We start from the raw sequence: 121,896 nt of genomic DNA, 5'->3' as shown, positions 1-121,896 counted from the left end.
TAATCAATGGCTGACTGAATGTGCATGAGTAAACATGTCTTTGCAGTAACCTGTTATGTACAGCTTGGTATTACTCTGACACATTTAGAAAATCCAAGACGAGTTCAAGAAGTTTTGCTTTCAGCTTTTGTGTGAGACTGACAGTTGTTAAAGAAGTAAAGTGTGAAGACAACACAGAAATTACCAGGATGCGCAAAGAAACATTGGTACCTGGAAAATGAAAACGTTTCAATTTATTAAATAACAAAATAAAAACATGGGAAAAACTCGGAAGTGTATTATCATTTTCCCCATGTTTGCTTTGCAGCCATTTGTTGGGTTAGCTGCAGTAGGATGGTGGTTGCTATGCTGTTGTGTGTCAGTATGCATCAACTTTGACCAAACAGTACAGGATGTGGCTAATTCTGATTGGAGACTGACTGGTCCATCGTTTCTGAAAATTAAGGCAATTCCTGAACTGAGAAGAAACTAAATAACTGGCAGTTGGTTTTGTGCTACTGTCTGACATACCATAAATAACTCTACAATATATATATTTTTTACTTTTTAAAAACATTTTCAGTTAGTGAATCCTATCGAGGATTCTATTCTGAGGTTTAACAAACATCTACTCAATCTTTTGGGGAGTGCAGCTGTATTACCGGTTATTCAAAGTAGACAGCTATGATACAGGTGTTTCACACTTACTATGAATAATATTAATTAATGTCTATTCAACACTCATACAGTATGTAGTACAGACTGAAGGAAACATGTTTCTTTTTTAAAAGTCTGAGTGTACGTCACAACCCAACATACTGAGAATCTCGTATGTATGCAATATATAGAAGTAGAACCATACACCATTAATACAAATCTTCAAGACACTTGTGCATATTTTGTTAGGTAGGTGGTTTTGAGCTCTGCCATATTTAACCACCTTGGTGACAGAGTTGTAGCCTATCGTTTCTGTCCAGGTGGGGTTAGGGGTCAGGCTTGGAGTTGGCTAGGGGTCGTTGATGTGCCTGAGGCGAATGCGCTGGATGTAGCTGGCGTGTGCAGGGCTGTAGCGGCTGGGGAAGTCTGGAGAGCCTGTGTGCCGGGCGGGACTGAAGCGGCCACCAGCAGGGGACACCTGACTGCTGACAGGAGAGCCGTGTGTGAGGGGAGAGGCCTGATGTACCCTGGGTCTGCTTTTTACCACCACAGGGCTGGGCCAGCTGAAAGACAAACAGAAACAAAACCATAATTAGAGTCCGCATTTATTTGGTTGTTTCCATACGATAGCAACTTAAATTTTAAGCACTTGTCAATGTGTTTCCATATTTACAAGTTAACTTGCAGGCAATGACAACTGTTCATGTGCATGGAGGCATTTTTTGTTTTTGCTGTGAAGAATCGTCAAACCAACCTTTGCATGTCTGAAGAGGTGTATGTCTGCATTGTGCTTTTCCATTTCTGAATGCTGGGGAACTTCGAGGGGTCGATGTCTATGGCTTCTATTGCTGACAGGACCTCTCTGTCCAACTTGGTTGGTGAATCGCTGAAAGACAAAACAAGAGTGTTGGCAGATTTCATTTCTGTTGTTTAATTAAAAACCTCAGAATCTTCACCGTAATCCTCATCACTCACCCTTCAATGAAAAGTCCTCTTCTGATGTGAGGTGGGGTCCGTGCTAGGAACTCATGGGAGTTGTCCAGGGACGTATAGGAGCTGGATGATCCGGAGCTGCTCAGATCCCTCCCCCCGTGATCCCACGACTTAGATCTGGCGCAGAGCGTGCGCCCCGACACCGTCCCTGGCCCCCTAGTCCTCTGGCCCAGAGCCTCCAAGCTCTCCTCAGCCGTGAAGTACTCCTCCGAGCTGCCGCTTCCACCACTGGCCCAGTTTTCCACCTCTCCCTCCCTCACACACCTCTCCCTGTCCCCAGGCTCCAAGCTACAGCCCCTCTCAAACACAGAGTCCTCATTGGTGTCACCCCCCAGCGTGAGGCGGCCCACCCCGGATGCCAGTTCGTCCCGGGAGAGTCCCTCCCTGTGTCCCCCGCTCCTCCTCCGCTCCCTGTCCCTGGTAAGGCCGTCCAGCCCGTCCTGCAGGGACATCCTCTCAAACTCCACCATCAGGTTGGAGATAGGCGATAGCAGGCAGGAGGGGGACGAGGAGGTGCGGGGGGACCCCTTGTCCCCATTGTGAGTCCTCTCTGCCCCCGTGGAGGGACACAGGCCGTTGTTGCAGACAGGCGAGAGGAGGCTCTCTGACATGGAGGAGCTCAGAAGGTCTCGCTCGGCAGCTGTCTCGATGAGGTCATCGGCGCCGTGGTGGGAAACGGGCAGGATGTGGAACTCACGGAGGCCCAGCCCACCCACGGCGCCCGCCAGACTGTCCTTAGAACACGCTGAGGTGATGCTGGTGAGTGCCGCGTTCTGACGGTTCTTTAACTCCTCCAGGCTGACGTCATCACCCTCATCCAGGAAGGCCCCCACTGAGATGGAGTTGCAGAACTTTTTGGGCTTGACTGTGAATGGCAGAGAGGAGGGAAAAATGTTCATGTTAAGCTACAAGAAATACATTTACTGGTCAATCTAAAGTAGTATAGGAACATCAATTCAAGACTGTGATGGCTGCATCTCATCCCTCTCCTTTCTCAAACTTGATAATTGGAATTCAATACCACTGCTATACAGTTTATCAAGAGCAACTGGTGAGGATAACATTACCTGGGGAAGGGGTTCTGAAGCGGTTGCTGGTTACGTTCTCCCCTGCCTCTTCGTGTGCACGCTGACTGAAGTCCTTCTTGTTGAGGTACTCCTCCAGCTTACGGAGGCCGTCTGCAGACGACAGGTCTGTGAAACTGTCCAGGAAGTCCCAGTACTCAGCCCAGGGATGGCCCAGCTCCCTGGCAAGGACTCTGTAAGGGAACACATAATACACTGCGGTTGGAGAAGCATGCCTACATTGTAGTGTGTGTAAAAATGTATTCTTCCTTTTTTCGCTCGGGTTCTAAGATATTCAAATGTCAAAGTGACTGCACTGGTAAAGTAAAGGAGACACAGTAGAACATGGTTGTTGAACGTTGTGGACTTGTAGACGAACCTGCCCACTCTCTCTGCTCCACGGTCAGGGTCAGACTTCAGGATGTGCTGGAAGTGCCCCGCCCCGTCTCTGGGGGGGGTCTTCCACACCCGGCGGAACTCATCTGCCTGCAAGGAAGACACCAATTAATGTTACATACATCCTGTGTTTCTACAACAGCTTCCCACATGAAAATAAAGAAATAAGGTGTGAAAAGAAGACATAAAAGGAGTGAGGTGAAAGAGAACAATGTGATAATGACCTTAGATGGGCTGAGTGGGCCAGCGAATGCCCTGACTGCCATCACTGGATCCATGGGACTTCGTGTGAGCCTGGGAGCCAGCGAATGAGGAAGAGTTTCTGATGGCTCAGGTGACCAGGGAGCACCAATGACAGGCTGGGATGAGTTGTCTGTGGCCCTCAATAAGGGTATATAACAGCGATCTGTGACAGAAGAGAAGGTGTTATTGGGTAAATAGGTAAGAATAGGAAAACATAAGTCCTGTGATTGGGAGGCAGTGCACTTACCTTCCAAATAGTCACATATCTTCTGTTTCACCTCTTGGGTTTTGTTTTTTCTTTCACAAATAACCTGTCAGGGAAACAGAAGAATTTCATGAAAATCAAATAGTAATGTGGACTAATCAGCAGTCGGTAGCTAGTTTTAAAAATCTATATATATCTGGAGCAACTCACATCAGATGGTTTCTGGTCGTACTTGTTCTTGCAGTTTTTATCTGTATCAGGATGTGAACACAGGACATTCACCACTTCTGGACACCCGAACTTACAGGCAAAGTGGAGTGGTGTCTCAAAGCCCTGGGACAGACAACCAAAGTTAAACACATACAGCATAAACAGAGGCAATTCAATCCAAAACACACAAGTCGGTTACAGCTAAACCTAAACATGGAATAGGCATGCACTCAAAAAGTAGTTTCAAAGAGTTCACTTCATTAGTCCGTTTTTACAATTATTTTATCTGCATAGGGGAATAGGCTAAAAGGCTTATTCAGTGTTAAACCTACAAGGCAACAGGCAAGATACATATGGAGAGAGCCGGTGGTGTAGTGGAGGGTATAAGCAGGTATACGCTGTATACCCACTTTCTTTTAGTGGGCATTGTGTATACTCCCTCCTTAATCCCCACGATGCGTATCAAAGTAGTGTAGTGGAGGTATACGCCGTATCAATTAAGGCTGATAGAACAGATCAGAATGTTTAGCTTAAAATGTTGATCAACTATTATTTCTTCACATTTTAAGCGCAGCAATGTGCACACGGCGGTAGGCCTCACCGCAAATGTCCCAAAATGCAATTTGCGAGAAAACACTGTTCTAAAATGCGCACCGCACATGGACAGAGATGGAAATATCCACTAAGAGATTTAGAAAGAGAGACCTAAAAGATGAAACTACTGTATAATGGACTGCTAATTTGACTAAGATAATGCCTTTGGCTGCTAGACAATGAAAGAAAGTTGATTTGAAAACCAATTGAACAGAAGAGCACATATGAGAAAGTATTTATAAAATAATAATTTCTATGGTGGGATGATTTTGGCTAAATGCTACTTGAAGCAAGGTAAGACAAGCCTCATAATATGAAATAAAAAGTCCAGGTTTCAAACAATTAAGAAACAGGAAAAATATAGACGCTAATGATAGGCCTAACTATCTTCTGGTAGATGGAAAGGCTTTCCCAAAACCTTCTCAATTAAACATTAACTAGCTACAAAGTAGCCTATGCCTACCTGGCAGAATGATATCATGATTATTTGCATCAATCCAGTGGCTATTTGTTTTGCAAACTCCATCTCATGTGCACTACAGAAACACCGCTAACCAAAAAAAAAAACTCTGCTATGTGCTTACACAGTTGAATTAAAAGGTAGGCCTAACTACACACAAAAAGGGGAAAATCAGAAACCTGTGAATTTCTGACTCAGTTGACAGCCTCATTTATCTATTTCAATAGCAGTCCTACTATTAGCCTACTTGCACAGTACAGAGTGTCACTGTCCAAAAAAATTTCACACAGGTCGCCTTTCCTTCGCCGGGCACAATTTGAGTATACCCACTTCTCCAGGCACCACTACACCACTGGAGAGAGCAGTATCGTAAGTATACTCACAGCTTTGTCTGGAGTGTTGAGGTACAGGTCCACGATGTATCGGATGCGTTTCTGCAGCATGGCCTCCAGGTCATCAGGGTACATGAGCCTCATGAAGTCAGGGTTCTCCAGGGTGTCCAGCAGGAGCTGGGCAATCCCTGGCTCGTTCTCCTTGGCTGCCACGTGCATCACGTTGTACCTACACCCCTCCTGGGAACACACAGAGGATTTAATTTAGTGTGAGGAAAACTTTTAGGATTAATTCTTCTGCAAACTACATACCGATTGATTTCATCCACACCACATCATATCAATCTTCATCATTACAGTATATCAATCTGCTGCAGTAGTATAGGCTATATTAAGATGGAGCACATCCACTATAGATTATTGTTCCACCCTGACTCACCTGCACTACGGTGGGGTTGTCTCCAGAGCCGATGAGATAGCGTGGGTTGCTCCAGACCAGTTCACTGAAGGCCACCTCATCCCCCTTCTCCACAGCCTTCCTTAGCTTGGCTGTCAGATCCTGGCAGCGAGGGCTTTTGAAGCCGTTGGCCCTCTCCCTGTTGACGGTGTCTACCTCCATGACAGGGATGTTGTCTAGAGCGACAGACCAGAGAGATGGAGACAACAGATTAAAACAGATCAGCAGAATGCGATTAACAGCTTACTCGTTTGAGATTTGGACGTGTCCAAGAAATGAAATGCTATCCAAATACCCTTGAAAAGCACTGCCTTTGTGTATTTCTCTAGGAATTCTAAAAGAAGTACGAGCTAATAAATTGTCCTCAGCCCAACACTCACCCTTGCAGAAGACCAGGCCTGGTTTGACAGGAGAGACACAGGGGGCAAATTTACTGGGAGAGGGGTAGTAGTCACAGATCCCTTTGGCAAATTTCTCAGCATCCTCTCGACTGGAGAAGGCTTTAAAGCGAGCTCCTTTCATCATCTTAACAGCCTGAAGAGCCTCCTTCTTATCGCCATACACGTGGGCCCTCTCTGGAACAGGAAGAACAAATAAACATTGAAAATGTATGTTTAGATAGCTACTGATGTCTACCTACAAATAGAAACATTCCAGAATTGGATTTAGAATCGATCATGGTCAGATATGCCATCACAAGCAAAGCAGCTCAAAGTCTTACTACTGCTAAGAAAAATGGAGTCGCCATGCTAATGCAGAAGGCCATAAGGTGACAGATGTTCTATGGATCTCAACCACTGACTTCAAGTCAAAACAAAAATAACCCCTGAAGAGCATGATGTCAAATCAAACACAGCAACATAAAATGTTTGAATTGGACCTTGACTGTGGTGTGACAGCATGCAGGGTCAAGTTCATTCTCGTATCAACATAGCTAGCTTTCCAACAGTTCTCTGCCTTTGCATGTGAAAATAAATAATTACATAAACTTTTGACTGATTAACAGGCCAAAGTACATTTCAGGGATGGGTGATTCCTCACAAAAATTAGAACAAAGAAAGACGATGATTATTCATAGGTCTTTTGGAGGAAGGATTGTCGATATACATTTGAATCTTAAGCATAATAATTATGCTTTCAGATACAAATACATGACATATACACTTTATATACAAAAGTACGTGGACTCCCCTTCAAATTAGTGGATTTGGCTATTTCAGCCACACCCGTTGCTGACAGGTGTATACAATCGAGCACACAGCCATGCAATCTCCATAGGTAAACATTGGCAGTAGAACAGCCTTACTGAAGAGCTCAGTGACTTTCAACGTGGCACCATCATAGGATGCCACCTTTCCAACAAACCAGTTAGTCAAATTTCTGCCCTGCTAGAGCTGCCCCGGTCAACTGTAAGCACTGTTATTGTGAAGTAGAAATGTCTAGGAGCAACAACGACTCAGCCGCGAAGTGGTAGGCCACACAAGCTCACAGAACGGGTCCGCCAAGTGCTGAAGGGTGTAAAAATTGTATGTCCTCAGTTGCAACACTCACTACAGAGTTCCAAACTGCCTCTGGAAGCAACATCAGCACAATAACTGTTTGTCAGGAGCTTCATGAAATGGGTTTCCATGGCCGAGTAGCCGCACACAAGCCTAGGAACACCATGTGCAATGCCAAGCGTCGGCTGGAGTGGTGTAAAGCTCGCCGCCATTGGACTGTAGCAGGGCTGCCCAATTCCAGTCCTGGAGTACTGAAACACTTCTGGGTTTCATCCTCTCCTAATCAAGGAATAATTCATACCTGGGACACGAGGTGAGCGCAATTAACTACCAGGTAGAAACAAAAATAGAAGTGTTCGGCCCTCCAGGACTGGAATTGGGCAGCCCTGCGGTAGAGTATATTATATTAAACAATATATTTTAAAAATTGGCAAATCAAAAAAAGTATATTTTAAATATGCATGTTTATAATTTTTCTATATTGATCAATTAATGTCAGATTTTTAAGAATTGAAATCAAAGTACTACTCATAGCAGAGCAAGTGGTACAGCTTCATACAGTGCATTCGGAAAGTATTCAGACCCCTTGACGTTCTCCACATTGTTACATTACAGCCTTATTCTAAAATTGATTAAATAAAAATTCTAATCAATCTACACACAATACCCCATAATAACAAAGCGAAAACAGGTTTAGAAAGGTTTGCAAATGTATTAAAAATAAAAAACAGATATACCTTATTTACATAAGTATTCAGACCCTTTGCTATGAGACTCAAAATTGAGCTCAGGTGCATCCTGTTTCCATTGATCATCCTTGAGATGTTTCTAAAACTTGATTGGAGTCCACCTGCGGTAAATTCAATTGATTGGACATGATTTGGAAAGGCACACACCTGTCTATATAAGGCCCCACAGTTGACAGTGCACGTCAGAGCAAAAACCAAGCCACGAGGTCGAAGGAATTGTCCGTAGAGCTCCGAGACAGGATTGTGGGGAAGGGTATCAAAAAATGTCTGCAGCATTGAAGGTCCCCAAGAACCCAGTGGCCTCCATCATTCTTAAATGAAAGAAGTTTGGAACCACCAAGACTCTCTTCCTGGACTGGCCGCCCGGCCAAACTGAACAATCGGGGAAGAAGGGCCTTGGTCAGGGAGGTGACCAAGAACTCAATGGTCACTCTGACAGAGCCCTAGAGTTCCTCTGTGGAGATGGAAGAACCGTCCAGAAGGACAACCATCTCTGCAGCACTCTACCAATCAGGCCTTTATGGTAGAGTGGCCAGACGGAAGCCACTCCTCAGTAAAAGGCACATGAAAGCCCGCTTGGAGTTTTCCAAAAGGCACCTAAAGGACTCAGACCATGAGAAACAAGATTCTCTGGTCTGATGAAACCAAAATTGAACTCTTTGGCCTGAATGCCAAGCATCACGTCTGGAGGAAACCTGGCACAATCCCTACGGCGAAGCATGGGTGGCAGCATCATGCTGTGGGTATGTTTTTCAGCGGCAGGGACTGGGAGACTAGTCAGGATCGAGGGAAAGATTAACAGAGCAAAGTACAGAGAGATCCTTGATAAAAATCTGTTCCAGAGCACTCAGGACCTGAGACTGGGGCGAAGGTTCACCTTCCAACAGGACAACGACCCTAAGCACATAGCAAAGACAACGCAGGAGTGGCTTCGGGACAATTCTCTGAATGTCCTTGAGTGGCCCAGCCAGATCCCGGACTTGAACCCGCTCCAACATCTCTGGTGAGACCTGAAAATAGCTGTGCAGCGACGCTCCCAATCCAACCTGACAGAGCTTGAGAGGATCTGCAGAGAAGAATGGGAGAAACTCCACAAATACAGGTGTGCCAAGCTTGTAGAATCATACCCAAGAAGTCTTGAGGCTGTAATCGCTGCCAAAGGTGCTTCAACAAAGTACTGAGTAAAGGGTCTGAATACTTACGTTAATGTCAACCTGCCCGCTTGACCCTATCCCCTCCTCTCTTCTCCAGACCATCTCCGGAGACCTTCTCCCTTACCTCACCTCGCTGATCAACTCATCCTTGACCGCTGGCTATGTCCCTTCCGTCTTCAAGAGAGCGAGAGTTGCACTCCTTCTCAAAAAACCAACACTCGATCCCTCTGATGTCAACAACTACAGACCAGTATCCCTTCTCTCTTTTCTCTCCAAAACTATTGAGTGTGCCGTCTTTAGCCAACTCTCTTGCTATCTCTCTCAGAATGACCTTCTTGATCCAAACCAGTCAGGTTTCAAGACTGGTCATTCAACTGAGACTGCTCTTCTCTGTGTCACGGAGGCTCTCCGCACTGCTAAAGCTAACTCTCTCTCCTCTGCTCTTGTCCTTCTAGACCTGTCTGCTGCCTTTGATACTGTGAACCATCAGATCCTCCTCTCCACCCTCTCCGAGCTGGGCATCTCCGGCGCGGCTCACTCTTGGATTGCGTCCTACCCGACCGGTCGCTCCTACCAAGTGGCGTGGCGAGAAGCTGTCTCCGCACCACGTGCTCTCACCACTGGTGTCCCCCAGGGCTCAGTTCTAGGCCCTCTCCTATTCTCGCTATACACCAAGTCACTTGGCTCTGTCATATCCTCACATGGCCTCTCCTATCATTGCTACGCTGACGACACACAACTAATCTTCTCCTTTCCCCCTTCTGATAACCAGGTGGCGAATCGCATCTCTGCATGTCTGGCAGACATATCAGTATGGATGACAGATCACCACCTCAAGCTGAACCTTGGCAAGACGGAGCTGCTCTTCCTCCCGGGGAAGGACTGCCTGTTCCATGATCTCGCCATCACGGTTGACAACTCCGTTGTGTCCTCCTCCCATAGTGCGAAGAGCCTTGGCGTGACCCTGGACAACACCCTGTCGTTTCTCCGCTAACATCAAGGCGGTGACCCGATCCTGTAGGTTCATGCTCTACAACATTCGGAGAGTACGACCCTGCCTTACACAGGAAGCGGCACAGGTCCTAATCCAGGCACTTGTCATCTCCCGTCTGGATTACTGCAACTCGCTGTTGGCTGGGCTCCCTGCCTGTGCCATTAAACCCCTACAACTCATCCAGAATGCCGCAGCCCGTCTGGTGTTCAACCTTCCCAAGTTCTCTCACGTCACCCCGCTCCTCCGCACACTCCACTGGCTTCCAGTTGAAGCTCGCATCTGCTACAAGACCATGGTGCTTGCCTACGGAGCTGTGAGGGGAACGGCACCTCCGTACCTTCAGGCTCTGATCAGTCCCTACACCCAAACGAGGGCATTGCGTTCATCCACCTCTGGCCTGCTGGTTCCCCTACCTCTGTGGAAGCATAGTTCCCGCTCAGCCCAGTCAAAACTGTTCGCTGCTCTGGCACCCCAATGGTGGAAAAAGCTCCCTCACGACGCCAGGACAGCGGAGTCACTCACCACCTTCCGGAGACATTTGAAACCCCACCTCTTTAAGGAATACCTGGGATAGGATAAAGTCATCCTTCTACCCCCAAAAAAATTGTGTGTCCCACTGGCTATAAGGTGAATGGACCTATTTGTAAGTCGCTCTGGATAAGAGCGCCTGCTAAATGACGTAAATGTAAAATGTAAAATATTTCAGTTTTTGCTTTGTCATTACGGGGTATTGTGTGTAGATTGAGGGGGGGGGGGAACAATTTAATCAATTTTAGAATAAGACTAACGTAACAAAATGTGGAAAAGGTCATGGGGTCTGAATACTTTCAAATGCACTGTATGACACAACACCAACGTTTGCTTTGTAGCACCTACAGATTAAATAATATAGTCTAAAAGGAGGTCTGGGTAAGGCCAAAATGTCACAAATATTCTAATTTAAATTAATTATTTCTCAATTATGCTTTACGACACATGTCAAATATAAGTCAACAATCCTTCTTCCAAAAGGTCCCTTCAATGGATTAAATGTAGTAAAATAAAATAAAAATCATGGTCTTCTTTTGTTCTAGTTTCGTGAGGAATCACCCGGATATTTTACATCCGTCCCAGTGAAAAAACTGCGTCTTACCATTTGTAGCCAAGACATCTTCCCACAACGGACACACTCCATAGAACAACGTTGGTGACATTTGTGCTGTCTTTGAAGGAGTCTTTGCTTTAGACTGAGAGCCAGGGTCTTCCACACGGATATTACAAGGGGTCCTTGACATTACTGTCAGGCCAAGTTCCTCTTCCTCTGGGGGATTGAGCCCCATTCCGTAACCAAAGTCCACCTCATCACTGACAGCCTTAAGAGAGTCAGTGCCAGTGGGTGCTGATGTTGTGGCACATGATGGCACCGGTTTGGCCTGCTCTGCTGCACTGGCGGCCATTGCACTGCTGCCTGGGCCTGCAGTGGTGGCATTACTGCTACTGTCCGTCTCTGTGGCGCTGCTGCTGCCCTCGGCTTCTGCCAGGACGCGGGCCAACTTCCTCTCGAAGATGGCGCGGGTGGTAGCCGTGATTGGGCCGCACTTGAGGTCGGCCCTGGTGAATTCCTCTCGCAGCTCGTCTGCACTCAGCCCTCTCAGCCTGCTCAGAACCGCCTCCATGCTTCAGCTTGGCAACCTGCATGGAGGGTGGGGGGGGATTTGATATTCAAACTGCTGTGTAATGATATTGACACTAACAGTATAATACAATGATTAATGTGCCTAAGGCTACTTCTTAATCTTTGCATGGCAAGGAAATAGATTTTAAATGTATTTAAGAAGAATGAAAAAAACTGAACAGACCCCTTTTGAGCTTATTGATAACAAGTGCACCCTATTCACCCTGATCCCCTACTAGACAGCCCATAAGTATGGCTCTGCCATCAAAGGACAAAAAGGGGTAGCTGTAACTGTTTCAAAGACTGGAATAAATTATTTCTCATGGATATGAAAAACCCCTAAAATAAACCCTAACCCCACTGCAGCCCGCCTACGTGACGCTTGGTTTTTAAGCAGCTTCACAAACATGCAAGCCATAATGAACGGAACCGGCGATTCGAAAGCTTTGCGGGGGGGGGGGGGGGTAAATATAGGTTTGGATGGAATAAATCACATTTTAAACCCCTTTGTGTTCGATGTTTTTAAACATCACCGATTTCGGAGGAGGCGTGGGAATATTTAGAATCTTAATCGATTCAATCGCATGGTGTCACGCCCAAGTGCCATTCCTGTTATCTATTTTCGTGCATTAACAATTTGATACCTCATGTCTTCATGGTAATTTTACTGATATAATCTATTTTAACACAGACTTGATTACATCAGATGCCAAATGTATATCCCTACTTACCATACATCATCTTAATTGCTTTTCGTTCATGACCTGAAATATATTTTAATATTCAGCAGCAAAGAAACTGTTGAAACAGACAATGCTCAAGACCGTCTGGAATCGTCTCATTGTTTACAAGACATTGTGCGCATGCTCACTTCCAAGGCACCGCTCATGCCAGTGGGGGGGGTTTGATTATTCTGGCCCGGGCTATACCAGCTATGGCCCGTAACTTCATCGGGCGAAAAGGGGAGGGAGGAGAGCCAGTCTCAAATCGAACAGTAATCTGGGCCGCTCGCTCATGTTGTCAACAAGGTGCATCGTTCATAAACATAGAACATCTCTTATCCATAAAATAAATGTTTGCATTTTCAAACAAGTTTTCATTGGGAAGGCAGATAAAGCGTTTTAATCAAAAGCAATCACTTTTGCATGTGAAAACAGAATCCTACTCACATTACTACACGTGCTTAATTAAGTATATTTTGTTTTGAGCCGACTTCACCGTCGGACAGAGCTGGCACCTGGCTCACGCCCGGGAGGCAGCGCGGTTCCAAATCGAATGGAATAAACTTTCAGCCGGTGCAAAACACTCCTACACTAGCTAGCCTAGTTATCAGTCCAAACCAAGCTAGTAATGGTGATGTTGCTAGAAACCGTTCACTGTGCAAGCGATGAATCTCGAAAGGCAATAATCAAGAGACAATGGGCACCTATCTATAACACCCATCTATAATTGGGTTCTAGCAAGTTGGATTCATCTCACAATTGTTAGCTGACTAAATTAGCTAAGAGTTTACTTGCTAGCTAGCTACACCGGAGGTTTAGCCTAAAAGCTAGCAAGCAACACACTTCCCCTATACAACATTGGTCACTTTTGGCTACGCGGAGAAAAGTATACCTTCACAACATTAAAATCACTTTGATCCTTCAGAAAAACACCACCAGTTAGCTACCTAATTTAGCTAGCAGTGTATGACTAAGTAGCTAACTCGGTAGACGTACGCTAGTTACTGTACAACCAACAACAGTTAGCTGTGCCAAATGTAGATTGAGTAAACAGGTTGGATAACACATGGATATATTTTGTTAATGCAACAACTGGTAAGTTTGGACTTGAAAATGACAACATAATCAACGTACACCTCCTTGCTTTCCTCCTGCCGAGTCCTGTCCTCACCGCGGCGGTTTCAAAATGTGACGACAAAGGACCAAGGTTTTGACTAACATAATGCCTGATCGAAATTGAAACTGTACTCTGAAGTGAGCCATGCTAGCCAGCCAGCCAGTCATAATCAATCATAAAAAAACGATATCCTATTAACAAATTGGATATGTATCTCCAAATATAAAAGATATCTATGGAAAAGCTAGTTTCGAAAAAAAAAAAATGAAGCATGGGATCAATTAATTTACTAATTAAAGGTAATTTAATCAATTATAAGTCCTACAGCCCGTATAACTATCAAATGTTAGTGTATGAAATAAGAAAATGGATGAGCATTGACGAATAGTTCAACTTTATGAGAAATACAATTATATACAGTACCAGTCAAAAGTTTGAACACACCTATTTTATTTTTATTTATTTTTTACTATTTTCTACCTTGTAGAATAATAATGAAGATATCAAAACTATGAAATAACACATGGAATCATGTAGTAACCCAAAAAGTGTTAAACAAATCAACATATATTTTATATTTGAGATTCTTCAAATAGCCACCCCTTTGCCTTTAATTTTTTATTTTATTTTACCTTTATTTAACTAGGCAAGTCAGTTAAGAACAAATTCTTATTTACAATGAAGGCCTACACCGCCAAACCCGGATGACACTGGGCCAATTGTGCGCCGCCCTATGACAGCCCTTGATGACAGCTTTGCACACTCTTGGCATTCTCTCAACCAGCTTCATGAGGTAGTCACCTGGAATGCATTTGTGGAATTTCTTTCCTTCTTAATGCGTTTGAGCCAATCAGTTGTGTTGTGACAAGGTAGGGGTGGTATAGTCCCGTGTAGCTCAGTTGGTAGAGCATGGCGTTTGCAACACCAGGGTTGTGGGTTCGTTTCCCATGGGGGACCAGTATGAAAAAAAAAAAATGCACTCACTAACTGTAAGTCGCTCCGGATAAGAGCATCTGCTAAATGACTAAAATGTAAATGTCAAATGTGGTATACAGAAGATAGCCCTATTTGGTAAAAGTCCAAGTCCATATTATGGCAAGAACAGCTCAAATAAGCAAAGAGAAACAACAGTCCATCATTAATTTAAGACATGAAGGTCAGTCAATCTGGAAAATGTCAAGAACTTTTAAAGTTTCTTCAAGTGCAGTCGCAAAAACCAGCAAGCGCTATGATGAAACTGGCTCTCATGAGGACCGCCACAGGAAAGGAAGACCCAGAGTTACCTCTGCTGCAGAGGATAAGTTCATTAGAGTTAACTGCACCTCAGATTGCAGCCCAAATAAATGCTTCACAGATTTCAAGTAGCAGACACATCTCAACATCAACTGTCCAGAGGAGACTGTGTGAATCAGGCCTTCATGGTCGAATTGCTGCAAAGAAACCACTACTAAAGGACACCAATAAGAAGAAGATACTTGCTTGGGCCAAAAAACATGAGCAATGGACATTAGACCGGTGGAAATGTGTCCTTTGGTCTGGAGTCCAAACTGCCGTGTCTTTGGGACAGAGTAGGTGAACGGATGATCTCCGCATGTGTGGTTCCCACCGTGAAGCATGGAGGAGGAGGTGTGATGGTGCTTTGCTGGATATTTATTTAGAATTCAAGGCACACTTAACCAGCATGGCTACCACAGCATTCTGCAGCGATACGCCATCCCATCTGGTTTGCGCTTAGTGGGACTATCATTTGTTTTTCAACAGGACAATGACCCAACACACCTCCAAGCTGTGTAAGGGCTATTTTAGCAAGAAGGAGAGTAATGGAGTGCTGCATCAGATGACCTGGCCTCCACAATCACCCGAACTCAACCCGATTGAGATGGTTTGGGATGCGTTGGACCGCAGAGTGAAGGAAAAGCAGCCAACAAGAGCTCAGCATATGTGGGAACTCCGTCAAGACTGTTGGAAAAGCATTCCAGGTGAAGCTGGGTGAGAGAATGCCAAGTGTGCAAAGTCGTCATCAAGGCAAAAGGTGGCTACTTTGAAGAATCTAAAATCTAGTTTGATTTTTTAAAACACTTTTTTGGTTACTATTGTTCTACAATGTAGAAAATAGTAAAAATAAAGAAAAACCCTGGAATGAGTAGGTGTGTCCAAACTTTTGACTGGTGCAGTGTGTGTGTGTGTGTGTATATATATATATATATATATATACACACACACACACTGCATATATATATATATATATATATATATATATATATATATACAGTTGAAGTCGGAAGTTTACATACACATAGGTTGGAGTCATTAAAACTCGTTTTTCAACCACTCCACAAAGTTCTTGTTAACAAACTATAGTTTTTGCAAGTCGGTTAGGACATCTACTTTGTGCATGACACAAGTAATTTTTCCAACAATTGTTTACAGACAGATGATTTCACTTATAATTCACTGTATCACAATTTCAGTGGGTCAGAAGTTTACATACACTAAATTGACTGTGCCTATAAACAGCTTGGAAAATTCCAGAAAATGATGTCATGGCTTTAGAAGCTTCTGATAGGCTAATTGACATCATTTGAGTCAATTGTAGGTGTACCTGTGGATGTATTTCAAGGCCTACCTTCAAACTCAGTGCCTCTTTGCTTGACATCATGGGAAAATCAAAAGAAATCAGCCAAGACCTCAGGAAAAAAATGGTATACCTCCACAAGTCTGGTTCATCCTTGAGAGCAATTTCAAACGCCTGAAGGTACCGCGTTCATCTGTACAAACAATAATACGCAAGTATAAACACCATGGGACCACGCAGCCGTCATACTGCTCAGGAAGGAGACACGTTCTGTCTCCTAGAGATGAATGTACTTTGGTGCGAAAAGTGCAAATCAATCCCAGAACAACAGCAAAGGACCTTGTGAAGATGCTGGAGGAAACCGGTACAAAAGTATCTATATCCACAATAAAACGAGCCCTATATCGACATAACCGGAAAGGCCGCTCAGCAAGGAAGAAGCCACTGATCCAAAACCGCCATTAAAAAAGCCAGACTACGGTTTGCAACTGCACATGGGGACAAAGATTGTACTTTTTTGAGAAATGTCCTCTGGTCTGATGAAACAAAAATAGAACTGTTTGGCCATAATGACCATTGTTATATTTGGAGGAAAAAGGGGGTGGCTTGCAAGCCGAAGAACAACATCCCAACCGTGAAGCACGGGGGTGGCAGCATCATGCTATGGGGGTGCTTTGCTGCAGGAGGGACTAGTGCACTTCACAAAATAGATGGCATCATGAGGAAGGAAAATTATGTGGATATATTGAAGCAACATCTCAAGACATCAGTCAGGAAGTTAAAGCTTGGTCGCAAATGGGTCTTCCAAATGGACAATGACCCCAAGCATACTTCCAAAGTTGTGGCAAAATGGCTTAAGGACAACAAAGTCAAGGTATTGGAGTGGCCATCACAAAGCCCTGACCTCAATCCTATAGAAAATGTGTGGGCAGAACTGAAAAAGCGTGTGCGAGCAAGGAGGCCTACAAACCTGACTCAATTACACCAGCTCTGTCAGGAGGAATGGGCCAAAATTCACCCAACTTATTGTGGGAAGCTTTTGGAAGGCTACCTGAAACGTTTGACCCAAGTTAAACAATTTAAAGGCAATGCTACCAAATACTAATTGAATGTATGTAAACTTCTGACCCACTGGAAATGTGATGAAATAAATAAAAGCTGAAATAAATCATTCTCTCTACTATTATTCTGACATTTTACATTCTTAAAATAAAGTGGTGATCCTAACTGACCTAAAACAGGGAATTTTTACTAGGATTAAATGTCAGGAATTGTGAAAAACTGAGTTTAAATGTATTTGGCTAAGGTGTATGTAAACTTCCGACTTCAACTGTATATATATATTTTTTTTAAACATTTTATGTATTGGAATTAATCAGTTTAGCAGTTCTATGCAAATATTTGCAGATTAAAAGATTGAACAGCAAATACAGTTAGGTTTATTTACAGAACTAGTATCCCAGCTCCATGTACCAACAAATGTTATGTATTAAAATATACAGATAACAGTGAACGGTAGCTTGGAAGATACAGCCAACTGAACATAGCTTTCCCTTTGACTACAGGTTGTTCCTTTGAAAATACCCATGTTATTACAGTGTGGTTAAAAATAGTCAATTTACTTTGACTGGTATGATACAGGTTGTCTGGAAATGAGCATACTGGCATATACAACATCAGTTACATCACAACTATGTGCTGTAGGTTATGGTGCCCATTGCTGTGTCTTCATTTGGATTTTCAACAATTGTGTCAGTTTGAATAAATATGTTTGATTTACAGGTTGCATATTATAACATTCTCAAATGTGTTTTTTTGCTCATCACACTATTACATAATGATCAAGTCATTAAATTATAGGAAGAAGTAGAGAAAAGGAAGTATATTCTTATATAATATATTAACCTCTGCAAAGAATAATCAGTTTCCCTTGACAGAAAACCAACCTCAAAGAAATTAAACAAGCAATTAAGGGATGGACATTTTCTGGAAATATGAAGCCATAGTAATAACAAAAATGAATACATTTGAGTGCATCTCACTCAAAGAAATAGTAACATTTTGCGTAAAGGTTTTCTTACACCTTCCCCTCAGTCAGTTACAGGAAGCCCTCATTAATTGTGCAACATCGGTTGAGACTACCCAAATATTTAACAATAAACCATTCAGTTTGGATTTGCAAACACACACTATCAATAGGAATAATGATACTTTCATTCATAACATTTAGGCCTTTAAAAAATATTCCTTATTAAGGCTTTGCAAAACACATTACTACAGTCCAAGTCAGACAACAAACAAACTCCCAATTTTATACATAGTTGAGAAGAATGTTTCCACACAGTTGCAGAGCCCACAATGATGTCGATAGAAAGCTTTAAAAAAAAAGCTAACACTGCTTTTTCAACAAGAAGCAATTAAAAACCGAATAGATTGATGTTAATAACATTAAGTGAAATGTGAGGCGTACTAAAAGGAGATTGATGGTGATTCATCACAAACAGTTGGAAAGCCATAGGGCCATTTGACCAGATGACTCTCTACATCCCAAATCAACCCCTAGCCTACACCCTACACACTTGTGTAGACCTGAGAGGATTGAATAGGTGTAGTATGGTTACTGCTTCACAGTGCCTTCTTATAGGCTTGGTGGAATGTTTTGCCAAATTGCTTCACTCAGCCAATCATTTCAGATCTACAGTAATGTCTAAGTGGGGGGACTAGGGATTGATTTGGAATTCAAGTTTATGGAATGACTGGCTCTCATTCACAGTTCAGAGGGGTCTGTCACTGCAGTGTGTGTTCCTAACAATATAGCTTATAACAACAATGGCAGACACTTTCTGCAGGCTTTAAACTGTCTCACTTATCTAACTGGAGCATGACAAAGTATATCAAAAGTACCAGTATTAGCAAACAAACTTCTACCATAATTAAACTGGGGTAAGGGTCAGTTGCCATGGCAAATTTTGATTGTTTGAGAGACAGAAGAGAATAGGCCTTACATGGGGTCTATGACTTCAAAGCAGAAGACCTGAGGAATCACCTAACAGAGGAGTTGTCAATGTTATTTAAGATTCAATATTGTAATTCCTGAACTGTAAATAAATAAATATGACAAATGACAGCCATAACAGAAATATAGAAAAAGTCCAAATAAAGAGTAAAGCAATGGTATAAGTACAAATTACTTTACCCAAGCATTGTCTGTGCTAATGGGATAATAACGCCAAATGTTGGCAGCAATTGATAAGAAATGGGGGAAAATGGTTAGGTAGGGAGGTAAAAAAATAAGTGGCCTTGTGGATAAAACTCCACTCTGTCTATCTGAGAAGGTACTGCATTACGATGGCTGTGCCTCTTCCTCCGCTCCTCCTCCTCTGTTACTGTCCACATGGTTTAGAGGGGTGGATGTTGTGGAGTCATTGTCCAGCGGCACCCCCAGTCGAGCCAGTTCCTCCTCTGCGTTAGTCCATGACGTCATGGACTCGTGCACGGTGACTGTGTGCTCCTCCATCTGCTTCTGAAGGCTGTCCATCTCATGCCTGCAGGAAACAAACATTCACTTTAGTGTACTGGCATTGGATTCCTATTACATAATTATAATACACCATCCACGTGAGACAAATACGTTTCAAGAATAAAGGATTTCTATCATATTCTTTGTCTTTCATTATGGTTATCAGAAAACACATGCTATTTGGAGCTACAATAGCATATTTTCCACACAGGTTTTCCACTCCCAGAAGGTAAAGAAGATATGGTGGTATTTTCTTACTTGAGCTGGCGCAGACAGTTGTGCAGGTTATTGAGGGGCTCCTTGTTGACGGAGGCGGAGGGCTTGAGCAGCTCATCCAGCAGGGAGGCAGGCACAGGGCATTCTGGGATCTTCACCGGGGTCACTGGGTTCGATGGGTTTGATGGCTCCATCCTCTGCTGCTCAATCAAGAATGCAACACATCAGCACAAAAAGGAAGCCTGCATTCTGTGTGATATATGCTGTCAAGTGTTATTAGGAAATAACTTTTCATATCCTTCATCAAACCAGAACAAAACATACAGTATACCATGTTACACTTGGATATCCAGCGCCTTCTCAAAGCCATTGGATGAGCTGAATATTCTACCAATCACACCAATATTGAAATACCATCCCTACTGATATAAACATCTAAATAAGAAAGTGCACTTCAGTCTCAGCCAGGTAGGTCTCAATTTGACACAACACCAATATTAAAATTCCATAACACTTGACAGAAATAAAACAAAATGGCCTCTTCTTCCTCAGGTAGCTTACCTTCCGGAGGCGGTTCTGTTTGAGGTCCAGTTTGAGCTGCTGGTTCTGCAGCAGGACAGTCTTCATGCTGTTCCTCAGCTCCCCCACCTTGGCCTGCAGCATGAACTTATCCTTCCTGGTGCTGCTCAGCTCCTCCTGCACAGACTCCAGTTCCACCTTAATGCCCTAGAATGCAGAGCAAGGCAAAGTCAGGCACAAAATGGCAACACAATGGACAATGATAGAGAGATGCATCTGTGGTTTAGAGTCTGGATGATAGCACTATGCAGTGGAGCTAGCCAGCTATGTCCTCACTACCCTGTTGGGTGTGCGTGCATGTGCATGATCACATCTATGTGTGTGTACCTGTAGAGCTGTCTGCAGGCTGTCCAGCTCCCTCTGGCTGCACTGCTCCACCATCTCCAGCTGCTGTCTCTGGGCCTCGATTTCCCTCTGTCTCTGCTCAACCTCCCACTTCAAATCCTCCACCTGGGGGAGAGAACAGTCAAGAGTCAGTGACCGATGTCACTTTCAATAAACTACTTCCCCATTCAGTCATGGGTTGTGTTCAGTAGGGCACACTGTAGCAAAACAAAACTGTGTGTTCTTATTGGAAAAGTTCCAAACTTTTTCTCCCTACTGAACACGACCATGGTTGTGTTTATTGTATAGCGTGATGTGGCATAGCTAGCTACCTCCTGGTTGGTGAGGGGCTGCTTGCTGAACTGCTCATCCAGCTGTTTCTGGAGGATCTGGAGCTGGGAGTGGGCCTCTGACAGCTCCTCCTGGAACCTGGAGACCTCCTGAGAGTGTTTCTCATCCTGAGCCCTATGGAAGGAAAGGAAAGGATGTTAGGGTAAGACAATGTTAAAATCAAGGAGAAACATAAGATCAAAATACAAATATCACGTTGAGTTAGATGGGGTTATTCCCTAAAATACAAGGACCGAGCATTCCCTAACGATTACATCAACTCATAGGGTAATCAAAATAATCTCTCAATCTGTTAAACACAGCGTCATTCCATGTCCATGTCTTCTTCACTAAATTATAAAGTGCAAATTTAGACTCACTGTAGTTTGTGTGCCTCGCTGTGCAGGGCTTTGACCAGCTCCTCTTTGGCCTGCAGGTCCTTCTTGATCTCACACAGCTCCAGCATGGCTGCCCGGTAGTGCCGCCTGTTGTGGGCAGCCTCTGCCTTGGCTGCTGCCACCTAGTACACAACACACATTTACAGTCTGTCTCCAAGGGCTTATATAAGTGCATTACAGTATGTTACAATGTGTTAATGACAACATAAGACTATGTTGTGGCTAGGCCAGTCTGTCTCCTTCAGGGGCTTGTATGTGTATGTAATGCGTTACAATGTGTTAATGACAACAGATTATGACTATGTTGGTGTGGGTTGGGTTGGGAGCCTTTACCTGCTCTTTCAGGTCCTTGACTTTGGCCTTTTCCTTCTCCAAGGCGACCTGTAGAGTCTGGACCAGCTGTTTCATCTGCTGGTCTTCCTCCTCTTTACGTTTTAGTACTGCTTGCACCTGTGGAGAAGGGCAAGGAAGAGAATAGAAAAAACAATCCCCTCGGTTAGCTTTTTAATGAAAAAGGAAAACCATCAATGGTCATATATAATGGTGTTATCGTATGGGTTAAGTAATTGAATTGATCAGTGATAGTAGTAACTGAGAATGTAACATTGAAGCCTTTTACCTGGAGGTTGAGCTGGACCAGGTCTGCCTCTCTCTTGGCTAGGGCGGTCTCCAGAATATTGGAATGCTCCCGCAGTGCATTGTGGGACTGCCCTAGTCCCGTCAACTTCCCTTTCTCATGTTCCAGCTCCAGGGATAGCTTCTTGTTGGCGTCTTCCAGCCTCCTAATCCGCCTCTTGAAGCATCGTGCCTCCTGCAGCTGTGAATGACAAAGATGTACGATTTTACAATCAAACCTTTGAGAAGCACTTATACCATTGGCTGTGAGTAATTTTCAGAGGGGTTGGGGTAGCATAGCAGAACACACATTTCCATTGGACATTTATGGACAAATAAAGTAATCGCTAAGGGAAAATTATGTCTGACATTTCAAAGTGGAAATGTTTTAAACATATTTTTTTACCTAAAATATACATTACAAGTTTTTAAAGTTATCCTGCAAAAGGGTGATCAAATCAAGATCCTACATTGTAGGTAAGACAACCACTCACCTCATCCTCAAGCTCCATGACTTTCTCCTGGTACTCCTCCAGCTCAGTGCTGGTGAGGGAGATGACCTCCTGAAGCTCTTTCTCCAGCGTTGCCTTGCTGTGGCTCACAGCCTGGAGCTCACTTTGCAGAGCCTCAATTTTATCCTGGAACAAGTATAGGTTTAGATCAGTAGGCTATAGAAATATCACCACAGCTAAGGATGTGCTGAAATCTTATATTATGAGTATGGCCACAAGTCTTTCATGACCACATGATGTGACCAGAAACAAACTCTGGATCCTAGTTCCTAGTTAAGTCATTTGATCAGAAAAAACACTGGGCCCTTATGAGGGTAGTACTGTACCTGCAGGGCCTGGTTGTTGCCTCCGTCTGAGACCTGGGCCTTGAGTTTGACCAGCTCTGCCTCGGTGGTCTCCTTGTCGGCCAGGGCTTCTTGGAGCCTGCGACTCAGGATGCCCACTGCGTTCTCATAGGCCTTGTGTTTGACCTTCATCTCCTTTTGCGCGCTGGTCAAATCTGTCCCCAGCCGCTTCATTCTCACCTTCTGCTCTGAGATGGCCCTGAGAGAGGAAAATAAGAAAATTAGACACATCAACAGTATTGCACATCTAAGCAATCTTACTAAAAGAGATTAAGAGATACATATTCACATTCATATTCTTATACCACTTTTAGAGATTCATAGTGAATCTTGTTGGGCCATTACTATGGTAACCAGGCTAGTTCCAGAAGTCTGTATGGCTTTATAAACGTTGTGACTCACTTCTTGGCTTCCGACTGCATCTGCTCCACCTGTTTCTTCAGGCCCTCATTCTCCTCCGTCACTGCTGCTAGCTGGCTCTGGTCAAACTGCAGGGACTGTGGAGGGGCATCAAACGCACACTGATTATTATCAAATGCCTATCAAAGATAGCCGGATAAGGCAATGGGATATGTAATGTAAGAACTGTCATGGAAGTAATGCAAAGAAAACCCTTAGAAAATCCTAGAAAAACCTAAAGCTGCTAGGGAGGCATTGTGTACCTGGATCTGTGTCTCCAGCTGATCCCTCTTGGTCTGCACGGACTGCAGGTGGTTCTCCAGGCTGTTCATCTGCTGCGAGACCCGGACCACCTCCTTCTGCAGCCGGCTCTGCTCCAGCTCAGCCTTCTGCTTCTCCCCCTGGGCCTCCAGCAACTCTTGCTTCAGCCCCTTCACCTCCGACACCAGACGCTTCTTAGTGGACTTCAGCTCGCTGATCAACTGCTCCTTGGAACTGGCGTCCCGCCGATAGGCCTCCACCATCACCTGATGGGTGGGAAATGGGAAGGGGTGTGAAGAGATTAATCCCGTGTATGAATGTGTGTGTCTGTGTGTGTAAACAATCCTCCCAAAGGCAAACAAGTGACAAGCACCTTTTGCTGCATGAACTGCTCTTTCAATTTCTGAGCTTGTTTCTTCAGGGTGCCGTTTTCCTGCTGCAGAGTTTCAATCTAAAAATAAAAAGGAGAAGGTGTTTACGTTCTACTTAAGCTCAAACATGGTTGCTCAACAGCCATAGTAGGATTGTGTGTGATGGGACCCATGGGCTCCACAGCGGTTTGTTTCTCACTTGTGAGGCTTTGACCTGGACCTCCTGCCTGAGCTGATCCAGGAGGTCCGAGGACACTAGCACCTCCTCCCCCAGCCTCTCGGCCCCCTCGTCCAGCTGACATTTGTCAGCCCTGGCCGCCTGGAGGGCCACCTCCAGCACAATCTTCTCATTCTGCAGGTACTGGATGTTCTCGTCCTTGGCGTTGGTCTCTGTCTGCAGCTCTGCCAGCGTGGCCTCTAGCTCCAGGTAGCGCGCCTCCAGCTGGTTGATGGACTGCTCTTTGGTGTGAAGGCTCTCCTGAGTGGCTGTCAGCTGTCTCATCAGCTCCAGGTGCTCCTTCTGGAGGGCCTCCAGCTGCAGGTCCTTCTGGGATAGGGTCACCTTCATCTGTGGGGGACGCAGAGAGGAGTTACATTAGGCAACTGTTGCTGCAAAATAGCAAACCAGTGAGCGGACATTCAGTTTTTGTCAAAGTATTGGACCTTGTTTTTGTCTAGCTCGTGATACTATTTTGGATGTGCGTAAAAGACCCACCTTTCATTGATATTAGACCACCCCCCCCAGAGTATCAAATACCATTCATTTGAACAATACAAAGGTTGTCATAAGTGTTTTCATAAACCCACAATTAGTTACTTACCTGCTCTAGTTCCCTCTCCAGAGAGCTGGCTGTGTTGGCCAGTTTCTGTAAGTGATCTCGCTCCTCCTCAAACTCGTCCAGCTTGTGCTGGAGGTCGTCCTCCACCATGCTCTTGGCATCCTGGATCTGCTGGTAAGCAGCCTCCTGGGTCATCATGTCAGTCTACGGCCAAAGGGAGGACAGAGAGGTCAGGTCACACACTGCTTAATAACCTCAATTCTATCTCATCATATTATATTTTGCCAGTAAATCTTATATTCTTTTTCAGTAAAATGTTAAATAATCACATTACACAATATAACAAACACCAATCACATAACTTGTCATATTTCCTCATTTTCAAGGGGACAGACCTCAATACTCTGCAGCTGTACGGCAATGCGCTCCTTCTCTTTGATGGAGCGATGCTGGGTTTCTGTCAGCTGGTGGGACAGAGTCACATTCTCCAGCTTTAGGTGCTCCATGACACCAATCTGGGTCATCTGCCCAGCCTGGGGGGAAAAACATGTAAAATAAGTCAAACAGCATATCAACTCTGTACCACATCAACTCTGTAACATGTCAACTCCATACCACATCAATTTCATAACACGTCAACTCTGTAACACATCAATTCAATAGAAGGAAGGAGGAGCCCTTCTCACAGATAGCCTTACCTGCATGTTGGCCATTTCACCCTGGAGCCGGACCCGAGCCTCCTGGGCCAGCGCTAGCTGCTGCTGGTACCATTGGCGGACCTGCTGCAGTGAGTCAATCTCGGCCTGGGAGGTCTTCAGCCGGCTCTGCAAGGTGCTGCGCTCTAGTTGGACCTGCTGGAGCTGAGTCTGGAGGCCACCCATCTGCTGACGCAACTCTTGGACTGCAGAAGGACCATAACAAATCATTCACAAAGCGTTTGTATTTAGCACGGTAATAAGTGACGCATCGAATTTCATTAGTATTATTGTGTGGAGCATGTTGTGAGGAGATGGTAGTTTAAAAGCATGATGCCAAAACTGGGCTCTCCATCCATCCAATTTACCAGCGTTGTCCCTGGAGGTCACGTTCTGCTGCATCTCCTCCACTTTCCCCATGAGCCTCTGGTACTGCTCCTCGGCCACCTGCAGGTCGTTGCCAAGTGACGAAAGGCCGGCGTTCTTGCGCTCTAGGTTGCCCTGCAGCTCCACCATGGCCCTCTCCAGCTGGGAGCAGCTCTGGCGCAGGGTGGACACCTCCTTGTTGAGGGAGCTCTGCTTCTCCTGGCTGGCATGGGCCTGCTCCACCTGGTCCCGCAGCTGGGCGTTGACTGTAGCCAGCTGGGCCTGGAGCTCAGTCTTCTCTTTCAGAGCCTGGAGAGGAGAGGGAGGAATTGTAGGGTGTAGGGTATTAGTCTAGCTATTCCAGTGACGGTAAGTCTGAACATGTAAGGAGTGTTAATTACCTTAGTTGATCCTACGTTTAGAGAGTTAGCCATTGAAGACAGTAAAGTCTTTACTACATTGTCTGTATGTTAGTTATACCTGGTTGGCCTCAGAAGACAGAGACTCTAGCTGGCCCTCCAGTCTCATCTTCTCCTTCAGAACCTGGAGCATTTCATCATGTCCCATCACAGAGCTCTCTAATGACACACTGTAGGAAACAAGCAATTAAACAATATAAGCAGAAATCTAGCAAGTGCAATTGACTGGGGAATTCTACAACAATCCAACAATTCATGGTCAATTATGACTGGAAAAGTAAGCAAACATAAACCAGTGTACATGCAGATTCGATGTATAACAGCAATGATGTAAAGCGGACTAGTGTTCCTGCTTATTTACTGTCTGCAATAGCAATGTGCTTATGTTATACACTAGTACTACACCAGTCAGTTTAAGTGATACTATGTGTTATTACAGAAGTGATGTGTGCTGATGATTTATTTATTTTTCAGACGCTCTTATCCAGAGCGACTTACAGTTAGTGAGTGCATACATTCTTTCATACTGGCCCCCCGTGGGAATTGAACCCACAACCCTGGCATTGCAAACGCCATGCTCTACCAACTGAGCTACACGGGGCCCTGGTGATGGTGTAGCCTACCTGCTGGAGAAGCTGTCCCTGCGGCTGTGTGGTTCTCCAGTCTCCTCCCTGTCCTGCTCCAGCTCTAGCAGGTGCTGCTCATCACTGGCAGCCTGCAGAACCTCTTGCAGCGAAGGGAAGTTTCCCATAGCCTCTGGGGCAATCTCCCTACCCTCCACTGTGTAGTTCCCGCCCCTCTGCCTGTTCACTGCTGCAGCCAGCATGCCGTAGGTCCCAGTGCCCCTGGTGGAGGTAGACACGCTGCTGTAGGTCGAGCTGTCGCTGTCATTCCCGTCCCCACCGGGCCTTGAACCCATCCCTGACTCGCTGCCGGCGTCCACCTCCGAGATGTCCTGGAAAGACATTGACGACCCCAGCGGGGCCTCCAAAGAGGTTGTCTCCGTGGAGCTGACCTCTGACCTCATGCTGCCCTCTGACAGGGTGGACACAGAGCTCAAGTTGGACCCCAGGGAGCCCATGGAAGAGTCTGCAGACGTCCTGACCCCACCACCACCACTAGTGCCCCCTGCTGGCTCGGGAGTCTTGTAGTCGGCCAGGGAGTGGATCTTGCTGGGGCGGGTTGACCGTGACTTCCTCTCCTTGGCTGGGGGGATGCCCAGGCTGCCCAGCTTTGGGCCTCGGGGGACGCTGGTCCGCAGGAAGGAGTACTCTGTGGTCATTGAGGTGGTGCTGGCCCGGGGGAGAGCCTCTGGGTGCATCATGAGGTCTGGGTCCAGAGTGCTGAATCCAGTGCAGCTCTTTAAGGTAGAGCGGTGGGACTGGATGAGGAGAGAGGGTAGTGTGAGCATGAGCAGAGGATGTAGTCTACTTCAGCCCAGCGTTTCCCCTAGCTTGTTTTCTTGTGTGGGCACAAAAAAGCAACATTCAGGGCTGCAAACACCAGACCATTCAACGGAAACTAACAGAGGATCATTATTATACTATACTGTTGGTAGTGGATAGCAACAAATCTAGGCAAGAAGGCCTGCCATGCCAAAATAATGCTAGGGGAAACACTTCTGCTTCAATTCAACTCTGTAAAGCTTGCAACTGACAGCTTTATCCGGATTAATGACTGCCTGGTGACTGACGCTGTTCACACACACACACACACACACTCACTCACCGTCTCCTTGTGCCTCTGCACCCTGTACTGTTTGAGCTGCTCCTCCAGGCGTCGCCGAGCATCATGGCGGATCTTCTCCTCATTCTCCATCTCCATCTCCAGTGATGTCTCTTTGACAGCTACAGGAAGAGCAAGTTTAACACTAGAAATAGAAGAGCCTAACTGCACCACCATACAACACAGAATATGCTAACAATAACTTAGACATTGTCATACAAGCATACAATACATTTTACAAGGAAACCACAACTATGTGTGCTACAACTACTTTGTACCTCAGTTTAGAGCCATTTTTATGTAAGAAATGAGAGTGCTTGTATGACATTGTTATCCATCCACTATGGTTAGTGGAAAGTGTATGCACTCACTAACTGTAAGTCGCTCTAGATAAGAGCGTTTGCTAAATGACTAAAATGTAAATGTTAGTTACCAAGTGAAACTGCATGCAACCCAGTACTTACAAAGCCAAATGAGTAAGACTCAAATCAATCCCATATATTACATTTTAGTCATTTAGCAGACGCTCTTATCCAGAGCGACTTACAGTTAGCGCATACATTATTTTATCGAACCCATTAGCCAGTCGCTTAGTTATTACATTAATGTTAGTCAAATGTGACACACAAAATGGTCTAGTATCCAAACGTATTTTGTTTTTAGTCTTTTTTGGTTAGTTAGTTTGCAGTCAGTTGGTGATATGCCTGATTGATGATGCTCTGACTGCAATTGGCCAGGTGTGCTGAAGACCAACCAACAGGTGTCAATCAGTGCAACTTAGAAGTTAGCATGAGGACTTCCTGATTGCAGCATCACTTAGAGTAGAATGCACTATGAACGGAACGAAACCAAGAATGTGATACTATAAATGAGTTTATGTACAGTACCAGTCAAAAGTTTGGACACACCTACTCATTCCAGGGTTTTTCTTTATTTTTTACTATTTTCTACATTGTAGAATAATAGTGAAGACATCAAAACTATGAAATAGCACATATGGAATAATGTAGTAACCAAAAAGTGTTAAACAAATCAAAATATATTTTATATTTGAGATTCCATATCAAACAGCCACCCTTCGCCTTGATGACAGCTTTGCACACTCTTGCCATTCTCTCAACCAGCTTCACCTGGAATGCTTTTCCAACAGTCTTGAAGGAGTTCCCACATATGTTGAGCACTTGTTGGCTGCTTTTCCTTCACTCTGCGGTCCGACTCATCCCAAACCATCTCAATTTGGTTGAGGTCGGGGGATTGTGGAGGCCAGGTCATCTGATGCAGCACTCCATCACTCTCCTTCTTGCTAAAATAGCCCTTACACAGCCTGGAGGTGTGTTGGGTCATTATCCTGTTGAAAAACAAATGATAGTCCCACTTAGCGCAAACCTGATGGGATGGCGTATCGCTGCAGAATGCTGTGGTAGCCATGCTGGTGAAGTGTGCCTTGAATTCTAAATAAATCACAGTGTCACCAGCAAAGCACTCCCACCCCATTACACCTCCTCCTCCATGCTTTACGGTGGGAAATACACATGCGGAGATCATCCGTTCACCCACACCGCGTCTCACAAAGACACGGCAGTTGGAACCAAAAATCTCCAATATGGACTCCAGACCAAAGGACAACTTTCCACCGGTCTAATGTCCATTGCTCGTGTTTCTTGGCCCAAGCAGGTCTCTTCTTTTTATTGGTGTCCTTTAGTAGTGGTTTCTTTGCAGAAATTCGACCATGAAGGCCTGATTCACACAGTCTCCTCTGAACAGTTGATGTTGAGATGTGTCTGTTACTTGAACTCTGTGAAGCATTTATTTGGGCTACAATTTCTGAGGCTGGTAACTCTAATGAACTTATCCTCTGCAGCAGAGGTAACTCTGGGTTCCATTGCTGTGGCGGTCCTCATGAGTGCCAGTTTCATCATAGCGCTTGATGGTTTTTGCGACTGCACTTGAAGGAATGTTCAAAGTTCTTGAAAATGTCCGTATTGACTGACCTTCATGTCTTAAAGTCATAGCCATAATATGGACTTGGTCTTTTACCAAATAGGGCTATCTTCTGTATACCACTCCTACCTACCTTGTCACAACACAACTGATTGGCTCAAACGCATTAAGGAGGAAAGAAATTCCACAAATTAACTTTTAAGAAGGCACACCTGTTAATTGAAATGCATTCCAGGTGACTACCTTATGAAGCTTGTTGAGAGAATGCCAAGAGTGTGCAAAGCTGTCATCAAGGCAAAGGGTGGCTTTTTGAAGAATCTCAAATATAAAATATATTTTGATTTGCACAGGTCCCGTGTAGCTCAGTTGGTAGAGCTTGGCGTTTGCAACGCCAGGGTTGTGGGTTCGATTCCCATGGGGGGCCAGTATGGAGAAAAAAATGTTTTGCACTCACTAACTAAGTCGCTCTGGATAAGAGCGTCTGCTAAAATGACAACAAAAAAATGTGTTGAACACTTTTTATGGTTACTACATGATTCCATCTGTGTTATTTCATAGTTTTGATGTCTTCCTATTATTCTGCAATGTAGAAAATTGTAAAAATTAAGAAAAACCCTTGAATGAGTAGGTGTGTCCAAACTTTTGACTGGTAGTGTATGTGACACAGTAAACATTCTATGTGGGAGTGGTTAGCCTAGTGGCTCACAGTAAACAAAAAGCTTGAGGCAAAATGAGCCACATTCTGTAATATAACTAATAAACGTAAAATACTTTGCATATCATGGTACCTGTAAGCCTAGGCCGTCATCCAAAACAACATTCACCACAACCCACAAGTAAAGGATTAGTTCAAATACAGCCACTACCAAGAGAAGCACCAAGACCCTAATCAAGCAATTAAATGACCACTGGCATTGCACAAAGTTAGCAGGCTCAAACCACAGAAGCAGATACTCTCTCGATATAGCTCTTTAATGGGAGTGTAGTAAGCACAGGCAAGGGAATTAAAATAGGGTATGGGGTAGGCCTAAATCAATAAGTCAACCTCTGAAGCAACATCCCAAAGCAAAAGGTGTTTGAAATACAGGGGACGGGGGACGGGGCTCTCACTGCAAGAACAGGTTACAGTATGCTTACACAATTCAGTCTCCTGCATAGGCATACTCAGTCTGAGCGACTGCAATGCGTCGCCCTTGTGAACAGGGCCCTCAGCATTAGTTCCCTCAGACTTCTCTAGCATGGCTGGTGGGAAAGCGGCCACACCTTGGGATGGCTCTTTGGACTGGCGGCTGACGGTGGGGCTGGTGCCCTGAGCAGGGGGCGATGGAGGCGGCAGGGGGCTATTTGGACGGCCGTCCCCTCCAGCGCCTGGCCCCGGGCCCTGTGCCACTTGTTCTCCATTAGGCACCACGTCTGCTTTGAAAGAACCTGCAACAAGGGAGTGGGGTGAGTTGGGGGTTGACAGGGAAGTGTGTCAGTAAAGTAGGTAATTTACGGCATCCATCCATCCAGTTTGTATTTCACCACACAATAAGAGAGGATTGTGATATACTTGAAATAAAAAAAGGAAAGGACTCTGAGGCAAGGCTCCTTTGCATGACAACGTCTATTGTGGCTTTCACAGGTCAAACAAGCTTTGTTGTCAAGCCAGAATAGCTCTTTAGGAACTGGAAGTGGCAGTTTGATACTATTCATTTTACATGTGTCAATATGGGCAAACTATTTTTATTGAAGGTGAGATGTGTAGGAATAATGACAGCATGCAAATATGCCTTAGTGCAGTTGAGGTGACTGTGAAGTGACATGTCTTGTAGATGAGTTATGAGGCTCAGATCTCTGTCCAGACAGTTCTGCAATTCCTCATGCAAGTACAAAGAGAGATGTAGCAGGGAGGGGCAGATGGCCTGAGGCGGCCGAGTAATGGCCTTTTCTCTGTCCGGTCGCACACAAGCATGTCATGCATAGTTGGGAAAGAATACTGGTAGAAGACAGAGGAATTGCCTCCATATAAGGAGCTCCTATTACTGCAGATTCCCCTCAACAATAACAATGTTTTCACAATGATGTACTGTGAAAATAATACAAGCATTCAGTTATGCTTTCCTATTAACTTCTGAAATGAATTGTTCTCCTACGATTAACTGGTTAAGGAAGAACACCCTCCATTGTTTGATGATGAGAGTGGATGGAATCATTAAATCAGTCAGCATTAGGTCAGTCAGGTTGCCTAGAATGTCTATACTTAAAAAATAAAGCTAATCAAACCCTATCATTTGAGGGGCATGCTAGGGCATTAACTAGGGCAACACTTACCATTAACAACATCCCTCGATATTGTCGGCTTCTCCAGCCCTTTCTTCAGTAGCTGAGCATCATTCTCCACAGGATAAGCACCATCCACTTTGGACTGCGGTATCATGTCTAGCTGAAGGTTTTCTCCATTGGTTGTCTCCATCTCAGCAACTACTGCTTTGTGGTTTACCATTTGCATACAGAATCAAATGGATGTTGCACTGGAGCCCATGGAAGGGAGATGGTAGTCTCAGGGTGTAGCTAAAATCCTTTCAAAACATTTTCTTCCCGTTTGTCCAGTTGAAAAGGTTGAATACAATTCATGCGTCCAAGGCAGGACACCCCAAAACAATGGTCTTCCCTGAAAATGTAAGGTTTAGTTAGTTAAGGTTTAGGTAGTATGAGCATCATAAAGTATTTAATCTGATCAAAGAAAGAGTAATCTAAATGCAAACTAGCCGTAATCTGAAAGGATTTGCCACCATGATGCCATCGTGATGGCGTAGTGTGGATGTAGCGAAAATAACAAAAGGGGCGTGGTCTGCAATAATAACATTGCAAATGTATTGATAAAGTACTTTATTTGCAATAGATTTGGTCAAATGTTCTGACCAACTGTGAGAATGTGGTTGGGAGGAACAGCTCCACTAAGCAATAGCTAAAGCTGTCTAGCTAGCTAGCTAACGTTAAGTGGATTGAGTTACTAAATATAGCTAGCTAGCTAACTTCATTGCCTAGCTTACGTTACGTTAGGCCTTTGAATATTGTAAGTAACGTTAGCTACTAGGCTAACCAGTTTTGCAGGCTATAGAAACAGATATTCGGCAGCTTTACAACACATTCGTTGCCTTGCTTATTTCCCGACTCGTAATAGCCAGTTAACAGTTAATAAATAGTTGCTAGTTAGCTAGCCAATTGCAATGACAGCAGCAGCCTAGACTCACGTTAGCTTTGTGGCTACTAGTTAGCCATCTAAGGCATCATGTGATATGGGAAGTTAGCTTGTTGGAAATTGAAACAAATTATCTGTCACGGGTTATGATGATGGCTGGCCTTTACAAACGACATGCATTTCGCTACACCCGCAAAAACATCTACTAGACGTATATGCGACCAATACATTTGATTGGATGTAGTAACAAGCAAGGTAGCTAGTTGGCTTTATCAACCTGTCAAGCAAAAACAGCCTACGTTTGTTAGTTAACACATCAGCCCCAGAACGTTACTTTAGTTATACAAATATTTTCATTAACTGTGTGTTGTGATCCTGCCAGGCTATGGAGCTAGAATTATTCTAGAACGTCCCGATTTCACACCAGTTCACGAAGTTGTGTAATGTATATATCAATGCACAATGTGAGATTGTGAAAAGGTTTAATAAATAACCATAATATATATATTTTAAAAAATTGACATGACAATGCTTGAAATGCACAGAAAATGTTTATAAAGCCAACCTTTTTCAGACGACTTTTCGTTCTGCTTCTACGTGGCTAAATGGATGCCATTATTTTACTTGTCGGACGAGAAACAGGATACTTGACATCATTTTGTAACTTGATGTCTAGTAAACACCTATTAAATAATTCTCTCTTTGAGAATTATATATTAATTATTGTTATTTTTCTCTATCTAATAATGTATACATTATAAGGCTATGCTTGGAAATGAGACCGCTTTAAAGGCAAAAATGTCAGACCAGTTGCTGGCCGAACTACAATAATGAACGGACACCAATGACGTTTTGTCTCGCGCGGGGAGTTGTGGGTGTTAGAGCCCGCCCCTTTGTAATGAATAGAAAAACATGTATTCCCCCTGGCGGTCGTGGACTACAACTGCGCCCTATTTATCAGAAATTGTTTCTAGTTTTGTCAAAACTGTAGTTGGGAAAAACGTGTATTTAGTTCTGTATCCCCATAAAATAAAAAGGTTATAGTGTGTATTACCATGTGGGTGTTTTACTGTCATTATGATGTCTCTATGCAAAATAGGGTCTTAAAACTTGTGATTAGATAATGCCTTGTCATTAATGATGATGATTGTTTCTAAGTACTCAGCACTCAACTGAAGACAAATTACACTGATCAAAGATCTAATCAGTTGCTTATAGCATATGGCAAGAGAAGATCAGTAGATCTAAGGTTTCATTAATATCAATTATTACACAGCTAGTGACAAATACAAATATGCATTGCCTATTATTCTATCCATTTGCAAAAATATCACTCCAATGACATGAATATAAATCTATTTTAGTGTAGTTAGGAATACAGTCTACTACACCTTTTCAGCATTGAATAGGTTGTGATTCATGAATTTCAATTGTCTGACAGTTTAATGACCTCAGATAGGAGATAAACGTGGCAATTGAGAAGGAACAGTCAGACAGGGGCTTGAACCAGCAACCCTTCAGTGTAGTGCAAGCACATTTTCACCTGTGCCATAAAGGTCCAGACGTCTTGGCAGAGGTAGCAATACTTTGAATAGGGAGGCTACATAAGGATTCCTCTGGCCTGCACATGTAGTCAATAAGAAATGTGCAGAATCTTGTTTCACCACAAGACTGTCCCATGTACTCGCTGATGTGCTTATGAGTGAGCATGCTCAAGGAACAGTGGCGACCCATCATTCAGGGCAGGTGGGGCAGAGCTCATTGAGTTAATAAAGCCGCATACAAACATGGTCTGGCATGCATCTACATTTTGTTGTTGTTGAGTTTGCCCCACCAAGATGTACATGCTAAAATCGCCACTGTCAAGGAATGATTCATTAACATTGACAGGGCAGACAACAGATGTTATTCCCTCCTGATTTGCCCTTAACGCTGTTAAAATCAGCCAAACAATAATGATTAACGGTTTAGTGAGCATATTGTTCTATAGACCTACAGCACTGTTAATCAGCATGCTTATGAATATCAGCTAATCTTATTAACTCCATACAGATGATCTTCAGAGCATTCTTAAATATGCTTTTGTAAACTTTACACAAACGGATTCTCAACTCTGCATAAGTCAAGTAATATATGCTACATATGCTACGTAGCCGTCCTATATGATGGTATATTGCCTCTGCCAAGAGGCGTGGGCTTTTATGGCACAGGTGGTAGTGCACTTGCCCTGTAACCAGAGGTCCCTGGTTCAGCCCTGCTCCGCTCCAGCTTTCCCCTCTCAATTTGCTATAAATTAATTAATAAAGTCACTATACCCACACCTACACTGGTTCAAGCTCGCTCTTTGCCCTATGTTTCGATGTCATCCCCCCCTCAATTGCTTCATTGGTGGCATCAGTGCAAGAGTAGGCTTCACATGTTCACATTGGGTTTGTGCTCCGGACACTTCTTGAGAAAAAGGGGAATAGTGTAGCCTGTTTGAGAGTACTACTACCCCTCTGTCAAGATGCCTGGGCTTTTATAGCACAGGTGGCAGAGCTCTGCTCCTCTTAAATCACTACAAAACCATAAAGTTACTCCAAAATCAATGGTCTGCAGCTGACCTACTACAAGGAAATGTAGGTTACGGTTCCTAATCCCACAGATGTGCATTGGAAGCTGTGTTTGTCAAACATTTTGTGGACAAATAAGACTGACTGCAAATTGTGGGCGCTTCAGTACAACCCCCTGTGATTTCTGTATGCGGGTCCACGAATGATGAAAGCGCGCTCCCGAGACTTCAGGTGAATGGAGAGTGGGAGCGAGAGCGGGTCCCGGTTCAGTGTGCGTCGGAGAAAAGGACGAAATAAGGAAAATGAACTGCAACAGCTCGTTCTGGGCACATGTGTTCATGACAGCGTATCTGCTATGGGTCACGGGATGTGTTGCACAGAAAGTAAGTAATACATGGCTGCTCTTTGTTTACAGTCTCATTTGCCTCATGAAAAAGCGCAATCAATCGTTTCACCCGTTAGCGGGCTTCTAGTGACTGGCAGAAAACTTGTAAGCAAGAATGAAACACGTTTCCTTGTTGTGTAGTTGGTACCCATACTGGGAAAGACAGAATATATACTTTCCAGGGTAATTTGTCATTATTGTGAACACACATGATGTAATGCACTGTAAACGTGTTGTGTTAGAATAGTTCAGTGAACACAGCACCCGTCCATACAGGGCTCACGTCCAGAAGTTTGAGTATAGGTTTACATGAATAATAAAAATAAAAATAAAAAGTTTTATCTAATACCATTATACTCTAAAATAATCTATAATCCTATCTAAATCCACAAAAAAGGTTATTGACATGCATTTCAATAGGAAGCTTCCAATTCTAATCATTCCAAATTCAAAGTCATGTTGGGTTGTTAATTAAGGAAAATAAGACATTCTTTTATGGGATTTTCCATTGGTCGTGTTGTTAATGAATGCATAATTGCAGATATCAGCTTTTCACAACTGTAAGACATTGCAAATATACATCAATACATCAATATTATGTTATAGCCAGGTGTTTGAACTGAACATCTTGAGCAATGACGGACTTGTAGAGACGGCTCAGGGCTTCATGCCCTCTTCTATCCCTCTTCTCCATGTATCTGTCTGGTGAAGGTCAGGCTTGGCAAGGTACAAGGGAGAGGGGGTTGTGGAGTTCTCCTTTTAAAATCTAAAGAAGTAACTAAAAATGGTTATAATAATAAAATAGAGGAGGAGGGGTTGGGAATAGGATACGAACCCGGTTTAGGGTAAGAGGACTTGGGTTGGGGGAAGGGGTAAATAACTTTATTAAAAATCGGAAGTAGGGGATGGAAACTTGTTCTTCGGGATGCTGGGAGGGGAGTGGTTTTATAATATTTGAATAGTGGGATGAATGGTTATTTTTGATGTTTGTGTCTCAATTGAGTTCTGTGAAAAAATCTAAAAATCAACTTACAGTGCAATAAAACCGGCGTTTAGGTTGTTAAAATGTCAGCTTCTATTGCAGTGCCCCACCATCCTGGACGGATGAGTTTAAAAGGGTATAATGATTTAAGTAGGTCGGGTAAAAGCCAGGCCTTAAAATTGTGAGATATCAGCGGGAATAAGAGTGGATAAAATCACAATAAAATGCATAAAATATCCACTCTAAAATGGGTTTTAAAAGTGATAAATATGCTCAATATTTAATAAGCAAGGAAAGGGAGGTGCTGTATAAGGGAGGTGCTGTATAAACATCTGTGCGGGTCAATTTATTCCTCCCGAATCATGGGCTTCGGAGATGGATTGTCCACCGACCTGAGGGTTCAGAGATTCAGATTAAGATTTGGTAAATCTTGGTAAAGCTACATTTACTACCATGGGGAGAAACACATCCTCAGCGGGACTGTACCTTAGTAGAGGTTAGCGGCAATGGTATGCAGAGTCAGACAGAGAGCAGATACATGAGAATTGGAGCAGAGCAGAGAAGGGCATGTTCACCTCCTGTTCCTCTCTCTGGCTGTGTCCCAAATTTCCTATAAAGGGCTCTGGTCAATAGTAGTGCATTACATAGGGAATAGGGTGCCATTTGGAACACAGTGCCAGCTCATTCTCTCACTTTGTGGTGAAAACAACCCACGCTGCCTGCCTGACACTGACATGAACTTCATGTCTTCATTCTTGAACCATAGCTCTCATGAATCATACTGTACATACTGTAGAATAGAGACACCTTACCCCTGCTCTCTGCAGGTAGCTACACAACACACAGCAGTTTCTGTCTGAGAGAGGGGGTTCCTAGTACAGTAGTATTTAAGTGTAACCCAACCGGCCCTTACAATTCATTGTTGGAGTGTTACATGGCACAGGATTGCATGGTATGATCAGTGGCTTTTTTCCCCTGGTTATTGGGTTTCCACATCCACACTATGGTGGGGTTTGGAGGTGTAACTCACCTGAAACATGTTCAGCTGGTTGTGCAGCAGAGATGATGGTGCATTAGTCCAGATGACACTCTCCTTAGGGTTTATTCTCAATTCGTCCCAATTGTTGGACATAAAAGACTGTAAAAACACCAGCAAATCAACTCCAAGTGATTTCAATGTAGGAAATCTTTTACAAAGTATTCCCACGCATAATTGAGAGATATATGTGATCTGTTGTCAATTTGCAGTCTACAAATTATTTGTAATTATGTTCTGACACTACAGTATTGACTTAAGTAGCATAAGTATATGTGCAGTATCTGGGGAGAAGGAAGCTATTGATCTGCCGCTGTACTGTAAATAAAATAGAAGGCAGACATGACCCAGTGAATCCAAAACATTACCATGTTATAAGTAGTGTCTAAGGGCCATGTGAGTGTGGTATTTAATTATGTTCAGTTGTTAGCATTTGGGAAAGACCCCCTAATCTGTTCAGTGCTTACAGGTGATTAACAGAGTCTGGCAGAAGGCGTTCTTTTTAATGACCAAATCCTTCCTGACAACTTTGGCAGCAGAGTCAGATTGCAATACTATAAAATAATGATCCCACTTCCTGTGTATTCTGGTGCTGTAGCCTACTGTCTCCACTATGAGTTGAGTGTGTCACAGTCATTGTATGTACAGTATGTCTATGGCATAAAAGGCTTACCTGTGTCATTGCAGAGTTCTCCCTTGGGCCATGTTAGAATAAATATTAGCTATGACAACATACTACTATAACACTAGGAAGGAGAATCGATAAGGCCACGAACTGTCAAGACTCATCCCCATCCACTGTGACTGAGTGAGGGTGAGCAGCAGAATTCTTAGAACTGAACAACAAAAGCCCTTGGTATATTGAATTGTCAGCATCCCCAGCTTTAATTTCTGTGTGCATAGGGTGCTCACTATCTTTGCAATTATCTGCCTGAGGGGGCACTCTAAATGATGGCTTTGTCCTCTTGTCCTCTTTTGTATTAAGTTGATTTTTGGTACAGCGTAAACAAGCTTGGTATTCATTTCATCCACCCCCAAAATGCATCGTTCAACTCTGATAAATCCATTACCCTAACATCTACACAAATGAGAGCATGTTTGACATTAAAATATACTGTAATATTGCAATCATTTAATTGCTTATTGTAATGTTGATTAAATGAAGCATCCATTTGATAGAGGGAACAACCCTAAAAATAGAACCACTGAGGAATTCATCCCCTAGCTAAATGTTTACATTCCATAAAGAGACTAGTTCATACTGTAAACACATATTGGTTAGACAGTGAGGTTGGCATGGTTGTAAATAACCTGCACTGTTACTTTAAATGAGATGAATGGGCCAGGCAGAGAGAGAGAGCTGCCCTGCCCTGCTAGCTGGCCTTGCTGGTCTGGCTGTGTGTGTTGTTGTCATCCTGCATGGTGGGGCTACTCGCTCAGCTGCTGAGAGATTAATTACTTAGGATGCATCCATTCGCTGCCTGGGTCACATTCCAAATCTGGAAATGATTTCTCCAAATTGGTCCAAACCACCATGGTGACAGATAACACTGACTGACTGCATCTCACCCACATGCTTTACTTCCTAGGCATACTTAGTTTATGACTGTTACTGCAACCTTCCATCCAGAGACGAAGAAAAATACAGGGAAAACTGTTAATTGGTGTGTGCACTGCAAATCTGGAACCCCTCCATCCAACAGCCCGCCCACCCAGCCACATATCTATGTGGAGTTGGAGGGTCCACCACCACCACAATGCTGAACATTCCCCTGTCTCATGCAGAGCAGAGATCATTTGTGGCCCCAACATTGACGACCAAAGAACATTATGGTCTTGATGTAGGTTTGTAAAGGTCCATATGTTGTGCAGTGATTAGAGCATGAAGACTATGCTCTAGTCAGTGGGGGCAGCTTCAGTTAGAGCCCAATCAGGAAGCTAACCGGTTGTTTGTAAATTCATCCTGAGTGAATCTGAGGGAACGGGATAACCGCATGCACACACACACACCATACTTATTGTATAAGTTGTGGTCTTGTGTATCAGTGCCTTTTCACAGCTGTGGACAGACAACACGGGTACAAGGACCTCCTTTCTTCTCTTAAAAAATATATAGTTATATACAAATGTATGTGGACATCCATTCAAATTATGGGATTCGGCTACTTCAGCCACACCCGTTGCTGACAGGTGTATAAAATCGAGCACACAGGCATGCAATCTCCATGGACAAACATTGGCAGTAGAATGGCCTTACTAAAGAGCTCAGTGACTTTCAACATGGCACCGTCTAAGGATACCACCTTTCCAACAAGTCAGTTTGTCAAATTTCTGCCCTGCTAGAGCTGCCCCGGTCAACTGTAAGTGCTGTTGTTGTGAAGTGGAAACGTCTAGGAGCAACAACGGCTCAGCCGCGAAGTGGTAGGCCACACAAGCTCACAGAACGGGACCGCCGAGTGCGTAAAAATTGTCTTCATGAAATGGGTTTCCATGGCCGAGCAGCCGCACACAAGCCTAAGATCACCATGCGCAATGCCAAGCGTCGGCTGGAGTGGTGTAAAGCTTTCCGCCATTGGACTCTGGAGCAGAGGAAACGCGTTCTCTGGAGTGATGAACCACGCTTCACCATCTGGCAGTCCGCCAGACGAAACAGGGTTTGGCGGATGCCAGGAAAACGCTACCTGCCCCAATGTGTAGTGCCAACTGTAAAGTTTGGTGGAGGTGGAATAATGGTCTAGGGCTGTTTTTCATGGTTCGGGCTAGGCCCCTGAGTTCCAGTGAAGGGAAATCTTAATGCTACAGCATACAATGACATTCTAGACGATTCTGTGCTTCCAACTTTGTGGCAACAGTTTGGGGAAGGCCCTTTCCTGTTTCAGCATGACAATGCCACTGTGCACAAAGCAAGGTCCATACAGAAATGCTTTGTCAAGATCGGTGTGAAAGAACTTGTCTGGCCTTCACAAGTCCCCGCAGCAATGTTCCAACATCTAGTGGAAAGCCTTCCCAGAAGAGTGGAGGCTGTTATAGCATCAAAGGGGGGACCAACTCCATATTAATGCCCATGATTTTGGAATGAGATGTTTGACGAGCAGCTGTCCGCATACTTTTGGTCATGTAGTGTAGCTATTCTAGCTTCTATGACACATGGATCTAGTATGCTCCATTGTAGAAATGACCCTAAAGTCTTTGGTATAGATTTCTGTCAGTGTCTGACCTGACCAGCAACAGTGGCTAAATGATTGGACTGAGACAGAGCGACTGAGGAGCTGCTGAGTCCTGGGCTATATACATCATCTGGGGGTTGGCACAGCTGAAGCGTTAGCTTGTGGAACAGTGTCACTTTTCTACTCCCAGTAAATAGCGCCTGTGAGAATCCCTGCCCCCTTTTGAGGGGCCCGTCTGGCTGTTTATGAGCCAGTTAGGGGCTGTTTGTGCATGTGAAGGAGTGAGGGAAGGGAAAGAGTGAGTGTGTGTGACAGCAAGTGCTATGGGAAGTTGGGCGTCAGTGTGTTGCAAGGTTTTAGCTGGGGGTTTCATCATACTAGTTGTATACTCACTAACCTGTTGCTAAGGTTCAATTAGGCAATAGTAGATTCCTCTAAGCTCTTCAGTTAAGTTTCAAGTTTTATTTGTCACATGCACAAGTACAGTGAAATGCTTAAAGGGCAACTCCACCACTTTTCAACCTAATTTTCATTATCTCCAGCACTATACCAGGCGGTGTCAGAGGAAGGACCTAAAAATTGTCAAAGACTCCAGCCACCCTAGTCATAGACTGTTCTCTCTGCTACCGCACGGCAAGCGGTACTGGAGCGCCAAGTCTAGGTCCAAAAGGCTTCTTAACAGCTTCTACCCCCAAGCCATAAGACTCCTGAACAGCTAATCATGGCTACCCGGACTATTTGCATTGTCCCCCCCACCCCACCCCCTCTTTTACGCTGCTGCTACTCTGTCACTTTAACTCTACCCACATGTACATATTACCTAAATTACCTTGACTAACCGGTGCCCCCTCACATTGACTCTGTACTGGTACCCCCTGTACAGTCAGGTCCATAAGTATTTGGACAGTGACACAATTTGCATCATTTTCGCTCTGTACGCCACCACAATGGATTTGAAAGGAAACAATCAAGATGTGCAATCAAGTGTAGACTTTCATCTTTAATTTAAGAGTTTTGTCTAAATTATTGTATGAACCGTGTAGGAATTATAACCATTTTTATACATAGCCCCCCAATTTTAGGGGCTCAAAAGTAATTGGACAAACTAACATAATCATAAATTCAATTGTGAGTTTTAATACTTGGTTGCAAATCCTTTGCGGTCAATGACTGCATGAAGTCTGGAACCCATAGACATCACCAGATGCTGGGTTTCTTCCCTGGTGATGCTCTGCCAGGCCTTTACTGCAGCTGTCTTCAGTTCCTGCTTGTTCTTGGGGCGTTTTGCCTTCAGTTTTGCCTTCAGCAAGTGAAATGCATGCTCAATTCGATTCAGGTCAGGTGATTGACTTGGCCATTTCAGAACATTACACTTTTTTGCCTTAAAAAAGTTTGGGTTGCTTTCGCAGTATGCTTCGGGTCATTGTCCATTTGCACTGTGAAGCGCCGTCCATTGAGTTTTGAAGCATTTGGCTGAATCTGAGCAGACAATATAGCCCTAAACACTTCAGAATTCATCCTGCTGCTTTTGTCAGCAGTCACATACATCATCAATAAATACAAGGGAACCAGTTCCATTGGCAGCCATACATGCCCACGCCATGCTTCACAGATGAGGTGGTATGCTTCGGATCATGAGCAGTTCCTTCCCTTCTCCATACTCTTCTCTTCCCATCATTCTGGTACAAGTTGATCTTTGTCTCATCTGTCCATAGATGTTTTTTTAGCAAACTGTAATCTGGTCTTCCTGTTTTTGAGGCTTACCAATGGTTTACATCTTGTGGTAAACCCTCTGTATTTACTCTGGTGAAGTCTTCTCTTGATTGTTGGCTTTGACACAGATACGCCTACCTCCTGGAGGGTGATCTTGATCTGGCCAACTGTTGTGAAGGGGGTTTTCTTCACCATGGAAATAATTATTCTGTCATCTACCACAGTTGTTTTCCGTGGTCTTCCGGGCCTTTTGGTGTTCCTGAGCTCACCAGTGCGTTCTTTATTTTTAAGAATGTACCAAATAGTTGATTTGACCACACCTAATGTTTTTGTAATCTCTCTGAAGGGTTTGTTTAGATTTTTCAGCCTAATGATGGCTTGCTTCACTGGAAGTGACAGCTCTTTGGACTTCATATTGAGGGTTAACAGCAACAGATTCCAAATGCAAATGCCACACTTAAAATCAACTAGACCTTTTATCTGCTTACTTGTAAATGAACTAATGAGGGAATAACACACACCTGGCCATGGAACAGCTGAGCAGCCAATTGTCCAATTACTTTTGGTCCCTTAAAAAGGGGGGGACCACATATCAAAAGTGCTGTAATTCCTACACAGTTCACCCGATTTGGATGTAAATACCCTCAAATTAAAGCTGAAAGTCTGCCATTTCAGCTCATATTCATTATTTAATTTCAACTCCAATATGCTGTGGTAGACAGCTAAAATAATAATAACTTGGTCAATGTCAAAATATTTATGGACCTGACTGTATATAGCCTCCCTACTGTTATTTTATTTTACTGCTGCTCTTTTTTTCCCTTAAAACTGCATTGTTGGTTAAGGGCTTGTAAGTAAGCATTTCACTGTAAGGTCTCCCTCCACCTGTTGTATTCGGCGCATGTGGCAAATAAAATTTGATTTGATTTGATACCAGTGTCTACATATGTAAAAATTGCACATTTCTACGTTTTGTAGAAATATATATATATATATATACAGTGGGGAAAAAAAGTATTTAGTCAGCCACCAATTGTGCAAGTTCTCCCACTTAAAAATATGAGAGAGGCCTGTAATTTTCATCATAGGTACACGTCAACTATGACAGACAAATTGAGATTTTTTTTCTCCAGAAAATCACATTGTAGGATTTTTTATGAATTTATTTGCAAATTATGGTGGAAAATAAGTATTTGGTCACCTACAAACAAGCAATATTTCTGGCTCTCACAGACCTGTAACTTCTTCTTAAAGAGGCTCCTCTGTCCTCCACTCGTTACCTGTATTAATGGCACCTGTTTGAACTTGTTATCAGTATAAAAGACACCTGTCCACAACCTCAAACAGTCACACTCCAAACTCCACTATGGCCAAGACCAAAGAGCTGTCAAAGGACACCAGAAACAAAATTGTAGACCTGCACCAGGCTGGGAAGACTGAATCTGCAATAGGTAAGCAGCTTGGTTTGAAGAAATCAACTGTGGGAGCAATTATTAGGAAATGGAAGACATACAAGACCACTGATAATCTCCCTCGATCTGGGGCTCCACGCAAGATCTCACCCCGTGGGGTCAAAATGATCACAAGAACGGTGAGCAAAAATCCCAGAACCACACGGGGGGGACCTAGTGAATGACCTGCAGAGAGCTGGGACCAAAGTAACAAAGCCTACCATCAGTAACATACTACGCCGCCAGGGACTCAAATCCTGCAGTGCCAGACGTGTCCCCCTGCTTAAGCCAGTACATGTCCAGGCCCGTTTGAAGTTTGCTAGAGTGCATTTGGATGATCCAGAAGAGGATTGGGAGAATGTCATATGGTCAGATGAAACCAAAATAGAACTTTTTGGTAAAAACTCAACTCGTCGTGTTTGGAGGACAAAGAATGCTGAGTTGCATCCAAAGAACACCATACCTACTGTGAAGCATGGGGGTAGAAACATCATGCTTTGGGGCTGTTTTTCTGCAAAGGGACCAGGACGACTGATCCGTGTAAAGGAAAGAATGAATGGGGCCATGTATCGTGAGATTTTGAGTGAAAACCTCCTTCCATCAGCAAGGGCATTGAAGATGAAACGTGGCTGGGTCTTTCAGCATGACAATGATCCCAAACACACCGCCGGGCAACGAAGGAGTGGCTTCGTAGAAGCATTTCAAGGTCCTGGAGTGGCCTAGCTAGTCTCCAGATCTCAACCCCATAGAAAATCTTTGGAGGGAGTTGAAAGTCCGTGTTGCCCAGCGACAGCCCCAAAACATCACTGCTCTAGAGGAGATCTGCATGGAGGAATGGGCCAAAATACCAGCAACAGTGTGTGAAAACCTTGTGAAGACTTACAGAAAACGTTTGACCTGTGTCATTGCCAACAAAGGGTATATAACAAAGTATTGAGAAACTTTTGTTATTGACCAAATACTTATTTTCCACCATAATTTGCAAATAAATTCATTAAAAATCCTACAATGTGATTTTCTGGATTTGTTTTTCTCATTTTGTCTGTCATAGTTGACATGTACCTATGATGAAAATTACAGGCCTCTCATCTTTTTAAGTGGGAGAACTTGCACAATTGGTGGCTGACTAAATACTTATTTCCCCCACTGTATATATATATATATATATAAAGTTAAAAAGTTCTACCCAATGACATCATCAAAAGTTTTATAAACAGTGATTTTCAAACACAATGAGATTCGCGGTGAAGTGTGGAGTAAGAAAATACTCACCCTCTGGTTTTGAAAATCACTGTTTATTTTGGGACTTTTCTTCGTATTTGTTTAACAGCAGATCATAGAAACGTGCTGTTTTCACATATGTAGACACTGGTTTGGTGCTGGAGATAATGAATATGAGGTTGAAAAGTGGCGAAATTGCCCTTTAACTTGCAAGCCCTACCCAACAGTGCAGTATTCAATATAAAAAAAGTATAACTAATAAACATATACAATAAAAACACGAAAAATAAGACAGGAAGCTATATACAGGGTCTGTGTCAGTACCAATTTTCCAATGTGCAGGGATACTGGAGTATTTGAGGTAGATATGTAAACAGGGATTAGGAGAAAGTGACTGGGAGAAGGATTAATAATAGTAAACAGTATGATAGCAGCAGAAGTGGTGGGTGGGTGTGTGTGGGTGTTAAGGCGTCAGCATGCTTCGGTTCGGCTGGCGCCTAGCCGAACTTGGCTAGGCGAACCGAACGAGTGTGCTCGCATTCTCCCTTAATCTAAGATAACTCAAGAAATCTGTCATTAATTTGGATGTGTTTGCCGAGGAGATCTTAGTCGTCCAATTTACATCTAACTAAGATGTTTGGTGCAGTATCTCTCAAGTGAAAAAATGTGCATGAAAACTATTAATCTCTCGTTGAATGACAACAAACACTTAATTTAATCCCTACTGTTGACCAATTACCGACGAAGGGGCGTAGACTTCAGCTACCGACTTCGGCTTGCCTCAGGAAAAAAGGTTGTGTGCACGAACAGCCGGAAAAACGAGAAGGGTGCAATTGCGGTCCACAATTCGGGGCCTTTCTGCATGTGGGCATTCCATCTGCAGGAACCCCTCTTCATACTTATTTTTTTTGTCATTTAGCAGAGAGCTCTTATCCAGAGCAACTTACATGAGCAAATAGGGTCGACAGATTTTTCACCCAGTCGGCTCGGGGATTAGAACCAGCGAACTTTCGGTTACTGGCACAACGCTCTTAACCACTAAGCTACCTGCCGCCACAATACTTCTATTGGTACCTCATTATACTTCTATTGGGGGAGGGGAGGGGGGGAACAAATGGGATGCTCAAGGGGAGGCGTTCCTGCAGATGCAGAAATGCCCACATGCAGGAACGCCCAAAATTGTGGGCTGCAGTTGCACACTATTGGAAAAAACCCTTCCCAAAGACCAAAACGAACAAAAACTTCACAAAATGTCGTCATAATATATTCACACACTGTTCCGAACTGTTTCGGATGGGAAGCATGCGAACACCTTTAGTGTGTGTGTGTGCAAGAGTGTCAGTGTAGGCTTGATAGATGGGTATACATGTAAACATGGCTGAAAAGTGACTGGTAGCAGGAATATATATAAATACTTATGTTAATATACTAATGGTAATACATGTAAACAGGAGTGATAGTGACCAGTAGCAGGATAAATAGATACAGTGGATACTATTTGTAATGGCAATCAATAATCAATGAACAGCAACGTAGTAGTAGTAATAAATCAAATTAATAATCATTTTAGCAGCAGCGTACAGTGCATTTGGAAAGTATTCAGACACCTTCACTTTTTCCACATTTTGTTACGTTACAGCCTTATTCTAAAATGGATAAATGTTTATTTTTTCCCCCTCATCAATCTACACACAATATCCCATAATTACAATTATGGGATATTGATTATATTATTACATTATTATTACAAAGCAAAAACAGGTTTTTAGAAAAGAAACCCGGAAATATCACATTTACATAGGTATTCAGACCCTTTACTCAGTACTTTATTGAAGCACCTTTGGCAGCAATTACAGCCTCGAGTCTGGCACAACGCTCTTAACCACTCTTGGGTATGACGCCACCTCTCAAGCTCTGTCAGGTTGGATGGGGAGCGTCGCTGCACAGCTATTTTCAGGTCTCTCCAGAGATGTTCGATCGGGTTCAAGTCCGGGATCTGGCTGGGCCACTCAAGGACATTCAGTGACTTGTCCCCGAAGCCACTCCTGCGTTGTCTTGGCTGTGTGTTTAGGGTCGTTGTCCTGTTGGAAGGTGAACCTTCACCCCAGTCTGAGGTCATGAGCGCTCTGGAGCAGGTTTTCATCAAGGATCTCTCTGTACCTTGCTCCGTTCATCTTTCCCTTGATCCTGACTAGTCTCCCAGTCCCTGCCGCTGGAAAACATCTCCACAGCTGTCACACTCTGGCTCTGGGGACTCTTGTATGTTGAGCCAGGGTGTTAGTTTCTTTGTGTAGTGTCTATGTTTTGTTTTCTATGTTCTGTTCTAGGTTATGTGTTTCTATGTTGGCCGGGGTGGTTCTCAATCAGAGGCAACGAGAATCAGCTGTTGCTTGTTGTCTCTGATTGGGAACCATACTTAGGCAGCCTTTTGTGCACTTGTGATTCGTGGGATCTTGTTCCGTGTAGGTTTGTGTATGACCGAGGACTTCACGTTTCGTTTTATTGTTTTGTTATTTGTATTGTGTTGCTAAGTACACTATTAAAGAGATGTACGCATAACACGCTGCGCCTTGGTCCACTCATTATGACGATCGTGACAGATGATCCCACCAATACAGGACCAAGCAGCGTGTCCAGGAGCAAACGCCGGAGGTAACGTTAGTGGATGTCCTCCTCGGTTGGGGGCAGATAACGGAGGAGGAGGCCGTCCGTTACCGGAGGGCGATGAAGGGGGAGACCCAGGCAGGAGAGGAGAAGCGGCGCCAACCGGGCCGTCGTCGGACAGGCGAGAGGCACCCCCAAGAACATTTTTGTGGGGGGCACACGGCATGGACGACGGGGCGGCTGGAGGCAGCTACAGGGCGAGTTTGTGGATTAGGAGAGGAGGCCACCGGGTTTGGGGGGCTGGAAGGGAGGTTGGCGGAGCCTAGAGGTAGAGCAGAGCCAACTCCCCGTACTCAGGCTAGGCAGCGTGAGACTGGGCAGGTTCCGAGGTATGCGGAGCTGCGTACTGTGCCGCGAGTGGTCCGGCACAGTCCTGTACGTCCTGTGCTAGCACCACACACGTGTCGTGCTAAGGTGGGCATGCAGCCAGGACGGAGTGTGCCGGCTCAACGCTCGTGGCCTCCAGTACCCCTCCTCGGTCCCGGATATCCTGTGCCAGTGCCACGTGCTGTAGTGCCAGTACGAGTACACAGCCCTGTACGTCCTGTGCTGATGCCTCACACAGAGTGTGTTAAAATAGGCATTCAGCCAGGACGGGTTGTGTCAGCTCTTCGCTCCAGACCTCCAGTCCGTCTCCACAGCCCGGTCCGGCCTGTTCCTGTTCCCCGCACCAAGCCTGTGGTGTGTGTCACCAGCCCGGCCCGGCCTGTTCCTGCTCCTCGCACCAAGCCAATGGTGCGCGTCGCCAGCCCGGCCCGGCCTGTTCCTGCTCCCCGCACCAAGCCTATGGTGCGCGTCGCCAGCCCGGCCCGGCCTGTTCCTGCCCCTCGCACCAAGCCTGTGGTGCGCATCGCCAGCCCGGTCCGGCCTGTTCCTGCCCCTCGCACCAAGCCTGTGGTGCGCGTCGCCAGCCCGGCCCGGCCTGTTCCTGCTCCCCGCACCAAGCCTGTGGTGCGCGTCGCCAGCCCGGCCCGGCCTGTTCCTGCTCCTCGCACCAAGCCAATGGTGCGCGTCGCCAGCCCGGCCCAGCCCGTTCCTGCTCCCCGCACCAAGCCAATGGTGCGCGTCGCCAGCCCGGCCCGTTCCTGCTCCCCGCACCAAGCCAGTGGTGTGCATCGTCAGCCCGATCCGGCCCGTTCCTGCTCCCCGCACCAAGCCAGTGGTGCGCGTCGTCAGCCCGGTCCGGCCCATTCCTGCTCCCCGCACCAAGCCAGTGGTGCGCATTGTCAGCCCGGTCCGGCCCGTTCCTGCTCCCCGCACCAAGTCAGTGGTGCGCGTCGTCAGCCCGGTCCGGCCCATTCCTGCTCCCCGCACCAAGCCTGTGGTGCGCGTCATCAGTCCGGCACAGCCCGTGCCTGTTTCACCGGTGCCTGGTCAGGCACCGGTGCCTAAGCAATCCGCTCCACCGATGTCCAGTCCAGCTCCAGCCAGCGGGGCCAGACCAGACCAGGGGCGCTACGGGGGGGTTGTTAGATGGTGGTGGTCACGCCCGGAGTACACTATTAAAGAGATGTACGCATATCACTCTGCGCCTTGGTCCACTCATTATGACGATCGTGACAACAACATGATGCTGCCACCACCATGCTTCACAGTAGGGATGGTGCCAGGGTTCCTCCAGACGTGATGCTTGGCGTTCAGGCCAAAGAGTTCAGTCTTCGTTTCATCAGACCAGAGAATCTGGTTTCTCATGGTCTGATAGTATTTAGGTGCCTTTTGGCAAACTCCAAGCGGGCTTTCATGTGCCTTTTACTGAGGAGTGGCTTCCGTCTAGCCACTCTACCATAAAGGCCTGATTGGTGGAGTGTTGCAGAGATAGTTGTCCCTCTGGAAGAGTCTCCCATCTCCACAGAGGAACTCTGGATCTCTGTTAGAGTGACCATCGGCTTCTTGGTCACCTCCCTGACTAAGGCCCTTCTCCCCCGATTGCTCAGTTTGGCCGGGTGGCCAGCTCTAGGAAGAGTCTTGGTGGTTCCAAACTTCTTCCATTTAAGAATGATGGAGGCCACTGTGTTCTTGGGAACCTTCAATGCTGCAGAAATGTTTTGATACCCTTCCCCAGATCTGTGCCTCGACACAATCCTGTCTCGGAGCTCTACGGACAATTCCTTCGACCTCATGGCTTTTGTTCTGACATGCACTGTCAACTGTGGGACCTTATATAGACAGGTGTGTGCCTTTCCAAATCATGTCCAATCAATTTAATTTACCACAGGTGGACTCCAATCAAGTTGTAGAAACATCTCAAGGATGATCAATGGAAACAGGATGCATCTGAGCTAAATTTTGAGTGTCTGTCACGCCCTGACTCAGGGGACGCTTATATGTTGAGTCAGGGTGTGTATATTCCTTGTTGTGCTTGTTCTTTGTTATAGGATCTAGTAGGTCTAGATCTATGTTGGCCGGTGTGTTTCCCAATCAGAGGCAGCTGTCGCTCGTTGTCTCTGATTGGGGACCATACTTAGGCAGCCTATTGGCACAAGTGGGTTGTGTGATCTTGTTCCGTGTGAGGTTTGTTGTGTGTTACCTTTGGACGTCACGTTTCGTTGGTTTATTGTTTTGTCGTTGTTTTATTAAGTTTAAAATAAACATGTATGCATATCACGCTGCGCCTTGGTCTGACCCGTCTATGAACGAACGTGACAGTGTCATAGCAAAGGGTCTGAATACTTATATAAATAAGGTATTTCTGTTTTTTATTTTTAAGAAATTAGCAAACATTTCTAAAAACCTGTCTTTGGTTTGTCATTATGGGGTATTGTGTGTAGATTGAATAAAATAAAACTATTTAATCAATTTTAGAAAAGACATAACAAAATGTGTAAAAAGTCAAGGGGTCTGAACACTTTCCAAATGCACTGTAGGTGTGAGGGGGAGCAGTAGTTGTTAGCCATTTAACAGTCTAATGGCCAGGGGCTAGAAGCTGTTTAGAGTCTGTTGATCTAAGCCTGGATGCACCGGTACCACCTGCCGGACCGGAGCATGGAGGACAGTCCATGTCTCGGGTGGCTGGAGTCTTTGACAATTCTTCGGGCCTTTCTCTGGCAATCTTTTGGGCCTTTTTCGGACAGTTGTTAGGGAGTTAGTGTTTATTTAGATTTAGAAATTGGAATTGCGTTTCAAGTTTATATTCCAAACAGCAAAACAATATAGAAGGCTTTTGTGTTAAGTTCAAACTACCTTTTTGGTTATTAGCATTTTAGTTCTGACATAGGATTCAAGTTCCTTAACAATATAATTATGGTAAACCTCAAAATAATGACAGTGTTTAATTTGACATTCCACTGCACAAGTCATTTCACACAATTATTTACTTGGTTGCTTAACTTTTGTACAAGGATCGTCTAGTCATCTCTGTGTGGCATAACTGTGACACGATGACCGACCAGCAGGGTCTTATGTAAACTTTCTGCCTGCTCCTACTTAGTAACATCACTTCATTAAAATGTTATCTCCCATCCCACCATGAAGTGGTGCAACCAAACGGCACTGTGGCCCATTGTGCCCCATGAGAAAAGGTTTTCTTGAATAATGACCGCCTTGGCTGCCACTGCCAGTGGAGAGGAGAGGCCTGTGTCTGTGATGTAACAGAATTGGGATGTTTGACATTATAAGAATGTCCAATTTTCCATTATACACTGTGGCACTTTGGAGACTATTCATGTGTAGTCCACCTTGTGCATCACATCACAGTGAGGGCAGCAGACCTCCAGATAGCCAGCCAAGTCCTACTGCAGCCAGGGCCATGGAGATGACACAGTCCCTCCTTGACACAGTTATCTCTCTCTCTCTCTCTCTCTCTCTCTCTCTCTCTCTCTCTCTCTCTCTCTCTCTCTCTCTCTCTCTCTCTCTCTCTCTCTCTCTCTCTCTCTCTCTCTCTCTCTCTCTCTCTCTCTCTCTCTCTCTCTCTCTCTCTCTCTCTCTCTCTCTCTCTCTCTCTCTCTCTCTCTCTCTCTCTCTCTCTCTCTCTCTCTGATTGGGGGGATGGATATGTAGCCCACAAACTGTCAATAGAAAGAGCATGGATAAAGAAAAGTGGATTTGGTCACAGACACACACACACCCCTTCTCCCCCTCCCCCATGTTGTCAAGCTGTTCATTCTATAGTGTATTGCACAACACCGTTGAGCAAAACTGAAAATCTGCTTACTCTCTGCAACCTCTCGGGAATGGCATTTGACCAGTTCAAATGTAATCTGCGTAATTAGGTGTTGTGGTTGTCGCATTCACGACCTGAGTTCCTAGTAGGTCCAAGGCCATTTTCTCATTTGTACCTTACTATGATGTAATGCTTTCATGCTAAACTGCATTCTGAGAAAGAAAAAGGCCATTATACATCACTCTTAGAACTCGTTGGGCATCAAAGTACTGACTGTACCATGACGTTTGTAATTTATCACTGTTACATCAGCATCCATCACTATTATATTGTATTTACCAATGGGCAATTCCACAGTAACAGAATGACGCCGAGATGCTGATTTTTCACTTTAAAAGTGTGCCAAACAAAAACCATTGATTGCAGTTAGACAAACCATACAAATTTATGCACAAGGACTACTTTTAACAATTGCCACTAGAAATTTTACGAAAACATATTTACTCGAGAACAGTGCAGGTGTAAAGTTTGGTAACAGAATGATGCTAAAATCTCCCTCAGTTTTTTTATGTGACCACCTTTTCCAAAAACGGTTAAATATCTACTCCGAATTAAAATTCAAAGATGTCTGCAGAAAGAATGGGATGTCAGCTATGATACGACACCTTGAGATTGGACAAATCTATTTTGGTTATTGAACTACAGCAAGTGAAGTGGATTAACAACCAGTAACAGAATGACATCATGAGTCCCTGATCTGTACTATACAGAAATGCATAGTTATGAATGTCATTCTCTTTATGGTGATGTATCCTGAATAGATACATGAAGGTAGACATTTGTTATATCCTCCTTTGCATGTTTGGGTGTTATTCTACACACTGGCTATTATTCTAATGAACTCTGCTCCGAAACAAGACCAAATTTGGTTGGTCAGGACCTAACCAAATCTGTACCAATCATAGAAGTCTATGTTTCACAAGTTTGGACAGCACAGTACAGTAAATTATACTGTACTCTACTCTAGTGTGCTGTACTTTGCTGTACTGTACTAAACTCTACTCTATTGTACTGAACTATACTCTACTCTACGTTTCTTTACTGTATTGTTCTGTGCTCTACTGTGCTGTCCAGACTTGTGAAAAAGTATATGATTGGTTCAGATTTGGACTGACCAAATTTCTACTACTTTTCAACGTCCATGGATGTCCGGTGTCGGTCGGTGCTCAGTGGGTGAGAGGGCTGGTTACAGTAAATGGAAAGAGAGGGGGCTCATGGGGAGGTGGCGGTAAGAGCCAGGAGTGGTGACATTAACTGGAGAGAGAGACGAGAGACATGAAATGAGGAGGGGGTGAACAATGGGAAGTTCTTGATGTTTGTTAAAAATATATATATATACAATGCATTCGGAAAGTATTCAGACCCCTTCCCTTTTTCCACATTTTGTTACGTTCCACCTTATTCTAAAATATATTAAATAAATAAAAATCCTCATCAATCTACACACAATACCCGATAACGACAAAGCAAAAACAGGTTTTTAGAAATATTTGCAAATGTATTAAAAATAAAAAACAGAAATACCTTATTTACATAAGTATTCAGACCCTTTGCTATGAGACTCGAAATTGAGCTCAGGTGCATCCTGTTTCCATTGATCATCCTTGAGATGTTTCTACCTGTGGTAAATTCAATTGATTGGACATGATTTGGAAAGACACACACCTGTCTATATAAGGTCCCACAGTTGCAAGTGCATGTCAGAGCAAAAACCAAGCCATGAGGTCAAAGGAATTATCCGTAGAGCTCCGAGACAGGATTGTGTCGAGGCACAGATCTGGGAAAGGGTACCAAAAAATGTCTACAGCATTGAAGGTCCCCAAGAACACAGTGGCCTCCATCATTCTTAAATGGAAGAAGTTTGGAACCACCAAGACTCTTCCTAGAACTGGCCGCCTGGCCAAACTGAGCAATCGGGGGAGAAGGGCCTTAGTCAGGAAGGTGACCAAGTACCTGATGGTCACTCTGACAGAGCTCCTCTGTGGAGATGGGAGAACCATCCAGAAGGACAACCATCTCTGCAGCACTCCACCAATTAGGCCTTTATGGTAGAGTTGCCAGACGGAAGCCACTCCTCAGTAAAATGCACATGACAGCCGTATTGGAGTTTGCCAAAAGGAGAAACAAGATTTTATGGTCTGATGAAACCAAGAATGAACTCTTTGGCCTGAATGCCAAGCGTCATGTCTGGAGGAAACCTGGCACCATCCCTACGGTGAAGCATGGTGGTGGCAGCATCATGCTGTGGGGATGTATTTCAGCTGCAGGGACTGGGAGACTAGTCAGGATCGAGGGAAAGATGAACGGAGAAAAGTACAGAGAGATCCTTGATAAAAACCTGCTCCAGAGAGCTCAGGACCTCAGACTTGGGTGAAGGTTCACCTTCCAACAGGACAATGACCCTAAGCACACAGCCAAGACAACGCAGGAGCAGAGAAGAATTGGAGAAACTCACCAAATACAAGTGTGCCACGCTTGTATTGTCATACCCAAGAAGACTCGAGGCTGTAATCGCTGCCAAAGGTGCTTCAACAAAGTACTGAGTAAAAGGTCTGAATACTTATGTAAATGTGATATTTCTGTTTTCTTTTTTCTTTTTTTGGGCAACAATGTCTAAACATCTGTTTTTGCTTTGTCATTATGGGGTATTGTGTGTAGATTGATGAAGGGGGGGGAAACTATTTAATCAATTTTAGAATAAGGCTGTAACATAACAAAATGTGGAAAAAGTCAAGGTGTCTAGAATAAGGCTGTAACATAACAAAATGTGGAAAAAGTCAAGGTGTCTGAATACTTTCCGAATGCACTGTATATACCGTATATAATGTAAATGTGATGTAACTTACAATGTATGATATTAATACAGTTTTTAAATAATAAAGATATCCTAATTATACTTTTTTTAAGCAAAAAAAGTAAGAAAACAAGAGATGATGCAAACAACTGATTGTATTTAATGAAAGAGAAAATAAACAGAGAAATATGGTTTTAAAGCTGATCTTGTTGGGGGTTTTTTACTTTAAAAAATACTGTTTTCACACCCTTGATTTGACCACCATGCGACAAACAGAGAAATAAAAAAGTTATAAACATAACAGTATGCCAGTGGAAAGGAGCACAGTAGCAGATGACCCAGCTGTGGTTTGTGACAACTATGAATTCCCATGGTAGACAATTCAGTTGCAGTCATTCTGTTACTGATTTTTGGTATATTACGCGTTTTAATCACTTAAATCATAAACCAAATTGTTATCAGTAAAAACACTATAAAGAATTGTTAGGTCTACCTTTACTTGTTACTTCTGTGAACTTTCATTATCCTCCCTCCTCATGAGGGAGAGAAATTCGAAAATATCTTAAATATATGTGGTTTTTGGTAACAGAATGATAAGACACAACTAGGCAATATTTCTTAATCTTACAGAAGGCAAATCATATCTGCAAAACTAAATATGTGTTGATATTAGTTGGCAGGGGTCTTAACTTCAACATTATTGTGTTTTGCTGTATTTCTAATACCTTTTTAAGACTTTTGGACCAGAAATCAAAGCATTTGCTTATTCTTAATCTTTAGGATGGAAACTGGTTGGAAAATGTATATATGCCTTCATTTTCTAAAATCTATAGACTCTTAGCTTTCATTTGACACCAAATTTGATGTGCTCCTATGAACGTCATGTTAGTGCTCATGGGGCTTTTTACATGGAAATGCCCCAATGCATAAATTAATAATTAATTTATGTTATTTGGTGCCCAAACTTGTGTACAATCAGTGTACTGTGTCCACAGCAATAAAATGTGTTTACAACTTAAATTCATCTTAAATTCTTTAACAGAAGCTGACCAGTGGAATCAAAATAGCCCCATAATGTCAAAGATCCACCACCATATTTTACAGTAGGTATGGGGTTCTTTTCTGCTTATGCATTCTCATTTTGATGCCAAACCCACTACTATTGTGCGTGACCAAAGAGCTCTATTTTCATGTCATCTGACCAAAGCGCTGGTTCCAATCCAAGTGTCAATGTCGTTTAGCAAACTTCTTGCCTGGCTACCAAAACTCTTTGCTCCGGCCAAATGCTAAGCCACGCCCAGTGAGTCTGGATCTGAGTACCTCCCCGACGATTTCTAGAATGGAAATCCAGTCTACACCATCTGTTTGGTCCCAGAAACCAATGGGTTGGGCCAGAGTCAGAACACGCATGGGTAAAGCAGCGTATGAAAATTCGTCATTGGCTTTGATACTCTGATTGGGACTTTGTTTTGTACAACACCCCTCACTAAGTAGGTAGCGAACGATAGAGCAGCGGAAGAATTCAGTTTGAGTCAACAGACAAGCAAATTCCAGGTGTTTACATTTGTTGGATGACATGTAAATAGAGCTCTTTGGTCACGCACACCAGTGGTGGGTTTAGCATCGAAATGAGAATGCATAGGTAGAAAGGACCCCCATAACTACTGTAAAATATTTTTAATTTACCAGACGCTCTTATCCAGAGCGACTTACAGTTAGTGCATACATTATTATTTTCATACTGGCCCCCCGTGGGAAACGAACCCACAACCCTGGCGTTGCAAACGCCATGCTCTATCAACTGAGCTACCTCCCTGCCTGCCATTCCCTCCCCTACCCTGGACCAATTGTGCGCCGCCCCATTGGTCTCCCGGTTGTGGCCAGCTACAGCAGAGCCTGGATTCGAACCAGGATCTCTAGTGGCACAGCTAGCACTGCGATGCAGTGCCTTAGACCACTGCGCCACTGGTGGTGGATCTTTGATGTTATGGGGCTATTTCTTCTTGGATTTTTCAAAATCCACAAAGAAATGGTTAGTTTGCCACAAAATCTACATTTTGCAACGGCTATCTCAGTCTCCGAATCACTCACCCGTTGTCGTCACTTCCTGTTGAACGAGGAACGAGGGAGATCTCGGCTTGTTGTTTTGAAAGTCTTTTGAAAAAGTTTAGTTACTAGCTAGCTACCTTTTTGAGTTTGGAGCCTGAGAAGCGGTTGGCATCAGTTGCTGGGACTGCTACAATCTGTCCAGTGATTCTGCCGACCAAGGCTGGGTCTGAGGAGCTGTTTGGCGTAGGAGCTAACCTAGCTACTAGCTAGCTGTCTATCAAGCTAGCAGGATTTTCTTGAGGGCTTGAACAAAGACCGCGACGCGGTTAGCCATTGTGGCTGGGACCGCAGATTGCCCCTGCTGTTTGTTGTTGCATTTTCAATCTTCCCTACGACCTGCCCTGTCTGGAACTTTGAGGAGTAACAGCGTAACCTACTGTTGTTACCATGACAAAGACCAAAGCCGGCTGGAGTACCGTTGGGGACAGTGGTGTTTCTCTATCACAGGTGAAGGATCTTTTAAACGAACAAAAATAGTTCTACAAGCAGTTGTTACAACAACAAGAAAATAGCTTCAAGTGTTTTGCCCAAATACTGGTGGAGTCAACTAATAGAAGAATGGACGACCTTGGCACATCTAAAGCCTTTTTCTTTTGGGGTGTTGCTATAGGCCACCAAGTGCTAACAATCAGTATCTAAATAATATGTGTGAAATGCTTGATAGTGTATGTGATGTAAACAGAGAGGTCTACTTTCTTGGGGACCAGAATACTGACTGGTTTTCATCAAGCTGTCCGCTCAAGAGGAAGCTTTTCACTGTAACCAGTGCCTGTAATCTGGTTCAGGTTATTAATCAACCTACCAGGGTGTTTACAAACACTACAGGAACAAGATCATCCATGTATCGATCACATTTTTACTAACACTGTAGAACTCTGTTCTAAAGCTGTATCCGTACCCATTGGATGCAGTGATCACAAATAGTGGCTATATCCAGGAAAGCCAAAGTTCCAAAAGCTGGGCCTAAGATATTGTATAAGAGATCATACAAAATATTTTGCTGTGACTCTTATGTGGATGATGTTAAACATATTTGTTGGTCTGATGTGATTAATAAGGAGCATCCAGACGCTGCACTTGATGAATTTATGAAATTCCAGTTATTGATAAACATGCACCTGTCAAGAAACTGACTGTTAGACCTGTCAAGGCTCCATGGATTGATGAGGAATTGAAAAACTGAATGGTTGAAAGATATGGGGCAAAAGGAGTGGCTAATAAGTCTGGCTGCACATCTGACTTTTCCTTTTCTTTTTTTTCTTTTCTTTTTTTTAGGGGGTAGATCAGCTTTAATATTGCAGATAGATTATAACTTCCATCAATGTAATTGTCTGCATCACCTCCAATCCCCCATATGTTTTTTTCTCTCGCATATACAGTGGGGAGAACAAGTATTTGATACACTGACGATTTTGCAGGTTTTCCTACTTACAAAGCATGTAGAGGTCTGTAATTTTTATCATAGGTACACTTCAACTGTGAGAGACGGAACAAAAATCCAGAAAATCACATTGTATGATTTTTAAGTAATTAATTTGCATTATATTGCATGACATAAGTATTTGATACATCAGAAAAGCAGAACTTTATATTTGGTAAAGAAACCTTTGTTTGCAATTTCAGAGATCATACGTTTGCTGTAGGTCTTGACCAGGTTTGCACACACTGCAGCAGGGATTTTGGCCTACCCCTCCATACAGACCTTCTCCAGATCCTTCAGGTTTCGGGGCTGTCGCTGGACAATACGGACTTTCAGCTCCCTCCAAAGATGTTCTATTGGGTTCAGGTCTGGAGACTGGCTAGGCCACTCCAGGACCTTGAGATGCTTCTTACGGCTGTGTGTTTCAGGTCGTTGTCATGCTGGAAGACCCAGCCATGACCCATCTTCAATGCTCTTACTGAGGGAAGGAGGTTGTTGGCCAAGATCTCGCGATACATGGCCCCATCCATCCTCCTCTCAATACGGTGCAGTCGTCATGTCCCCTTTGCAGAAAAGCATCCCCAAAGAATGATGTTTCCTCCTCCATGCTTCATGGTTGGGATGGTGTTCTTGGGGTTGTACTCATCCTTCTTCTTCCTCCAAACACGGCGAGTGGGGTTTAGACCAAAAAGTCAGGGACAAGATTGTAGACCTACGCAAGGCTGGAATGGGCTACAAGACCATCGCCAAGCAGCTCGCTGAGAAGGTGACAACAATTGGTGCGATTATGCGCAAATGGAAGAAACATAAAATAACTATTAATCTCCCTCGGCCTGGGGCTCCATGCAAGATCTCACCTCGTGGAGTTGCAATGATCATGAGAACGGTGAAGAATCAGCCCAGAACTACACGGGAGGATCTTGTCAATGATCTCAAGGCAGCAGGGACCATAGTCACCAAGAAAACAATTGGTAACACACTACGCCGTGAAGGACTGAAATCCTGCAGCACCCGCAAGGTCCCCCTGCTCAAGAAAGCACATATACAGGGCCGTCTGAAGTTTGCCAATGAACATCTGAATGATTCAGAGGAGAACTGGGTGAAAGTGTTGTGGTCAGATGAGATCAAAATCGAGCTCTTTGGCATCAACTCAACTCGCCGTGTTTGGAGGAGGAGGAATGCTGCCTATGACCCCAAGAACACCATCCCCACCGTCAAACATGGAGGTGGAAACATTATGCTTTGGGGGTGTTTTTCTGCTAAGGGGACAGGACAACATCAAAGGGACGATGGACGGGGCCATGTACCATCAAATCTTGGGTGAGAACCTCCTTCCCTTAGCCAGGGCATTGAAAATGGGTCGTTGATGGGTATTCCAGCATGACAATGACCCAGAACACACAGTCAAGGCAACAAAGGAGTGGCTCAAGAAGAAGCACATTAAGGTCCTGGAGTGGCCTAGCCAGTCTCCAGACCTTAATCCCATAGAAAATCTGTGGAGGGAGCTGAAGGTTCGAGTTGCCAAACGTCAGCCTCGAAACCTTAATGACTTGGAGAAGATCTGCAAAGAGAAGTGGAACAAAATCGCTCCTGAGATGTGTGCAAACCTGGTGGCCAACTACAAGAAACGTTTGACCTCTGATTACCAAAAAGGGTTTTGCCACCAAGTACTATTTCCCTCATTAAAATGCAAATCAATTTATAACATTTTTGACATGCGTTTTTCTTCATTTTTTTGTTGTTATTCTGTCTCTCACTGTTCAAAGAAACCTACCATTAAAATTATAGACTGATCATGTCTTTGTCAGTGCGCAAACGTACAAAATCAGCAGGGGATCAAATACCTTTTTCCCTCACTGTACATATAAATACATATACATTCATATATATATATCCTTTAAAAATATATATTTCCCTTTATTACTTTCCAACCCCACCACCCCTTCCCTAATTGGAGTAAACTAGTGAACAACAATGCTTAGGCCTCTACTTCCAGCTTATACATACTATATACATTTTATGGACACAGTCAATTTTACAATAATTCTATTTTGTTTGTTTTTACTCATGAACTTCCTCTACCCTCAACCTCTCTGATCATTTTCATGATGTCCATCCGGTTTGCTTCTATATGCCATATCTTTCTAACTGTGCTCTTTCACAAAAGCTCTCAACCTATAACCTAAACACTTATTATGGACACAGCATGCTTTACATTAGTTATCTTGTTGTTATTAGTACATCTGCACATTTGACTTACTGCAAATTGAGAAATTATGTGACTAAACTTAACAAAAAGAAGAAGAAACTGTATTATGAAGCCAAGATCAATTATATAAAACTTTGGAGTACTTTAAATGAAATTATGGGCAGAAAGACACATTAGACTCCATTTTTTTATCGAATCAGATGGCTTATTCATCACAAAACCATTTGATGTTGCAAATTATTTGAATGATTACTTCATTGGCAAAGTGGGCAAACTTGCCAACAACAAACAGTGAGCCATCGTACTCATGTATAAAAAACTAATAATGAAAGAAAAGCATTGCAAGTTTGAATTTTGTAAAGTTATTGTGGGAGAGGTAGAAAAATTGTTATCGATCAATAATGACAAACCTCCTGGCATTGACAACTTAGATGGAAAGCTACTTAGGATGATAGCTGACTCTATAGCCACTCCTATCCCTCAGGCCTGGAGGGAAGCCAAAGTCATTCCGCTACCCAAGAGTGGTAAAGCGGCCTTTACTGGTTCTTACAGCAGACCTATCAGCTTGCTGCCAGCTCTTAGCAAACTGTTGGAAAAAATGTGTTTGACCAAATACAATGCTGCTTCTCTGTAAACAAATTAACAACAGACTTTCAGCATGCTTATAGAGAAGGGCACTCAACATGTACTGCAATGACACAAATGACTAATGATTGGTTGAAAGAACTTGATAATAAGAAGATTGTGGGAGCTGTACTGTTAGATTTCAGTGCAGCCTTTGATATTATTGACCATAACCTGTTGTTGAAAAAACATATGTGTTATGACTTTTCAACCTCTGCCATATTGTGGATTCAGAGCTATCTATCTATCTAATAGAACTAAGAGGGTTTTCTTTAATGGAAGCTTCTCTAATGTCAACATGTAAAGTGTGATGTACCGCAGGGCAGCTCTCTAGGCCCTCTACTCTTTTCTATCTTTACCAATGACCTGCCACTGGCATTATACAAAGCATGTGGCCATGTACGCTGATGATTCAACCATATACGCATCAGCAACCACAGTTAAGGAAGTCACTGAAACCCTTAACAAAGAGTTGCAGTCTGTTTTGGAATGGGTGGCCAGTAATAAACGGGTCCTGAACATCTCTAAAACTAACAGCATTGTATTTTATACAAATAATTCCCTAAGTCCTAGACGTCAGCTGAATCTGGTACTGAATGGTGTGGCAGTTGAAAAAGTTGAGGAGACTAAATTACTTGGTGTTACCTTAGATTGTAAACTGTCATGGTCAAAACATATAGATTAAATGGTTGTAAAGATGGGGGGAGGTCTGTCTGTAATAAAGAGATGCTCACACCACACTCCACAAAGCAAGTCCTGCAGGCTCTTGTTTTATCTTATCTTGATTATTGTCCAGTCATATGGTCAAGTGCTGCAAATAAAGACCTAGTTAAGCTGCAGCTTGTCCAGAACAGAGTGGCACGTCTTGCTCTTCATTGTAATCAGAGGGCTAATATTAATACTATGCATGCCAGTCTCTCTTGGCAAAGAGTTGAGGAAAGACTGACTGTGTCGCTTCTTGTTTTTATAAGAAGCATTAATGTGTTGGAAATTCCAAATTGTTTGCATAGTCAACTTACACACAGCACTGACACACACACTTACCCCACCAGACATGCCACCAACAAATTCAAGGAAACGTACAGTATTAGACAGAGCCATGAGTGCATGGAACTCCCTTCCATTTTATATAGCGCAAGTGGACAGCAAACCTGGTTTAAAAAAACTAATAAAGCAACGCCTCACGGATGAAAGCCTCTCCCCCATGTGACCTAATTGTTGTGTGTATGTACTGACATGTATATGTAACTGATAGATGCACACACACACTACATGTTAATGTTTTTAAATGTATGTAAATTGTAAAGTATTTTGTCTGTAATGTATTTTTCGTTATATGTCGGACCCCAGTAAGACTAGCTGTCGCCATTGACGTCGGCTAATGGGGATCCTAATAAATCAAATCAAGTCTCCGGACTTGAAACCCATTGAAAACCTGTGGTTAAATTGAAGAGGGCAGTCCATAAGCGCAGACGAAGGATATCAACACAGACAATGCAATCGCCATCACTCTGCACACTGCCCTATCCCATCTGGACAAGAGGAATACCTATGTAAGAATGCTGTTCATTGACTATAGCTCAGCATTCAACACCATAGTACCCTCCAAGCTCATCATTAAGCTTGAGGCCCTGGGTCTGAACCCCGCCCTGTGCAACTGGGTCCTGTACTTCCTGACGGGCCACCCCCAGGTGGTGAAGGTAGGAAACAGCACCTCCACTTCGCTGATCATCAACACTGGGGCCCCACAAGGGTGCGTGCTCAGCCCACTCCTGTACTCCCTGTTCACCCATGACTGCGTGGCCAAGCACGCCTCCAACTCAACAGTAGTAGGCTTGATTACCAACAATGACGAGACAGCCTACAGGGAGGAGGTGAGGGCTCTGGGAGTGTGGTGCCAGGAAAATAACTTCTCACTCAACGTCAACAAAACAAAGGAGATTATCATGGACTTCAGGAAACAGCAGAGGGTGCAGCCCCCTATCCACATCGACGGGACCGCAGTGGAGAAGGTGGAAAGCTTCAAGTTCCTTGGCGTACACATCACTGACAAACTGAAATGGCCCACCCACACAGACAGTGTGGTGAAGAAGGCGCAACAGAGCCTCTCAACCACAGGAGGCTAAAGAAATTTGGCTCAGTACAGGTGCATCAAAGCTGAGACCGAGTGAAAAATAGCTTCTATCTCAAGGTCATCAGACTGTTAAACAGTCATCACTAGCACATTAGAGGCTACTGCCTATAGACATAAACTAGAAATCACTGGCCACTTTAAGAAATGGAACACTAGCCACTTAATGTTTACATATCTTGCATTACTCATCTCATATATATATATATATATATATATATATATATATATATATATATATATATATATATATATATATACTGTATTCTATACTATTCTATGGTATCTTAGTCACTTTAATAATGTTTACATATCTTGCGTTACTCATCTCATACAGTGGGGAGAACAAGTATTTGATACACTGACGATTTTGCAGGTTTTCCTACTTACAAAGCATGTAGAGGTCTGTAATTTTTATCATAGGTACACTTCAACTGTGAGAGACATAATCTAAAAAAAAAAATCCAGAAAATCACATTGTATGATTTTTAAGTAATTAATTAGCATTTTATTGCATGACATAAGTATTTGATCACCTACCAACCAGTAAGAATTCCGGCTCTCACAGACCTGTTAGTTTTTCTTTAAGAAGCCCTCCTGTTCTCCACTCATTACCTGTATTAACGGCACCTGTTTGAACTCATTACCTGTATAAAAGACACCTGTCCACACACTCAATCAAACAGACTCCAACCTCTCCACAATGGCCAAGACCAGAGAGCTGTGTAAGGACATCAGGGATAAAATTGTAGACCTGCACAAGGCTGGGATGGGCTACAGGACAATAGGCAAGCAGCTTGGTGAGAAGGCAACAACTGTTGGCGCAGTTATTAGAAAATGGAAGAAGTTCAAGATGACGGTCAATCACCCTCGGTCTGGGGCTCCATGCAAGATCTCACCTCGTGGGGCATCAATGATCATGAGGACATATGTATGCCCTTACTGCCCTTCTATCTGACCTGGCTGTGAGGCTGCGAGCTGTATCAGCAATATAGAGGCCGTTGAGTTGCAGAGTTGCAGTCAGAAGGAGGTTGGGTGAGGGGGGTACTGGGGCCAGACCTATCAGTCCCTTTTATACAGTCATGATTGAAAAGTACATCTAGATTTGGCTTCTTAAAATAAACTGTCTGAGGGAATGCCTTTGATAAATGCACGCATATGGAAAGAGATGAGATGGTCCATGTAGCAGCAATCAAAGTGCCTGTCTGGTGTTGGTCGACTCCTTTTACACGCACACATACAGTACACGCACACACCATGTCTTGAACGCATTTTAAATGTGTTCCCAGCCAGAGTACTAGTGTTGCCTGAGGGTTGGTTGGTTTGTTACCTGTCTGGTGGTGCTGTGCTGGTTGAGCCCCGGCTGGGTCTTCGCTCGGTTCCCACAGTCCCGAACCTGAACCTGGGCTGAGAGGAAAGCTCATAAACACACCATCCCCCCTACAAAGGTCTGGACCTGAGCTCTGGGCCCAGCGGCCCCAGCCACACATCTGCCTCTGCTTAGCTAGGCTGAGGTTCCCCTCAATCGTCCACCCCACACACCTGGGAATCATTACAGCCAGCTCAGCGTGTTTGAAGAAATACCCTCCCCAGAGTTACTCAAGCACAGGCATGCAAGGCACCGCCACCGCTTTGATATACTGGCTGGCAGAGCAGGAGGGTTGAATAGCCCAGGTCTGGATGCTTTTTGTTGTTTTGAGGCAATCTGAATTCAGCTCAACTGGGTTATTTGTTTAAAAGACAGACGTAATTTGTATTTCCAAGTTCTGCACTAAAAAAAGTCACTAGATGTTAACTCTTTTTTAATTTCTGCAGATTTTCTGTAACTGTTTGACAAGTGCTAGTATGTGTCGATCATTAGAGATGCTATCATTTTAACGTACACTCATGTCCCCCTCACCAAGCCCCTGAATGTTGTGATTGCAGGTCTACTTTGACTGTGGAGCGAAGATGGATGTGGTGGATGTCCAAGGCCTCATCCTGTCTCCTGGTTTCCCCTATAACTACTCCTCAGGGACCCACTGTGTCTGGCAGTTCTTTGTGCCCGTCGGCCACCAGCTCATGCTGGAGATATTTGACTTTGATGTGTTCGAGAGTCACGAATCCGCGGCCCAATATGCTGCCATCTCTGACTTGGAAGAGGACGATGCTGAGGCTGACGATGGGGCAACTATCCCACCTGGGGGTCCCATCACAGATAAAGATGCCACCGTATCTCAGCCTCAGAGGGTCACAGCGAAAGCCCCCCGGTCCTCCTCCCAAAACGACAAGGTCATGCAGGTGGTGGTGCAAGAGCAGTCCACCAAGATGGAGATAGCCAAAGTCTCCAACTCTGCTAAAAGGTCCACCTCCGATGCCACCTCTGACCATGCCTCCCCGCAGCCCCTCCCAGACCTCCTCCTACCAGGGGCCCATGTACCAGGAGAGAAGGCAATGAACTCAATCACCTCTCCTCTCCTCAGAGGCAACACTGACCTTAACCCTAACCCCAGAGCATCAGCCCCAGACCAAGTCCTGGCTGTGGTTGTAGACGAGGCCACCACTCAGACCCCTCTGCTCCCCACAGACACAGACACAGAGTCAGTGAGCCCTGAGACCCAGCAGTCTGTGGTGGACGCCTGCCCCCACGACGTCCTCTACATCTCGGACCTCCTCACCTTCTCCTCGCGCTTCTGCGGCTCCAACCGGCCCTCCAGCAACCAGCTGGTGTTTGGCTCCAGCCAGGAGATGGTAGAGGTCATCATGGAGTTGATCACCACCACCCACTGGGGCCGCGGCTTCGCCCTGCTCTTTTACTACCACAACCGGACAGAACCAGGTGGAGATGACCCCCGGCATGACTACGCCCCTACTGCGGCCAGCAAAATAGACTCTCTGCTGGCCGCCATGAGTGGAGCAGCCTTCTTTGCCATGGTGCTCACCAGCGCTCTGTGTATCATATTCAGGTATGTAAAAGCATGCAGAGAGAGTTATTGTGATATGATATCCCTTTGTTACACACGTGTTGTGCTATAAATAGGTTTCCCTGACTACCTGAGATCAAACCAGCGCCTGAAAGAATTGTGCCAGAACATATCCTTTTGTCCTACACGCTTTGTAATGGCTTTCCCTATTGACTCCCAGAGACATAATGTTCTCAAGCATAAACAAACAAGACAGTGCACAATGGGAATGACTGTCCCTTTATGAACCTTGTGGGTCACCTGTGCAACATCTTCAGGTACATTAAAGCAAGGCATGCAGAAAGAATGGAGTCATAAAGATACCTTTGTCAAACATGTTTTGTGCTATAAATACATTTCCCTGACAACCTGAGACAAGCATAAACATAAACAAGACCGTGCACATTCTGCACAATGGGAAGAATTGTCCTTTTATGACCCTCTTGGGTCTTAATTTCCTTGGAAACTGGCACAGTGCTTTTCCTTTGAGATGGCACAACTGTTGGGTCTTTGATGTTGGCCAGTGTGACGAAGTTTCCTCCCATGAATGAGATGGTAGCCGTGAATGGGATAGTTTGCCAGTCAGTCCTCCTCCAGCACACAGTGTGCTGCTACTGCTGTGGATGGGCTGGCTGTTGCCTCAACTGGAGGCCTTGGTCAGTCCCTGATTCACACACAGGTTATTGAGAATAACCAATAATATATTTCTACTGTACAACCCATTTCACAGAGCTGTATTGTGGTACAGTATATCATAAAGTATTGTGTGTATTTTCATTTTTTAAACAGCAACAAATTCTGTTGTCAAAAAAACAGTGCTTTCAAGTTGAGTTGGGTTGACTAGATTGAGGAGAATTTGCATAGAGATGTTTATCTTTATGGGAATTTGAACCTTCCTGGAGGGAACTAGAGAGGTGAATCAGGCCAGTAGATTAAACGGTGATGCTCATTTAGTCACCCGGCATGGATGATATTACACCCTGCGAAAACTGATACTGATGCTAATGTTGTCTCCTCATGGGATCGACCGAGGGAACAACCTGTAAATTACACCTTTTGATATGTTGTTCTTGTTCTACTAAACAACCACAATGGCACCTAGACGGGACAGTGGCTCACAGCACAGCAGCACGAGGTTCTCCGCTCTCCTTGTTTTCCCTCGGCTCGCTTTTGTATGGCTGTGTTTCTCTGTCCATTGGAATCGATGCCAGGTGCTGCACCTCGAACGGCCCTCTCTCGCTCACGCTCTCATACCCATAATTGAGGACTGGATAATATCAACATAACAGTGAGTGTCCTTTGAGCACAATAAGCCCATTAGTACAGTTCTTACTTCTTGCTGTTAATGAAAGGGAAATTGAAAACACACTTCTAATAAAATGAAAGACTTCCAGGAACAACAACACATGCATAAAACATGATCAGGAAGCCAAGGAGGGCATTGCCATCATGCATAAAATAGCCATGCATGGTTAGAGAAATCCCCCATGCATGTTTGAGAGAAGTTACAGTTGTATTAGTCTCGTCCTGGGGCCATGTTTTTAATTGTGCCAAAAATGTATACACAAAAGCATTTAGATCTCAGTTATTGAACATAATCACTTTAAGTCAACACTTTCACTGTTATGTTGATATTATCCAGTCCTCAATTATGGGTATGCAATTATACTGATGCCTTTATAGTGAGACCACCCCAGATAGTGTAGTTTATGGCATTACATGGGTTTAGCTACTAGAGCCGTCCTTGAGAGAAACAACCTGGGGCAAGTTTAGGCTGTTTGTATGTAGTGAGTCAGCTAGCTAGACTCTGATTATGTTTGTAAGAAGAACTTCAGTGAAGGCAATCTAATCTGTTCCAGTTTCTAATTGTGGGAGAATGTTGATTTTGTACATTTTCTTTGTCAAATTTGGAGAGCAGTTGCTCTAAATAAGACAAGCTTTCACAAATAGCATGAAAGAAAATGTCGCCAAAAGTCAAGAAAGTAAACAACATGCATAAAAGAAAGGATGCTAATGGTTTTCAAAGATATGTTAAACAGTCAAAAAACGCATAACTGAAATGTTGTGGCTCTTTTTTGTTTTCCAGACCTAAACTATGTCCGAAAAGAGCCAGTTCCTGCTCATCCAACAACTCTGAGGTAAACGGATAAAGACCCCTGTCTGTCTGGACATTCCTTTGTAGGCTAACTTCTGACTGGGATCAGGGAACATTTCCTTCATATCCTCTAGACCAGGGATGGGCAATTTTGAAGGGGGTTGGTGCCACAAAAAATCAGCAGTGGCTCGCGGGTCTGCGTACCCACATCCATACCCACACATGCAGTCAGAGCCAGTCCTAGCCTTATGGGGGCCCTAAGTAAAAATGTGCAGTTTTACAGCTAATTTCCTGCAATTCTAAGCATTATATCTGAGTGAGAGTGACTAACAAAATCATTGGGGGCCTCCTCAGTTGGTAATTCGACCATGATTACAAAGTTTAGATAGCTGGCTAGACTAATTTACCAATAAATTAATTAATTGCTGACATGGGCTGAGTGATTATATATATATATATATATATATATATATATATAAATAATTACAGAATATCAGCTGACTGCTTCTTCCCTTAATAGTTATTGCATAGTTTGGAGCTGTGCTTTGGGTCATTGTCCTGTTGTAGGTGGAAATTGGCACCAATCAAGCGCCGTCCACAGGGTATGGCATGGCGTTGCAAAATGGAGTGATAGCCTTCCTTCTTCAAGATCCCTTTTACCCTGTACAAATCTCCCACTTTACCACCACCAAAGCACCCCCAGACCATCACATTGTCTCCACCATGCTTGACAGACTGCATCAAGCACTCCTCCAGCATCTTTTCATTTGGTCTGTGTCTCACAAATGTTATTCTTTGTGATCCGAACACCACAAACTTTGATTCGTCTGTCCATAACACTTTTTTCCAATCTTCCTCTGTCCAGTGTCTGTGTTCTTTTGTCAATCTTAATCTTTTCTTTTTATTGGCCAGTCTAAGATATGGCTTTTTCTTTGCAACTCTGCCTAGAAGGTCAGCATCCCGGAGTCGCCTCTTCACTGTTGACGTTGAGACTGGTGTTTTGCGGGGTACTATTTAATGAAGCTGCCAGTTGAGGACCTGTGAGGCGTCTGTTTCTCAAACTAGACACTAATGTATTGGTCCTCTTGCTCAGTTGTGCACCGGGGCCTCCCACTCCTCTTTCTATTCTGGTTAGAGCCAGTTTGCACTGTTCTATGAAGGGAATAGTACACAGCGTTGTACAAGATCTTCAGTTTCTTGGCAATTTCTCGCATGGAATAGCCTTCATTTCTCAGGACAAGAATAGACTGAAGAGTTTCAGAAGAAAGTTCTTTGTTTCTGGCCATTTTGAGCCTGTAATTGAACCCACAATTGCTGATGCTCCAGATACTCAACTAGTCTCAAGAAGGCCAGTTTTATTGCTTCTTTAATAAGCACAACAGTTTTCAGCTGTGCTAACATAATTGCAAAAGGGTTTTCTAATGATCAATTAGCCTTTTAAAATGATAAACTTGGATTAGCAAACACAACGTGCCATTGGAACACTGGTTGCTGATAATGGGCCTCTGTACGCCTATGTAGATATTCCATTAAAAATCAGCCATTTCCAGCTACAATAGCAATTTACAACATTAACAATGTCTACACTCTGATCAATTTGATGTTATTTTAATGGACCAAAAAAATTCTTTCGAAAACAAGGACATTTCAAAGTGACCCCAAACTTTTGAACGGTAGTGTATGTATATATATATATATATATATATATATATATACAGTTCCAGTCAAAAGTTTGGACACACCTACTCATTCCAGTGTTTTTCTTTATTTTTACTATTTTTTACATTGTAGAATAATAGTGAAGAAATCAAAACTATTAAATAACACATATGGAATTATGTAGTAACCAACAGTGTTAAACAAATCAAAATATATTTTATATTTGAGATTCTTCAAAGGAGCCACCATTTGCCTTGATGACAGCTTTGCACACTCTAGGCATTCTCTCAACCAGCTTCATGAGGTAGTCACTTGGAATGTATTTCAATTAACAGGTGTGCCTTCTTAAAAGTTAATTTGTGGAATTTCTTTCCTTCTTAATGTGTTTGAGCCAATCAGTTGTGTTGTGACAAGGTAGGGGGGATATACAGAAGATAGCCCTATTTGGTAAAAGACCAAGTCCATATTATGGCAAGAACAGCTCAAATAAGCAAAGAGAAACGACAGTCCATCATTACTTTAAGACATGAAGGTCAGTCAATACGGAACATTTCAAGAACTTTGAACGTTTCTTCAAGTGCAGTTGCAAAAACCATCAAGCGCTATGATGAAACTGTCTCTCACAGGAATGGAAGACCCAGAGTTACCTCTGCTGCAGAGGATAAGTTCATTATAGTTACCAGCCTCAGAAATTGCAGCCCAAATAAATGCTTCACAGAGTTCAAGTCACAGACACATCAACATCAACTGTTCAGAGGGGACTGTGTGAATCAGGCCTTCATGGTTGAATTGCTTCAAAGAAACCACTACTAAAGGACACCAATAATAAGAAGAGACCTGCTTGGGACAAGAAACACGAGCAATGGACATTAGACCGGTGGAAATTTGTCCTTTGGTCTGGAGTCGAAATTGAAGATTTTTGGTTCCAACCGCTGTGTCATTGTGAGACGCAGTGTGGGCCTACAAAAGGTGGGCCATGCGGCCCGCCAGTTGCCAATCCCTGCTCTAAACTACAGACACTGGAGCAAATACAAATACCCTACACTGGCCTGGTGCTCTTGTTGTCCAACTTCTCCCACGCAAGGCAGGCAGCCCCAGATGTAGACAGGTTCACTAAAGGTCAGACTGACTAACACCCATAAAGCAGAACTGGACAAGTTACGTTTCCCTATTTTCTAGTCATGAGATGAATTTGTCATTGAGGTGTCAAAATGTGTCCATCTGGGATTGAACTTTAGTGTGCTAAAAAAATAAGAAAAACAGTCCTACACAAGTTCTGGCCACTTTAAGCATCTTATTGCCACTAGATAATAATAATAATAATAGGCCATTTAGCAGACGCTTTTATCCAAAGCGACTTAGATCATTATACCGACTGGTTATCAAAACATTTGATTAATTGACGAGAACAACTTCAGTTCATATGGCTGTATTTCATAGTGTTGTGCAGCCCTACTCCGTTGGTGTATGTGGAGTGGTAGGTTTGTGTAGTAGTACTTGCTGACTCTAAACTGTACTGACTGCTGTAGGTGCAGGAGGGAGTGCAGAACTCTGGAGCTGATGTCCGTGAACTGCAGCTGGTGACTCCTAATCAGCCCGGCCTGGAGGTCCCTGGCCCTGCAGAGAACGACAACAACAACCACTCTCTCAGCCTCACACACAGAGGTGGGTATACGCACGCGGGCAGGCTCACGCGCACACACACACACAAAACACACACACTCCATCTACTTTCTCTCTCCCTCTAACACTCCCCTGTTTTTCCCTCTCTGCTTGTGCTCCAGCCGCCTAGCCTAGTCTAGTCAATCCCCTCGCTCCCCCTGCCCTGCGCCCCGTCTCTTTCTCTCTCCATGATCGAGGGGTTGACAATGACTTTATCTGCCCCTAAACTGAACTTACATGTTCAGCGTAAATGGGACACTTATTTCATTACGCTCTGAAACTATGACCGAAAAATGGTACACTGGGTCTGACTGTCAGACCTCCAAAACATAGTAATAGAGCTGGCAGGATTCTACCACATACTGAATTATCTCATGGTCTCATGGCCATATAATGGCTCTAAATCAGGGGTGTGAAACATACGTCCCGCAAGGGGGTCCAATCTGGCCCGTGGGTGGTTTAAAAATGTTTATTTTTTTTGGGCGGGAGGAAACAAAGTCGATATACTTTCAAATGACTAAAACCAAATCAAAATTATAATGGACCTACATTAATAAAGTTTCTTGACTGTGTCCAGTTTGCTAATAAACACCTTAATAAAAGCTAGACAGTCAAAGCATCGAAAATTCAAAAATCTATGGATAGAGGACAATTATTTAGCAAATTTTGACAGCAAGGAAATATAACACATTTTCAGTATGTCCCTCTGAACCTTGTTGAATACCGAATGTGGCCCCCGGGGCGTACTTTACTACGCTTTTTGATCAGCTCTGTGTCATGCGCCTGACTTCGCCTACCGCATTACACTGACGCCTTGACAGAAACACGCACATAATATGGAGTCAGCAGGTACAGCAATGCCAGCCGGATCGATGGAGGAACGCGTCCAACAACAAGCGGCCATAATCCAGGCTCTCGGCACCGCTATGGAACGAGTGGTTAATACAATGGAGCGATGGGAGAGAGGAGGTATCCCTATACCTCCTCCAATTACACCACCACCAACACCGCTGTCCACCTCTTCACCATCTGGGTCCAGTGGGATTCGGCTCTCGCTCCCGAGGGCTTATGACGGTACAGCTGCCGGGTGTCAGGGTTTTCTGCTCCAGGTAGAGCTCTACCTGGCAACCATCCACCCGGCTCCCTCGGGATACAAGAGCGTGTCCGCCCTCATCTCCTGTCTGTCCGGTAAGGCGCTCGAGTGGGCCAACGCCGAGTGGGGGGGAATAGATGCCACAACTGTAAGCTATGCAGAGTTTACCCGCCGCTTTAGGGCGTTATTCGATCATCCACCAGAGGGGAGAGCGGCGGGTGAGCGTCTATTCCACCTCAGACAGGGGAAGAGGAGCGCGCAGGAGTTTGCACTGGACTTTCGGACTCTGGCTGCCAGCGCAGGATGGAATGAGAGGGCCCTCATCGACCACCACCGTTGCAGCTTAAGGGAGGACTTTCGTCAGGAACTGGCCTGCAGGGACACCAACCTAAACCTGGATCAACTGGTGGATATGTCAATCCGACTGGATAACCTGGTGGCCACCCGCGGACGTCCGGATCAGGGGCCGTCCATTCCATCCCCCAGCACCTCCGACCCTACCCCTATGGAGCTCGGAAGTGCTGCTCTGAGGGAGACCGGTAGAGGGGCCGTCCCCTGCACCAACTGTGGCCGCTGAGGACACACTGCTGGTCGGTGCTGGGGAGGGCCTTCAAGGAGTCGAGGCAGTAGGCAGAGCACTGGTGGACTGTTTCAGGTGAGTAGGCACCCAACTCACCCAGAGCTCCCTGTTGCGCATATGTGTATAGATGTTGTATTTCCAGAGTTTTCTTCTCATTCCCAGCATAAGGCGCTAGTAGATTCAGGCGCAGCTGGGAACTTTATTGATCGTCAGTTTACCCGTAGGTTAGGGATTCCTATTGTGCCCGTTGATGTGCCCTTCCCTATACATGCCCTAGATAGTCGCCCTTTAGGGTCAGGTCTGATTAGGGAGGTCACAGCTCCACTCTGGATGAAGACGCAGGAGGGGCATGAGGAAACAATTTGTCTATATCTGATTGATTCTTGGGGCTTCCCTGGTTAACCTCTCATGACCCCACTATTTCATGGCAACAGAGGGCTCTCAAGGGATGGTCTAGTCAGTGCTCGGGGAGGTGTGTAGGTGTTTCCGTAGGGGCAACTACGGTGGAAAGTCCAAACCAGGTTTCCACCATGCACATTCCGCCTGAATATGCCGATTTGGCTCTCGCCTTCTGTAAAAAGAAGGCAAGTCAATTACCACCCCATCGACAGGGGGATTGTGCGATAAACCTCCAGGTAGGGGCTGCGCTTCCCCGGAGTCACGTGTATCCTCTGTCACAGGAGGAGACGGCGGCTATGGAGACATATGTCACCGAATCTCTGAGGCAAGGATACATCCGGCCTTCCACTTCCCCTGTTTAATCGAGTTTCTTTTTTGTGAAGAAGAAGGATGGTGGCTTACACCCGTGCATTGACTACCGTGGTCCTATTCAGATCACTGTAAAATACAGCTATCCACTACCTCTGATTGCTAGTATGACGGAGTCATTGCACGGGGCGCGCTTCTTCACGAAATTGGATCTCAGAAGCGCGTACAACCTGGTGCGTATCCGGGAGGGAGTTGAGTGGAAGACAGCATTCAGTACCACCTCTGGTCACTATGAGTACCTCGTCATGCCATACGGTTTGATGAATGCTCCATCAGTCTTCCAATCCTTTGTTGATGAGATTTTCAGGGACCTGCACGGACAGGGTGTAGTGGTGTATATAGATGACATTCTCATATACTCCGCTACACGGGCCGAGCATGTGTCCCTGGTGCGTCAGGTGCTTGGTCGACTGTTGGAGCATGACCTGTATGTGAAGGCGGAGAAATGTCTGTTCTTCCAAGAGTCCATCTCCTTCCTAGGACACCGCCTATCCGCGTCAGGTGTGGAGATGGAGATTGACCACATTTCGGCCGTGCGTAATTGGCCGACTCCAACCACGGTGAAGGAGGTGCAGCGATTCTTGGGTTTTGCCAACTACTACCGGAGGTTTATCCAGGGCTTTGGTCAGGTAGCGGCTCCCATTATCTCCTTGCTGAAGGCAGGACCGGTGCGTCTACAGTGGTCAGCTGAGGCAGACAGGGCTTTTGGTCATCTGAAGGACCTGTTTACTTCGGCTCCAGTGCTGGCTCATCCGGATCCCTCCTTGGCATTCCAGGTTGAGGTGGACGCGTCCGAGGCTGGGATAGGAGCTGTACTGTCTCAGCGCTCGGGTACGCCACCGAGGTTCGCGATCGATTTATCTATTGGGCTCACACGTCACCCTCCTCTGGTCATCCTGGCATCGGTCGGACAGTGCACTGTCTTAGTGGGAAGTACTGGTGGCCCACTTTAGCCAAGGACGTGAGGGTTTATGTTTCCTCCTGCTCTGTGTGCGCCCAGTGTAAGGCACCTAGACAACTGCCCAGAGGGAAGTTACAACCCCTACCCGTTCCACAACGGCCGTGGTCCCACCTATCGGTGGATTTTGTTACGGACCTTCCTCCCTCACAAGGGAACACCACGATCCTGGTCGTTGTGGATCGGTTTTCTAAGTCCTGCCGTCTCATTCCTATGCCAGGTCTCCCTACAGCCCTACAAACTACTGAGGCCCTATTTACACACGTCTTCCGGCACTACGGGGTACCTGAGGATATTGTGTCGGATCGGGGTCCCCAGTTCACCTCAAGGGTCTGGAGGGCCTGACCTCAGGTTTTCACCCCGAGAGTAATGGGCAGGTGGAAAGAGTCAACCAGGATGTGGGTAGGTTTCTGCGGTCATATTGCCAGGACCGGCAGGGGGAGTGGTCAGCTTATATCCCCTGGGAAGAGATGGCCCAAAACTCACTCCGCCACTCCTCTACTAACCTTACTCCTTTCCAGTGTGTGTTAGGTTATCAGCCGGTCCTGGCACCTTGGCATCAGAGCCAGATCGAGGCTCCTGCGGTGGATGAGTGGTTTCGGCGCTCGGAAGAGACCTGGAACGCTGCTCATGTACACCTGCAGCGGGCCATCAGGCGAAAAAAGGCGAACGCCGATCGCCACCGCAGTGAGGCCCCGGTGTATGCACCGGGGGACCGGGTCTGGCTCTCGACCCGAAACCTGCCCCTTCGCCTGCCCTGCCAGAAACTGGGTCGGCGGTTTGTGGGGCCATTTAAAGTCCTGAGGAGATTGAACGAGGTTTGTTATAGGTCAAATCAAATCAAATCAAATTTTATTGGCCACATGCACCGAATACAACAGGTGCAGACATTACAGTGAAATGCTTACTTACAGCCCTTAACCAACAGTGCATTTATTTTAAATGAAAAAGTAGAATAAAACAACAAAAAAGTGTTGAGAAAAAAAGAGCAGAAGTAAAATAAAATAACAGTAGGGAGGCTATATATACAGGGGGGTACCGGTGCAGAGTCAATGTGCGGGGGCACCGGCTAGTTGAGGTAGTTGAAGTAATATGTACATGTGGGTAGAGTTAAAGTGACTATGCATAAATACTTAACAGAGTAGCAGCAGCGTAAAAAGATGGGGTGGGGGGGGCAGTGCAAATAGGTCAGGTAGCCATGATTAGCTGTTCAGGAGTCTTATGGCTTGGGGGTAGAAGCTGTTGAGAAGTCTTTTGGACCTAGACTTGGCACTCCGGTACCGCTTGCCGTGCGGTAGCAGAGAGAACAGTCTATGACTAGGGTGGCTGGAGTCTTTGACAATTTTGAGGGCCTTCCTCTGACACCTCCTGGTATAGAGGTCCTGGATGGCAGGAAGCTTGGCCCCAGTGATGTACTGGGCCGTACGCACTACCCTCTGTAGTACCTTGCGGTCGGAGGCCAAGCAGTTGCCATACCAGGTGGTGATGCAACCAGTCAGGATGCTCTCGATGGTGCAGCTGTAGAGGTTTTTGAGGATCTGAGGACCCATGCCAAATCTTTTCAGTCTCCTGAGGGGGAATAGGCTTTGTCGTGCCCTCTTCACGACTGTCTTGGTGTGTTTGGACCATGATAGTTTGTTGGTGATGTGGACACTAAGGAACTTGAAGCTCTCAACCTGTTCCACTACAGCCCCGTCGATGAGAATGGGGGCGTGCTCAGTCCTCTTTTTTTTTCCTGTAGTCCACAATCATCTCCTTTGTCTTGGTCACGTTGAGGGAGAGGTTGTTATCCTGGCACCACACGGCCAGGTCTCTGACCTCCTCCCTATAGGCTGTCTCATCGTTGTCGGTGATCAGGCCTACCACTGTTGTTTTGTCGGCAAACTTAATGATGGTGTTGGAGTCGTGCATGGCCATGCAGTCATGGGTGAACAGGGAGTACAGTAGGGGACTGAGCACGCACCCCTGAGGGGCCCCCGTGTTGAGGATCAGTGTGGCAGATGTGTTGTTACCTACCCTTACCACCTGGGGGCGGCCCGTCAGGAAGTCCAGGATCCAGTTGCAGAGGGAGGTGTTTAGTCCCAGGATCCTTAGCTTAGTGTTGAGCTTTGAGGGCACTATGGTTTTGAATGCTGAGCTGTAGTCAATTAATAGCATTCTCATGTAGGTGTTCCTCTTGTCCAGGTGGAAAAGGGCAGTGTGGAGTGCAATAGAGATTGCATCATCTGTGGATCTGTTGGGGCGGTATGCAAATTGGAGTGGGTCTAGGGTTTCTGGGATAATGGTGTTGATGTGAGCCATGACCAGCCTTTCAAAGCACTTCATGGCTACAGACGTCAGTGCTACAGGTCGGTAGTCATTTAGGCAGGTTATCTTAGAGTCCTTGGGCACAGGGACTATGGTGGTCTGCTTGAAACATGTTAGTATTACAGACTCAGTCAGGGACATGTTGAAAATGTCAGTGAAGACACTTGCCAGTTGGTGAGCACATGCTCGGAGTACACGTCCTGGTAATCCATCTGGCCCTGCGGCCTTGTGAACATTGACCTGCTTAAAAGTCTTACTCACATCGGCTACGGAGAGCGTGATCACATAGTCATCCGGAACAGCTGGTGTTTTCATGCATGCTTCAGTGTTGCTTACCTCGAAGCGAGCATAGAAGTGGTTTAGCTCGTCTGGAAGTCTTGTGTCATTGGGCAGCTCGCGGCTGTGCTTCCCTTTGTAGTCTGTAATAGTTTTCGATCCCTGCCACATCCGACGAGCGTCAGAGCCGGTGTAGTACGATTCAATCTTAGTCCTGTATTGACTCTTTGCCTGTTTGATGGTTCGTCGGAGGGCATAGCGGGATTTCTTATAAGCGTCCGGGTTAGAGTCCCGCTCCTTGAAAGCGGCAGCTCTACCCTTTAGCTCAGTGCGGATGTTTCCTGTAATCCATGGCTTCTGGTTGGGGTATGTACGTACGGTCACTGTGGGGACGACATCATCGATGCACTTAATGATGAAGCCAGTGACTGATGTGTTGTACTCCTCAATGCTATCTGAAGAATCCCGGAACATGTTCCAGTCTGTGCTAGCAAAATAGTCCTGTAGCTTAGCATCTGCGTCATCTGACCACTTTTTTATTAACCGAGTCACTGGTGCTTCCTGCTTTAGTTTTTGCTTTTAAGCAGGAATCAGGAGGATAGAGTTATGGTCAGATTTGCCAAATGGAGGACGAGGGAGAGCTTTGTATGCGTCTCTGTGTGTGGAGTAAAGGTGGTCTAGAGTTTTTTTTCCTCTGGTTGCACATTTAACATGCTGGTAGAAATTAGGTAGAACGGATGTAAGTTTCCCTGCATTAAAGTCCCCGGCCACTAGGAGCGCTGCCTCTGGATGAGCGTTTTCCTGTTGACGTATGGCCTTATACAGCTCATTCAGTGCAATCTTAATGCCAGCATTGGTTTGTGGTGGTAAATAGACAGCTATGAAAAATATAGATGAAAACTCTCTTGGTCAATAGTGTGGTCTACAGCTTATCATAAGATACTCTACCTCAGGCGAGCAAAACCTCGAGACTTCCTTAGTATTTGATTTTGTGCACCAGCTGTTGTTTACAAATATACACAGACCGCCACCCCTTGTCTTACCGGAGTCAGCCGTTCTATCCTGCCGATGTAGCGTATAGCCCGCTAGCTGTATGTTGTCCATGTCGTCGTTCAGCCACGACTCGGTGAAACATAAAATATTACAGTTTTTAATGTCCCGTTGGTAGGATAACCGTAATCTTAGGTCATCCAATTTATTCTCAAATGATTGAAGATTGGCTAATAGGATTGATGGGAGCAGCAGTTTACTCGCTCGCCGTCGGATCCTTACACGGCACCCTGACCTACGTCCACGATATCTCCATCTCTTTCTCATGCGAATGACGGGGATTTGGGCCTTGTCGGGTGTCTGTAGGATATCCTTTGTGGCCGCCTCGTTGAATAAAAAATCTTTGTCCAATACGAGGTGAGTAATCGCTGTCCTGATATCCAGAAGCTCTTTTTGGTTATAAGAGACGATGGCAGAAACATTATGTACAAAATAAATTACAAATAACGCGGAAAAACACACATAATAGTACAATTGGTTAGAGGGCTGTAAAACGGCAGCCATCTTCTCCGGCTTCCTCTTAATTACTGTATTAACCCCTCGTTCCATGTGTCTCTCCTCAGGCTGGTAGTAGCTGGTCCACTCCAGGAGTCTGAGGTACGGAAGGTTCCTCAGCCCCCACTGGACATCGAGGGGGCACCGGCGTACTCGGTCCGGTCCATCTTGGATTCGAGGCGTCGGGTGGGGGGGCCTGCAGTATCTCGTGGAGTGGGAGGGGTACGGTCCGGAGGAACGGTGCTAGCATCCTCGATATCTCCATGTTGAGGGATTTCCGCCCTGCTCCGCGTCCTCCTGGCCGTCCCCGAGGCCGGGGTCGGCGCACGGCTGGAGCCGCGCGTCAAGGGGGGGTACTGTCACGAATTCAGCCGAGGCTGCCCCTCCTCCTTGCTCGGGCAGGCTTCAGCGTTCGTCGTCACCGCAGTACTAGCTACTACCGATCCATGTGTCTATGTTCGACTTGTTTTGTCTTTATTGGTCATGCCTGTTTCCCATCATGTAGTTATGTCTTCCCTATTTACCCTCTGTCTCACACTGTGTGTTGTGCGTGTTTGTTCATGTTTTGGTTGTCGTTAGTGTGCAGGTTTGTGTCCTACCTGCGTGGAGGTTTTGTTCATACATTTTGTTCTACGAGTAAAGTACGCTTTTTGACCAGCTCTGTGTCCTGCGCCTGACTTCGCCTACCGCATTACACTGACGCCTTGACAGCAGCATTAGAAGTCTCAATGGAAAATGGCTTTAGTTTTGGAGTAACACTGGGTTTATCCCAGAACAATCCAAAGTCTCGCTCATTGTTGCTGAGCCCACAGAGAGACTTACAGGTCATGACATTTAACCTATATAACAGCGTGAGAGCTTTTGGAACACCATGTTTCTCCTCTCACTGAGTTCAACGATGTCACTATGAGTTAACAGGAATATGAGTGGACAAGTACAGTGGCTACACAGTGTACTGGATGCACAGTGCAGTCATTTACAGTAGCCTATGGAGACCAATCTGTAACACTCCATTTCAAGTGCTCTTTTAGGGACAATACATCTGACTGTTCAATGTAGCAATGTTTTAATTGTAGGCTATCTGTCACCATACAAGTATATGATTAATAAAACCACTTTCCCTTTTCTTTCCCAGGTTCCCCAGAAAGTGTTGGTGGTGATATGTCCCAGCATGCTGAAGTGGACCTCTCATCCAATGGTCTCACAGAACTGGACTTGGGGTCAGATGAGGTGTTTATCATTTCGTCTGTGCCTAATCCAAGCAGCAGACTGCCGTTCTCGGCCCACACGGTAAGGAGCGAGGCAAGGCAGGTAACCCAGAACCCAGGTGAGGACCCATGGTGGTGCTTTCCTCTAGGGTGACACCCAAGCAGTAGCAGGGAACCCAGGCTAGGGCCTTGGTGGTGCCCTCTTCTAGGGGTGACACTCAGGCAGTAGAGAGAACCCAGGCTAGGACCCGCTCTAGGGGTGGGTGACACCCAGGCAGAAGGCCCCGTCCTGCCAAGTATTTTTTCCTTGAATTCGCAACCCTCTGCTGGTAATAGCTATGAACCACACCGCCTGGTGGTCGAGGTGTCAGAGTATAGAAACACAGTGACAGGGGATTGGCTGTAGGAGAGGGTTTGATACAGCATTTTTGCTTGTGCTCTATTGGAATAAGAGTTGGCATAAGGCAGGCCTGGCAGCTATTAGGGAGCTGGCGAGCTTTCCTGCAGCCTAGCCTAATGGATGTATTATCTGTGAAGCCAGTTTCCCAGCTCCAATTCTCTCTGTGTGTGTGTGTGTGTGTGTGTGTGTGTGTGTGTGTGTGTGTGTGTGTGTGTGTTCATGCGCGTTTGCGTGCTGTGGTGCATTGCTGTGTGTGGTCTGTATGTGTTTGTGTACTGTTTGTGCAGATTGTGTGTATGTACATATTTGTTCAGACTGATGATGGGAAGAAGGACTCGCACAGGAAATCCGTCCAGAGCCTTATCCGTTCATGTAACTAGCTAGATGGAACTCGCATTAATTTCTCGTGGACAAACTACATAAACATAAATGGTACCGTAGCTCTGTCACGATACAACGGCATGTGTGAGATAAGGAGCAGCATTAGTTCCGGTGCTTGTGTTTATCGTCACTGGTTATTTGGACAAATCACAATTTTACTGATTTTAGCATCTTTAGAATTGCAGAAGGGGAGGGGACATTTGGCCTATAAACTTGCCCGTAACTTGTAAAGAGAGAGGGTGGAGCTCTTCATTCTGGTTCCGATCCTCATTCTATCTCTCCTCTTAACGCGTATGGACCCAGAACTTCATCGAGCATCTGACCAATTACATAGGACTTTAGTTCTGGGTTAACCAAGATTACGCTTGTGTAAAATATTTGCATTGAGTGTATTTTGCCAAGTGAGTAGTTTGCATGCGCCATGACAGCTAACATTAGCACTATAAGCTTACACCCACTGACTGGCTGTGGCTAAAATGAGCCTAGCTATCTGCGTCTGCATTGTGTCCAACTCTGTCATGTTTCCGAGTAGATTATTTTTCACGAGCTCAATTCCCGCCACATTTTAAGCCCCACCTACACAAACTCGTGATTTGTTGGGAGAGTTGTATGTCTGTCTGAAGAGCACCCTCCCCAAAATGGCCAAGAAAATCTGACATGATCCTCAGACCTAGTGCTGTTGCCCTAGGTCTAGGATTTCCGAGACTAAGTGTGGGGGGTAATACAGGGCTCTGTTTCACATCTGGGTGGCTTATCCTCCACCTTTTTGCCCAAACTGCAACAAGTTACCATTGGTGGGGGGCTTTTGTGGTGAGCAGGGCACTTCATTTAAAACCTTCCTAATTCTTGTCTAGACTAAGCGAGCTGTTAATGATTCTGTGTAAGGATTATCTGGCTCTTTCTGGGAGGAGTACCCCTCCCCAAACCTGAATAATGAGGGGGGATACGTGACTGATGTGCCCTTCACCCCTGACCTGCCATTCCTATTAGTGCTAGGCCCGCATTCACAAAGACTCTCAGAGTGATCTAAAAGGCAAAACTGATCCTATATCAGCAGTCCTATCTGAGAATCTTTGTGAATACGATTGCAGGAATCACTGACTGCACCCACTACCAGGCAAGCAGCACTTGTTGTTTTGAATTGCATGTCTGATTCTGTGGTTTGCTTGCTGCCCTTTTAGGTCAACGGCGATTGGAGGTTCAGTTCAGAGCTTGAATATAATGTGACCTCTGATACAAGCGAGCTATTTTTATTAGTGATAATTTCTTGTGAATGAGTCTCATTCACGCTCTGATGCCACTGGTGGAGAAAACTCCATTGGCTGAGGGCTCAAGTCAGTTGAACACACATTGTATTTAAGCAGTGGCTGTTTTTCCCATGGTCAAATAAAAGTATAGACTAATCACAGGTAGATGCTTCCAGTCTCCAGAATAAGTGTGTGCGTTCCATGGCAGTAAATTGTAAACTAAGACACTGTGTAAACATTGCTACAGTGGGTTCAGTGGGTTCATTGGGTTCGAGCGGTTCTACTCTTTCAGATGCTTCCAGTTTTCCAAATAAGAAGTCTGTTTTCAAACTACTGTAGGCCTACCCCACATGCACACAAATACACTGAATGCCGGGTTTGATTGAATTCCATCTGATTTGTTTGATGTGTGTCTCTCCTCTCGGCAGCGGGAGAGGTTTCTAAGGCACAGTGACACCGGCCCTGGCCCTGTGACTGACTGGCCCTCTCCAGACCCGGCTGCCTCCCCCACAGAGACCAGGGCTGCCCAGGATGGCAGTGCCAGCTGTGCCCGGCCACGGGCCTGGAGTGTCCGTACCTTCCAGGACTTCCTCCCTCCACTGCCCCAGTTACATAAGAAGTGGTGCAGTTGGAACTCCACCAGTCCCTTCACTAAGCTGGTGGACAGCGTTAGTTGCTATTATGTTATTGGTCATTCAGCAGATACTGTATTTCTTTACGTTTACATTTTGGTTATTTAGCAGACGTTCTTACCCAGAACGACTTACAGTCATGTAATGTATGTTTGCAAGTGGATTTTTTTATAGCAAATGTTTCATTACTCGATGCATAATGCATAAACCATGAATGTCGGGTTGCACTGCAGAGGGATATGTGTTGACTAGATATTGTTCCCCCAGGCACCGTCCAGCTTTGTGTCAGACTGCCGTGGGGAGAACAGCAGGAAGGTGTTCTCCGACCCCCAGCTGGAGGCCCAGAACGACCGTAATGCCTCTGACTCCTCCATGAGTAACGACTCGTACCCCTTGGCTCAGCCAGCCCAGCGCCAGCGCCGCCTCAACTCCACGAGCAACCTTCGGCGTTCCCGCTTCACCGGGCCCTGCTTTGGTCTGCTCTCTGGGTCTGGCCCCTCAAACAGCACCAAGGCCCCCGGGGGCCCCCACCTCCAGGCCTCCCCGTCCGAGCCCAGTAACGGCCCCTCTGGGCATGGTGTGATTTCCCTCGATTTCCCAGCGGAGAGCGACCACGTCAGTGTCCCTGTGTTTTCCATCTGTGAGGAGGAGGACCGGCAGCCCCTGGTCCTGGCTGAGCACCTGGGCCAGTCCCCCATGCTGAACGGACTGAGCCGGGGGCCGTACGAGGGGAAGGCGCCCGCCAGTGGAGGCCCCAACCCTGGTCCCCAGAGCCCAGCCAACGGCCCCCTCCTCCAGAGGGAGAGGTCAGAGTGGAGGCCATGGGGGAGTCAGGCCTCAGGAGGGGCCAGTCCTTACCCTCTCCCTCAACCCTCTGACTCACCCACAGCCGCCAACCCCACCGAGTTAAAGTTTGCCTTCGTGCAAAGCACAGCCAATCATATCCAGATGCCTTCCCTCAGCCAATCAACAGTGCCATGCAGTGTGACGGCCAAGGAGATGTGACCAGTAAAAGTCCAGCATCCAGACCATGTGACAGACAGAGCATGGACTACTTGGTTGGCCCAGCAAAGCAATAATTAACTATTTTTAGTTCCACTTTTGTCAAATGCAAAACTTACCTTTTTGATTACTGAAATCAACTTTTATATGAAATTTTTACATTCTTGAAGTAAATTGCTTCATGGTGACAAATTGGATGTTTTCATACTAGTACCCACAATATATTTTTTTATCAAGTTAAAACCACTTCATCAATATATGCTGTATACCACACCAAGGCGTTTTCAGCTTCGGTATAATTTGTTTAAAAAATGAAACTTTAAATAATGTTGAATATGGATGTTAAAAGAAACCATGCTAGTATTTTCCAAGAGCACTTAATTTCCCAACTCATCTGAGCACTTTTGTACCAGTTAATCGTTTTGATACTTTTCATCAAATTGAAAATTATTAAACATAAGCACTTTCAACGCAATAGCTCACTCATGCTTGTGGATTTTGTGCTGAAATGTGCCAACTTCTGCCTTTTGTCCAACAACCATGGGCCTTGAAGCAGTGAATTATAATAGCACCACAGAGCTCCATGGGGACTGTATACTACTGCTCTGTGCCCTCCAGTGTTAAACTGATATAGATCACACGCAGTATATTCACTTCAACGCTACAACAATGTATACAAATGTATTCCTAAGGCTGATACTGGGATATAAAAGGGAATTGATCATTGTAAAAATAAAAAAAGTGACAAATGCCGTAACTAACATTCAATAGATGTAGGCATATATGACCAGCTATAAAGATAAATGTCGCAATTGTAAACATAGAAAATAAATAGGGTTGGTGGGAATTTGTGCAAAGAACTTTTAATAAAGGTTGTTATCTACGTAAATTGCTGCTTCAGTTCTTGATCATTTGATGTCAGCAGAAAGTAGTAGGTAGCAAGTCATGCATCTTAAACACAATGAGGGAACAAGTATTTTATTAGTGCAGTAAAAAAACAGACATGGATCCATATACCGAACAAGAAGTATTTTAGAATTGCTAATACAGGGTAGGGGCACAACTCCAGCCTTCAAGGATCACAGTCCTGCTGGATTTCATTTCTACCTGGCTCTATATTGATAAATCAATATTTAAAGAGTTTTCTGCCCATAAAAAGCTACTTCTCATTTTTGAAAACGGGCTATGTGGCATCGATATGAGTCAAACAATTATAGTGTCAAGATCTACTACAAAGTGTAAATAGGAAGATGATGAGAAAAAATTGTTAACCCCCCCCCTCCCCTCCAAGACAACGCTTGTTTGGCTTCAGTCATGGCCACTGCATTTCTTAATGACCAAGCCCAAAAAACGAGGCCAAATCAGGAAGTTCAGCCCCCCTTTAAGGACCAAGCCGAAAATTAGGCCAAATCAGGAAACCCCCTTTAAGTTGATTGACTAAGTGCAGTGCATACACCTGGTTGAACTCCCAGAGGAGTATACTACGATTTTCTAAAGCTAGCTTCAGTTAGCTTCACATTGCAGCTCAGGCTTCATCCAAACTATGACGGTGGATATTGCTCATCCGCCCTGCCGCTAAGTCTAGCAGGCTTGTAACTGCAAAATTCTTCATTGAGACAATGCTGAAACATCGATCCATGGGCGAGTCAGTACCCCATTTTTCATTTCTCACAAATTCAGCAAATTCTGTGAAATAGATTTGTTGAAATGCAGTCTTTATTCTATTACTTATTATTATTAATGCCATCTTTGGTGTGCTTATCAATGCAGGAGCACCTTTTTCCCACTCCTATCGATAAAGTAATTGTATTAAGTCAAACAAGTTTTACTGTGCGTGAAGTTTCAAATGCATTCTGTCATTACTAAATGTGTAATGTGATAGGTATTTTAACATTACTATTTAACAAAAACACAACATTTTATCAGCCATCTTCCTCAAATGAAGGGGATGATGACGCAATCGGAGGGAATCTGATTTAATTGGTCCTCAACTCGCGGGGGGTGGTAATAAAGGGCTAGTGTACTAATTTGGTGAGAAATTAGTACACTATTTGTTTTCTTAATTTTTTCGTTGTGCTTTATCAGGGGGTGTTGCAGCACCCTCATCACCCCTACTTCCCGCGGCTATGGACGTATGTAGTATAGGGCTCAGAATTTGTATTTTTTAAACAGAAACCCCTGAGGGCCAGAGTTGTGTTCCCCTTCATTAAACGTAACTAAGCGCTCGATTCAATCCGTACCGTGGAAGTTCAGCGCTATAGCGTGATAGAAATTGAAAAGCAAGGTTTGCGTTGACTGCATTCGCGGTAAACGCTGCATATGTCGGCTCAATCGGAAATTACCTTTACATTTCAATCGTGCTACAGCGCTGAACTTCCGCAACACGGATTGAATTGATCCCTGAGTGCTGCTCTACATGCCCATTCAGTCAGTCCTCCACTTCATAGAATCTATTAAACAAAGTACAGACGGGATTGTTCTGAACGTCTTGGGAGGATTTGATGAGGTAGAATTAAACTTAAGCTTGATCCAGACTTTAATCACAAAGTGAGTAAATATTTGCCATAGAATACATTGTTTCTCTCGGAGAGAATGCAAAGCACCCTCCAAAGCCTCTTTAACACCAATTCCGGATCGGCGGCTTGCACTGTTGTTGGCTTAGGGTGCCCAGATCCTCCTGTTGGAAATAATTAAGGTTCAGCTCTGCTGTGCTGTGGGGAGGGATCGGCTGGCTGGGGAAGGTTGTGCTGAGCTAGGGCCTGAGCCTCTCAGGAATGCCACAGTGCGAACCCACAACAGGGAAACCATGACTTAAGACCACAAATTAAGACATGAGCTAAGGCCTCGGGCAGAAAGCGGGCTGATTATTTGTCTCCCTTTATACCCACCCAAAAAACCCTGGGTGAGGGGTTGTGAATATTGCCACTAAACAGTCGTCACAATGAGGGTATATCGTTAGGCTACGTACAGTGCATTCTGAAAGTATTCAGACCCCTTGACTTTTTCCACATTTTGTTATGTCTTTTCTAAAATTGATTAAATAGTTTTATTTTATTCAATCTACACACAATAACCCATAATGACAAACCAAAGACAGATTTTTAGAAATGTTTGTAAATGTATAAAAAATAAAAACTGAAATATCACATTTACATAAGTATTCAGACCCTTTACTCAGTACTTTGTTGAAGCACCTTTGGCAGTGATTACAGCCTTGAGTCTTCTTGGGTATGATGCTACAAGCTTGACACACTTGTATTTGGGGAGTTTCTCCCATTCTTCTCTGCAGATCCTCTCAAGCTCTGTCAGGTTGGATGGGGAGCATTGCTGCACAGCTATTTTCAGGTCTCTCCAGAGATGCTCGATCGGGTTCAAGTCCGGGCCACTCAAGGACATTCAGAGACTTGTCCCGAAGCCACTCCTGCGTTGTTTTGGCTGTGTACTTAGGGTCATTGTCCTGTTGGAAGGTGAACCTTCGCCCCAGTCTGAGGTCCTCAGCGCTCTGGAGTAGGTTTTCATCAAGGATCTCTCTGTACTTTGCTTCGTTCATCTTTCCCTCAATCCTGACTAGTCTCCCAGTCGCTGCCGCTGAAAAACATCCCCACAGCATGATGCTGCCACCACCATGCTTCACCGTAGGGATGGGGCCAGGTTTCCTACAGACATGACGCTTGGCATTCAGGCCAGAGTTCAATCTTGGTTTCATCAGACCAGAGAATCTTGTTTGTCATGGTCTGAGAGTCCCTTAGGTGCCTTTTGGCAAACTCCAAGCGGGTTGTCATGTGCCTTTTACTGAGGAGTGGCTTCCGTCTGGCCACTCTACCATAAAAGGCCTGATTGGTTGAGTGCTGCAGAGATGGTTGTCCTTCTGGAAGGTTCTCCCATCTCCACAGAGTAACTCTGGAGCTCTGTCAGAGTGACCATGGTGTTCTTAGTCACCTCCCTGACCAAGGCCCATCTCCCCCGATTGCTCAGTTTGGCCGTGCGGCCAGCTCTAGGAAGAGTCTTGGTGGTTCCAAACGTCTTCAATTTAAGAATGATGGAGGCCACTGTGTTCTTGGGGACCTTCAATGCTGCAGAATTTTTTTGCCACCCCTCCCCCAGATCTGTGCCACGACACAATCCTGACCTCATGGCTTGGTTTTTGCTCTGACATGCACTGTCAACTGTGAGACCTTATATAGACAGGTGTGTGCCTTTCCAAATCATGTCCAATCAATTGAATTTACCACAAGTGGACTCCAATGAAGTTGTAGAAACATCTCTAAAATGATGAATGGAAACAGGATGCACCTGAGCTCAATTTCAAGTCTCATAGCAAAGGGTCTGAATACTTATGTAAATAAGGTATCTTTTTTTATATATATATATATATGCAAAAAAAATTGCTTTGTCATGAGGTATTGTGTGTAGATTGATGAGTAAAAATGTAATTTATTTCATTTTAGAATAACGCTGTAACGTAACAAAATGTGGGAAAAGTCAAGGGGTCTGAATACTTTCCGAATGCACTGTAGGTAGAGTTAAAACACCAATCCCAAGTTTCACACACATTGATTACACAAGGACATTTCTCAATGGATGTTGTAATAGAGAATAAAGAACAGAGTTGTAGCCTACACCATTTCTGCAGTGCTTATTACAGTTCAGCTTGGGGCCGGTATTCAAACAAACACAAAGGACCAGTAAACTGTGATAGACTAAGGGAATTTCTGCTTGAACAGATAGACATCTGTGGCCTTTACAGCTAATTTAATCTCCATGAATGTTTGGGAAATTGCCTTCAATCTATCGCTGTGTACAGGTCATTAATCTGTGTTTGTTTGAATTCCCACCTAATTGTAATCTTGTGTATCATCAAAAGAACAGTTGGGTGCCGATCGCGGGTTATAGGCATTGCAGCTTTTAAAAGGCAATTTCCGATTGAGCTGGCATATGCAGCGTGTACTGTGAATGGGATCTCCGCGAACACGAGAACATTGCTTTTCAAACCCGCAATGCCTATAACCCACAATCAGATTGAATCCCAGCCTAAGTATTCAAATGAGTGATTCAGATTTTTCAATGTGTGCGAGCTGAATTAGAAGCAAATACCCTCAAAGCTAGTCTTGCTTGTAAACAGATCTAATACAAACAGTTTGCACGCTCTACTTTTTCCCCATCTTAAATCAATGCTGTAATTTAAATGTCACAATTTACAAAGTCACATTTACAATCTGATGATTTAAAACAACTATAATCTCTTAATTTCATTTCTTTCAAAGTTATTTAAAACGTTAAATTGCATCAGAATGTAATGACTTGCATACCCCCCCCCCCCCCCTCACACAAGGCCACATGAATAAAATAGTATATCAGGCTATTCTAGCTAGCCTAAAGGTCTCTGATAAACAAACTCTGTTATAAGATTGATATAAAATGCTCCAAGGTTACACTTCAATATGGCAACATATATTGAAAAACGTCCTCACCGTATGAACTAGAATACAAAGCAACAATTCATAATACTGTCAGTTTAACATTGACACACATGAATTCCTGAAAACGTTGGGTGGTTTCTGCGAAATTGGTCTTGCAAAACAATACAGAATGGTAATCCTTACTAACAAGTATGATACAACCAGTATGGATCAAGTCGTTGGCTTAAATCAACATGTTTAGCCAACACCACTAACCTAATATAATGCAAAAAGGAGGAACAATTCTACCCCACGAACCCTCTAGTCTAGCAAACCATTGTGCATTCTAACAAAGAAACTGCATTGGCCGTTACTACTAGTTCTCTAATACACTACTTTAAAATCAGATTTACGTTGATTATCCCAGGCAAAGCATATAACTCTACACTCCCGCCTTTCCCAGCCTCAGATAAAACATTTCAACCCTTACCCCTTATTATCCCTGCCTGAAGAACTGAAATCCTGTACAACTAACTATCCATGGATTCTCGCTCAGCCCTATAATGCTCAGCTTGTACATGGCTTTTAGCCCTGGTCAGGAAATCCACAAAGAAACCCAGCAGAAATCCCCTTTTCACAAAACTAAGTATAACCTCCCTTTTCCAATAAATACAGATTGCATTGTCTTTCCAGTTAGAAGTCTTATTAATATGTGGAAGCAGCAACTGTCTGAATTCAAAATGGTCCCACTGAATATCTTTGTCATCCATATAAATCACAAGAAACCTCAAAGTCTGTATATGCATAGAAGTCTTTAAACAACATAGCTGTGATTCAACCTAGTTTGTTTGGGGGAAGGTTCCAACATATGAATACTATTTAGATGTTTATAACACAGTTCGCTGCAGTATTTTCACAGAAAAAGTAGGAAGCTCTAGATTCTAATTCAAATACATAATTCTCCAAGATATCTAAAGCACTACACCACAAGTTAAGAGAAAAACAAAATCAATTGATCCTTTTCTTTTTTTTGTGCTAACTACTCAGGCACACGGAAATAGAAAAGGTATCAACAGCTTACTAATATCAATATGTGCCTTATAAGCTACTGTCACAAAAGATGCCATTTCATCCTGTGTATAACAGTACATGTATGGCCAATGTCCATTTTGATTGCCAACTGTTCTCAGTAGGTGTATTTTTTTTATCCCTCACCAAACTAGTCATATGATCAGGTACCCAAAAGGACATGATAATGTAATAAAGGGTGATGACCATATTCCTCATAAGATATTAGTCTATGATCATCATATAGGGGAATCAGGTCCTACTGACCTTAGCATTATCCCACTCACTCCTACTATACCTATAACACTAGGCTAATCATGACCTAGCCAGTCTTCTCAAAAGAGTTTGATTGTAATTTCTGCATATAATCAAATACGTAAAGTCTATAGAGCCTGTGAGAGAACTAGAAATTATTACCTAAGAGAGATACCTTTCCTCAGGGCAAGAAGCTTCTTAATAAAGGGGGGAGGGGGGGGGACGATCCCTTTGTATAGAGACAGACAGTAATACAGGAGATCATTGGAAGTCAGTCTTCGCTTCAGTGATTGGATAGGAGCCTTGCATAGCAGGTCACCCACGAGGCTCTTCAGCTCTTGAAACGGGTCTGCTCACATATGTGGTTGAATTTCCTGCAACAAGGTGAAAAGGAAACAATACAAATGTGTCACATCATGAACCAGAGCTGCTGTGTGAGGAGCTGTGACGTGTGAAGGAGTGATTGCAGCTTTCCTCTACTAGCAGGTGTGATTGGCCAAGCTGATACAACAGTGTCCTCTGCTGGTAGAATGCATGTACAGCCACACTGAAGACTCTAACAGTGACCACACAACTATACAGACACTACATACATAAAACTATGTCATGACCAAAGGTATGTGGACACCTGCTCGCCAAACATTTCATTCCAAAATTATGGGCATCAATATGGAATTGGTCCCCCATTTGCTGCTATAACAGCCTCCACTCTTCTGGGAAGGCTTTCCACTAGATGTTGGAACATTGCTGCGGGGATTTGCTTCCATTCAGCCTCAAGAGCATTAGTGAGGTCGGGCACTGATGTTGGGCGATTAGGCCTTGCTCGCAGTCGGCGTTCCAATTCATCCCAAAGGTGTTCGATGGGGTTGAGGTCAGGGCTCTGTGCAGGCCAGTCAAGTTCTTCCACACCGGTCTCGTCAAACCATTTCTGTATGGACCTCGCTTTGTGCACGGGAGCATTGTCATGCTGAAACAGGAAAGGGCCTTCCCCAATCTGTTGCCACAAAGTTGTGGCACAGAATCGTCTAGAATGTCATTGTATGCTGTACGTTAAGATGTCTCTTCACTGGAACTAAGGGGACTAGCCCGAACCATGAAAAACCGCCCTAGAACATTATTCCTCCTCCACCAAACTTTACAGTTGGCACTATGCATTGGGGCAGGTTGCATTCTCCTGGCATCCGCCAAACCCAGATTCATTCGTCCGTCTGCCAGATGGTGAAGCATGATTCATCACTCCAGAGAACGCGTTTCCACTGCTCCAGTCCAATGGCGGTGAGCTTTACACTACTCCAGCCGACGCTTGGCATTGCGCATGGTGATCTTAGGCTTGTGTGCGGCTGCTCAGCCATGGAAACCCATTTCATTAAGTTCCTGACGAGCAGTTATTGTGCTGGCTTTTGTATGTACAGTGGGGAAAAAAAGTATTTAGTCAGCCACCAATTGTGCAAGTTCTCCCACTTAAAAAGATGAGAGAGGCCTGTAATTTTCATCATAGGTACACGTCAACTATGACAGACAAAATGAGAAAAGAAAATCCAGAAAATCACATTGTAGGATTTTTAATGAATTTATTTGCAAATTATGGTGGAAAATAAGTATTTGGTCAATAACAAAAGTTTCTCAATACTTTGTTATATACCCTTTGTTGGCAATGACACAACAGTTTTCACACACTGTTGCTGGTATTTTGGCCCATTCCTCCATGCAGATCTCCTCTAGAGCAGTGATGTTTTGGGGCTGTCGCTGGGCAACACGGACTTTCAACTCCCTCCAAAGATTTTCTATGGGGTTGAGATCTGGAGACTGGCTAGGCCACTCCAGGACCTTGAAATGCTTCTTACGAAGCCACTCCTTCGTTGCCTGGGCGGTGTGTTTGGGATCATTGTCATGCTGAAAGACCCAGCCACGTTTCATCTTCAATGCCCTTGCTGATGGAAGGAGGTTTTCACTCAAAATCTCATGATACATGGCCCCATTCATTCTTTCCTTTACACGGATCAGTCGTCCTGGTCCCTTTGCAGAAAAACTGCCCCAAAGCATGATGTTTCTACCCCCATGCTTCACATTAGGTATGGTGTTCTTTGGATGCAACTCAGCATTCTTTGTCCTCCAAACACGACGAGTTGAGTTTTTACCAAAAAGTTCTATTTTGGTTTCATCTGACCATAAGACATTCTCCCAATCCTCTTCTGGATCATCCAAATGCACTCTAGCAAACTTCAGACGGGCCTGGACATGTATTGGCTTAAGCAGGGGGACACGTCTGGCACTGCAGGATTTGAGTCCCTGGCGGCGTAGTGTGTTACTGATGGTAGGCTTTGTTACTTTGGTCCCAGCTCTCTGCAGGTCATTCACTAGGTCCCCCCGTGTGGTTCTGGGATTTTTGCTCACCGTTCTTGTGATCATTTTGACCCCACAGGGTGAGATCTTGCGTGGAGCCCCAGATCGAGGGAGATTATCAGTGGTCTTGTATGTCTTCCATTTCCTAATAATTGCTCCCATAGTTGATTTCTTCAAACCAAGCTGCTTACCTATTGCAGAGTCTTCCCAGCCTGGTGCAGGTCTACAATTTTGTTTCTGGTGTCCTTTGACAGCTCTTTGGTCTTGGCCATAGTGGAGTTTGGAGTGTGACTGTTTGAGGTTGTGGACAGGTGTCTTTTATACTGATAACAAGTTCAAACAGGTGCCATTAATACAGGTAACGAGTGGAGGACAGAGGAGCCTCTTTAAGAAGAAGTTACAGGTCTGTGAGAGCCAGAAATATTGCTTGTTTGTAGGTGACCAAATACTTATTTTCCACCATAATTTGCAAATCAATTCATTAAAAATCCTACAATGTGATTTTCTGGAAAGAAAATGCTCAATTTGTCTGTCATAGGTGACGTGTACCTATGATGAAAATTACAGGCCTCTCTCATCTTTTTAAGTGGGAGAACTTGCACAATTGGTGGCTGACTAAATACTTTTTTTCCCCCACTGTATGTATGTATATATATATATATATATATTTAAGCTTGGACTGTGGAGACCTATTCAGAAGATAATGGCCACATGTAACTTACGTGGCGTGGTGTGCCTTTACTTGAGTACGGCAGTTGCGTCCCCAATAACAGTCAGGCCGAGACGTCACAGCAGCTGTGGGAAAGAATATTAAACAAATCAAGCTTAATTCCTAATTCGGACATGCTAGTTCATTGCCATCTCCCAGTCTACTGCCGTTAGAGGCTGTGTCGTTGTGGGCAGTGCTCTCTCTCACCTGGAAGCTCCGAGGCAGGGATGTTCTGTCTGTATTTGTAGGCCAGCTCCTTGAAGGCACGCAGGCCGCAGCAGAAACACATTATGGCGTTACTGTTGATGCGATAATCTGGGATAGAAAAAGTGGAGAGTGAGAGTTACTAGTGTGTTCCAAAGTGAGGTGGAAGGATGCTCTGCACTGTCAGTAGGACTTAGAACCATGTTCAAGATGGGAAGCTTAATGGTGGCGTTCCAGTTTATCGTTTTTGCAGTTGTGTTGATTATCATATCTCATAACATCTGCAGATGTGGCTCAGAAACACTTTATTATGATGTAGCAAATTTCTGAGAGATGTGCAGTGCAACTGCAAAAAAGACAACCACGAATGCTTCCAATCTCAAGTTTTATGTGAGGTGAAAAGGATAGTGTCAGACTGACCAGAGAGATAGAAGGTTCCCTGTTGCAGGCCCCGAAGACCCTCCTGTAGCATGTCCCTCCACGACATCCCTCTGGCTGCCAAGTAATTCTGCAAGCAGAAGGGATGACAGGTTATAGATTATAATATTAGACTTTATTGATCTCCATAGTAGAGAAATTATAAACAAATGCAAAGGAAATACATTCACTTAAACTGGGTTATGTAACCAGGGGCCGGTTTCCCAGACACAGATTAAGACTAGTCCTGGACTAAAAAGCATGGTCAATGGAGAATGTCATTGAAATAGTGTTTTAGTCCAGGACTAAGATTAATCTGTGTAGATGCTGTTTCTGGGTGTACAGACAGACCAATGGTTAGAGCCGAGGAGTATAAAAAGGAAGTACCTGGAGGATCTCTGATTCATAGTTATTGCTGTTCAGAACACCGTCCAGACATTTGTCTGTAAGGTTGAGTTCTGTGGAAGAAGACATGGATATTATATTTCTCATACTGGTAAACATGCTACTGCAATGTGATACGGTAACAAATGATGAGTAAGACATAGGGATAATATAGGAAATGTATCTTGGTAAATTTCCATTTGCAACCACTACTGTCAATAAACTTTCCACAATGATAGTGTTACCTCGGATATCACCCAAAAGGTCTTGTTAACTAAGCATCACAGCCCAGTGTGAAGTTTGTACCTGTTATTTTCTAAGGTCAATTAAAGAACTATCCACAAACTTGGTATCAAGTACTACAACTTGATACTAATTCTCAAATGGATAGTTTGGGATATTGGCAATGAACTTGTGGATAAAAATGTTATGTCTCTGCGTCCAGTATGAAGGAAGTTCGAGGTAGTTTCGTGAGCCAATGCTAAGCTAGTGCTAGTTAGCGTTGGCTAACGAAACTACCTTTAACTTCCTTCATACTGGATGCAGAGACATACATTTTTTATCCATGAGTTCATTGGACTGCCAAAATCACGAACCTTAAATTACCATTTTGTTCAACCTTGTATTCTTTATTTACCTTTGAATATATCAGGGACAAACTTTGAACCAGTGCTTAGTAAATCTAGCCATTAGGAGTACTAGAGCAGAGACAAACCATTGAAATGTGCTAGACAGCCCTGACAGCCGATCCTCTGGCAGCCCCAGTACATGTGGCAAAAGGGCTGTTGGCACGTCACACCTGCCCAACACAAAGAACCACATCTATCAGCATATTCAGCCAAAGCAACCGTGCAGTTGGTCCATTAACATTGACTGACAGGCCTGTGGGCCACACACATTGCTGAGCGGAGAGTTGCTGGCCAATGAGCTCGGCGCGGCGGTCTGGCATGGGCTGCAGGCAGCAGGTGCAGATGACATGGCTGCCCCGAGGAGGGCACGTGTACTCCGGAGGAGCTGCAGGAGGAAGACAGGACACAGAGGGAGACATCTCAATAGGATACATATCTTCTGGGTCAAGGCCCTGAAGGGTGCACACTGTACTGCAGATGGTCAGATGCACTACAAGAATTCTAACACATTTCTGTGTTCAGGCGAGTGCAACATATTGATAGATAATTTGATCTGTAAGTGCACTCCATTATGTTGTCACTACATCAACCAATACAATGTAGAATTATTACATATCAGATATAAAAGCATTATATAAATGTAATCCATTATTGTCATGATCACCAGTTCGGCACATAGTTCAGTACCTGTAGTTGGGAGGTCAGAGCATGTTGATGGCCCCTCTCCAGGGGGTTTCCCAGCCCTGTCCTCAGGAGTTGGTGGGGCTGGTCCTAGAGGAGCTGGCCCTGTGGCCCACAGTACCTGGCTGACCTCCTTCCTGTAGCCTGGACACTGTCTGCACATCACAAAGGGTTGGCTGTGGACACACAACAACAGGAACAAGGAGAAAAGGTTTCAGAGGGAGAAAAACACACAACAACGCAGTCACACACTCTTGGTGACATACACACAAGACCACAAACACTTTCACGCATACACACAGCTACCCTTTTATCTGACCTGATATCAGAGGTGTCACTGTCGTTGTCAGAGAGCTCAAAGAGATAATCAGAGCTGCCCTCTTCATCAGAGAAGGAACGCTCAATCTTTGGCTGCAGCATGTCCCGGGTTATCTTGTTGTGGCTGTCCATGCTCTTCAGGTCCTCCTCACTGCGACACTTCTCTGTGGACACACAGGGTCAATATTTCAATGCTTTATCCACACACAAAAAGAGATGGTACAAACAAAGGCCCACATATTTTATAGGCTCGCCCTGTACAGATATTTGGGAAAAGGCACAAAAGACAAGGAGAAACACAAGACAAGATGCACAAATGCCGTGTTTAACAGGGGGAAGAGCTGGTGACTATCCCCAGTACTGTTAATGGAGGTACAAGGGTAGAGTAGGGCAGATTGGACACAAACCTGGGTGTTGGATAAGGTAGGCCTCCACCAGGTTGTTGAGGATGTGATTCTTGCGGATCCTCTCTACGGGGCAGCGACAGGTGGGGCAGAGAGACGAACGCTCCATCCAGCCAGAGTAACACGCAGCACAGAAGGTGTGCATACAGGGCTGCAGGCTAGTTGGGAGACACAGGGAGATGATAACATGAACAATGAAACACGCAGTAGCGGCAGCTTTCTGTCTTATAGAATGGAATTACTAGGAATTATAACATTTTGTTTATATGACTATATATTATATTTATTGAAACCTTTATTTTTCCATCTGCTGCGAAAAGCCACAAGCAATGAAAAAGTGGAGTGGGCCTATTTTCTAATGTAGTAATAGGTAGAGTCTTGCTGTACCTGACACAGTCATGAAGTAGGTCCTGACAGATGATACAGGTGAGCGACTCCTCCATTTTGTCAGTCTTGGCTCCTTCCACAGTCACAGCAGCTTTTCCCAACAGATCCCTGATAAGAGTTCCCTTAGCTGGGCCCGGGCCCACCACCTCAATACTGGAAGTATGTGGCAGTCCAAAATCATAGTTCTTATCTAGAGAAGGAACAGGGAAAAACTGTTACACTCAAGTGTCACCAACCAAGTATCAAGACCCCACAATGTAATGACACTGACCAGCACTGTCAGTTTTCCTCTTCTTTCTCTCTGGCTCCATGTCCCCCTCTTCCTTATCCAGCATTGTGACTCTGCTCTGGGCTTCAGTCTGTCGTGCATTTGTTGAGCAGAGGAGGTAAGAGTTGGGCTCCTCAGCCTTGCCTACAGAGGACGCAGCACATTCAAGACCCTCAGAACCTGAGAGACAAAGAATTAAAAGCCCATGAGATTGATGCAAATTCAGTTACCTGTGCCTGTCCTTCAATATCAGGAGATTTACAAGTAGTAGTGATCATAAAAGTCTGATCATATCTGATCAAGTCTATCATATTATCAGTTGGCCAGAGCTGTCCTTGAATTAAAGGATTTTGAAAGAGGTAAAGAGAGTGAACAAAGCTGGCACAATTTAAGGGAGACATGCTATACCGGTTGAATAATTTGAGGGGGGAGGGCGGCATGCTTCACAGTTACCTAAAACATAGATTTACATAGAAGCCTCCCTGCTTCCCCTCAATGAGGACCATATAGAGCAAGCGCAGGCCAGATGGAAAGCCTACCTGAGGCAGAGGAGTGCAGGAGGGAGGCTGCAGAGGAACATTCTGTGGAGGGGGAGAACGTGTGGAGGAGGTGGGAGGAGGAGGTTGAGGGCTGGGGCTCCTCTAAAGCCTGCTGCTCCCGTGGAGGTCCAACCAGGAATGGCTCCACAGACACTGCTGCTGGAACAGGGCAGGGCTGGGCTTTCTGCTGCATATCTGAGCATTTGGTGGCACCGCCTGACAGGATGAGAATGGGTGGTAAGCAACAAACAAGCTAATGAAATCAGCCTGCAAATGTTTTTCATGAAAAATATAAGGTCGCCATCAAACATCACATTGATTTGGGTATTTACTACTTACCAATTGAGTCTTGTGAGAATGTCCTCTCTGCTTTTATGGACTGATATATGTAGGCAATGTCTGTAGGAGCAAGAGATTGCACACCATTCTTATACTTTACTCAGTTGTTGAGGCAAACTTTTGTGAACAATTCATTAAATATCCCAAAAAAGGGAACATATTACTCTTATTTTGATAGGTCAGCTAAACTCATTCTTAAACAACTCAGTTTACACAAGTTAATTGTGTATGTATTATATAACCAAGGTGGCAGCAGTGGAAGGTACACAGGAAAACAAGTGGCCTAAAAGACCTGTATGCACTATGAACTACTGATTTATAAACACTTTCTGAAGAAACTAAGAAAAGCGTTATATTCTTTCTACAGCGGTTCGTTTTTTTTTACTTACACAACACTCACAATAATATGAAGTAGGCCTATATTAAGCTGGCAACCGTGCCCTATGCTCTGTGTTTATTTAACCAATTTGTTGAAGTTATATTATCTTAAGGAGATATAACCAATGTAAAACAGAGAAACCAACATTATCGTGTAGCAACAAAGCGACCACAGAGTGAAACACCCTAATCAATATAGGAAAGAACATACTTTGCTCTGGCTCGTTTTTCCTGTACACAAAGTAGATGACATCTCCATTCTGCAGCATATGAATCTGCTTTTTCACCAGCTTGGACATGTTAATCACTGTACCATTGGTGCTAGAGGGGTGAAAAACAAAACAAAAACACTAATCAGTCATTTCTGTAGTGGATTTATCAGCAGCCTTGGAAGAAATCCCAGACTAGGGATGCAGTTATTATTATAGCAGCAATGAACAGGGCATTGATTAAATAGTAGCTTCTCTTCATGGGATGTATAGGGATGGAATTGTATCCTACACTATTGAGTAACTAAACTGTCGCATTCAACTTTTCTATTGCAGAGGTTTCCACAATATTCAGGAGCAAAACAGAGTTACCACTGTGCTCAATGATGCTTAGCATAATGCAGTGGGTGTGTGTCTGTGTGTGTACACTAAAGTAATGTGTGTAGAGAAGACCTTGCTGACTCAGAGCATGGTAAAACATAACCTCTAATTACTGGTTAGTGCCATTTGCCTCATTGCCTGCAAGCTGGTTGCTTTACACTGACAATTAGATTGCACTGTGATGTGCAGGCAAAGATCTGTTCAATCCACCATTAAATCCACTGATCAGTCACAACAAACAGGACAATCTGCATAACATATTTTTCTATTATAATAAAACCTAACATAGATGCAGGTTCAAATCTATTTAGCTTAATTAGGCTAACAGATGTCAAATGCATTACATTACCATGTTATCACATTGTTAAACATACATAATTGATCAGTTGATCGTTGAAAATGGACCTACATTGAGCCTATAGGCTATACAGGACTTAGAAGAATAAACCCCAAAGAAAAACCTATTGACAAGACACCCTCCTCATACCTCATGTCCTCTAGCCACACCAACCCTGAGCTCTCATCCTGGACTATCTTACAGTGATCCCCTGAGACCAGTTTGCTAGCAGGAAAGGAAAGATCACAGCCTGGTGAAAGAAAATGATGGTTAATAAAATGCACAGAAAATCACAACATAGTCTAAGATTACTATTTTCAACATGATTTGAATAAGCTAGATGTTCTCAAATGTTAGGCTACTTATGGAGCTGTTGTGCTATATCATGTGTAAAAAGCATTACTTTGTTTACGTCATGTTACTGTAAACAAGGCCAATTAGGACCTATTCATTATCCATTTTAAAATACCAGGAAAACATGGCTTTAGGCAATGGGCACTTGATACTTTCACGAGTGGGCTCCGAATTACCAGACTGAGATTGTACAATTATGCAGATTTATTGTTGATACATTCTTCTCTTCTTCTTTTATACCATATTGTGGGTCCTGCATAGCATACTAGCTTATTAAACTCAGACACTTTGTATTGGAAAGCAGACTCCTGGAATTCAATATAATAGAGACTAAACCTTTCCTTGAGCAAAATCCATACAAAAAAAACGTACTATTCTGCACACATGTTCTCAATAGACACCTTTGTTATCATCAGAGGGGCTGTTTACGTTTAGTGACATAGGGCACTGTGCCTTGAATGAACTGGTTTTATTAAAGAGCCCAGACACTGCCTGGCACTCATGTCTATGACATGGTATCTTTTGTCACAAACATCAAGACATTTATAAACCAGATCCTCAAAAACAAGCAACATTCATTATATTTAGTTAAAAGTGTTCAAAACACTTTTTTTCAAATAAGTGTCATGTCTTATAGAATATATTTTACACATTACTATTATTGTGGGAGCAATAATCATTAATATTTAGAACATGTATTTTAGTAGCTCATTAAATATTTACATAATGTATAGATAACAGTTAAGTGTCCTACCACAGAACTTTCTATATCTTTCAGAAATTAGCCTACAATATGGTGGTGACTTAATCTCACTGTGTGGGATAGTAATTTTACCTTTTCTTCGCCCGACAGTGCATTCCCTGTTGACAAGCAATACTTCAGATTCAGTGTCCACCTTTACTAACTTCCCCCATGGTTGACTTCTTCCATGCTTCTCCATGTCCAAAGCTGATACGTTCCAGTTTTCTAGCTATAACTTTTGATCAAATCATGAACATTAGAGATGCAAACACACTTCTTAGATCGGTGGCAGCAAATATGTCATCCAAGTATCGAAACCTATTCTAGTTGAGAAATGTGGAGCACTTGCTAGCTAGGTAGCTAACATTAGCTACTAGCTAACTAGCTTAGCTTAGAAGTATAAACAATGAAGCAACCACCCTGTTTGGAAGAAGAAACGTCAACGTCAAGATGTTACTGTACCTAGCTAGCTAAGCTAACTACAGTAGCTAAAACGTTTGATTAGCAAGGTATTTAGAGTTAGTTGATATTTGAAGCTAGTCAATCAAACAACAAAACAAGTCAATGGTGGACATGCGACGACAATCAACTTCGTTCTAAAAAAAAATAAGCACGCTAAAGCGGGCTGCTAACGTTAGCTAGCTAAGTTACTAGTAGCTAGCTAGCTAGCTAGCTACCGTTAGCTATCAAACTGCTTAGCTATCAAACTGCTTATCAGATGCTAGAAACGAGAAAGAATACGATTTAGCTACCTTGAAAATAGAGTTCAAAAGCGCGATTATTTCGTTCGATTATTTTTGCTTGAAGATGTTTTGTGCTTTCATTTTCCAGCTTGGCACACACACTAGTTTACTTCCTGGCAACCAAAGGTATTTACAGGCAGCAGCTGATGGAGGAGGGGCGGAGAAAGTAGTCTGGAAAAAAATACAGGTTTTTTTATATTTTATTTCACCTTTATTTAACCAGGTAAGCCAGTTGAGAACAGGTTCTCATTTACAACTGCGACCTGGCCAAGATAAAGCAAAGTAGTGCAATAAAAACAACACAGAGTTACATATGGGGTAAAAAAAACATAAAGTCAGAAATACAACAGAAAATATATATACAGTGTGTGCAAATGTAGCAAGTTATGGAGGTAAGGCTATAGTGCAGAATAATTACAATAGTATTAACACTGGAATGCTAGATGTGCAAGAGATGATGTGCAAATAGAGATACTGGGGTGCAAAAGAGCAAAATAAATAACAATATAGGGATGAGGTAGTTGGGTGGGCTAATTTCAGATGGGCTGTGTACAGGTGCAGTGATCGGTAAGGTGCTCTGACAACTGATGCTTAAAGTTATTGAGGGAGATAAGAGTCTCCAGCTTCAGAGATTTTTGCAATTCGTTCCAGTCATTGGCAGCAGAGAACTGGAAGGAATGGCGGCCAAAGGAGGTGTTGGCTTTGGGAATGACCAGTGAGATATACCTGCTGGAGCGCAGACTACGGGTGGGTGCTGCTATGGTGACCAATGAGCTAAGATAAGGCGGGGATTTGCCTAGCAGTGATTTATAGATGGCCTGGAGCCAGTGGGTTTGACGACGAACATGTAGTGAGGACCAGCCAACAAGAGCATACAGGTCACAGTGGTGGGTAGTGTATGGGGCTTTGGAGACAAAACGGATGGCACTGTGATAGACTACATCCAATTTGCTGAGTAGAGTGTTGGAGGCTATTTTGTAAATGACATCGCCGAAGTCAAGGATCGGTAGGATAGTCAGTTTTACGAGGGCATGTTTGGCAGCATGAGTGAAGGAGGCTTTGTTGCGAAATAGGAAGCCGATTCTAGATTTAACTTTGGATTGGAGATTCTTTATGTGAGTCTGGAAGTTGAGTTTACAGTCTAACCAGACACCTAGATATTTGTAGTTGTCCACATACTCTAGGTCAGACCCGTCGAGAGTGGTGATTCTAGTCGGGTGGGCGGGTGCTAGCAGCGTTCGATTGAAAAGCATGCATTTAGTTTTACTAGTGTTTAAGAGCAGTTGAAGGCTACTGAAGGATTGTTGTATGGCATTGAAGCTCGTTTGGAGGTTTGTTAACACAGTGTCCAATGAAGGGCCAGATGTATACAAAATGGTGTCGTCTGCGTAGAGGTGGATCTGAGAGTCACCAGCAGCAAGAGCGACATCATTGATATACACGGAGAAAAGTGTCGGCCCAAGAATTGAACCCTGTGGCACCCCCATAGAGACTGCCATAGGTCCAGACAACAGGCCCTCCGATTTGACACACTGAACTCTATCTGAGAAGTAGTTGGTGAACCAGGCGAGGCAGTCATTTGAGAAACCAAGGCTATTTAGTCTGCCAATAAGAATGCGGTGGTTGACAGAGTCGAAAGCCTTGGCCAGGTCGATGAAGACGGCTGCACAGTACTGTCTATTATCAATCGTGGTTATAATATCGTTTAGGACCTTGAGCGTGGCTGAAGTGCACCCGTGACCAGCTCGGAAACCGGATTGCATAGCGGAGAAGGTACGGTGGTATTCGAAATGGTCGATGATCTGTTTGTTAACTGTTTGTTAAGACAAGAGGACTCGAATATCCCACAACTGTTTGCAAAAATGGGACCAGGTCCCATTAATTTGTTTATTTTCTAACGCTTCCGCGTGGAATTATTACATTGTCTTAAAGCTGTATTTTTGGTCGAAAATATACTGTAATGCCAATGCCAAAACCCTGGATATACAACCATTTTCTTTAGGAATGTAGTGAAGTAAAAGTTGTCAAAATTATAAATATTAAATAAAGTAAAGTACAGATACCCCCAAAAAACTACTTAAGAAGTACTTTAAAGTATTTTTACTTAAGTACTTTACACCACTGCATGCAGCTAGAGTTAGGGTTAGGGTACCGTGTAACTATGTTTGTCCTCTGTAGTTGCATGCCTTTCTTTCTTTGCTGAAATCCATACTTTTTAATAAAACGTTAATTAAATAGAACCACCGACTGTTTCCATGTTGAGTTTCAATTGGCACATGCGCATTTGCGCTGAGTTGCCATCTTAGAGCAACAGCAATGAGGAAAACTGTCGGTGGTTGTATTTGATTAACGTTTTATTAAAGCTGCAATATGTAACTTTCTTGGGTGACCCACCAAATTCACATAGAAATGTGAGTTATAGATTTGTCATTCTCATTGAAAGCAAGTCTAAGAACTGGTAGATCTGTTCTATGTGCACTATTTCTATGTTCTTAAAGGGTAGGTAGCATAAACATAACCACATGTAACATATGGATTTGCATTAGAATACGCATCAAAAGTCACAATACAAAGTTACACCTCAATTTTCTATTTTTCAAGTTATTACATAAAACTGATCAGAATTCCGAAAAATGCTGAAGTAATGCCGGAAAAAACATTTGAGAGGTGTGACGTAATATGGAGGACCCGGCAGGGCAGCCCATTCCCTATAACCATCAAACTCAACTCTGGAACTCAAAGCCAGTTCCACTGCTTTTTTTAATTGTTCCCCTCTTTTTTTCAAACAAGTGTCATGTCTTATAGAATATATTTTACACATTACTATTATTGTGGGAGCAATAATCATTAATATTTAGAACATGTATTTTAGTAGCTCATTCCCACGGGGGGCCAGTATAAAAAAATATATATATGTATTCACTAACTGTAAGTCGCTCTGGATAAGAGCGTCTGCTAAATGACTAAAATGTAAATGTAATTAAATATTTACATAATGTATAGATAACAGTTAAGTGTCCTACCACAGAACTTTCTATATCTTTCAGAAATTAGCCTACAATATGGTGAAGTGACTTAATGTCACTGTGTGGGAAAGTGGTCCTCTGTAGCTCAGCTGGTAGAGCACAGCGTTTGTAACGCCAAGGTAGTGGGTTCGATCCCCGGGACCACCCATACACAAAAATGTATGCACGCACGACTGTAAGTCGCTTTGGATAAAAGCGTCTGCTAAATGGCATATTATATTATAGTAATTTTACCTTTTCTTCGCCCGACAGTGCATTCCCTGTTGACAAGCAATACTTCAGATTCAGTGTCCACCTTTACTAACTTCCCCCATGGTTGACTTCTTCCATGCTTCTCCATGTCCAAAGCTGATATGTTCCAGTTTTCTAGCTATAACTTTTGATCAAATCATGAACATTAGAGATGCAAACACACTTCTTAGATCGGTGGCAGCAAATATGTCATCCAAGTATCGAAACCTATTCTAGTTGAGAAATGTGGAGCACTTGCTAGCTAGGTAGCTAACATTAGCTACTAGCTAACTAGCTTAGCTTAGAAGTATAAACAATGAAGCAACCACCCTGTTCACCCCTGATCAAAATTCCGAAAAATGCTGAAGTCATGCCGGAAAAAACATTTGAGAGGTGTGACATAATATGGAGGACCCGGCAGGGCAGCCCATTCCCTATAACCATCAAACTCAACTCTGGAACTCAAAGCCAGTTCCACTGCTTTTTTTCATTGTTCCCCTCTAATCAGGCAATAATTTAGACCCGGGACACCAGGTGGGTGTAATTAATTATCAGGTAGAACAGAAAACCAGCAGGCTCCGGACCTCGTAGGGTAAGAGTTGAATACCCCTGCTCTATAATGTAAACTCCAACAGAAATAACTTCAAATGTATAACTTCAAATGAAACCAAATCGTTTGCACTCATGACTACTGGTTTCAATGTAATTTTCTGCCAACTTACAAGCAAATACTTTATGAATATATTGTTACAAATCAGCTTGCAAGGTTGCTTGCCAACTAGCCTGCTAACGTTAGCCCTACCAGCCTGCTAACGTTAGCCCTAAAAGCCTGCTAACGTCACGTTAGCACTTCATGAGTCAGCCAGTTGCTATCAATGCCTAGCTTACAGCTACATTAAAGTAAACCAACGTTTTTGAAATACATAACCACAGCTAACCATTTTTGCGTCTTTTACATTCGGTTTTGTACACCAGGTTCAAGCAAACTGAAAACATAATATTTTTAGTCATTGAAAAAAATGCGAACTATTAGAATTTTAGCAACCAGTAAATGGCTGACGGATTTCTGCATATTGCACCTTTAAAAAGTATGGATTTTAGCAAAAAAATAAAGGATTGGAATGATGTTCATAGAGGATGGCATGAGTATATCTGTGAAGGGAGCATGGCAGCAGTTGGTGGCTCGATACTGAGTTTCCTGAAGTCCCGCACGGAGATGGAATTCATGTTGGAGGCCCGGGCAAGGAAGAGGACGGATGGCGAGAAGAAGCGAGGCAGAAAGAAGGGCGCGAGGTGCAAACCTGAACCGACTGTGAAATACAAGCCGAGTACTTCCTCCTTTGAGTCAAGTACAGGAGAGAAAAATGCATGTTACGCACCTGAAAACACTGAGCAATCGACGGATAGTGAACTTGAAATTGATCCTGACAAAAGTGAGGAGGAAGATTCTGCGTCGTCAGGTGAGGTGAAGGCTTCAGAGCCTCACCCCAATGATCAGGAGATTGCCAGAGATGACTCTGGCCCAGTGGGAGTACAATTTGTGGAGAAAGTGGACCCATGCCTTTTGGCCGATCCGTCTGTGGTATCAGGCTGGGTGAAGAAGGAGTTGGGTTCTGTCAATCCGGTCAAACTATCCAGAGGTGAACTTGTGTCGATTTTTTGTGTGTCTGCTGCTCAGAGGGAGAGGGGCGCTGCACGTTTTGAGACTCTGGACGAAAGCGGTGTCCTGCTTTGCTCTCTGGAGCAGAGCGATGCCGAAAGGCTTGAAAACTGGGGTGGGGTTGAGTGTTAAGGTGGATTGAAGATTCCAAGGTGAGAGCAGTGCAGAAATGGTCATATGCTGAGGCAGTGAGGAAAGTAGAGGATGGTGGGGGAGCCTGAGAGGATCCCTGTGAGTAGTAGGCCAGTACAGAGTGACCCGAACAGTTTGTGCTTTAGTAAGGTTGGCTTCTTGATGTTTATTGCATAATTGTATCGCACAGATAGAAAGGGAATCCAAGAAGATTTAATTGGTAGTAGCAGCAGCAGAGAAGTCTTTGGGTATCAGAGATTTTAGTGCAGAAGAACTACAAGGGGTTTTGAGAGAAGGGGTTCCAGCCTGCCAGGCCAACGGCCTCCCAGGCCAACAAATGTGCAATGTGCTTTCCAAACTGTGAAAGGCATCAATACGTAACAAAGCGTCTAGTCTGCCGGAAAGCCACAAAAAAAAGAAAAATAAGGCATGCAACTACAGAGGACAAACATAGGGTAAGGGCATAGCAATTACAGAGGACAAACATAGGGTAAGGGCATAGCAACTACAGAGGACAAACATAGGGTAAGGGCATAGCAACTCGAAGGAGTCAGAGGTTCATTAAAAAAACTATAGTCTGTACTTGGCTAGGGTTAGAGTTGTGGTTGGGGAGTGAACGTTATTTATAGTAAGGGTTACATGGAGAAAATCGGACTTCTCTGAAATGAAAATTAATGGCCCTCCCTTCGGTAAAATATATTTGACCTAAACCCTCCCTGAATGCTTGAATAAAAACAAGTGACCCTCCCCTATTCCCAAAATAATAATTAAAACAGAGTGGATAGCAGAGGACATGTCTACCGTTTACCCTCATTTCTTGGACACGCCAGAGCCTTAGATATGCTTTTTTAGAAAACTGTTCTTCGTCCTGTAAGTATTACATGGCAAGGTAGGATTTTTTATAGCGCACAGGGCTGCGGACCACCGTAGAAAATAGTATGGGTGAAAAGGTCTCCTTGATAGTAAAAGCATTGCATAAATATATCATTGTATTTGCAGGTCCGAGAAAAAAATGTATTTTATAAACATTTTGTGCAATTTTACATATTAGCAAAATCTTTTTTTAATACCACACAAATTACCTAAATTACAGGCTAAGAATGGCCTATGTGTTCATCTGTCATGATCGTTGAGAGACGGGTCAGACCAAGGTGCAGCGTGAAAAGCGTACATGTTTATTAAACTCAATAAACATAAACAAAACAAGAAACAACGTAACGTGAAGTCCTCAGGCTATACACATACAAGCAAAACACAGAACAAGATCCCACAACTAAGGTAGGCAAACAGGCTACTTAAGAATGATCCCCAATCAGAGACAACAAGCGACAGCTGTCTCTGATTGGGAATCACACCCGGCCAAACATAGAAACAACACATCTAGATCCTAAACATAGAAATCTTATACATAGAGTTTCACACCCAGACCAAACTACCTAGAGAATAACAGTCTCTCCAGGTCAGGGCGTAACAGTACCCCCCCCCCCAAAGGTGCGTACTCTGGCCACACCAACCTGACTCATTAGGGTAGGGTCTGGGTGGGCATTCAGCCTCGGAGGCGGATCCGGCTCCGGGCGTGACGACCTCTCCTTCTCTGCCTCCCCGTTGCGCCCCTGGTCTGGTCTGGACCTCGGCGCGATGCTTCCCCTCTCCTTCCTCCCACGATGCACCAAGCCCTGTCTGGACCCTGGTGTGGGAGACCCCGAACCTGGAGAGGGGCGGACGTCTGAGCCTGGATCGACAATCCCCCCGCGATGCACCAAGCCCTGTCTGGACCCTGGTGTGGGAGACCCCGAACCTGGAGAGGTGCTGACGTCTGGGCCTGGATCGGCAATCCCCCCACGATGCACCAAGCCCTGTCTGGACCCTGGTGTGGGAGACCCCGACCCTGGAGAGGGGCTGACGTCTGGGCCTGGTTCGGCAATCCCCCCACAATGCACCAAGCCCTGTCTGGACCCTGGTGTGGGAGACCCCGAACCTGGAGAGGTGCTGACGTCTGGGCCTGGATCGGCAATCCCCCCACAATGCACCAAGCCCTGTCTGGACCCTGGGGTGGGAGGCCCCGACCCTGGAGAAGGGCTGACTTCTGGGTCTGGAGTGGAGCCGCTGACCGGAGCTGAACTGGACCCCGGTGGAGCGGACTGCTCTGACTCCGGAGTGGAGCCGCTGACCGTTGCTGGACCAGGCACCGGTGGAACAGGCCGGGCCGGACTGGGGACACGCACCACAGGTCTGGTGCGAGGAGCAGGAACGGGCCGGGCCGGACTGGGGACACGCACCACAGGTCTGGTGCGAGGAGCAGGAACGGGCTGGGCCGGACTGGAGACATGCAACACTGGCCTGGTGCGAGGAGCAGGCACAGGCCTTACCGGACTGGGAACACGCACCACTGGCTTGGTGCGAGGTGCAGGCACGGGCCGGGCCGGACTGGAGACACGCACCACTGGCCTGGTGCGGGGAGCAGGTATGGGGCGTACCGGGCTGGCGACACGCACCACTGGTTTGGTGCGAGGAACAGGGACGGGCCATACTGGACTGGGGACACGCACCACTGGCTTGGCGCGGGAAGCAGGTACAGGGCGTACCGGGCTGGCAACACGCACCACTGGTTTGGTGCGAGGAGCTGGAACGGGCCGTACCGGACTGGATACGCGCACCACTGGTTTGGTGCGGGGAGCAGGTACGGGCCATACTGGACTGGATACACGCACCACTGGTTTGGTAAGGGGAGCAGGTACGGGACGTACCGGGCTGGCAACACGCACCACTGGTTTGGTGCGGGGAGCAGGCACGGCCGTACTGGACTGGATACGCGCACCACTGGTTTGGTGCGGGGAGCAGGTACGGGGCGTATCGGGCTGGCGACACGCACCACTGGTTTGGTGCGAGAAGCTGGCACAGGCCGTACCGGCCTGCGGAGGCGCACTTGAGGTCTGGAGCTTAGAGCTGGCACAACACGTCCTGGCTGGATGCTCACTTTCGCACGACACGTGCGGGGCACTGGCACAGGACGCACCGGGCTGTGAATGCGCACTGGTGACACAGTGCGCATCTCCACATACAGTGGGGAAAAAAAGTATTTAGTCAGCCACCAATTGTGCAAGTTCTCCCACTTAAAAAGATGAGAGAGGCCTGTAATTTTCATCATAGGTACACGTCAACTATGACAGACAAATTGAGGAAAAAAAATCCAGAAAATCACATTGTAGGATTTTTTATGAATTTATTTGCAAATTATGGTGGAAAATAAGTATTTGGTCACCTACAAACAAGCAAGATTTCTGGCTCTCACAAACCTGTAACTTCTTCTTTAAGAGGCTCCTCTGTCCTCCACTCGTTACCTGTATTAATGGCACCTGTTTGAACTTGTTATCAGTATAAAAGACACCTGTCCACAACCTCAAACAGTCACACTCCAAACTCCACTATGGCCAAGACCAAAGAGCTGTCAAAGGACACCAGAAACAAAATTGTAGACCTGCACCAGGCTGGGAAGACTGAATCTGCAATAGGTAAGCAGCTTGGTTTGAAGAAATCAACTGTGGGAGCAATTATTAGGAAATGGAAGACATACAAGACCACTGATAATCTCCCTCGATCTGGGGCTCCACGCAAGATCTCACCCCGTGGGGTCAAAATGATCACAAGAACGGTGAGCAAAAATCCCAGAACCACACGGGGGGACCTAGTGAATGACCTGCAGAGAGCTGGGACCAAAGTAACAAAGCATACCATCAGTAACACACTACGCCGCCAGGGACTCAAATCCTGCAGTGCCAGACGTGTCCCCCTGCTTAAGCCAGTACATGTCCAGGCCCATCTGAAGTTTGCTAGAGTGCATTTGGATGATCCAGAAGAGGATTGGGAGAATGTCATATGGTCAGATGAAACCAAAATAGAACATTTAGGTAAAAACTCAACTCGTCGTGTTTGGAGGACAAAGAATGCTGAGTTGCATCCAAAGAACACCATACCTACTGTGAAGCATGGGGGTGGAAACATCATGCTTTGGGGCTGTTTTTCTGCAAAGGGACCAGGACGACTGATCCGTGTAAAGGAAAGAATGAATGGGGCCATGTATCGTGAGATTTTGAGTGAAAACCTCCTTCCATCAGCAAGGGCATTGAAGATGAAACGTGGCTGGGTCTTTCAGCATGACAATGATCCCAAACACACCGCCCGGGCAACGAAGGAGGGGCTTCGTAAGAAGCATTTCAAGGTCCTGGAGTGGCCTAGCCAGTCTCCAGATCTCAAACCCATAGAAAATCTTTGGAGGGAGTTGAAAGTCCGTGTTGCCCAGCGACAGCCCCAAAACATCACTTCTCTAGAGGAGATCTGCATGGAGGAATGGGCCAAAATACCAGCAACAGTGTGTGAAAACCTTGTGAAGACTTACAGAAAACGTTTGACCTGTGTCATTGCCAACAAAGGGTATATAACAAAGTATTGAGAAACTTTTGTTATTGACCAAATACTTATTTTCCACCATAATTTGCAAATAAATTCATAAAAAATCCTACAATGTGATTTTCTGGATTTGTTTCTTCTAATTTTGTCTGTCATAACTGACGTGTACCTATGATGAAAATTACAGGCCTCTCTCATCTTTTTAAGTGGGAGAACTTTCACAATTGGTGGCTGACTAAATACTTTTTTTCCCCACTGTACCTAGGTTCCTCAACGAACACACACTCCTTCTGTTGCCTGACCAGCTCCTCTCTCCGTGCCTCCACTACTTCCTTCTCCCTTTGAGCCGCCTGTAGTGCCTCCCTCTGAACGGATAACTCCTGCTCCCTCTGAGCTAACAGCCCCCGTAACGTGGTGGCCTCCTCTCTCAGACTGCTCCAGTCCTTCTCTCTCTCTCTCGCCAATCCTCCTCCAGTGAGGACTCCTCCGGGAGCCCCCACGAGTTAGGGAACAGAAACTCATCGTCATCCTCCGACTCCCATTCCATCGTCATCCTCCGACTCCCATTCCTGTTCCCATGGTCGTAGGGACTCCAACTGGAACCCCACCGGGTGCAGTGGTCGGGGCTCTTCTCTCTCGATCCCCGACCACCCCTCTAGCCCCCCAAACATTTTTCTTGGGGTTGCTTCTCGGGCTTCCTCAGCGGTTGGTCCCGTTGGCGTTGATCCTCTGTTGCCAGGGTCTGTACATTCGTCCAGGGTCCTTTCCCAGCGAATATCTCCTCCCATGACCACCATTTGCTCACCTGTGACAAAGCTATTCGCTCCATCTCGGCACGCTGCTTGGTCCTTTCGTGGTGGGATCTTCTGTCACGATCGTTGAGAGACGGGTCAGACCAAGGTGCAGCGTGAAAAGCATACATGTTTATTAACCTCAATAAACATAAACAACGTAACGTGAAGTCCTCAGGCTATACACATACAAGCCTAACACGGAACAAGATCCCACAACGAAGGTAGGCAAACAGGCTACTAAAGTATGATCCCCAATCAGAGACAACGAGCGACAGCTGTCTCTGATTGGGAATCACACCCGGCCAAACATAGAAACAACATATCTAGATCCTAAACATAGAAATCTTATACATAGAGTTTCACACCCTGACCAAACTACCTAGAGAATAACAGTCTCTCCAGGTCAGGGCGTGACATCATCATATTTCTCCAATGCCAAACTGTCACTGTTTGCAAATAATTCAATCTGAGACATCATTAGGAATCTGAGCATGGTACTTTCAAAAGCTAGGCCTACCTTTCCACCCCAGACAGAGTAGGCCTACCGACTCAGAAAAATGTAAGCTTTAACTGCTAGCTACTCTTCTTCCTAGGCTTAACCCAATGAGTAGTCACAAGTGTTTCTCTAAAAGCTGTCTGGGGGTAAACATCTTCTAGTGTACATAATGAAAATAGTTCAATTAATTGATAGTTACAAAATTAGAGTTCTTCCCAAGCAAAGTCCATTTTTTGTCTCCTCGGCTATAGAAGGTTGTAGCTCAGCCTCTGAATGTCACGTCTTTCCCAGGTATTTTACAGCTTGTTTCTAGCATCGCAGACCAAAGCGCTGTTATAGATCACTTTACATAATCGGATCCGTTTTATTTTCTTTAAAATCTTCAGCTAACAAGGGGTAGACCTGTGCTTTTGACCATTTTCTTTAATAACATTTAGGCCTATAGCATACCCTCTCAATTCGAATCTTTGTTTTAACTTCACAGCCAATCACTGACATGGAGGTAGGCCATTTAAAGAGTGCATGGTGGGTGGAGGAATTGATCGACAAATCTATGGATATAGCAGCCTATAGCCTAATTTCGTCTGTCAAACAGGTAGGCCTACCTCTTATTTCTTAAATAGGAAGAAATAGGCTCCAACACAAAGCCGTCTTGTTGTTAGTAAAGTCTAATTAAAATGAAGATGGTTGAAACTAATTATGCCTACTCGAATTTGCCTACTTTCAGCACCATGAGCTCTCCATTTCTGATTGATTGTGCAGGAGGATGACTTCCTAATTTTCTTGAACACTTCGCCAAACATACCAAGGTCAGCCTGGAAAGGAAGGTGGTCCTTCTCCTTGACAACCACACCTATCTATCAAGGCCATTGATTTCTGTAGGCGCTCTGGCATAGTCTTGCTTTCTTTCCCCCCACAATGTTCACACAAGCTCCAGCCCCTGGACAGGAGTGTGTACGGGCCATTTAAGAAAATGGTGAACTCTGCCTGTGATGCCTGGATGAGGATGAACCCCGGTAAGACCATGACCATATATGACATTCCAGGCCTTGTCAAAACAGCACTTCCAGGTGCCACAACACCCACCAATGTACAGGGTTCAGGTGCACCGGCATTTGGCCATACAACCCTGATATATTTCAGGAATGTGACTTTGGACTTGTCACTGATCATCCTGCTCCAGCTGACACACTGGCCTTGCCAGCTGCTTCCCAGGTCCCCTCTTCAGCCACCTCTCAGGCCACTGTGCCCACTGAACAGCATAAAAAGTCAAGTACTCAGATGGCAAAAACAAAAAATTGCCCTGCCAAAAAAAACAGCTGGAAAGAAGCAAGCCAAGACAAACCACACTGAACAACAACAAAAAACTGTCCTGCCTAAGAAAAAAGCCTAAACAAAGCACATTGAACCAAAAGGTTCATATTCCTCCAACGAGGAAAACTTCTGCATTGTGTGCATGGAGCACTTTAACAATACCAAGTCCAAGGAGGTCTGGGTGCAGTGCTAAGAATGCAAATGATGGGCCCACCAAGCCTGTACATTAGGACAGCCATACTACTGTCACAACTGTGACTCTGTCCAACACTGTCACACACACAGACACACACAGACACCCACACACAGACACACAGACACACACAGACACACACAGACACCCACACACAGACACCATCAATGTTCAGGTGTTTAATTTAGCCTAGTTGTTATTTGGTTGAGAAAGACCATTTAGTGGAGGGTAAAATAGTAAACATTTTATTATTTATATGTATTATTATTTCTGCCAAACAAAATGTTAAACATGGCAATGTTGCTCTCATGGTCTCAATAAAGGCGTTCACTAATTAGTTGCAGCATGTCATGATTTATTCACTTTTTCATTCTGTTACAATTCATCCCAAGCACTGTTATAACGAACCCAGACCATGAGGTAAATTGTAACTCTTCACTCCTTGTATTTAAGACAACACCATGCATTTGCAGTTTGATTTACATATGTAATAAGCACACCAATTTGTAAAGGACAGGTGTAGTTTGTTTGTATCAAGTTTTGAATGCACTACCATAAACGATCTCTGAGAAACTGAGGAAAAGGTGAAAAGTGTTACAACCATCCCCGTTCTCCCCTAAGCATTAGAATAAGCCGCCTCAATATTTGCAGCCTTAGGTGGTAATATCTTTCTAGGAGCTGATCCGTCGTCAGTATTGTAAAATAATTATAATGTTAAGGAACGATTTGAATGGAGAAACTGATCTGAGAGCAGCGCTCCCTTTCTTTTGATCCTAGGCCTATCGACACATTCTCCAACGGCGCACTTAGTGACCGTTCTCTCTGCGTGGTGTTTTGGGAAACACATGTTACATCTTCGGCTGTTGTAGGAAAGATGCATTGTGAAAACACTTGTAAGCCTAAATTCCATCGCTATTGGGAAACCGGACCCAGACTGATTTGCCATAAGACAGACAGTGCAGGAAGCTGCAATAAGCGTGTGTAACCAAAGGTTTGATACCATCACAAACTGAACCGCTCCTAAACCTAACCCTAACTTCATGTCCACGTCCCAATTAAACCCCAACCCTAGCCTCAATCACAACAACAGATGAGCATGAAAATATTTTCCACAAACCTAACCCTTAGCTTCATGTCCACATCCCGGTTCATCCCCAACCCAACCCAACCCAAGCCTCAACCGTAATCCTAACCATAGCTTCATGTTCACATCCCAGTTCAACCCTAACTCCAACTCTAACCCTAACCCTAGCTTCATGTCCACATCCCAGTTTAACCCTAGCCTCAACCACAACCCTTACCTTATCTTCATGTCCACATCCCGGTTCAACCCTAACCCTAGCCTCAACTACCACCCTAACCTAATCTCTAACCCTAGCTCCAGCTCCAGCTTTTATCCTACTTTCTTGTACAGTACAGGGGCGGCAGGTAGCTTAGTGGTTAAGAGCGTTGTGCCAGTAACCGAAAGGTCGCTGGTTCTAATCCCCGAGCCGACTAGGTGAAACAGTTGTCGATGTTCCCTTGAGCAAGGCACTTAACCCTAATTGCTCCTGTAAGAGTACCTGCTAAATGACTAAAATGTAAAAATGTACTGGAGCTCGGCTCCACCTGGCTCTCCCTTTGACCCAGAAGGAAAGTACAATCAATAAAAAATTATATATATACAGTATATGTGTGCCTCTTTATCAGGCAATGATGAATAGTAATACTTGTATGTTTTACCAAGCCTGAATATCATAGATTGTCCATTTATTATTTCCCAAATCATTCCACACACCAACTGCACCAACTGCATTGCAACCCCAACAGAGACAGATCCTCTCCTCACTTGTAACAGGTGGTGGACTGATACCCCATGTCAAGCCAGTCACCAGGAGAACCTGTAGGTCGGTCGGCCTACAGACAGCAGTGTGTGTTAGCGGGCCAGGCTGAGAAAGCAGCAGTCAGCTCACCTCACTGTGATGGCCCTAAGATTGGATGGAGGGTCCCTGAGGGTCCCGGGCCAGGTCACTGGACGTCTGTTCTCTGTCTGGCCCTGATAACAGAGTGACAGCCTCTTTCATTTCATTGCCTGTCTGTTTGTACTGCTCTCCTCTCCTGGCTGTCCTGTCTATCTGCTGCTAGAGCTGGGTGTCATCACTTTGGATGGGGCTGAGTGATAAACACCAGGTTAGAGAAAGAGGTGGGAGGGTGTGTGTGTGTTGGGGGTTTGGTGAAATAGCAGACCTCCGTGTCAAATCAAATGCATCCCTCTAAAATGTGATTTATGGACGAGGAACTGAAATTCACCTTACAGTAGCTTGGGGTTAAATAGTTATTCTAAAGATGGGCAGAGGATATCTGTTGGCTCTGACATATTCATCTTCAGGCAGAATGGTATTCTCGGATTGACAGGTGACTAAAATTGCATCTATTTATTTCATATTTGGGACTGGGAGTATTCCCTTTCAATCCTGATGTCTCTTTGATTCCCGGACAATCAACACCAGGAATTATTGCATGAGAAAGATATGTGGGAATCATTGGGAACCTTTCATCATAGTAATATGTTCCTACCATTGACTGTATAGGTACCATATTAGTTCCTTTGTAAATACACACATTACATTTAGTCCTATCATCACACAAGGTTAACATATGGTTATTATCTACAATTTTAAAGGAACTGTATTTATAATGAAAATAATGGTGTTAGGAGCTGTATTAAATTGACTCTATAACCATTGCTAAAACTGACCTCAGTTAAGCCTCTCTCTAGTCTACAACATCACAGCATCCCTCTCATGCTCTGATTGTGTGTGTGTGACTCACTGACTCAGTGTGAACAGAACAGAAACCGTGCTGTCATAGAGCTCTGGGAGCCCCTGCTCCAGGAGGGACTACTAAATATATACTTTGATATAGCATGTTTATCAACTTCAATTACAATTGCACTAATCTTTCCTGTTTAAGAAAGACCAAAGCCTCTGTGTAATAGAAATAGTAAATGAGTCCTTAATGCAGGGCTAATCTCTGCAAGTCCCTTTCTTCCCTTTCCCGGCAGGCAGTGCATTATTAATGGGCAGAGTGGTTGATGAGTGCAGGGGCCTCTCCTCACTAATGCATTCATTTCTCATTATTAGCTGTCTGTCTGGAGAGGATGGCAAGGTGCGCGGAGGTCACACACAAACACATTCACATGAGACACACGTGAGATGCACACTCAAATACACATCTGGAATATGACGTGCGTGGGCACTTGTGCAGGCATGCACATGCACACACACGCATGTGCGCACACACGCATGCACACCATCATTTAAAAAAAATTGTCCTTTCAATTAAGAAATCACTTAACACGATTGTGAATGTTTGGCAAGTTTTCAGATAGCAGGGACGTGATTATAAAAAAGCTATTTAACACATCAAACACCCACAATTATAATCAATATCTCCTAATTGAATCAAACATTACTCATGGCAGCTGTAGAAAACATAAAAAACTAATTAAATGAAGAAATGGGAAGTAGACGCTTAATGTTGCCAAATGGGACCGAGAGGAGCCGACTGGAGCCCAGGAAAAACAGTTATTTCCTGCCCTCTGAAATTATCTCCCTGACTCGGGCTAATTGATGGAGGATGTCCTCTTAACTAACTGTGAAAAGCTGTTCTAATTAGTGCAATGTTATTCAGGCATTAGCATGTTATCACAAGGTTAACTTATCAGTAGGAGACAGACAGAGGCAGCTGGAGGTGGCAGCAATCACACACTGTGCACTGGGCCAATACTGCCACAAGGGGTAGTGTTTGTTCTATGTATGAATCATTGTACCTGATCCTACAGACAAAGCTGAACCAAGAAGGAGCAGACTGTATGTAGAGTGCTGTATATGCAGTGATTTTCAGATGCCTGATCAAAAAGGAAACGTCCAAAATCAATGCAAGCCATTTCCTATTGCTAGTAGTGCACGGTAAGGATAAAAATAACATTGATTCATAAGGGCATTAAAACGTATTGATCTGCTACTCATTTTCTGTTAAAGTATTTTAATATCAAGGGCATTAACATAGGCGTTTTTTCTGCAATATTCTGCTTCCAGCATTACACTGTCTCTCTCAAATGATCCACACAATCAATGCCAAGCAATTGTGTGCTTGGTGGAGCAGTTGACTCCACTGTAATAAAGATTGACTAGATGGTGATTGCAGCCCGATCGTTCCATAAGTGAGTGGAATTATTATTATTATCTAAAACAAGACAGAATGGGTTCTTTGCAATTGCAGACAAAGAGTATTTAATCAGAGTACATTTTCAGTGAAATGCGTTACAATTTTGTTACTCATGCAAGAACCATTTGGTATGAATTGTACAAATGTTATTCCAATGTGTTGGAATAAACAATGAGAGAATTTGAAGCGTACAAAAATTCCACATGTGATACCTGAATGCATTGTCATCATGTGTATAATGGATCCATATCTATTAACTCAAAGGGAGGAACTGCTTTACATTTGGTTTTGTTTTGTTCCGAGTTCATCATGAATGAATGTCTCCCAAGACTCATCAGGATTCTACATGAGCACAACAGAAGAAGAGCCAAAGTACCTCCACCTCCATTGGTTCTGCCAAAGTCACTCACTTGTCAAAGAGCCTGGAAGATCACAGGCTGACAAATCTCCTGTGCCTCTCTGACTGTCAAGCCCTCTGCCTGCAAATCAAAGACAAAAGAACAGAGAGCGCAGAGAGAGCAGAGAGCAGTCTCAGCCATTCCATTTAGAGATGCTGCTGCGCCATTTAAAGCCCAGAGCGTGCCCTTTGATAATGCCTATTAGCCTGGGTGAGAAAGATTACAAGCAAATAAAATTACATTCATTGTGATATTGGATTTCATAATACCCCCAGAATTGTAATTACACCGCACTTATACTTTTCATTTAAAACCATTCTGTCACAACAAAGAAATATCAGGGAAGGGAAATGAGCAGGTTAGTCATTCTACTCGGTGAGCACGAATTGCGGCCTGTTTTTTTAGAAGTCAAAATAATGAGACAAGAATGAAGGTACTAATCAAAATCTAATCAGGTGAGAGAGCTTGGTTTATTAATGTGAAATGGGAAGTAGGCCTATTATTTTGATCTGTCACTCCTATTGTAGCTTAGAGCATGCTAGAAAAGAAACAAAGTTATTGTATAGACCGGTTGGTTGTTTAGCAACAAAACCGATGTGTGTGCAACTATGATGCAAAACAAACTGGGTTGGCTTAGATTGCTTTCCAATGTTTATTGAAAACATAAATACATTTCCACAATGAGCACTTGTTGTCTCTCAAATACATTGTTACAGTTGTTGGTTAGCTAGCTAGCGAATTTTAGCCATATTAACATTGACATGAAATCAGTCGAAACACCTCAAAACAAGACATGGTATCAAGAACAAGATGAAACTAGCTGAAACGAGAAGGGTGCAATTGCGGCCTGCAAATCGCGGCCTTTCTGCATGTGGGCATTCCTGCATCTGCAGGAACCCCTCTTTACACTTCTATTTGTCCATTTTTAAGTTAGGGGAGGCGGGGGCACTGAAGTACAGTAGGTGGCGTTAATGCACAGTAACGTTGGATGCCAGCCGCCACCGGGGGGGGGGGGAGTTCATGCAGTAACCAATGGGGTGCTCGAGGGGGGGCATTCCTGCAGAAACCAATGGGATGCTCGAGGGGGGGTGTTCATGAAGGACCCAATGGGACGCTCAAGGGGGAGGGGGTGTGGTGGGGGGATACCTGAATTGCGGTCTGCAGTTGCACACTTTTGGCTGATAACTATCTGGCCATCCAGAATCACAACAACTCACAGACTTCTGCCCCATTGAAGCGCGCACATCGTTTTCGTGACGTTGTCAGCTAATGATATTAATATGATTGCATCAAATTCACTACAATAGTCCTGTGATGCAAAAGTGAATAAATAGATTTTGTTTTCCAGCAGCCATTTTCTCCCCAACATCCATCTCAGGATTCCTGTATAGCCTACTACACGTAAGGGTTAAATTCCCCTACATACACTATATATACAAAGTCTGTGGACACCCCATCAAATTAGTGGATTCGGCTATTTCAGCCACATCTGTTGCTGACAGGTGTGTAAAATTGAGCACACAGTCATGCAATCTCCATTGACAAACATTGACAGTAGAATGGCCTTACTGAAGAGCTCAGTGACTTTCAACGTGGCACCATCATAGGATGCCACCTTTCCAACAAGTTAGTTCGTCACATTTCTGCCCTGCTAGAGCTGCCCCGGTCAACTGTAAGTGCTGTTATTGTCTAGGAACAAAGTGGTAGGCCACACAAGCTCACAGAACGAGACCGGCGAGTGCTGAAGCACGTAGCACGTAAAAATCGTCTGTCCTCGGTTGCAGCACTCACTACTGTGTTCCAAACTGCCTCTGGAAGCAACGTCAACACAAGAACTGTTCGTCGGGAGCTTCATGAAATGGGTTTCCATGGCCGAGCAGCCGCACACAAGCCTAAAATCACCATGCGCAATGCCAAGCGTTGGCTGGAATGGTGTAAGCTCACCGCCATTGGAATCTGCAGCAGTGGAAACGCGTTCTCTGGAGTGATGAATCATGCTTCACCATCTGGCAGTCCGACGGACTGTCCCATTGCAGTCCGAACGCTACCTGTCCCAGTGCATAGTGCCAACTGTAAAGTTTGGTGGATGAAGAATAATGGTCTGGGACTGTTTTTCATGGTTCGGGCTAGGCCCCTTAGTTCCAGTGAAGGAAAATATTAATGCTACAGCATACAATGACATTCTAGACGATTCTGTGCTTGCAACTTTGTGGCAACAGTTTGGGGAAGGCCCTTTCCTGTTTCAGCATGACAATGCCTCTGTGCACAAAGCGAGGTCCATACAGGAATGGTTTGTCGAGATCAGTGTGAAAGAACTTGACTGGCCTGCACAGAGCCCTGACCTCAACCCCATTGAACACCTTTGGGATGAATTGGACTGCGAGCCAAGCCTAATCGCCCAACATCAGTGCCCGACCTCACTAATGCTCTTGAGGCTGAATGGAAGCAAGTCCCCGCAGCAATGTTCCAACATCTAGTGGAAAACCTTCCCAGAAGAGAGTAGGCTGTTATAGCAGCAATGCCCATGATTTTGGAATGAGATATTCGATGAGTAGGTGTCCACATACTTGTGTCATGTGGTGTATCTGTCAGGGCTGCGCGGCTCTCCCCCATGCTCTAGCCCCACAATGCAGCATTCTAGGGAGAATCTGGGCATATGCTGCCTGGTTTAAACCAACAAGCAGAGAAAGAGATAAGAGACATTCTTGGGCGGCACAGAAACGAGGCCTGGAGAGCGCCTGCTTGATAGCAGTACTTGTTGTTCAGATGTGTTAAATAGCTGGCCTTCAACACCCCAGTAAATCGCTGAGTGAGGCACTGTGTAGCCAAGGGTTGTGTGAGATAGCCAGATGGCTGAAGTCAATGCCGCTTTGCCAGGGCCCCTTTGTGTCACACCGCGATAATTATGGACTTGGCCGCGCAGGCTGGAGTCGCTGGCCATGCACCACACATTAAATAGTTTAGGATGAATATATCCCTAGTTTAATAAACATCAGATAAAACATTATTTACAAATTAATCTTTGGTTCATCCCTGGAATGAGTACACAATAATAAATAAATAAATTATAGTAGTTTTGGTATCCCAAAAATAGTGGGAAGATAAAAAGCATTGTGACATTGAGAACAATAATAGTCTCTGTTT

The 121,896-nt window shown here is 44.5% G+C and overlaps 4 protein-coding genes across 8 annotated transcripts; 1 reads left to right on the top strand and 3 right to left on the bottom strand.

Moving 5' to 3' along the window:
• Positions 1-207: 207 nt before the first annotated feature.
• LOC121585006 (ankyrin repeat and LEM domain-containing protein 2-like) lies at positions 208-13,574 on the bottom strand. Of its 3 annotated transcripts, none has more exons than XM_041901306.2 (13): positions 13,497-13,574; positions 11,119-11,657; positions 5,971-6,165; positions 5,573-5,766; positions 5,185-5,373; positions 3,748-3,870; positions 3,580-3,643; positions 3,314-3,495; positions 3,073-3,179; positions 2,697-2,887; positions 1,612-2,494; positions 1,391-1,522; positions 208-1,199 (listed from the first exon to the last, which is right to left on the bottom strand). In XM_041901306.2, exons 2-13 carry the CDS (start codon positions 11,639-11,641, stop codon positions 986-988), a joined length of 2,997 nt encoding a protein of 998 aa, XP_041757240.1. In that variant the 5' UTR covers positions 11,642-11,657; positions 13,497-13,574; the 3' UTR covers positions 208-985. The 3 variants fall into 3 exon arrangements, with proteins under 3 accessions (XP_041757240.1, XP_041757241.1, XP_041757242.1); XM_041901307.2 differs by lacking the exon at positions 13,497-13,574 and adding an exon at positions 12,372-12,662; XM_041901308.2 differs by lacking the exon at positions 11,119-11,657 and having other exon boundaries at positions 13,497-13,561.
• Positions 13,575-17,470: 3,896 nt separating this feature from the next.
• Positions 17,471-33,839, bottom strand: LOC121585005 (golgin subfamily A member 3). Of its 2 annotated transcripts, none has more exons than XM_041901304.1 (24): positions 33,598-33,839; positions 32,162-32,501; positions 30,986-31,276; positions 27,911-28,029; positions 26,806-27,563; positions 26,244-26,352; positions 25,766-26,072; positions 25,401-25,603; positions 25,098-25,235; positions 24,745-24,906; positions 24,123-24,491; positions 23,926-24,003; positions 23,555-23,818; positions 23,295-23,389; positions 22,875-23,091; positions 22,531-22,674; positions 22,041-22,238; positions 21,755-21,871; positions 21,404-21,543; positions 21,026-21,158; positions 20,697-20,819; positions 20,352-20,516; positions 19,833-19,990; positions 17,471-19,599 (listed from the first exon to the last, which is right to left on the bottom strand). In XM_041901304.1, the coding sequence occupies exons 2-24, from the start codon at positions 32,337-32,339 to the stop codon at positions 19,398-19,400; spliced, it is 4,668 nt and encodes a 1,555-aa protein (XP_041757238.1). In that variant the 5' UTR covers positions 32,340-32,501; positions 33,598-33,839; the 3' UTR covers positions 17,471-19,397. The 2 variants fall into 2 exon arrangements, with proteins under 2 accessions (XP_041757238.1, XP_041757239.1); XM_041901305.1 differs by having other exon boundaries at positions 31,112-31,276.
• Positions 33,840-35,797: 1,958 nt separating this feature from the next.
• On the top strand, positions 35,798-85,293 carry LOC121585004. Its single transcript, XM_041901303.2, has 7 exons — positions 35,798-35,967; positions 65,576-66,594; positions 68,678-68,729; positions 71,875-72,010; positions 80,670-80,824; positions 83,199-83,438; positions 83,670-85,293. Exons 1-7 carry the CDS (start codon positions 35,887-35,889, stop codon positions 84,405-84,407), a joined length of 2,421 nt encoding a protein of 806 aa, XP_041757237.2. The 5' UTR covers positions 35,798-35,886; the 3' UTR covers positions 84,408-85,293.
• A 4,609-nt stretch (positions 85,294-89,902) lies between these two features.
• Positions 89,903-105,263, bottom strand: LOC121585003 (E3 ubiquitin-protein ligase CHFR). Of its 2 annotated transcripts, XM_041901301.2 has the most exons (18): positions 101,902-102,020; positions 101,243-101,384; positions 100,204-100,303; positions 99,338-99,447; positions 98,749-98,808; positions 98,410-98,625; positions 97,874-98,050; positions 97,603-97,792; positions 97,219-97,373; positions 96,813-96,975; positions 96,500-96,669; positions 96,081-96,197; positions 95,899-95,982; positions 95,187-95,257; positions 94,803-94,890; positions 94,386-94,493; positions 94,192-94,264; positions 89,903-91,500 (listed from the first exon to the last, which is right to left on the bottom strand). In XM_041901301.2, exons 2-18 carry the CDS (start codon positions 101,346-101,348, stop codon positions 91,458-91,460), a joined length of 2,031 nt encoding a protein of 676 aa, XP_041757235.1. In that variant the 5' UTR covers positions 101,349-101,384; positions 101,902-102,020; the 3' UTR covers positions 89,903-91,457. The 2 variants fall into 2 exon arrangements, with proteins under 2 accessions (XP_041757235.1, XP_041757236.1); XM_041901302.2 differs by lacking the exons at positions 101,243-101,384; positions 101,902-102,020 and adding an exon at positions 105,153-105,263.
• Between the last annotated feature and the right edge of the window lie 16,633 nt (positions 105,264-121,896).

The sequence above is a fragment of the Coregonus clupeaformis genome, chromosome 16 (genome assembly GCF_020615455.1).
Source record: "Coregonus clupeaformis isolate EN_2021a chromosome 16, ASM2061545v1, whole genome shotgun sequence".
Lineage (NCBI taxonomy): Eukaryota > Metazoa > Chordata > Actinopteri > Salmoniformes > Salmonidae > Coregonus > Coregonus clupeaformis.
This window is presented reverse-complemented; position numbering and strand designations above follow the sequence as displayed.

Coding starts and splice junctions, on each gene's coding strand:
- LOC121585003 (XM_041901302.2), bottom strand. CDS start 105,258: ATGGAGAAGCATGGAAGAAGTCAACCATGGGGGAAGTTAGTAAAGGTG. Junction 95,983..96,080: donor GCAACTCTCCGCTCAGCAAT/GTGTGTGGCCCA, acceptor TGTGTTGGGCAG/GTGTGACGTGCCAACAGCCC. Junction 95,258..95,898: donor CTGTCTAGCACATTTCAATG/GTTTGTCTCTGC, acceptor CTTCTTCCACAG/AACTCAACCTTACAGACAAA.
- LOC121585004 (XM_041901303.2), top strand. CDS start 35,887: ATGAACTGCAACAGCTCGTTCTGGGCACATGTGTTCATGACAGCGTAT. Junction 66,595..68,677: donor GCTCTGTGTATCATATTCAG/GTATGTAAAAGC, acceptor TTTGTTTTCCAG/ACCTAAACTATGTCCGAAAA. Junction 68,730..71,874: donor GCTCATCCAACAACTCTGAG/GTAAACGGATAA, acceptor TGACTGCTGTAG/GTGCAGGAGGGAGTGCAGAA.
- LOC121585006 (XM_041901306.2), bottom strand. CDS start 11,641: ATGGAGGCGGTTCTGAGCAGGCTGAGAGGGCTGAGTGCAGACGAGCTG. Junction 3,496..3,579: donor GATATGTGACTATTTGGAAG/GTAAGTGCACTG, acceptor CTTCTGTCACAG/ATCGCTGTTATATACCCTTA. Junction 2,888..3,072: donor GGAGCAGAGAGAGTGGGCAG/GTTCGTCTACAA, acceptor GTTCCCTTACAG/AGTCCTTGCCAGGGAGCTGG.
- LOC121585005 (XM_041901304.1), bottom strand. CDS start 32,339: ATGCAAATGGTAAACCACAAAGCAGTAGTTGCTGAGATGGAGACAACC. Junction 23,390..23,554: donor AGCTGGAGACACAGATCCAG/GTACACAATGCC, acceptor GCCCCTCCACAG/TCCCTGCAGTTTGACCAGAG. Junction 23,092..23,294: donor ATGCAGTCGGAAGCCAAGAA/GTGAGTCACAAC, acceptor TTCCTCTCTCAG/GGCCATCTCAGAGCAGAAGG.